The sequence below is a fragment of the Nesoenas mayeri genome (genome assembly GCF_963082525.1).
Source record: "Nesoenas mayeri genome assembly, chromosome: 5".
Lineage (NCBI taxonomy): Eukaryota > Metazoa > Chordata > Aves > Columbiformes > Columbidae > Nesoenas > Nesoenas mayeri.
In genome coordinates this window covers 57,388,134-57,528,002 of record NC_137548.1, presented here as the reverse complement: position 1 = coordinate 57,528,002, position 139,869 = coordinate 57,388,134, and the positions used below count along the sequence as shown (strand labels likewise).

At 42.0% G+C, this 139,869-nt stretch overlaps 1 protein-coding gene across 1 annotated transcript; it reads left to right on the top strand.

Annotated features, from left to right (window-relative positions):
- Nucleotides 1-70,032: 70,032 nt before the first annotated feature.
- On the top strand, nt 70,033-139,652 carry DENND2B (DENN domain containing 2B). Its single transcript, XM_080345526.1, is given in 20 exon segments — nt 70,033-70,170; nt 70,172-70,550; nt 70,553-70,682; nt 74,577-74,713; nt 89,317-89,465; nt 91,796-92,011; nt 93,404-93,500; nt 94,436-94,480; nt 96,700-96,884; nt 97,527-97,636; nt 99,693-99,762; nt 108,050-108,127; nt 111,914-112,054; nt 114,986-115,134; nt 133,981-134,158; nt 135,265-135,306; nt 136,305-136,416; nt 137,614-137,853; nt 139,034-139,120; nt 139,524-139,652. Coding segments are annotated over 20 exon segments (2,703 nt in total). The 5' UTR covers nt 70,033-70,047; the 3' UTR covers nt 139,559-139,652.
- Nucleotides 139,653-139,869: the final 217 nt, after the last annotated feature.

Genomic DNA, 139,869 nt, shown 5'->3' with positions numbered 1-139,869 from the left:
TTGCATAATCTTGTCCTAGTCACTCTGCTGTCATTGGCTTTTGTTTGCTCTGTGGCACTGGAAACCAGCTAGAAGGAAAACTTAATTTCAGCTGTTTCCCATGCTCAAATTATTTACCTGGAAAAAAAGAGTTCTCATATCCCTTGGTGTTCAGCTGACCCCAGCTGCCTTTTGGGTTTCAACTGTCATCTTGGGGGAGAGAACAGAGCTTGGTGCTCCAAACCTGGTTGGTCACACATGGTTTGAGGGGCTGCTGTGCAACCTCACACACAAAGCCACTTCTCTGTTTCAAGCAGCCACGCAGGAGAGGCATTTACCCGGCTTTGTAAAGCACACTGAGGGCCATGAATGAAAGAATGGAAGGAGCTGTGCATATTCAAAGAAGTATTTTGTTTATCTGTTCTGTCCAAACTAGAGTAGAAAATATCTTTATTGTCTGTGGCTTGAAAAATCTGCCTGCTGTGGCAATTATGGCGAAATGAAAGACAAACTTATTATATGCTTAAGAAAACACATGCTGTAACTGGCTTTGATTTTGATGGGGTGTAGGTGACGGGAGTAGTGCTGGGCTGGTGCTTACCGTACCCTTCCTCCCCAGAGGTGCTAAGCAGAGCTCACAGGCATCCCCCAGCATGTGCCCAGCATTTCACAGGGTCTCCTGGCCAACTTGGAGGTTCAAGTCATGACTGAAATGCAAAGCCAACTGCAGAAGTCAGCACACAGAAAAGTCATTGCTTTTTGTCCAAATGAGCATCAGGCTGACACTTTCTCCTTAGAGTCTCTTGGCAGACAGTATTTGGAAGATAAAATCTATCCAGTCGGAGGGGCTTGCATAAGCTTCCTGTCAACTTTCATAGTTGACAATCAAAAGGAAGCACAAAACATGTTGTAATTCTCTGTCTATCTATTTATTTATTTATTTAGATGTTCAAGGAGTGCACAATGCTACTGGTTGTGATTTTTCTCACGTAAACAAGGTGATATTGTACTGGATGCTCAGCCTTAGGCCCTCTTATTTTCCATTTTGAGTTTAAAGTAAGAGCTGTTTTGCAGTATGTGTGTGAAATTAAAAAAAAAATCCAACCACTGCCCATATTCTGCTTCAGAAACCAGCACTCCATTATTGAATATACCTGTCCTTGTGCCCATTGCTTTAAGAGATCTTCTTCCCTTTATTAGCTCTGTATACAGACCCAATGTAACAATAGAGATAGTTCCCAACAGCATCATCTTATTTGTCCCACTACCTAAACACAGGAAGGGCTACTTGGACAACAATGTGAAAAGGGCTTCTTCAGGTGTGGATTTGGCTTAAATGATCAGTATTCCCATCATCTATGTGCTCTGACAAGGATTCTGCCTGTCTGCTCCCATTGAGACAAAGCTTTGCATCACTCGCTCAAATTCACACAACATTTAGTCCTCCCAGAGTTACATTCTTGTGAGTCCTGCTTGCATTGCAATTCCAGGTGTGAGAGGATCTGTTTTTTAAATTGCCTTCTAGCCCCATCTGTAGCATCTGTGTACTGTGAACAAAGGCAACAGAAACTTGTCCTTTGGCTTTTCCTTAAAAGAAACAGTAGTGAACTAAGACAAACTGAGATATCTCACATTCATGTAGAGTCAAATCAGAAGTGCTGTGGAATTTCAAGCAACTCATTGACATCTCTCCTGATATGGCTACCTCCCAGAGGAAGCCTGCTTGTCTCATTTGCCCCTTTTCTTGGGACATAAATCCACGCTTTATGGGGATATACATGGTAAAAAAAAAGGTGTAGGAAAAGACTAACACCTATAAAGGACAAAATTTTCTTGTTTTGTCCAGATAAGGTAAGTAGTCTCTACTTGGGGACCTCCCCCCCTCCATCAGTTTTGGTCCTACAGCTTCCTGCCTTTCTGTCCATGCACGCCTGGGACACAGCACAGCCCTGCAGAGGACGGGTGTTGACTGGAGTGCAGATGGGTTGCAGACAGGGCTGGCTCTGGAGAGTTGAGGATCAGAAGGGCTTATTTACATTAGTTTCCCACCTTTTGGTTATCCCTATGGCTTAGCTTGTGCCTTGACCTGGTGCCATCTGACACAGGGCTGGCTGAATTGGCTGCCTGGGCCCAGAGCCAGTTTGTATGGCTTGTTTGGCTTTGCACCGCTTTCCTAGCAGGGTGAGCTGTAATATGTGTCTCCTGTCATGATTCAGACCATAGGTATGGATAATTCTCAAACCAGGCATTTACATGAGCTAATTCCACACCATTCAGGTTTAACGTTGTTTTATTAAGGAATTATTCATCTTATTGCTCAGCAGATTTTCAGCCTCATTAGTACATTTAGCATGGGGAGCGTGTTCCAATTATGTCACCAAACAAGGTCTTAAAGCTTTAATTGCCAAATAAAACCTCTTTCCATTTCTCTTTTCTGAAATATACAGCATTACTAAAGCACCACTTTGGTAAAATATTGTAGCATATGTTTGGCATGTTTTTCAGTTCTTTTGAAGTCCATGTTTGAGTGCTTTGCTGAATCAGGGCCTAAAACAATAACAGTCACAAAGTTAAGCTGCTTTATTTCTGAATGGGTGTTTGCACAGGAGTTGAATGTGTGTCAGCTTCTTATCATGACCCCCCAGGTACAGATACCATCTTAGTTTCACTGAATCACTTAGCAATTTTTGCAAATTACTGTCTTGCACCCAGTTGAGACGTCAGGGTCAGACCCAACTATGGCAGGCTTTCATTTGCAGAATGAGATCAAACTGAAAGGGGATATAGGGCCATAAAGGGATTGGCAGCATCTCAAAGAGTGCACAGCTATGATTAGTCATTTCCTATATGCATATAGGATGTGTGTATGTATATATACACACACACATACACACTTTTTTTTCTGGGTTAGTGAAATCAGTACAGTGCTTCAAACATGATCCTCACTGGGCTATTAAAGATGTCATGGAATTTTTTTAATACTCCTATTAGAAGAGAGAGTTGTGGAAACACTATGGATAATGGATCTGGTGCTGAAATGAGGGAAGAAAGCAAGTTCATAGCTGACTGATCTTAGACCTACATCTGTGCAGTCTCATTGCAATCAGGAGGCTGTGTATATTGAGTCAACTCCTTTGCTTTATTATTTGCAGGGCCATTATATACTCTTGTACTACTCACTATGATACCACAATCTTGGCAAAACATGATGCAGTGAGGCCAAATTGAAGTTAATGTGCCACTGAAGTCAGTGGAAGTTTTATTCACTTCAGTAGAATGATGCGTTTGGGGCCAGAGGTGTTATCTTGTGCCAATTGCTTTCTTGCTGTATTCTTAGGCCGTTGTGTTGGAGTGTTAACAATAAAGACCAGTCCTGTGGACTATTAATTCAAAGGAGAACTCAATGGTGTCATGAGACTGCTCCAAAGAGTATGGTGGCTGCTGTCCTGGATGTCATAGCTTTGTCCCTCTGGGTAGTCACAGAATGCTGTATGCAAAAGTGTTGGTTGCTGGACCTTTAAGTAAAATGCAAAGAGCACAATTTTTGTAGTGTATGCACACTTTGCATTATGAGCTGGTTGGGGCCTTTTCCCTGATTTCCATACCTCTGCAAGTCACTGCCTGGTGATGAGGAGGTGCTGCTTAGCACTCTGCCTCTCCCAATGAGGTCAGCAGGAGCTGCAGGCACTTGCCTTTCTGTAGTGTTGGATTAAAAATGTGCTGGGACAGGGTTCTCAGGCTCCACTTTTTGCTGTTGAGTCTTACAGTTATCTAGGTTCAAATAGAAACATATCCACTGAAGTCACTGGAAGGATGGTCAGTAACTGGGAAGAAGAGAAATAAGGTGGTGATCTTCTGTGGGAAAGGGGCAAAAGACCTTCTGAAGGGAAGTTGTTTGAGTAGGGGGAGAAATAGTAAATCATTTTACAAGAGTATTTTTGCATGAGACTTCATTTTATTTAGAAGCTGCAAAGGAAAATGTCACTGAAGTTGCTTGCAGTAAAATATCTCCATTTATACCTACCAGAGATTTGTGCTGTTGTGGGCAGCTTTGGCTGTAGCTCATCTCTGGTTTTGTCCTTTTGAATTCCCAAATTAATTATGTGTTTTCACCTGGGAAAAGTGATAGATCTTCACAAGTCGTGTAGACGTAAAGCTGAATTTGTTTCCCCTCCTGTTGCTGCTGATGGCTGTTTGATTTGGAAAGGTTCAGTAAAGAATCTCAGACCACACAGGCTTGTATTTCCCTTCCCAGTGTCGGGGGCAGAGGTGCCAGGTGTGCCCCGGGGAGGCCTCTCTCACTGCACACTCATCCTTTTCAGTGCATGTCTGCTCCTGCATGTGGCACGTGGCTTCTGCATCGTGCGCTTTTGACTGCTGAGCACAGGGAGGAGTGTGTTCAACCAGTCAGAAATGGGAAGCATATTGGAAATAAGAAACTAAACATCAGTCGTATGTGAGTAATGGATTGCCTGTCTCCTGCAGGGGATGAGGATGCATATTCTGATGCTTTTTGATCACAGTGTAGCCATGACGCTGTAATTAATGTAATAGCAGCTGTTCACCATGTCATCTATTTATGATCCTGAGCTCTTTCCTGATCCTAAATTTTGTCCTGAGGTGTTGATGTGCTGACAGAAAAGCCCTGTGAGAAAACAGTAAAAGCTGGGAATGATTCTTGTTTCAGTGGCAGCAATCTGGGAAAAATATTTCACCTTTTTGTAAGTAATTTATAAGGAATGTATTAGTGAGGCATATAATGGAAATGTGCTTGTCTGGGGTCTTCTGTGGTAGTCACTTGCACAAGACCAAAGTTTGGGCCATAGTTTTACTACTGCGCTTTGTACTATGCATTTGTGCATGCATAACATATTGTAGTAACTTCATTTGTTTTGTTTGTAACTTTAAACTGTAACTGAGTGTATACATAATACAATGAGCATTTTCAACTGTTTATAAATGCTAGCTTGTGTGCTCCCCTGAGATCCCTGCCAGATATGCAGATGTGGTCACCTAATGAAGTGCTACAGACCCTTGTGATAAACTCTGGAGTGGTACATGATGCAGGTGGTTGGTATATATTCCCATGGTACCGGTAATGAGGTCTATAGAAAACCTGGTACTGATCAACCATTTCACCTGTCCATTGATAAATTCCTATTTTTTTTTCCCTACTTCCATGTCTTTGAGCACTCCCTTTGCAGTGACGTAGGGTGAAACATTCCTTTATTGGGGTGAGCTGCCTGTCTCCCTCTTTGCCCAAGTTACACTGATGGAACTGTGTCCACTTGCAGCATGTGATGAGTTTAACTCGATCATCCACCAAAGGGAACTTTTCAAGACAAAAACTTGTCATATTTTTGTATTTGGCTCCTATGGTGCTGCTGGGCTTCACTGGTGCTTTCTTAGAGGGAGCTTAGCCTGAATTGCAAACTCAACATGTGGTGCTTTCATGTCTAGAAAAGTATTTAATGTGATGTCATTTCAGCATCTTCTGGATTCTTGACAGCTGAAGTAGCTGTCTGTTTATGTTCATCTACCTGTGAATAGTCTGCATGCAGTTTTTGGTAACTCTAAGATGCGCCTCATGTATACACCTTTGGGTAGTGTTTGGGGTGGAAAGAGAGGTGGTTTAAGTGTATGATCAGCTGGGAGCTCTGTCATTCACAAAATGTACAGTTTTCAGAAGTGTAGTCAGTGATACGCTCCAGCATAGTTTATATCTTACAATAGCTATATGGGGAGACAGGTGTTCCCATCAGACATCTCAGCTGTCTCATCATCAATCTTTATTTAATCCCACCTTTGCTATCAGGTCACAAACACAACCAGAAGAGTAACATGTTGGAACTCTTCTATATCTCCTGGTGTATAAACCTAGCTGTTTTGATTGTGGAATGTACATACACATTTTCTTGTATTCAGCTCCTTAAATAACATATAATAGGTTGCATATGCTAATTTTGTTTAAATTTTGTAATGCATGGGTGGAATATAATAACAGCATAAGGAAGTGGTTGATAGAGAAGAAATAAATTGATTTCCTTCTTGGTGTGGCACAGTCAGCTTTGCAGTTCTATGCCCACTAGAGGGACTGTTGCTTATACTGCTCCTTGCAGAAAGCAGACTCATGCAGTCTTTAGTATCTTTTATGAAGTTCTAAAACTTTGAATGACTGACTCCAGTTAAATCCTCTAAAGAGTAAGTCTCCAAGCTGTTTCTCAGAGTGTACAAACCTTGAGCACAGCACTGTTCTTCTGAGTCCAAATAGTCTTTACTGAATTTTCTTACAAAATGTTCTTTTTTTTTTTTCCTAAAATATTTTCTGTTTTCTTGATTTATCAACCCAGGCTTTCCTATTTGACATTGCTGGGGATTAATTTAGAATTTTTTTGTCAAGGAAAAAATGTTTTGTGTCTTATTTATGTTTGGAATAAGTTTTGTTTTGCAACCATGGTGCCAGTGAATATGGTAAATTAATCAGTTCTTGTATTCGCAAACATTATTGAAATATGTGTCTTTTTTAAGTGGGAGATAGTGAGTTTTGGGTAAGAGGCATGTGAACTTGTAGTCAGTAGGAGAAAACTTCCAAATATATCTGTTTTTTTGGGTTTGGCTGGGGGATTTTTCTGTTTGTTTGTTAAAGTTGCATGTTCCTGACCTCTACATTTTTCTTCATAATTACAGAAACATGAAAGAATACAGCAAGTCCTGCATGACCACGATGAATACCTGTGTGAACTAAGTCACTGTCTGGGAACTGGGAGAAGAGCAAGGTAAGCAGTTGGGTCACACTAGCAGCATTTCTTGTAATCTGCGTGATTGTATTTCAGCAGCACTGCAAGCTTAGTACTTTCAGATATCAAATTCATAACAAGTCAGTCAAAGACAAATAGCCCGTAAGTTTGAACGCAATAGACTTACTTTTAGTTCAAAGCTTTGGCAAGCAAACATCTCTGTTTTCCTTCCTGGAGTAAAAAAAGTACAAGTTCTGTGGTGGTTTTCTTTTTTCTTTTTTAAGAGGCGATATCTCTAATTTCGACAATCGATTCGTGACCAAAGCTCAGCTTCCTGGGCTGACTCTAGGGAGGGCTTGGAGGAGGGGTGGAATGCTTCAAAAACGTAGCTGATGAAAAGGCATGCTGTTTTGTGGATGCCTCCCAGAATTGTTTAAATCTGTGTGTGTGTATGCGCGCGCGTACGAAAAGAGAGAGAGAGAGAGAGATCGCCATGACAACTGGCCCGGCCAGTCTGTGTTCCCTGCAATCATTTTAGCTGGAATCAGTGCTGCGAAAGGTCATATGAAGGAGTTGTGGGAAGCGCAGCAGGTATTAGACGCTAAAACGACTGGTTTTCTGATTGCCTCAGATAATAAGTCAGAGTTTTTTCTGGGAAATACAAATCTGAGAATGGAGTGGAGAGGGAAATGCTCCAAATTTCAGGTAATAAAAATTGCCTTTTTAATGTTTTTTCCTCCTTATTTTTTCTTTTAATCCGCCTCGTGCCGTGGTGTTTACTCCCAGCCGAGTGTCTGAACGAGCTTGGATTCCCTAGCTCTGGGGAATGATGTCATACAGCAACGGTTGGATTCTATTAGCCAGGGAAAGAGGAAACATCCTGCATTTTTGGAAAAAAAAAAAAGGATACTTTGGTGCTTTGTTGAATCTTGTGCAAAGGCTACATGAAGTGTTTAAAAAAAAAAAAGAAGTTTCTAACAAATTAGTTCCCAGAAAATGACATTTAGGACCTAGACAGTATCTAACTTTAAAAGCACTGCAACAATTACTCCTATGTGCAAGGAAATGATTATAGAAGTGTTACAGAACTCAGAAGATCTTTCTTCTTGGGCACTCCTATATTCATCTTTAATGAGAAAATTAATTGCACCATAATTAAGCAGAGGATTTGGAACTTCCACGTACTTGGGATCCTTTAGCAATTGTTGGGAGAATGTGCTGCTAAAGAGTTTCTTCTGGTTTGGTCTCTGTCTCAGGCTGTTGCTTGTGAATAGATGATGCTGGCAACATTGTTCTTAACGTTTTCAGTGTTGGACTGTGTTTTTCATAGCTTTAAACCAGCCTTTTTTGGGAGAGGGTAACGGAGGAAGAAAACAGAAAGCTAATACTTTCAGCATTTTGAAAGGTTCTTTTTTCCCCCTCTTTCCTCAGATATGTTTGTTAAATGCTGTGTACAACACTCAACATTAGCATAGCATGCATAGCATTGTAAGTGGAAAAATGCCTGATGATTAATGTACAACTGCTATGTCCTAATGAAAAGACTTAGAAAATTGATATAATCCTACTTGCTTGAGCATCACAAAAATACACTGTACCGATAACCGTGGAGGAAATATTAGGTCACCCCTACGCTGTTTAAACTTCCCTCTAGCAGATGCTCATTGTGACTTTCATGCTGCTTTGCTTCCTTCTGTGTGCTTCGGGCATGAACCAAAGCTTGCGAGAGTCCATGGGACTTTTCTCGTTAACTTCAAAGGGCTTCAGCTCAGCCTCTGCCTGAGAACTTCTCAGCCCCTGCTTCAGTCTTTTGACTGCAGGACCAGGCCACAGGCTCTCTGCTTTCTTTCTTGAACTTTCCAAACAGAAGATCTTTTGTGTTCCTCCAAACAATGCCGGGCGCTGCTGACTGGCTTCAGCGTGGCGGCTCACACACGCTGGAGATAATGGTGATGCTTATTTCCGCTTTCTCCTAAAATCCTCCCAAAGGGGGAAAGTGCAGTGAATGGAAATTGGATCCTTCTATCCCTCCCCTCCTCGCAAACAGCCCTTGTTTATGAGAGATTCTGTGTGTGTGTTTGTGTGTGTGCAAATTGTTCCTTGATTAAAGGGCAGTATCAGCTTGGCTTCAGGGAGGAGCTCCAGGAAGACTGAAGGAGGAAAACGCTGTTATTGCAGCACTCATGAGAGAGAAGAAGGCTGTCCTGGAGCAGACAATCTTTCTAGAACATGTGGACAGAACTGATGGCTGTCATTTGTGAGCTGAGGGCTGATTGGCACTGTCTGGCACTTTGTGTCCCCCCCTGCTTTCCTACCAGATTTGACTAGTTTGGTATTAAATAAAATACTGCTCTTAGTGGACATCAGTAACATGGTTAAGTGATTGGAAAAAATATTTTTTCATCCATTTAATGTTTGGGAGCAGATTAATAAGAAATTCTTGTGCTATTCCTGAGTAGGAATGAAATATCTGTGGACCTGTAAGTTTGAACTATCCTTTCCTTAAGAAAGAACACTGGTGATTACCCAAGTTTAAGGCTTGTTTGCAGGAAAATGCTATTAGTCCCTGAAATTTCTCAGACAGAGAAATGGATTATGATTTTTGAAACAGGAACCACTGCTTTTAAGTGCTTACATTTTGCAGAAGGTCAGCTTGAGACCCCTGAGAGATCTCTGCAAGGTGTTACACATTGGTCATTCCAAAGGCAATGGTTGATTTTTGGCGTTTATTTGTTGTGTGGTGCGATGCAGAAGGAAGCCTGGTGAGTTCTCTCCCAGTGTTTCCGTCTGAGTGGCATTTCCATTAATGGTCCGTGTTGTAGTATTTACATGTTACTTTGAAAAGCGATACAAGGCATCATTGCCATAGTCCTTTAATATAATCTCCATATGTCCTAGAATTCTGAATGGTTCCAAATGGTGTTTGCATATGTTATATAATACATATACCTTACCAGGAGGAAATAAATAAAAGTAATCAATAAATCATAACATATATATATATATATAATATAACACTACACTCATAAGAAGATACCTTATAGCTGACTTACTATGACTGGGCATAAATGTAACCAACAGCACATAGACATTGGTGCACTGTATATCTTTAATCTGTTAAAGCAGTAAGCAGCTTGAGAAGGCTGCTGCTGGGCCTGGTAACACACGTGGAGTTCTTGCAGCCATGTGTGCAGGAGTAGCGGCTCTGTGCTCAACACAGCTCCTGGGGACAGGTACCCCATGGTCCTTAGCCCAGCGTTAGCAGCCTGCTGCAGTTGTCACTTTGTAGCTGCATTAATTTCCACACCTTAAAGTGAGTGGCTTTATGTGGTTGTCCTGACATAAATCTCCTTGCTGGTCCCATGCATCCACCATGTTTCTGCCAATGGCTCTGTGCCCACATTCTGTCTGTGGATAGTCAGTGGCTCTGAGTTTTGGAGAGAGCTTAATATGTTTTTTGATAGGATTAGTTGTGTCCTCCTGTCTCATTGCACTAAAAGGAAAGTGAAAGAACATGGTAGAAATATTTTTTTTTGTTTGTTCTCTTTCCCTGATTATCTAATGAGTAATTTTTATATTCTGAGTTATGTTTTAATTGCTTAATTTATCTTGTATAAAGTAATATTTTGTGTAACTGCTCATGCTCCCTCCCTCCATAGGTTGACAGCTCATCTTTCCCTATTGTTTGTTGTAGTGAGTCCCAGGTTAATTGCTATGCTGACATATTTGCCTTTATTACTTGGAAATACACTGCTTTGTTTGCAAATAAGATGAGGCTATCTAGAAGCCTAGGACTGACTTTGTATCCTTCAATACTTGGTTTTTAGTCTTAGTTCTGTCTCTAAATAACTCTAGTGCCTTCGGTTTTTCTTCTTAAGGAAAGTCTGTGAGACGTAGGAAAAACACTGTAGATGTCTCCATTTCTGCTGTTTTATTTGAAGGTCGGTGATCTTCAGAGCACCTGGTGTTACAGTTGTGGACGGGTGCAACTTTAAATTCTTGAACATGAGATCAGCATTCTCTATCTGTAACCTTATGCGCACAATAGGTGGAATTCATTGATTGAAAACAACAGTGCTTTATATTTAGGAGAGCTGCTCATGAGGATGCTCAAATCTTTCCTTATTTTCTGAAATATCAATTCCATGTCTGTTTCCTCTTATGTGCTGTTTTCTGATTGTGGTGACTCTGAGTGACTTTCTAAGGTGTAAAATGTGATGTACAAAAGGGTTTGTTCTGAGCAGCTCACATTAAATATGAATGTGGCTATCTTGTAAGTAGAGCAAGAGCCTTGAAATGATGGCTCTGTCAGTCTGCTCTGCAGGGCAGTCTCTCATTAGTGCTAATCAGTGATCTCTGTTCTGCCTTTGCATCTTTGACCCAGTTACTTTGCTGAACTCAACACAGTTGCTAGTGTGACGCAAAGCAGACTCTTGGCACAGCCCTGATCACAGAGCAGGGAGAGATCTGGCAACTTTCACACAAATCTGTTATAATTAAGGCTTCCGGTCTGGAACTTAAACTTCTTTCTCTTAAAAGCCTGAGATTTCTTTTTTTTTTTGTTTAATATTTTTCAGACTGAAAATCAACCTACTTCTGGTAGAGGCAAAGTCCCCTGATGGTACTAGCTGCTGGCAGACCTGGAGGCAGGTGCTGCTCTTATTCCTTCATCAGCCTTTGCAAATGTGCTTCCACTCTGAGCACTTTTTACAGAGCCTCCCAGTTGTTCTGCAGCTTCACGTGACAACAGCAGAGTCCTCTCAGCAGCCAGAAGAGTGTGCCACAGTTGGCTTTCCTCCAGTGCCAGCTCTTATTCTGAGTTCAAGCCTCATGTAGCATTAATCCTCTTCGCTCACTTGGAGCCAAATTGCTGTATGCAAGGGACTGTTCAAAGGAGTCCCATTTCCCCATCCTGTCAGAGGCAGTGCTCCCCTTCTCGAACCTTTTTCCTTGTCCTGTTGCAGCTTGACAATTAGATGAATTGGAGGCTAAAACTTCTGCCAGTGTCAAGAGCACGATTTGGCATCCCTTGTGCAGCTGGCATCCAAGGGATACAAGCCATCAAATTATCCTGTGCTCCTGGTCCAGCAGAACCTGTTAGTTTATAACCAGAACATCCCTCTTTAAAGTGTGCTTGAAAGTTAAAAGGCATTTATGTCCACGTTATAGACATACAGAGGACAGTTGGACAGTTTTGATAGTACAAAACCTGCTCCCTGCAATGCTAGTTCATGCCTCCTTGGTAGAGAGCAAAAAGCAAGTTCAGAGCTGTAGCAGTATGGAAAAATGTGCAGCTGCACAATTCACATTCCCATGTTTCAGTCTCTCACAGGTCCATGCAGACCTTCTATTATTAGTTTTAAAAGGAGAATAGCTGACAGCTGATTAATTTGAATGGCGTATTCCAGAGAGAGCTGTTTTATGACGGAGTTGCCAAGAGTGGCAAGCCAAGAAAGTATTGACTAACTTTACAAAGAAAAATCTCTGATGTAAAGCACAATCCTGTTTATCCGAAAGATTTGTAGGGGACAGAACGATCTTCATAGCAGTCTGCTGTCAACATGTTCAAAGCCGTGCTGGGGAAGGTGAGAAGCTGAACAGCTCAGCCTGTTGCCTTCATCCCCCAGCAGCTCCTGGGAGAGCTCCCTGGGGCTTTTCTGATGCGTTGTTGCAGGGAAGAGGACATACTGCAACTCAGTCTTCAGAAACCTGCCTAAAAAATAGCTTCAAGTGACTCATTCTGGTCTTGGTGTTTGGAGAGGAGTCAATTTGGTTTCAGAGGGAAGAGTGAAAAAAACTTTTGGATGCTGGATGTGCTTTGTGTAATCAGGTGATGCTCTGGATTAAAGCTGCTCACACTGTGCATTAGGTTGGGTTTCACCACTGTACTGACCCTGCTACACTCATGGTTGGGACAGCAGATTGGCTTTTAGGAATGTATGAAGACCTAAGGGCAAACATTGGTTTTTCAGTGGTCTTTTATTAGCAGCAATAGCCTGCAAGTTGAGTGGTATCACCCGAGACATGCTCAGATGTGTGCCTGGTCACCCCTTTTGTTTCTTATAGAAAGCACTGCCCGTGTGTGCCACCTGTAAGCCAGACCTTGCTGCTGGCCTGGGCAGCTGAAGCACAGCTCTCTTTCCCTGATCTGAGGCTTTAGTGCAGAAGCACAGCCAGCTGGTGATCCATTTAGGTCTTCTGTCTCCTACAGTAATGAGCCTCTGTCAGGGTGCTGTAATACCATGGGACTGCTCCCGCTGCCTTTGCTTGGGATGCTCTCATGAAAGGTGAGAGCAAAGAGTAGCACGAGGTGAAAAGGCTAAACTGTCCTCCAGGCATTGTCAGCTGGAAGGAAACAGCATGTTCTTCAGTGTACAGAGCTTGTGTCCTTGATGGTGATTGGGTGATCAGCTGGGCAGGAATGCTGTTCCTTGGGCCAGGCCAGAGCTGCTGTCAAGGCACAGAGGAGATGGTCCCAAAACACATGCAGAGCAGAGGTCCTTGCAGACCCTGCCTGTCACCATGTGCTGCCTCCACCCTCCTTCTCCTCACTTTAGGGTCCATGGAGACAGGGGAAAGGGTATCAATGGGAGTGGGGCTTTTTTACTTTCTATCCAGCAGTTGAACCCAGGTTCTTTTTTCAACAGAAGTCTCTCTTGAAAAGGCATTTGTTTCCTGTAAATGTTGGGTGCAGGCAGAGATTGAACGCTTACTCCATGTCCTCATGTTCGGAGCAATTTGTGTGTGGTGAGGAGGCTGCTACACAAGCTGGTTGTTCAGGGCAACTTATCAGCAGGTTATAATCTTTTCTGTGCCAGACCTAGTGGATAGTATAATATACTGTCAAATTTGGCATTTGCATTAAGGTCTGCTTTCCTCTCCTATGGAGACATTATCCAGTTTTCTGCTGAAACACATCAAGAGCTATGGTTCCTGCTGTGTTTTATTTACTATTGGCTGACATGCATGGACAGTAGAAAACAAATGTAAACATGACTCGGCACTGTGTGCTACAATAGCACAGAATGTGTCCTGGGGATTTATGACTGTCTGGAAGAACAGGGGGTCCCAGGGGCAGCGTGAGGTCGGCAGCTGCAGCACCTGGTCAGCAGATCCCAGCACAGTTCCTGCGCCTGTGGCACTGATGGCTCTGATAACGTGGGTGTACCGGCCTGTTCCAAAAGTATGACCAGATCCTCATGTAGAGGAAGACGAAGCCAGTGGACTTATGCTGAAAGTCATGTAATTTTTCTAGAAAATCTGTGCAGTTCATGTTCTGGATATGGCAGACCGATTGCAAAGTGGCCATTGATCTGGACAATTTCAGGTGTCATTCAATGACTGCTCTGGCCAGGCTGTGTCATATCCTGAAATCCTGAGCAAATGGCCATATTCCTCTTTCTCCACCTGAATAAAATTTCCGTGTGGAAAACCAGACTGCATTAGGTGAGGCTCACTTGTGCATCAGCTTCTTGCTGAGTCTTATCAGGTGTGTACTGTCACTTTTGGTGGCTTTGCTGCTGCTGTGGCGTATGACCTTGCGCACAGTGGCAGCGCACATGGGCTTACTGTCTTCTGAGATCTGTCATCACATGTGCCCCTCAGGGACACAGGGACAGGACAGACTCCAAAGTGAACCACCACTGTTTCTGAGAAGGATGAGTTCTTGCTGCCTGTATTCGTGCCAGATGATACACTGGCTTATAGAAGTATTAAAAAGTTTACTATTAAAAAATGATTTATCATGAGTAAAGGAGAAATGTGTTGCTTGCAGTGAGGGAATAGATGGCTACTCTTTAGTTTTTAGTAGAAAAGGGAGATGCTAGGAATAGGTTGGAGGAAGACTGAGGAAGAGAGACAGGGTTGGTTTTTTTTTTTTTTGTGAAAGAGGAAAGAAAGCTTTGTTAAAAGGTAATTATTCTTCTGGATGAGTGGTTGGCTTCCTGCAAGGTGGGCAGAAGAGGAGCAAAGTCAAACCCCAGACTTTTAGCTCAGCATAATACTTATCATTTCAACATCACAATCTGATTTAAAAGCAAACAAACCCAACCCATCATTGCAAAGTGGGAATCCTGTAAAGTGTTTATGGGTAACATGGACATATGGTGTTCCCAAAACAAAACAGCCCAGACCCTCGCGGCAGCCGGGTGATGCTGAGAGGCTGCGAGGCTGTTTCACTGCCGCCCGCTACTGAACAGGAGCAGTGAATCTGTTGGCTTGGGCAGATTGCCCTTGTGACAGTGGCTCATTAACAGTTGTCACATCAGTTATGTTTCCATGACAGCCTCAGGTCTGACAAATGTGACAAAGCTGTGTTTTATCAGCAAATCCCCCAGCAAATCCCCTGCTGGCCCTAGTCAGGAAAGCATATGGGTAAGAAGAGAAAATCGTTCTTCCTGCTCTTTGTTACTGACTGATTCTGCTCTTTGTATGTGAACCAGCCAGCTAGGACTAGTTGCATTCTTCTGTAATTTGCCGTACCTCCTGTATGGGGCTGAACCAGTGATGAATTAATACCTTTTTCCATTTGTTAAGAAGCTTTATTCATTGTTTCAGTGACTAAGGGAACCCTAAAGGTCATACTGTAGTTTTGGGGAACGGAGCAGAAGCACTGGTGTTCTGACCATTACAGGGCAGACTTGGGCACCCTTGAATCACACATTTTTGCAGAAGGATTATGGAGATTCAGATAGTTATGTTGGCCAGGGCTGAAGCTGTGGGGCAAGCAGTCAGGCTTGTTCTGTTGCAGTTGTTTAAAAAACACCAAACCCCAAAGAACAACAAAAAAGCAAATAAACCAAGTTTTATCAGGAGCATTTTATTTATATTCAACTAATGTATCCCTTTGAAACTCCTCATTAAACACTACAGGATGAAGTGATCTGCAACTGTTTGTTTTCTGTAGGTTATCTATTGATATGTTGTATGCCAAATCATATTCATACATAAAATGAGGAAAAAAAAGGATAAAATTATAGACATACAGAGATCTCTTTCTACCACAAATCTATCAACCTTGAAATTTAGCAGGATCTGTACTATAAATATTTGTCCCTCTTATGCAGGGAAGGGAAATACTAGTTAAATAAATTAGATAATATGATGTGAATAATAAAATGAGGAGGGCTCCATACCTTTGTGAAGTATAACATGATTGCCCTTTCCTGAATAGAATCAGATTTGTTTACAAGCATTCAGTCCATCTCCGCAGGGAATTGCAAACAGGAATTGCTTTGCTAATATTGGCAGGTATTGGAGGTTTTTCTTAGCTGAAGTGATAGACCCTGGGGCTTTGCATCAGGGGGTCATGAGTTTGGATCCTGGTGCTACACACAGAAGTGGTGCCATTTAGCTGACAACTCTGTGTGTGCTCATATATCACATGTGCGCGTGAATTACTGCTCACCTCAGCTATCTGTGTTAACACACTGCAAGTGGTAAAACTCTCACCAGGAATATTATGTCTCCAAATCAGGTAGAAGCTTTTGTTTCGGAGATCCTAGCTTTGCCCAAGGGAGGGTTCCAGGAGAGTAAGGGCAAACTACTTTGTTCAAGACTATGTTCTGGGACTGACAGTCTCATCTGACCGTAGCAAGCCTGGCTGGAGATCTCCAGTGTTACCTGTGAGGTGGGAAATGATGATAGTTCACCTGCTCACTAGTGCACTCTTGTTTATAGTGCCACAGTTGTGTCATTCCAAACTTGAAGGTGATGACTCTGACTGAAACACAGCAAATATATTTATTTTAAAACAATGAGTAATAAATCTAATTATTATTTATACAGTTACTGTTAGAAATTAAGTCAAAGCTTTTTAAAGCATTGTTGGAGGTTCTGGACAAAGCTGCCAAGTGAAACATGTGAATTCTATTTTATAGCTCACGTCTGTTAGGTGCAGAGGGGAAAGCTGAATAAAAAGAAATCAGGATACACCTCAGAAAGACCAAATTTTTCATCTGCTAATGGCGAATGTCTACTTTCTTCATCTCCATGGGAGCAATGGCAGTGAGAAGGAACAGATCATCTTTATGACTGATCAAGTATAGTCAGTTGGAGAATGAAAGACAAGGGATGGAAATGTGTTTGTTCTCAAAGAGTGCCATGTACCTCAGCACAGCTGGGTATTTTGGGAGGGAATACCTTTTGATTTACGTTTTTAAGTATAAGCAAATCTCTATTTTGAGAAAGAGGGAAAAAACTTAAGAAGGGGAAGGTGATGCTTACCAAAAGAAGTGTTCCTCTGCAAGGTTTGAGATTCTGTTGTGTCTGTGGCATTGAAAGTACAAGAGGCATCATTTGAGGACAGCTGATCAAAGGGAGCCACCAACAATTTTGTACTGCATGAACTTTGCAGGTAGCCAGACTGACATCAACATGACTGTTTCCAGAACTTCAGTCAGACTTCAGGGGGAGCCCATCACCAGAGCAAGGACAGATCCAGCCATGGCGAGCCTTGCAAGGGGAACCTTGGCTGGGAGCTGAAGGGCAGCTGGTGGCAGTGGTATGCAGCATTACCAGTCGTATTGTATATTCTTTTCCAAAACTATAGCAAAGGAAGTGTTAGTTGACTCGTGAAGTTTACTGCAGAGTTTTCCTTCTCTACTGGTAGCAACCAGTCCCGGGAGGTCACATCTTCATTGCACCTTTCTGAGGTGCAACGATGGTGTAAGAAACTGGAAACATCACAGCAAACTCAGCTTGCCATAATGGTTGAAGAGAAACTACTTAAGTGAGACTAATGTTTTGGGTTTTGTTTGTATAGTGTTCAGTATGCTAAGTTCTGATCTGTGGCTAAATTTCTGAGGTGGTGTGTGTAATGATGACTGGCTCTATAAAAATTGGACCTGATAAGCATCACTGTTGAATTGAGTAGAATACTGCTTCTTTCTAGGTGTAGCTCTTCAAAAGATGCAGACTTTTTTGTTTTCATTTTTTTTCCCTCTTTTCTTCTTTTTTTCTTCTTTTTCTTTAGAGCCATTAATTTGTCTTTTAGTTAAAAGGAGGGGAGAATGAGTCAGTGCATATCCATTTGCTTGTTACTTTCTCCCAAGCCTGTCACAAGTCTATGGCTAAAAATGGACTACTCACAAAATCTCTCCATCCTATATCGTAATGGGAAGTTTGCATTTCTGTTGTGTTTCTGCAGCCAGCACATTCCTGCAGGCAGGGAAGTGGAAAACCAGCTTCTTAGAACTGTGAAAAAGTGCTTCATCTCTTAACTGTCTGCATCCTACTGTGGAATTTTTATTCTGCCTTTAAAATATTCCCCCACAAAAATGAGTTTGAAGCCCAGACAGTATTCCCATATAAGTGACTGAGTCTTGTTCCTTGGGAACTGAGGGATCACTGTCAATACATGACTAAGATGAACAGATAGTTAGGAATTTGTTGTAAATTTATATTATACCATTTATTATTGTTTGTTTTGAGTGCAGTTGTACAGGAAGAAAACACACACCATTATTATGAGACAGGTTTTCTTTGTATTGAAGTAGTAGCAGCCAAAACAAAAAATGGTGAGACTCACAAGGAATAAGATGGAAGGAATAGGATTAGTATTGAGGCTGTTGTAATGCCAGGTCTCTTACTCCCTGTAGTAACATATTCTGCAGTAGCCAGAGAACAGCCTACCTCTGATGGCCCAATTTGGAAGTAAAATCATTCTTCAAATTCACAAGTAACTTCTAAAGAAACACTTTTTTTTTTTTTCTGATATGTTTGAGCACTTGATTGCACAAGGAAATGTTAAAATTTTAAGAGGTAATTTGAATTTCCATTGAAATAATTAGTTTGTTTTGTCGATGGATGTGGCACTTCAACTGAACAGTCACACACCTGGAAATCTCTAACTGTGCTATTGGGGTCCAAGGACAATGTTCTCAAAAGCTCTGAGGTCCCACTGACTTCCAGAAACGTTGGAGTCCTGAGTGCTCTGAAAGCAGAACTCGAATCCCACAAGCACCTTTGCAACGTGCTCCTGTCTGCATGCTCTGTGCTCCCTGGGGACTAAAACACCCTGTCTTCAAACTGTTTCTGAAGGCATTAGTCAAAACCAATTGTATTTATGTTTTTGGTTTTTTTTTTTCAGATAGTTTATTTTCAGTCTGGCAACTATGTAGCCATTTCACCACAGTAGAGCAACATAAACAGTTTGCATTTTAGATAGAAAGAAATTGAAACAAAGTTATCCTTCTGAGCTGTGCAGAAGCTGGCTCAGCAAAGTGCACCCATTTGGGAGTCCTGGGGCTTTGAGCAGCATTCCTTCAGAGCTGGGAGACTGAAGAGCAGTGAGAAGAAAAGGGTAAGAGATGAGGGGGAAAAAAAGGGAAGAAAGCAAAAGGGTAAGGGAGGAGTGTCTGCACCCTACAAATTGAGAGATGTTGAGTAGAACAACACTTGAGAGAGATTTTATCTTTCCTCGTCATCAAAACCTTGCAATTAATATGCTTCTGGAAGCACTCCATGTTTTACAGTTAAATTTTAAGTTTTCCCTGCTTTAACATAGCTAGGTGGGTCATATATTTGCAGTTTCAAATCTGAGGCTATATTAATAATCCTAGGTATTCAGCTAAATGTAAATGTTACAAATGTCTTTGTGAGGGAGTTAACCTAGATTAGGGGCAATAGATCTGTGATATACAAAAAATGGCAGATCAGGTCACAGAAAACTGTGTGTATGAGTAGATGACTAGTCAGACTATTCTTCTTCCTAGATAAAAAGGACTATATCCAAAGGGGCTATGCAGCATATTGTATTCACTTCTGTTCTCAATCTGGAAGCTGTTTATGGGTGGGGAAGAAATTGCCTGCACTTCCAGTTGTTGGAAAGATGTGAGGACAAATGCCCTGAGGAGTAAAAGGTGTGTAAAGCTGTGAAGAAAAAAGGAAAAGAAAGGCTTTAAAAATAATGGAATAATTAGATCTCATTCAAGTGATGATTCATAGAGCTTGGTCTTGGCTGTCTTTGGACAGAAACTTTGGAAGACGCAGCAGCCAAGAGGTGAATGAAAATGCACCACAGTTCTCTTGGCATATTGCCTTCCAAAATAGATGGTGAAACTTTTCCTGATGGAGCTGCTGTGCTAAATGTATTTCTTACCTTAGTCACAAACAAAGCCGCTCAGAGCTGAGTTTAAACAAGATATTCTACAGCAACTGTAATCAAAGCAGGGTTCATTTTAAATCGTCATCTGTTCTGTAAGACAATTGCCCAGTGTCAGTCAAAGAGAGCTGGAAAACGTGAAGGGATCTTGACAGATTTACTATACATGTTATTAGGTGATCAAGTAGATAAAATGTAAGAATGCTATGTAAAGGAGACATGGTGGTGGTTTTACACTGGACAAAACACGTGCTTTTAACTTATCAAATGGAAAGCTTTTTACTGGCACGTAAAGTTTGGTTAATAGTTAGCAATTAATAAATTTTGCCATAGAAGAATTCTGCACTTGATGGCTGTCATAATTTCATTTGAATTCATTTAAAAGTTTATGTTGAGTCTAGATTCTCCTTCTCCATGTATTGTGGAAATCTGATTTGTGGTCTAGTAAATTCCAATCAAGGTAGAGACTTCCAGTGCAATAAGCTTTGTGAGAAAAATGAATATTTAGAAATGATGTGTTAAATTGGATTGCTGGATTTCATCCTCAGGCTAAAGGACCAAGTTACCATTTTTAAAGGGTTTGTGCCTTCCCCCACACTTTTTTCTTTTTCCCCTCCCAAAGGTGGAAACTGTATTAGCCCAAGAGTTGATGGGGTTTTGTTATAGTTGTTTAAACTGCTTTGAGTTAGCAGTATCCTGGCATCAGATGCTTCTCTTATCTTGCTGCATGCAGAGAGCTATTGATGAAAATTTTGTCAGCTCTGTTGCAATTTTTGGTGTGGTCTTTTTACAAGACAAGTATTTTAAGACACTGTGGACAACTGGAGGAAAATGCTGCAAAAGGCAGTGAGCCTATACGTTGGAATATGTCATACTGACCAGTGTTGTTGGATCCCAATTCCCCTTTGAACATCAGAGGGTAGTGACTCCCTTGAGAGCCTGGGGTGGCTCCTGAAACAGCTCTGAAAATTCGCCTGGTGTAAATAACCCCATACCTTTGTGGCACCTCTGAGCTGCAGAATATGCAATGAATGAGGAGCACTGGTTATTTATTTTAGGGTCTGAAGCTGTCAGGGAGCATTACTGTGATACTACACAGGACCAACAGAGCCAGCCTGCTGTATAGACAGTGTAGTGGTGAGTTAGAGGCAGAACCGGGGTAGATACCTTTGAGATCCCACTTACATGCTTACTAACAAAAGGGCCTTTTGATGGCTTTCCAACTTAAGCAGTCGGAGCTGTGTCTATATAGTTGGTTTTCTTTTCTTTTAGTCATGTGGACTCACTTTGTGTCTCTGGGCAGTTGGATTCTGCTGCATTTTCCCTTTATGGATGATCCTGGTTGCGAAGCCTGCTAATCTCCACTGGACTTGACAGGCAAAAATATTAGGGATATGGTTTTGAAACTGAAAAGTGCAGCACTATAATAAATTGTGGCTCTCTGGTTGAACATGAGGATAAAATTCATTCCAGACTCTGTGTTCAAATGGAACAGTTTATGAATGGAAGCACAGAGCCTGGATTGTATTTCAGCATTAGTTTCTGGTTTGGAATTGTGTTATTTCCAGCATAGACAAGGGTACATATTTTATAAGCTTTCATTCTTCCACTGTTCAGGTTGTTCAAATATAAAATATCTTGTGCTGGAGATGACTGTGGAGTATATGGCAGAGCAAAAACATTTTCTTTTTTTTTTTAACAAAACAGGTTAGTATCTGTTGTCTGCAGTTTGCTTATTGAAAATAGCTTTATATTTGGCGGAAGGAGAACTGGCTAATGTTCAGAGGTATCACAATTATATTTGTGCTTTACGTCCATTTCTCATTATCCATGTCTTGTTTTATGGTAATCACCTCTGCCTCAGCTCTGTCTGCTCTCAGGTCAGGAGAACTCTGGCAGACAGCAACACAGCCATGAGTGTTGCTCACTATCATCTGATATAATAGAAAGTTGTAGTTATTAAAGAAACAAACAAATTAAAAGAAAACATGCCTAAACAGCATGTATTAGGAAATCAGGAGTCTTGGACTGAAGTCTATAAACTTTGTAGCCTCTGCTGCAGTGAAACAGCAGCTGAGAAATAGATGCTTAAAGATGAAGAATAAGCCAAAACCTCCTGTCAAAATACTGTGGTTTCACCCACTGCTTAAAACCATTTAGTTTTAAACCTCTCAGATGGATTATGTTATAATGTTGACAGAAGCAAAAATGAGATGCAAAAAGAAAAGCTTAGGCAAAAAGTTTGAGGTGTGATTTTACGTCTGTTAACTGGAAACTTAAAATTTTGATTCATTCTTTCTCACTGTGATATTTAAAGACGCTGACCTCCTATTACTTTGGCTGTGAAAAGGTAAATTCTTTTTTAAGGAAATAAGTCTTTCTTCATTCTTGCTGGTTTTGCTAGGTAGTATTAAAGCATAAAAACATCAGACTTTTTCTTTGAGCTAATAGTATTTTCTAAGTAATAGCATGTGGGGCTTGGAATAAAAGCTGAGATATGGGCAAGATTTTTAAAAGCAGCTGTCTGAGTTGCACCTGTGAGAAGCAGAAGGACAGGGCACTATTGAATGCTCAAGAAATCTTTTAAAACATCAATTACTCTTATTTTCAAAATAAATTGAAAGAATTAGTAATGGCTCTGTAACAACATTTCTTATTTCAAAGAGCAAATTGTAATAGAGCTATAGCAACTAGTTAGTAGCATGGACTGGGCTGAATTGGACAGGTACCTAAATATGAAGTAGGCCTGGAATTTCCTGAAGTTAGGGGCTCTAGACCCACCAAGAATTGTTGTCTCAGGAAGGGAGTACCAGGAAATAGCTGTAAAGAATAAATAGGAGAAGTGTAAAATTAAAGGAGAGAAAAACTCACAGGTAAATAAAGGTGCATTTTTGAGGTTAAGAAGCATAAATACAAAGTGAAGATTGCCAGAGTTGAAGTTAGATTAGACACTGCTAAAGATATTAAAACAAAACAAAGTAGTTTTCCCCCCAACATTTATGAAAACAGAAGCAGTAAAGAGACATGGGATAGTTAACATGAGAAGAATGGGGTAGTGACTAGTCACTGTACAGAATATGCAGAAACTAAACTGTGCTCTGCCTCCATTCCCAAGGGAGTAAAAGGGGGGTTTGAATGAAGTTGACCTGATGTTTGGGATCGGCCATAGGGGCAAAGAAGAAATACGAGAATAGAAAGCACGTGAAAACAGCTGGTCCAGCAAGAAATCTTTAAGGGCAGGAATCAGACTGATTTAAGGCCATGTGCTTGGAAGTTGCAAGTATAGTATCTGTGTTGCAGAAGAGATTCACATCAGTGATTCTGATAAACCAAACTTGGAAGGAAAGGATATGTGGAATCTTGGAGTTTAAGAGTGAAAGGTAGATTGTGCTGACTGATCTGATAGCTCCCTGAGAGCCCTGTTCCAGAGGCAGGAAAGTTGCAGGTTTGTTCTCTTTGGACTTCTGCTTGGAAGCGGAACCACAGTGGAAACAATGAAGTGAGAGAAATTTGGGATCAGTAGAGCAACTGGGAAGTGACTTGTTAAGGATTAAAAGATAAGGCTAGTATTGAGATAACAATATCAAGTTGTAGGGAGATTATTAATGAACTACTACATGACCATCTTAAGACTGGTTTTGTCCATTTTCTCCATTAAAACATTCATTAAATGGAATATGCTAGTTAAATTTTCGCCTCTTACACAGCTGAGCTGGTGATTTTTCAGACTGAAGTAACTGAAATGGCATAGCAGTATCATTACCTGAAGACAAGGAAAGAACCAATGTGTGCTGATTAGTGATAAAATGTGGTGAGAATGGGAAACCTGATCTGATATGCACATTTTTGGAGACAAGGCCCAGAGGAGGCTCTCTCTGGCATGCTGTGGGTGATGCTGGTCATCCACATTCAAAGGAGTGATATTTGACCTGGAGCAAGCACAGAGAACATCTGCCAGGACGTTCAACATCACAGAAGACCGAAAATGGACAGAGGAGTGAGATTTGCAAAAACAAAGCAAAGTGAATGCTGGAGGGAGCTTTATCTCTCTATGAATAAACTGAGAAGAGGAGGAACAAGAATCAGAAGACAAGCAATCAGCAATTTAGACTGAAAACAATGTCACAAGAATGAGGGGCTATGTGAAGCAGCAGAAGAATGTAGGATTACTGCACTCATAGATCCTTTGGGTCCCTTATTTTCTATGTAGAAGGGTTACTTCACACCCTTCCCTTTCAACTGATGATTATGACTTTAAATTTTGCTTGGGTTCAGCTTTAGTTCAGCTTCTTTTAACAGGCCTCACTGGTAGGGAGGTATGCAGGCAGCAAAGTGGGAAAGGATCTTTTGCTGAAGGTTTGGAAAGTGTTAACACAATCAAGATAAAGTATAATCATAGGATCATAGAATATCCTGAAGTGGAAGGGACCCACAAGCACATAATAATTCAGTGGGTTGGAACAAAGACTATTTTGTGAGATTGTTACTGACAAATAGGTGTTGAAATAGTGCACCTTTCCTAGTTGCAAACTACTATTGTTTGCAGGAAAACTAGTAGAAATGGTGTTTATGAGTGGACCGAGCAAGCAGACTAAAATGCTTGCTTTTTAAAGCTGATCTTACTGAGGTTTTGGGCTGATGGCTTTGTCAGGAGGAACAACTGTCTAGAACAAAAACCAAGTAGTTCACAACTCTCTGGCCATGGTGTTTTCTGTCATCCTGGTCATGTCTTTTCCCTGTCTTCATGTCTAATTAAGAAGCAAGGTACCTTTTGTGCAGTCCATTTGTAGAAAACAGTATTTCTAATTTAGTCTGTATTCTCCTTAAATGCTTGTTTGCAGGTGACTGGACAAGTCAGGCAGTGGTAATAACTGAAGATGGAGATTTTACAGTATGTAGTAGTAGATAAAACATAACAACAATTAAAAGTTAATAAATTTCTTGGATTTGTGTGAAACATGTGAAGTTCTTGACTAAATTAGAACGGAGAAAACACTTTTTACCTTGATTTACCCCTGACCTTAGCACTGAATTTTTCAGACAGGTTACTGTGTTAAATCTTCAGTGTGATCCATTGACATCAAAGTAATCTTGTTCTCTAACAGCACAATGAAGAATGGGGCTTGGCTGAAGCAGGGTAGCTTTGAAAGAACAGATTTAGCTGGCAAATAGCTTTTATTTCTTCCATGAGAAAAAGAAAAGTTTTTATTGAAATAGATGTGCTTGTCCCTAGCATGGATAAAATACCTCATTGACAGTGCTTTGCAAGATTTCTGTAATACATTTAAAGAGATTACTAAGGTGTTTCCTCATGTGGAATTTTGGCTCAGTGTTTTCTGTCTGTTTTTGTTGGGCATTCACTTGCAGAGTTACTCTGAAAAGATGCCATATTGAATGACATACACTTGAAGTCTCCCTTGTTTCCTGTAAGAAGTGTGATTCCTTCTTAATGCCTGACAGGCTCATTCTGTGAGGTGGGAGTGAAAAAAATATCTTCTGGAAAACATGACGCTCAGCAGCTGCTCCCTCGAAGGTGCACATATACCCTAACCTGACTGCCTGGCTTAATACCTTTGCATTGAATGAGTTGCCTGCTTAAAGCAGATAACATCCAGTTTATATCAGCTGTGTTGAGGGTGATTCACCTTTTCAAAAGCACCTAAATGATTCACACATTGCATGCTATTGACTTTCAGTAATGCTTTGTCTCCTGAGTACACAAACCATGGCTGGGCATGGGAATAAGACTCTTCTGAGAATTGTATGAAGGTAGTGTTTGGTAGTTGCCTGCAGCGGTGGTGTCTGATGGAAGTGTGTTTTCTTTCGCCAGCAGAAAAAAACAGATGCTATGCACCAAATCAAATGAGTGGGAAGGAGATAAAAGCGATGAGAGGTTGGAACAAGCAGAAGCCTGGCTCTACTTCACCTGTAGGCAGATACATGCCCATGTGCATTCCCTTGATGCCGAGCTGCTCTACTTACCTCTGGGATGTTAAGCCCATGCTGTAGTTCCTCCACAGAAGGTCCGTTTGATGCTTTGCAAAGCTGCTTTTGAATAGTCCCACATCGAAACTGTATTGTTTGCGTCAGCAAGTCAAAGACATCCAGGTTGTGTGTGTTTCCTTTTGAGGACCATCTTTTCCCTTTTGGGGAACATCTTTACATTGGCACATGTGTGCTGTACCTCTCACAGCACTGGAAATGAATGCTCATTCTAGCACTTGTACAGCACTGTTAAGTACATAAAATGCGGAAGAAACTGCTCTTTCTTCCCTAAAAATTATGTGTAGGGAAAGGATAGACTGATTAATCTCAGCACAGAAAATTCTGGCTGCATAATTGTGCATTAAATCTTTAGTTAGAGATTCGAGTATTGTACTGTCATGTATGAGTGTAGCCATAGTTAGCATCTGAAAGAGCTGGCTGTCAACATTCTGTTCAGCTTCAGCTACGTTATTCATAGGATTCATTCCTCCCTCCAGCTGTTTCCACAAATTGAAAGATTTTATTTCAGTTTATAAATGCTATTTCCCCATTGTTCATGCCCACAGCTATTTTCCATCCCCAAACATTCATTCCCCCAAGAAAAGAAATACCAACCCTATAAAAGAAGCCATGTGGAGTGATCCTTTGAGGAGAAAGTCCAAAATGGCCCAGTATTGGAGTTGCCATCTGCAGAACTTCACCAGCTGGTATTTCTCTGTTGCGTATCTGTGGCTGGATGGGGATATCAGGCATGGAGCAGAATATGAGTGGGGTGTGTTGTATTACAAAGGGTTCTCATTTTTTGTTGTGGTTTCAGTTTCCTCATTAAAACTGGAAAGGCCAAAACTTGCTTCTGTGAGAACTGGATGGAGCAATTGCTTGATGATTTGGTGGTACAGATACAGTGTGAGGAGAATTTGTCGCTCACAGAAACTCCAACTGTATTGGCTTTTTGAGAGGAAGACTGATCAAATGATTAAAAAAATACATATGTCTGGAACAGCAGGGATAATATCTTGAAACTGTGCCATAAAATTAAGCTTTCTTTAGAGCCTCACCTGGAGTGTAGCTGTTATGAAGATTCAGCTAAATGGAATTTAGTATTTTTCACACCCTTAGACTTTCTAGGATCAGAAAAAAGATCCTTGTCACAACTCTTACATCTAAAACATAGTATGAAGAAAACCCCTTGTATATGGATGTCTTACTACGCTTTCTTCTTTCAGGTTAAACAAGAAAATATTTGTCTGGGTAAAATGAGGTAGAAGTTCAAATTGTCACACATATTAGACACACACCAGAAAACAGATGCAGTTATTCTGTCAGGAAACTTGCAGGAATCTGTGCTCTGTAGGAACCGCTGAATCCTGATGCATTTATCATGCCTACAAATTTTAAGGCAAATCATCAGTTAAAATATCTCAACCGCAAATTGTCAGATGAGTAGGTAGTCATAAAAGATATTTGAAGTGTATTAATAATCTCACAAATCTCACAAATTTTGGAGTTGCAAAAGACATTTATTTTGTTCTAGCAGGATGAAATCTGCAGTTAGTCAGCTTTTGCCCACTGTGCTGTAACACAAATCGCTGTCCTGTGTCATTAAAAGTTTCACAGGTATTTACCTACCTTTTGGAGGACTAGGACTGAGTTTTGAATGAGCTGTAGCCAAGTTTGTGGTATCAACTGGAAACCATGTGGAATTTTGTAATGTGGACTTCATGCCAGACAAAACTGATTCATTATTGTCTTGAATGTTTAGATTTGTTCGTTAATCAAACCCAGGAAAAACTACATTCACATGAAGCTGAAAGTTTTTGCCCAACAGATTTTATAAACCTTAAAGACTGTATTTGTTTTATGATGATGAAATTTTTAGTAGGAAAGCATTATTTATAGTCTGTATGTATACTTTATTCTAGCTACTATACTTACTGGAAGACAAGTTTTGTTTGTGGAGTTTAACAAATTGTGCAGTATTGTGCATATATAACTGTGCATAACTGCACTATGTATCTGTAATAATGTGTCTGTTTGTAGCTGCACATTTTCAATTCTCTGCTTACCAGTATTGGAAAGATAAGTGTGCATGCAAGTGAACTGAAGGAGGAACAGTGAAGAAGTAGGAGACAAGTCTGGGATATGATTTCATTTCTGTATCATCTTCTGTGAGCAAAGCAGTGTCTGAAACTGGAGTTTAGCTGACAACAGCATAAGCATAAACTCTGAGAAAGCGGAATAGAATTCCGGTTTGCCCTTTCACTAGGTCAACTATGTGTTACGATTGAGCATAACAAAATGTGTTTTGACATTTTTGTTTGTTGGCGAATTGTGTTGGGAGTAGACAGGTGTGATTCTGAAGGTCAGGTTGATGCAGAGTTACTTTTCTACAGTAGTTGCACTTTAAAAGTGAGAATAAAAGTATTCTTGTATAGGGAGCAGATCCAAATTAGACCTTTGCTGCGTTCAGCTTAAATCCATAAGAAAGAAGAGAAGGTATATGAATGCCAGCTTCAGTGCTGGGGTGTACAACACCACCATTTGAAAGTTTGCTCAAATATGGACTCCCATGAGATGGGGAAAGTTTGAGTCAAGCTGCGCTGTAGGTGCCTTCGCTTTTGGAGTGAGAGAGCAGATGTGTTCAGATAATAGATTTTACACCCTGGACTTGACTTGAAGAAGATATTTCCATATGGGTGCTATACCAAATTTACCCTACTGTGTGTGGAATGCTCTCTGCTTGGCAGGAGGCCAACACATTCCCTGAAAGGGAGAAGGAGCTGAAATTGTATCTGATTTGAGTGTTAATCTATGTCCCTCAGGCTTATCCTGTGGCTGTTTCTGTGTTGCGAGGGCAATGCTGGATATGCCTTTTCAGTGAGATCATTGCAAAATCAAATTGCTATTAAATTATATTTTACTCACAGTTTTGAATTGAGTTAAAGTAGGAACACCAGTGCTGAAACTTTGGGTAGAAATGCTGGTGCTGGAATGAAACTCCAAATGCTGCCTGGATAAAATTAATCATTTCACACAAATATTTCAAGTTCATGTTACGTGTTTTAATGTTATTAAACATAAGCAATAGGACATTACAGCACTGCGGCCAGTTTGAACACAAGAAAGGGAACCCTATTGCTGAGTGCACTGGCTACTTGTTCTTCCATGACACATCCCACTGAATGGAAGGGCAAGGGATCACACTTTCTTCTTGGCATGATTTTGAGGCTGTGTACTCTTGTGCCCTCTCTGGCATTACAGCTGTTAAGACTCGCAGTGCAAGCAGAGAAGTGGGATTTGGGGAGTGTGGATCGCCCATGCAGGGTTCAGCATGGGCACAGTCTGCACCTGGCCGAGTGAGGGGGTCTCAGTTTTCAAGCTCGTCTAGCAGCTCCTGTAGGTCTTGGATTTCTCCAACAAAAGAATGAAATAGTTAAGTCTGTAATGCTGCTCTGCATCAGGTTTACTTCAGCTCCATGGACTGTGAAGAAAGATTGTTCCCTCAGCAGAAGTCACCAGCACAGTGAGTCTGTTCAAGCCTGTATCTGGGAAGATAGTTAATGCCTTCATTTATGAAATGCCTTCATTTATGAAATTCCTGTCACAGAAGTGTAAGTTCTTTGGAACAGTGGCTGGTCTCTTGAGACGTCTCTAACATGTCATGTATGCAGCAGTACCTAAATCATTTTCGTAAAAGGCAAGAGGAGAAGCTCTTTCAAATCATCAAATACCCTCTCACAGCCTGGAAAGGTTTAAAAGATATTTGATATGATTCACGGTTTATTTGTGGGGGTTTTTTTTGCCTCTATCTAAAACCCCCTCACTCCCTTCTGGCGCTGGGAAGGCAGCACACACAGGAGCAGAGCTGGCATGTCTGTGGCTGCTGCCCGGCATCCTTGCGCTGCTGGGGACAGCTGGTGCTCCAGGAAGCCTCAGCAGAAACCCTCTGTTGGCAGCAGCCCCGGTCCATAGTGGTTAGGTGGCTTCAATGAGCTTCGGTGGGTTGAGTGGGTGTTTCGCTGCCTCCTACTACAAGGAATGTTAAAACAGGTTTAAATGTTTCCAGTTGTGTCACTGTCTAGTGGTTGGAGGCCGGATGAAAGGAGGTTTATAACACTTATGCTTGTGGTAGCATGTTGAAACTTTCCTTTGATGCAGATGACAAAGGTCAGTGCTGTGGGAGCTGAACTCTTTTCCCAAGAAAAGCGCCTCTTCTGACACCCATGTACACCTGGGACTGAGCAATAGCTGGGAAGATGCCCTCTACAAATTCACAAACCAGCTTGTAGTAGTAAGGGAAGAAAGCTGATTTACGCAGTAGTTACAGAGGAGCATGGTACCATTTCCTTTGCAATAGATTCAGTTCTTTGTCATTTTAACTTATAAAAATATCCTTTCTAGGAAGAAACAGATCCTTCTCTATTAGATCTTATTGGTGGTTTTTACATTTGTGAAGGGCAACTCTTGGAATTCCTTATGTTTCTTCTAATGGCTTTTCAGTGTTGATTCACACTTTCCTTTTTTGTTTAAGTGTGAAGAGTGAAATTCCAGCAAGGCTGACTTAGTGAAAACTGAATTAGTGTTGATGGCTGGAGAGAAATGTAACTTGATCTTCTGTCTCCAGTGCTTGAATCAGGAACTGAAATAATTGTTCTAAGACCCTGGTGGAGTTGCCAGAAAATGGAGCGGTGCTTCTGCCAGATAGTCACTGCAGAAGTGCCAGACATTCCTCCCCTCTTTGAGCTTGTGAGTGTGTATGTTTGAGAAGGAAAATACACACGGGCAGTGGGGAAATGAAATGCTTTTCTCCCTTAGATGCTTGCTGAGCATGCAGTGCCGTGGCAGCCACCGTGAGTGTATTGGTGTGTGACGGCTGGCAAGGGGTGTATGCACAAAGACTTGAGCGTATGAGTTTTTTCCCTGATTTTCTCTGTTGAGCAGTGGCATTGCTCACTCTGTTGCAGGGCTTGACAGAGGATGTGAGGTAAAGCCACCAGCAGTGGGACTGAAGGGCACATTGCACAGCAAGAGGAGCTAGTTCAGTCCCTGAAGAAGTCATAGCTCACTGGAAGAGATGATGTTGTCTGCCAGCTACTAAGCCCAGCTGCACTGGTTAATGATTCCTGCTTTTAATTGGAACCATTGTGCACTACTATAGCCCTGCCTTGTGGGAGCTGCTGGTGCAATAAATCTTAATTTTTCCATATTAGAAAGTTGCGTTCTTTGGGGATTTTAAAAAGTCTTGGGCTTCTTTTGCTTCCCCCTTCACTCCCCCTCCCCTGTTGCTATAGCTACTATAATTTTTGTTAACAAAGGCAATATGAAGTAGTTTGCTGTGCTTAGTTTATGTTATTGTGATTCTGGTATAGCTGCCAATATTCCCTCCATCCTTTCTCCTCTCGCCTCTTCCCCCCAACCCTGAGTCAATTCTCTAAAGAAACTGCAGGAGTCTGGGAACTGCTGCTCTCCTGCAGTCACTGCAAGGCTGTATGTGCATGGGGGATGAGGCTTCTACTCATGCATTAGGGACTCAAAATCTTGAGTTTGCATTTGGGTTTGGGCTTGTGTATTGAATGAGCAGCTACTCAGAGTTTGTCTACTTCCCACACTCATGGAGTCGTACCCACTTTGCAAGACAGCAGGAGTTTCTGTCTCTTTCAGTGAAGTCTCATGTTAGGTTACCACAGTATCACAAATCCACTTTTCTTGAAGTATCTTTGGGAAAATTCAAAGTTTATTCCATGAAGTAAATTTTAGCCATGGAATGAAAATGTCCCTGAGCATGAGGAAAGATGGGCTGCTTTCTCTGGGGGACGCAGAGCACATTCCCAGCATGGCGGGGAAAGAAGGGGAGTGTATTTCTCTTCCCTCCTGGTGTTTCTTATTGCCTTTGTTTCCTTCTAAATATCTCTTCACTTCCTTGTTTCCCACCTGTGTTTTTCTGACACACTGTGTTACCTATCCTTCATCTCGCCCTTTTTCTACCAGTCTTCAACTCTACCAATGTTTGTTCGGTCCCCACCCTCCTCCCCGTTTCTGCTGTAGTGTTCTTCCTCTGTTTCAATGGTGTGCCCAGGAGGAAGGCTGAGGTTCACTCATTTTGCTGGCACCACACTTCTGTCCCATGGTTCTTTTGTTTGTTCAGCCGTCTGAGGTGGAAGATGGAACTTAGGCAGGTGGGACATGGATTGCACCCTCCTGGTCAGCCTGCTTGTGCCCTGCTGTGGCTCATCATCCTAGGAACACAGGGGGCTTGGTTTTATTGCTTTGGCTTAGAATGTGTAGAGTTTGAAGGAGAGGGAGGCAGTATGCAAGAGGTTCATACAGATGAAGGGAATCGGAATCAGAAAGCCATCATGCACAAAACGGGTGCTCGTTGCCCTGAGGGATGCCAGTTTGCAAGAAGACAGCCATGGCAGATAGGAGAGGGTGGGCTTGGTGTCAGCAGAATCTGGTGAGGAATGGCTTGTCTCTGATGCTGATGTGTTTACCATTGGTGAGAACCACATGTCTGGACCCCACCATGTTTCTGGAGAATTTGAACTTGCTAAAGAACATGTCCTCACTGCTTCTGTGTGAGCTAAGTCATAAAGTTACTCATGGTTCATTGGTAGAGCAGTGATATTTGGAGAGATCAAACCATAGATTTCTGGAGTAGAAAAAATAGGAGCAACCCTGGGAAAATGGGCCACTCAACCAGATGCCAGAATGTGGGCAATGAGTTTTACTCCCTGGCACTGAATTTGATGGTCTTGCCTCTATGGAGCTTTTCTAAGACTACAAAAGAAATCCTTGTCAGAGATGAAATATAGCTCAGAGCTCCTGTGTCCTGCAGATGTTGTTTTAAGTGCAAGAACATAATTTCTAAATGTAAACAGATACCTCTCCTGAATGGTTCTTGCACAAATGCCTAATACAAACAATAGACTTGCTTGCCATCCCATTTGCTGCTGATAATGCCTGCGTTCAGGGTCACTTCTGGATGGACTTTGGATACAGGGGAATTAAGATCTTCTGTGTGCCTTTCTACAGATTCCCTGGGTAACTGCCAAGAACAAAAGAGAAAGACTCAAGGTTGTTCTCATCTTTTTGTAAAAGCCAAGACAGTTTTGGCTAATATTTTTTATTTACATCCATGAAGTCTCCAGCCAGTTCCTCATCCTCCCAGGATGCTTTATATCATCACATTGAGTCAGTCCATCCAAATTCAGAGTTGCTTCACTAGAAGTGCTCACGTTGGCAGCTGAGCTATCACGGACATGACCTGCTTCTTGGAGATACTGACTCAGAACAGTAACACAGTTATTAGAACATACTGATCTAAACAGAAGGAGATTCATAGTAACACCACATATCATTTCTTGACCTTATTGAGGAAGTGGTATCAAAGATTTTCCATTGCAGCTTGAAACTTAAAACAACACTTTGTGATAATGTTAGCTTACCTTCTACTTATACTGAGGAATTTATTTTTCTTTTAGTGCATATTAAAGTCAAAGGACTCTGTGCAGGATAGCATCAGTAGTTGCCATCAGTTACTTCCACTAAAGACCTCTATTTATCAATCCTCCTGACAGTCATGAGGCATAGAATCATACAACCACAGAATGGTTTGGGTTGGAAGGGACCTTAAAGATCTTCTAGCTCCAGCCTCCCTGCCATGGGCAGGGACACCTTCCACTAGACTATCCATTCCATATCCTTCTTCAGACGCTGCTTGCCACCTTCCTCTGAAGTTAGTTTTCCTGGTGACATCTGTGTTGGCCAGGAGAGCTGGTTGTCCTCAGACCGTCCTTCACTGAATGTTCCTTACAGCCTTCTCTGGGAGCACAGCACTGTTTGGATCTCTGTACAAACTTGGTCCTTAAATGATCTTAGATTTTCTTCTACTCCTCTTAACCATCTTGCCCATTCCCTTCCACTCAACATCGGGGAAAGCAGTTACACACACTGGATGCTGATCTAGGGCTTTTGCTTCATTGCTCTGACTCGAACAGTGCAACAGCTTTGTTTCTCTCTCCATTTACAGCCAGGGCCAGCATACTGAGGGTCACCTCATCTTCTAGTGAAGCAAGCTTGAACCTGAATACTCAGTGTGGCAAGTGACCTAACCTGCCTCACTGATTTGGGAGTAACATTTTCATCAGTCCTTGTTTGTTTTTTTTATTTCTCATATTGATGCTGTGTTTGCTTTCCCACTAAGACCTCCTTTTTTATTTTTTTTAAATTTATTTATTTTTCTCCTCCTCCCTCTGCAGATCTATCTTCCTATTATTATTATTATTATTATTATTATTATTATTATTATTATTATTATTTCTTTTTTCCCAGACCATTTCCTCTTCTTGCTGCTTACTCTCTCAAGGGAGGAGAGCCAGGACGAGGTACAAATCTGTTTGTCACTCTTCCCTCCCTTCCATCACTGATCATTTGTCTGTGTGAGAGTTGGAAGCAAAGTGTCTCCCAGACCATCCTGGCCTTGGGTTGCTCCTCTCTGCTCTCAGGAGTGGCTCTGCAGGAGTCTGAGACAAGCATACTAGAAGTAGTCTCCTGGCCTTCTGAAAATAGTGCCACAAGCTACAGTGGCCACACTGGCCATTTAAACCCTTAGAGCTTCGCGCTTTTCTCAGTGTCACCGTTTCCCACATGGTCACAGATAGTTGGTTGCACAATGAAAGGCTATTTCAAGGGTCTTCATGCTTTGTGAGTGTCAACTTCACTGCTGTGTCTCAGGATGCGGGAGAAGAAGCTCAAGGTTCTGTTTGTGCATGCGGTGGGAAGCCAGGTTATTAATTTATAGTCCACTGCCTGCTCTGAGATAATTCTAACTCCCAAGCATCCCCTTATACAAGCTGATTCAGAAAGTGTGTTACCATCCTAAACATGTACTAAGAACATCTGCGTGCAGAGTTCATACGAAGCATTTAGGATGCTGTGAATTCTCCTCTGTATACATATAAATTCTGACTTGTATGTGCTTTATGGAGTAGGAATTGAGAAATGAAAATTAAGGTAATTTATCTATACTGGAAAGTTAATTCAGGTTTAAAGTACAATGTAATAGAGATCTTGTTAGGCCACTCTCCATACTTCGGACTCTATTGGATAGCACAACTTGCTTCTAGAAAAGATGTCCATACACAGACATAGTCAGGAAATAGCTCAACTAGCATACCTCGAGCCATTTACCCAGTGACTCATAAGAAATGTATGGCAAAATGAAGACTGCGTCCATCTCTCTAAAGTCTCTGTGCAGCTGCATTAAGATTCTCCTTCCTCCCATCACGAGTTATTAAAACCTTGTACGAAGCATACAACTGCTATTGATTTTGCAGTTTGCACTGTAGTGGTGCTCTAAGTGGAGGCACGTGAGCCTGGCAGGAAGGAAGGGAGCTGTGCTGACAACACCGGGGACAGCAGCGTGCTCTGTGCTATGGCTGTGACCCGTGTTTTGCCTCACATGATGCTGTAATGAATCAAAACCTACAGTATTTGCGAAGTCAGGATGCTGCTCAGCTGCCCAGCAGACTTTGTCAGTCAGCCTTGGGGTGAGGAAGGTTCAGTCTTCGGTGTCAGCTCAACAGGGAAGTTCCTTTTAGGAGTCCCTTAGACTTTCAGCTCTGTTTATTCACTGTCTCCCCTGCAGCCTTTGCTCCCAGGCACTCTGTACTGAGCAGTGAACTGTGCTTTGTATTGCCATGTTTTTAGGGACTGGTGACATCCTGTGGGAAATAGCAAAGACCAGTCTATTTTCTCATTTCTCATATTCTTTGTGATGCAAAGAAATATTAATGAAAAATAACCTTGGTTCCTTAAAGCTATTCTACTGTCATCCCTTAGGAAAATCATATATTTTGTGTCACAAGAAACAGTTCGATATTGTACAAATGATATTGATGTTGCAATTAGAGGATTGTGACTTAATTGAGGAATAAGTAACAGGAATAGGTGGGCTCCTGAGACACGAATGAGTGTTTTTATGCAAATATCCCAAGGATGAAGGGAAAAGACAAAGGAAGGATAATACCGAGGAACTGATATATGTTAGGCACAGTCTGTAAGTAGGTGGTTTTCATAACGATGTCTGGTCTTCATGGAAATGTTTGTTGCAAAGGCCAACGTATATATGCCTATGGTTATTTTGTGCTAAGCCGTTATTGCAAAATGCAATTACTAAGGGTTTTCAACAAATCAGTGAATCATTAAGTTTATTATAGGGCTTGTAGAGAGGATTAACCAGATTGTGACTGACACTCAAATGCAGCAGGAGGAAACCAGAAGTCACTTTTCTGTAGTAAAGCCTGAGCCAGATCTGAGGCACACACATATTTTCCTTGCTGAAGCCACATGAGAGTAATGTAGATGCTTTGCATCTAAAACCAAATTTGATTGTATGAAATCTGAGAGCTTTTGTTACAACAAATATATTAGTTTCTGCTGCGTTCATATCAGAGATGTCTTTGTGAATGTTTTTTATTCTTTTTGTTCTCAAAAAATTAAAAGCAAAAAGGGCTTGCGTGTTCGCAAGGGCAAAATTGTATTTTATACACTGTAGGAACATTTAGAGTCATGTCCACAATCAAAAAGATTTCTCTCTTAAAGAGAAAGCATGCAAATTTATTTTTATGTAACACACAGTTTGAAGGCACTTTTAAGGTATGTTTTCCTGACAGTCTTGAAGAACCCAAATGAATGGCTGAAAATCAGCCTCACCAAAAGGAAGACAAAACAAAACAAACAACAAGAACAAACAAAGAAAAACAACAAAAAGCCCCCCCCAACAACAACCTAAAATGGTTAGTTTTCAGATGAATCAGTTAGCTGAACCAGATAGCTGTATAAGTGATGGGGTGAGATGAGAATGTGTGGCTGGCGTAGGCATGAGAAAATAAAACTGTAGCATTTCAGATTGCTATCAGCTTTGATGGCAGGATGGGGTTGTGTTTCATAACTGGCTAAAGCCATGAGAGTTCACACTTCCACCAAAATGTATAGTTAAGTTTCCTCTGAGCTCCTAATAATACCAGCTAAACTGTACTGTTAAATATTGTAAACTCCTTCTGCCCCGATGTCTTAAATCAAGACAATTAAGCTTGAACTAGTCAATGTATTTTTAAAAATGCAAACAAGTTCTTCAGCCCACACAGGGAAATACTGACTGCTGATTCAATAGCAGCCGTTTATTTTTTGTTCATGTCTCCATCTCACTTCCCTGGGCAGCAGTTGCTTTTAAAGGAGCCTTCAGTGTATTCCAGTTTGTTTTGTCAATAAATGTGAACTTGTTGTATTCAGTAAGAGCTCTTTAAGCACTCATGTAGCACAAAGGAGCAGGTAGAAGTCACAGTGAGGTTACTTCTCTGCTGGTACAGCAATTGCTGTGATTTAGCTATATTGGAAGAAAGTCTTGTATAGGCTACTAGCTAGGTGAAAAGCAGCTATTGGTGACTGTACTAGACGTGGCAAAAATCAATATGTCTTTCGCTTATGCAGAAAGGGAGAAAGATTCAGTCCAAAGCCTGGATTCAGTCCAGATTCTTCAGCTGAGATGCAATTCCAGTGATGTAAGAGAGCAAAGAACAAACAAAACCTTATTGGTCCTTTTTAATACTGAAGCAAGATAAAGCAAAGCACTGTGCCAGAAAGTTCCCATAATTATATTCAGAGTTTTTTCAAATACAATGGACCCTCCATAGTCTGAGAAACATGGTCACCCTAATATTAGTGAAAATTACTACACGAAAGATAAATGAATCTGCACAGTAGCGTTGATGTCTTTGATTTTCATGTTGTTTTCCTTCCCTTTTGAAGCTGTGATTACCCGAGCAGTGTTAAAGGTAATAGAAGAGCTTAGTGTTGGATTCTTAACACAATTTAGACATGAGTTTTGGACAGCAGTGCATTTCAAGTGAAATGTGTTCTCTCCACCAGGTGTTGCCCATTTTCAATTCAAGGGAAAAAAAACAGCTTGAGGGAAGAGAAATGAAGTAATAAGAAGGTAAAGAAGGGGGAGGGAGAGAGAACAAGGAAGGCGTGAAATAGGCAAGTGGAAGAATATCAGAAGGGAAAGGTATTTTAGGTGGTAGAGGAGTAGGAGGGGAGGGTGGGGGGTGAGTGGAGAGCTGTCCTTGCTGTAGGCAGCATGCCAGCTTTTTACCTGCGTGGCTCTGCAGCCCTCCAGTTAACCTGCCAGTTACCAGAGGGCGTCACTTCTTTTCCCTCCAGTAAGTGCTTCAACATCATTTTCCTAGTGGCATCAGTTTTGGTTCAGTGGAGACTTAATTGCTGAGAGAGTGTGTTGGCATTACAAGGTTGCAATGACAACCAAGTCCAGCTCTGCTGTTGGTTATCCTAGGGAGCTTGTGCTGCAAGTAAACTTGTCACCTAGCTGTGACAGCCTAGCAGAGAAGACTGTTCATTTACTTGGTTTGAAGCAGGCTCTCTGTGGATGGTAGGGAGGGAAACCGGATGAGATTGCGAAGTTAATGCCCGTTAAAATCTGTGCCTTTTGTGGTGTCATAAAGGTGAGAAGTTTGTCAAACCCTCATCCTTTGGCTCTGTTATCCACAAACATTGTCACTTGCTCTCAATTAGGAACTTGGATATATGTAGCTGTGCGAATGGCTTGATCTTGTCTTCTCACTTAGCGATTACTCTCGAGCATTATATGGCTCAGGCATGTACACACTGCTGACAGCACAAGGTCTGTTTCTCCAGTCTTTAGGAGTTAATTAAGAATTTAGTTAATTCTTCCATCTTGCAAGAAGCCTATTGATGTGATCATAGTTAGTCTATCTGTGTGCTGTAAAGACTAAACTTGGGATTAAATAGTTCAATTAATACTTTCTGAATATCTCCATGCCCCTGCTGAACAGATCATATAGCTCTTCATGGTAGTTTGTATGGTATCGCATGGCTGAACTTACAGAGGCCCAGCTTAGAGAACAGGTATACCTGATGAAAGCAGGTCTAACATTCTTTGGAGTCTCCACAGGCAGAAATCTTTAAAGATTTTGTTGGACTTTCCAGTTCATCAGAACTGACATTGTTCTGGGAGGACATAATTACATAATTACCTGTTTTACTGGAAGGGAATAGGCAAATTGCCACAAAGTTAAGCCATAAACAAAAGTTTAGCTATACGACACCACTTGAGATGTTGGCAAGATTTCCTTAAAGCACTCAGAAAAGCGTATTAATGTTTTAAACTGACTTCTCAATGCTAGAGGAACAGCTTGCACTGTAGTGGGGCTGAGAGTGGGTTCTTCCAAAGTGCTGGGATGCTTTAGAAAACTAAGAATAATTTTAACTGGTAGTGGGGAGTAGCAAAGGATTTACATCTCCCCTATTAACACCTGTTAATGGAAATAAAGATTCAATGATGTCACAAGGTCCACACTAGCACAAAGTGTGATGGTTTTCAGTGCCTCGTCTGTCCATAAAACAAACTCCAGGCTATGCTTTCATTTTGGAAGTGGAAGGAAACCCTTAAGGGCAGGGAGATGCTCCACCATGGATATTCTGTCACTGGGGCTTCCTGCAATGATAAAAATCTGTTAGGAAATATCTGCATTGCAGCAGCCATTTTCAGTCAGGATGATGAACCTGGCCTTGTACTAGCAGCACATCCCATGTTGCCATCACACTATTTTTTATGTTTGCCTGTTCTTTTCTCTTTGGTCACGCCAAATGGTTTGTGGAGGTTTTAGACAAAATGGATGTAATAATGAAGAAGGTCTGGATTCTACCATATGGGTACATTAAACTACCAATTTGAGAGTTGTCCTAGTGAAATTAGTGAGACCATGTCTAGAGTAAAGCACAAATTATGGCTCAGTAAGGGTTTCAGAGTAACTCATTACACTTACAGACAAAACAGAATTCTGCATTTTTAGGCAAAGTGTAGTCAGATGGTTAACTAAGCAATGTGGGATCTGTGTGACATGACTATTTTTGGAATTGTTGTTAAGTTTGTCACAATACTTGAGACATTTTGGTTTTCATTGCTTTGTGAAGAATAATTTGTAAATACTGTGATGGAAAATGCTCTCACACAAGCCCAAGGGATGTGATTCTTAGCATACAATGATTCATATAAACTCGCCGGGCTGTCAAACTCATTCAAAGGCTCTGAAGTAACATGCTACATGACCATAAAATCTAGTTTAGTCTTCATCTCTGGTTTTGTTTTAGTGTGGTGCTTTTTTTTTTCTGCCATGTTCACGTTATTTGGATTTTTTTTCTGCATATGGTGGGATGATACCAGCATCACCTGCAGTAAATATTAATGCGAAATAAATGTTAGAGAAAAATTGCATAGGAAAGTCAGTTGATATCATCATATATACCAGAGTCTCAACTGCATGGGAGGAAACACACATCAACAAATTTGACATATCTTGTGAAACTGTGTTTTAGAACTCAGTTCCTCTTTTGCTGAAAACAAACCAGTTTGATCTATTTGACACCTAAGGTGGCTTTGAAAGGGGAGGTTTAAATAATCACTTTAAAAAATATTGACCATCGTGATTGTTATTAAATTTTGATGTACAATTATACACACCTTTTTTATTTTTTAATTGGGTTTTTGGTATGGGAAAAGTGGAGTCTCAGAAAACAACAACATAAAAGCACACTTTATTTTTATGTGCTAAGTCAGTATCCCACATTTTTTGAAGGTCCCTTCAGCTTATTTTGTTCTTGAAGAGAAAAGCAAATATTGGAAAATGAATGTAGCACATACATGCTAACAGTTGTTTTTCACCTTATGCCGCAGTTGTATCTCTTATTTTCTCACCTTAATAAGTGATTTAGACATATTTAACACAGTAAAAATATTGAACTGGTGAGTGGAAAACATTTAAAAAGCTGCTGGCTCCCTGTGGAATGTACAGTCCTAGAAAGCTTGGCCAGGATCAGCGGGTTTCCTTTCTTTTCCCAAGCAAACCCTTTTCCAGTCGGAACAGGCAGTTCTTTAGCAGTCTGTTATCTTGATAATGTAACACTAATAATAACAGCGAGACACTGGAGGAATCTGGGGAGCTTCAGTGCAGAAAAAATGTTACCAACTGGGAAAAAAGTCTCCACTTAATCTGGGAAAATTGATACAAGGCAATGGGAGAAGGACAAGTGGACCTGGATTCTGTGGTCAGCATGATTGAATCTGTGTCCTGAGCTGCAATCTGTAGATTTTCTGACATTATTCATGGCAGAATCATTTGGAATTAAGTGGTTTAGAGAACGTCCTCTTCACCACGATGGGTCTGTTAGTACAAGGATTTTGTATGTTGTCAGTACCCAGTTTACTTTTCAGCATCACGTTACAGTTGGCTTCTCAACCAGTCTGGACTTAATGGGGGTTTGAGTGAACAAGAAGTTTTGCAATACTCCTTATTTTTGCATTAGCTATGCCATTAATGGTCATAAAAAATTGGTAGTTCTGGTCAGACCCCGGGGGCAGTGCTGCAAACCATGGTAGATATTTTAGCCTATAAACTAAGCAGTATCTCGGAAACCACCCAGAGCACATGCCAGCAGAGCTACAGAACCCTTGATAAATAACTCCTCTAGCATCAGGTGGAATAAGTACTGTTCTGTTTCTTTCACAAAGGACTCTGCTGTCACTTTAGGAACCGTATCATGACATAAAAGTACATTTTCTCCCTCATTTTGCAAAATATTTCTCAAGTGATTACAGTGACAGAGGAAATTGCCACAAAGAGCTGTGCTCTACACCAGAGAAACATGGGGTATAGTCACCAGAGGGGTATGATGTTATCGGTTACTACTTTTGCATCTTTGGGATTAGATCCTGGCCTGTATTCATATCACTATATTCTCCCTACAGCCACAACATGACATTGCTATTAAGATAGTGGGATGAAGGTAAAATAAATCACGGTAGCATTACAGAAGTAAGGCCCATCTTTTGGGCACTTAACTAGACATACAGGTTTTTTACCATGATTGAAATTTAATATACAGCTTTTGGGTTGTTACCAAATTACTAGGAAACAACTAGGAATTATTAATGATTATTTATCTTACCTAAGGTCTTAAAAGTTTCCTAAGATAGTTTTACTTAAAGAATCTTGTAGCTAATAGAGAAAACCATTTGTAGATATTTTCATATCACAAGCAGATTTGAAAATTATGTTAAAGATATTTGCTATTGAATATAATATTAGAAAGTATTTCCATAATAGAGCTGCACTTTAAAATTGAGAAAAGTTTCTTAGTTCCTTGGAATAGCTTTTGTGTGGCCAAAATTTCAGTCATTACTATGGTATTTGCAGGTATCACACAGTGCACTGACTGGGTTCTCCTTGTACACTGATGGGTGGAAGAATCCCCCACAGAACTGTGAACTTGGTATTAAGCTGTGTTCATCAGACATGCCAGAAACTGAAGCACACACCTAATTCCCATAAGATGTTTCCCTTTGTAGCACTGGGCTCTGATAAACTTGGCTATGAATGTAAAAGAGCAGCAGCAGAGATAGATAGGGTTTAGATATTCAGGATCATAACAAGACTGCATTTCATGGACTCTGCTTTTATGCAGCATAGTACTTCTAGCAGTCTTGAAGGTTGTCATTTGAGCTTGTTGAAAATTAACTGACTTTTCTTCTCACAGATATCCACATTTCTAGAAAGCAGAAATGACTGCCAACAAGAATGCCAGTGTCAACAGCAGAGCTGGAGGGAGTAAAGTGCCTCAGGACACCCTGGATAGGTAAGCGGTGAACTGCAAGCTATGTAGAGTAAGAGAACAGTTTGTCTGTGCTTGGGACAAAATCTTTGTTCAAAGGTAGGTGACCTCTGTTCTGACACAGAAAGATCTTTTCTGGGCTGAGAGAAGTTTTTGTAGGGATTGGAGGAACCGAGGTATGAGAACAGGTCTGCTTCTGGCATATTTCTCTTGAGCCATTGTGTTTGCTGGCTGGTTTTGATGAAAGTGATGGCAAGGAAGGACTTCTGTGGAAGGCATTGTGTATGCCTCAGGAGGTTTGGACTAAGTTTCTTGGCTATATGACTGTGTGTAAGCTTTTCTCCATTGCCAGTCTCCAGTTTGTATTTTGTATTGGTTTCTGTCACATTTTTTCTGCTGTATCTGCCTTGATAGGCAGTGGACAGAGACTGCCTCCTGTTGCAGGTCAGGCAGCAAGTGTGAAAGGGCTGAAAGTAAAGTACAGGGCTTATCTCTGTTGTTTTACTTATTTGTCCTCCTTTCTGTAGCATTTAAGTAATTTACAAAATAGATGAACTTTATCATTCACAGCTAGGGCAAAAGTGTAGCCAAGGACACCTGGAGTCCCCGAGCATGGCAATCCTGAGGGAATCAGTCTGTTTAGACTAAACCAGACAACAAAGTGCACTTGCAAGTTTGTGCGTGTTTACTTGTGGCTAAGAAACACTATCCTGTAGATAACAGATACCTCTCACTCATGAACTGGTACAGTGAAATGGCAACAAGGGTAGAGTCAGTTTTTGCTCCCTTGTCCTTCAGTTTACACTGATCAAAGGCTGTGTTTTGAGGACAAGAACTTTTCTTTGGGTAACTCTGCTTTGGAATATTGCTTTTGTATGCAAGTAAACAACTCACCAGCCACCAACAAGCTTGCATATCCATGTTAGAAGGAGTCTAGTTTTCAGCCACAGCCCTTGGAAAATAATCCTGATTGATTCAGCCTGTAGTCTTCGCATAGGACAAGCCCAGCAGCTGTTCTCGTTCTGGGACTGACAATTGCAAACCCCTCACTTAAATCTGCAGTCCCACTAGGGCAGCCTCGGTATGCTTTGGCTGGGAAAGTTTAGGCAGCCATTGGATTAAAGAACCTTTATGAATTAACCGTTTGAACACAGGAGCAAAGCTCTAGGCGTTGGATGCCATCTTAGTGAGGTGAGCAGAAAGCCACCCAAACTGTGCAGGGTCTCTCTTCAAGTGCATGGTGTCTGTTGGCATATCTCTTTGTCCTTGCTGTAGCATTCTGTCCAGCTCTCCAGGGGATTCTTCCATGGCTACATGGTCCTCTTGTGTTTTGAGGGGCTGTTTTACACTACTGTACACAATAAGATGCCAGAGTCTTCACTTTTCTTGTGATTTGGCTCAAAACAAGACCCCATTATAAACAAGCACAGGGGAGGAATGTGCAAATAACTTGCGTTGACTCTATAGAGTCTCTGTACTGCAGTGATGCCTTTATGCAAGGTATTGGACATAGAAACAAGGAAGACGCTCTTTGTCTTACAAAGTTCACCAAGTAACTCTGCGAGACATTAAGTAGGCTGCAGTAAAATGGATCTGTGCCCAGAAATGAATGTTGTGGAGCAAAAAAAAGCAGTGGAGGTCCCATTTATTTGTTGGACACTTTGGGGTAGGAGCGTGGGTTGAACCAATGTCAATGAAATGCTCCGATCACTTTGGCCAGGCCAGGTGGCATCTGTTCTGGCCATACCTGACTCAGGGCACCACACCTGAGAAGCTGTGCCAGGGTTGCTCCTAGCTCACAGTAGCGCAGTATGTGCACAGGAAGATTATACTGGGAGAACTTTGCTGTTTCAAATACATTAGTAAAGACTGTGATCCAGGTGAGTAGATCACAGAACTATTGTTTGATTTTAGCCACTTGAAAAATGAAATGTCGAAGGCAAAATGTTGCTGTATTGGTAACTGCCGGGTAGAATAGCTGGCATTAACTGGGGAGATTCAGACAAAGAAACTGAGGAGAGTTGGCTTTGATTCTAGCAGGAACCTGCAGGTTGACTTGAAAGTGATATTGAATACTGGCTTGGTTTGGCATAGCTGTGCTTGTGTTCTGAACTTTTCCAAGCACAAACAATGGAAAAGGGAAAATCTGAGATTTTCAGGATGGAAGCAATAGAAGAGATTTTTTTTTTTTTTCAGGGTGGTTGGTTATTTATTTATTTATTTATTTTTAATTATTTAAAGGAAAACATCGTTTGAATGACACATCTCTGTTTTGCATTTAAACACTCTGGGTTTGTTCAGTTTTGGTTGTCTTTCCATATTTCATGCACATATGGCTGCCTCTGCTTTTTTGTCTGTATCAAATAACTTATTTCTCTCTTTCAGCTCTCTGCCACACCTTCCCACTTGTCTACACATATTATTGAAGCAAATAATCCCAGGCAATTTTCCTGGGTTAGATTAAATGACTGCATCGTGATTACCAGGGGATGGGTTGGCCTACAAAATAGTGGTGAATTAATAATAAAGAGCCTTAGGTAGAACCCTGACCCTAGTCCAGTCTCTGCTAGTGACCCACTTTGTGGCATTGTCACACCTTTCCCCTGTCTAAATCCTTCATTAGGTTGATTTACCTTTCTTCCTCCTGGTGCTGTTCTCCTTTCACTTTTCAAATTGTGCAGTCAACTAAAGCCATAGGTAACCAGCATCCATTCTAGGGTCTTTTATTAGGTATATTATGCTGTGTTAAAGCTCAGCAGAAATGGACTCGATATCCTTGTAAGCTTCCCAGTTTTAGTCTGTGTGTTTGGCATCTCAGTCCAAAAAGTAAAACCAGAAAATTAATTGGGGCATGGAGGGCAGCTAGAGGAATTTCTAGAGAGATATTTGTATGTAAATATTAAAACCAGATCCTTAGTGATATCTGACGTCCTCAAGTTGTTTTTCATCCTTCCACCAGTGCAGTCAGATTGGTGCTGGGAACTTGGGTCTAGGCTTTAGCAAACTTTGGACCTAATATATTTTTTAAAAAATCTTTTCCATTCTGACTAGTTTAGAAAGTATGGTGGGATACTAAATTATTGGATGATAACTATCAAACTGTCTTTCCCTATCATCATCATCTGTTTTCATTAGAATTTGTCAGGAAAAGGTTTTGTAAGAACAAGTATAGACCTGAAGCTAAGGGAAATCTTTGAGCAGCACTTGCGTGACAAGTGAGGAGATGAATAAGTTGTCATGCACCAGTTGTCCATCCATTATTTTGCCTTCTATAATCTTCACCTGTCTTTTTGAAACTCTGTAAGAGGATGTTATTTGAGTCAACCATGAGGATTCCTCATTTTAGTCATACTGTAAATCAGTGGAGTAAGAGCTGGCATAATAAAAGTTTAAGGCTTGCAGGATTTATTGCAAACATGCTCAAAGATTCACTTAAACTGAACAGCCATTGTCTGTTTAGTATGGGATTTGACTGGAGATGGGGAAATCTGCAAATGGTGCTTTCCCTATAATTTGTGGGAGTAGAGTTTCAGTAAGTGCTGATACTGGCATAACTAGTGGCTAAAACATCTTTTTACTGTTATTTTCTTGACAGTCCTAGTTTTGGTGACTTTTATTGTTGCAAGGCTGTTAGGTTGGACTTGATCATAAAGGTCTTTTCCAATGTAAATGATTTTATGATTCTAAGACACAAGGTGTGTTTCAGTCATATAGTGTCACCATCTGGTTCAACCTTTTGTGATTCCTTATGGGTCAGAAGCAAAGGCCATTAAAGTCTATAGAAGTCTTTCTAATTACTTTGGCTGTGAATCAGACCCTTGTAGATCATGAATTTAAATTTTAATCATAAAAATCTTTGGTGGAAAGGAGGTGCCTACAAGTAAGCATCTATACAACCACATGCTTTGCAGTGACTAAAACTCGCTTGGTCCTCTCTAGAGTGTGCATCCACTGTTGTGAGGCACCAGAGCCATTTTTCCACCAGAGTTGTGCTAAAGGCAGTTTAGAAAATGAGGGAGAGGCCGAGAGCAGAGTGAGGATGTTATTTGGGAGGATAACAGTGAGTCTCATCTGAGAAACAGGTTGTGGGACTCACAGGTTTCTGCTGTGAGCACAGGAGGGGAAAACCTCTGGATCTGAAGAAAGCGAAGCAATTGAAATAAAAATCCACACTAATGCATTCTTTCTGAAGTTATCTGAAGTTACAAAAGGAGATTTTTGTGTGTCTTAAATGAGACAAACTTCACTGTGCTCCAAATAGGAAAACTGTAGAAAGAAACAAGGGTGGTCAAAAGTATGGAACATTTTCACTACAAGGCAAGAATTAGATTGACTGGGTCTCTTCATCCTGGAAATGAAAAAATTAGGGGGAAAGAAGTAGTAATAGAAGTCTCTGAATTGATATATGGAACAGAGATAGTAAATAGGAAAAGAAACCTCTTTCCATTTAAAAACTAATATGAATCAAATGAAACTAGAACACAACAGGTTGAAAATCAGTTGAAAAGAAGGTATTTCTCTGCAGCATGTTTTTGAACTATGGAACTTACTGCTACAGGATGTTGCAATTGGACAAATTCATGGAAGAAAGGTCTACCAAAGGCTTCTAGCCAGGGAAGCAAAATATGTGAGTCAACAGTGCTAAGCTGGTTAAGTTGCCCTTCATGCTTGTCTTGTTCTTACTCTCTTCTCTAGGCATCTGCAAACTGTCACAGCCAGTGTCCAAGCCTGGACTGGGAATGCCCTTTTGTTCAGGCCAAGGGGGACATTCTGATATTGCTTGAAACTAGAGTCAATTATAGGAAGTGAACATTAGAGAGTTTGCAAAGGAATTGCTATACTTACGAAATGAGACTTTCTGGCTTTCGGGGAACTGCAAGGACACAACTTTAATCCTTCCTTATGAGTCACTGAGGTGAACGCCAAGGAACAGGAGGTTAGGAAAGCACCTTATGTGTAGCTGAAAGTGACTTCTTAGCAATTCTTGCAGGAAACAGCTCTGTGCAATCTTATTAACTCTTCAACAGGAGATAAAGGAGCCCTTACCACGCTTGCAGCTAACGTGTGAGTCTCTTGCATCAAATGACTACTTGGTTTGATTGCACCATACTTAAGAGGCTTAGTGGAACTCTAAGGAGACCTTAAGAGAACAGAAAAAGAAAAGGCATAGGAGTCAAAGGAAAGGCATAGTGGTATTGGTAGCTCTCTCCCCACAATGTGGCTTGCTTTCCCTTAGCAAATGATTTAAATTGATCTGGAGTCTGTGTTTTATGCTGAAACTTTGGTCGAATTAATGCATTAATTTATAAAGTATTTGTCCTCACCTTGTGTTTGTTCCAGTGCAAAGTTAAATGTAGAAATGAAACTATCAGCTCTGACTTAAAATCGCCTCAACTTTACACCATATTAAAATGTCCCTATAGTTATGTCTATGAGCCCATGCTCTACTTAACAAAATATAGATTTCAAACTTGCAGACTGTTCAGTCTAATAGGAAAAAATTGAAAAAAATACCGAACAAAAATGTTACATATTAGTGTTATCATTACATCTTAAAATTGTAACTTAGTTTGAGATGCTAAATGTGACAAGCAGCATTCCAGACCTGAAAAAGATTTAGAGATTGGATTTTGTGATGTGGGCTGTTGTCTTCCCACCAATGTGCACAGGAAAGGGGTCGTCCTCATGGGGTTGGACAATGTTCTCCAGCTGAGCAGTCATGATTTAATGACACGATAAACTGAGGGTGCTGATGTCAATGGGTTGTGTGGCAAGGCATCAGAAATTTGAGCTAACGAAGTATTCCATCTTCAAATTGCTGTGAGCATGGACTTACAGGTTGTTAAGTTCCTAGCCTAATAACATTCATAAAACTTCTCCTTTCTACATACTTTTAGCTGAGCCTTTGAATGCTCGTTCAGACTGAAATCTGATCTCTGAGTTGCATCTTTCTCCTTGCCTGGGAAGGACTGAGCAGGGTACCCACAAACCTCTAAATACTGGCTTTGATTTTTATCTCCCAGCAGTGTGTGAGGCCATTCCTGCTGTCACTGACAATTTGTCAGCCCCATTATTCCAACATGTACTGGGATATGTTTGCACTGGCTTTGTGGCTCACACCTTCTTCAGAATTTAAGTTAATCGGACAGAATTTTAATTGGCAAGAGCTAGCTTACCTCCAGTGAAGGCAACGGAGGTGTGCCACATAAACCAAATTATTGGCTGGACTAACTCTAGAGGTGCCTAAGGAGTGTTTCAGGTGAATTGTTTAATTTTTTTTGTTTGATATTTAAAGAATTATACTTATGTTTCCTATCTAAGCATGACTGTGTGGTAGTGTTATGTCCAGCTTTATCATGAGGCGAGGATTATTCGCTGTTGTTAGTTGTGGGTAAAATCACAGCTAGAAATTCAAAGGGAAGGCTCCTCATGCTGATGCATTCACCTGCTGCTGGCTAAACCAGAGGCCAGAGCTGGACCTGCTTGCACAGGGCCTCAGATTCTGCGTAGCCATCATCAGCCGGGCAGAGGAGAGGCCAGATGCTCCCCTTCTGGAACAATGGGTCTTTGCACATGCTTTGTGCTTGTTGCTTTCTTTTAGGGGTTACAGAGGGCTGCAGGAGGTGCAAGGCTGTGGAGGACTGACTGGCGGTGTTAGCAGAGCCAGCACAGTCCTGGAAACGTGTTCCACCCTGATTCTTTTGTTTGGAAACATGGTAAATAATCACTGCATTTGTGTAAGCAAACACAACCTCTCCTGTTTAACAGCAGCGGTCTTCTGGTGTTCTGCATGACAGAACACAACAAAGCTGGGCTGTGGTAGGAGAAATATTACTTGGGTTGGTTACTAGGAGAGGTATAGTTTTGGGTTGGTTACCTGTCCTCATCATGCATGCATGTCTGTGCTCAGCTGCTTCATGTGCCCATCCAGTTCTTGTGTTTTATCACTGCAAGTCTTAAAGAAAGATTTCATGTCTGTGTTTCAGCCTTAAACTGAGGTGTGCAGTCACTTCCAAAGTCAGTCCTAGTCAAGCCAAATTAATTCAGTTTTACAGCAAATATATTTATTTATTTTTAAGTGAAATTAATTATTGGCCCATGTTAATAAACCCAGCTGAAATACTTTGTTTCCTTTGAAGAAAGGATTACGTGGTTGTGGTCTGGGCAGAGGACTAGAAATATTTTGCCTTCGGAGCTGAGACCTTCAGAATCCTTACCTAAAAGAATGTGCGGATGTGTGTGGCTTTGGGGTTAAGCAGCACTGCACTGCCGTCTCTGCTGCAGTGCAGGTGACAGTGGCAGTTGTTTGCTCTGCTGGTTTGTCCTGGGAGTGCTCTATTCCCTTTCCTTTCCACTGGGAATTTTTCATTTCAACGGTGATCTCGTGTCAGGAGAAAAACCTGTCTGTATAGGGAGAAGTATTATCTTCATAGAGGCATTGCCTGTGCAGTACTTTCTTCTCGTTTAGAGAATGCAGCTGTAGTGCCTTTTGCTTGCTGTTACCTGACGTGTAACAATATGATTTTAACTTAATTTGTATAATTTCAATCCTTCTGCTATTGTAGCTCTCCACTCCTAATAAAAGTAAAAACGCAAACCAGTGCCCTTCAGCTCTGTGTTAACCTGTAGACACCATCAGAAGTTGTTGCCGGCTCATTCATCCAGATGTGGTCTAGTCTGCCCGCATTGACAAATGAGTTATCTCGTGACTAATGCGAAAGAGCTGCCTGTGTTCCCATCCAGGCCGGGTGCCTTGGGGGACAGATAAGGCAGCTCCATGCAGAGCAGCTTCCTCACTGTGTGACAGAACATGGTGAGAGATAGAACTCTGCATCCCCCATGCTGGAGCCCTGATCCTACTGCAAGAAAAATATTAGTAGTAAGATAAACAAAATGTTTGCATTTTTATTTATGTTTTTCATGTAAATATACATTTTAAAACTATTATACTTATTACATGTCCTGATTTTTTTTTAATTGAGACAATTGTGGAGAAAGCAATAACTTGGAAATCAAAGGATGCATCTCCAGCTCCCTGTACTTCTCTAAAACAACGAGGTTTTTGGTCTTAATTTAAAACTCTAATGCATACAATTTTCCCACTGATCATTATGTGTGATTGCCATTGTCTTAGCACAGTTATGATAAAATATTCTTTCATCTCTTTCTTTGCTAAGTGTATGGACAGCGTTGCTGTGAGTGATAGAAAGCTGCTTCTGCATTTTTTGGGTGGCTGCATTCCAATTACAGGTGAAAGGCGCGCTCTAGGCCCTACAGTTAGTCATGGTTTAAAGGAGTCTCCATAAAACATTGTCTATTAGTGTAGCTATCCTGTTCTTCACAGTTGGATAAAATTTTCTGCGTGGATGATGTTCGCATCCATGCTTACTGGAAAGTTTAGTGGGATGCTTGGTTGCCAGTTCAATCTGTGTTATAATGATATGCTGTGGGAAAAAATGCTGATGTGTTTGCTGCTGCCTCAGCTGTGTGCTGACATGCTTCCCAAACACCCAGGGTGGTGCGTCTGCGTGAAAACCTTTCTCTGGAGGAGACACATGGGTGTAGGTGCAGAAAATGGTGACAGAGAAGGCAGCGGGGCTAGGAGTGGTTGATGGTTTTGCACAACTTTAAGGAGATCTGTGCATGGTTTGGTAGGTTAGTGGTTGCCATTTAATGCATATTGGGGTGGATACATTCTCATTTTCAAGGGACTGTGGCAGGGGAGGAGTGAGACTATCTTGGAAAGGAGAGTGAGCTACATATGCCTAAAGCAGGGAGTCAAGTCTTCATTTTATACATCTTAAAACAAAAGCTTCTTTTACTCGGTCAGTTGTGGGATAGCCTGGGCTAAAACAGTTCCCAGTTTTCCCAGTCAGAGCAGCCCCTGGGGAATTTGTTAGAGCACCAAGGGGCCAGTGGCGTGAGACCAGCTGATGTGCCTGCCTTGCCAGGCAGCAGGTGAGGCAGAGCCCGGGCCGCTGCAGGAGAGAGCTCCTGGCAGCTGAGCCTGGCTTAAGGCAACAAGGAGCCCTGCACTGAACTGCTCAGGTGGATTTTCCTGCCAAAAGTGTTTGTCTGCTGCTCAGAGATACCAGTGAGAATCTTTTAAGCTCTTTATGAATTTGTGAAACAAATGCCATAGAATATCTTTTGTTACTTTAAAAAAGAATCAAGTTTTAATATTTTGACAGTGAACTTGAGAATAGGAATAACAGTGATTCAGTAGAATTCTGCTAAGAGGAAGTAATATGCTAAGTTATTTGGGACATGATGAGACACAACAAAACACACAAAAAAACCCGACCAACGAAAAACCAAACCATTGAGGCTTAGAAAACTATACAAATTAACTTCAGCGGAACAACTGTGAAAACTAAATAACTGATGTGGGATCTGCTAGCAAGTATTGTAGTCCTTTAAAAGCAGAAACAGCTTGAACTGTGCAGCTGACAAATTTTCAGCAGGTCGGTTCCCAGGAGCACAAAGATACATTTGGTTCAGAAAGGAATAAAAGCTGTTATTTACCCTGTGAGGTTGGAAGTGCATTTGGGACACAGAGCTCTGGCAGCTCCACTCTGAACTGGGCCATGGAAGGTGGGGGGGCACCTACTGCCATCAGGAACAGAGACATCAGCAATGAAAACAAGTCAAAACACTGATTCAAATGACCCTGAAACTGGGTAGAACTTGAATACAGGCGTTGACTGTATTGCTGTCCTTTATCTGGTTACGTGGCATCCGTGGGCTGCTGATTTCTGATGGTCTGGGGCACGATGTTCCCCTCCCCAGCACTGGTCAACAGTGACCTCAGGGCAGTGGATCAGAGGTCTTGAAATCTCTTTAGCAGGGTTGCAGAAGTATTCTTGTAAAGCACAGTGGTCTGGAGGCATCAGAGAGAATGGTTTGTAAGATGAGGTAACAGCTTCTAATTAGATCAAGAGAGAGAATTGAAGAAATGGAGCTGCTTTTGGCACACGGCCTTTGGGCTTCCTCAAACAGTTGAATATGGCATGTGGGGACTTTTGGTATTCCATTTTAGTTGTTGGCTATTTTGTTTCACTTTAAATTTAGGTGTTTGTTCAGAAAGAAGCATTGTTTACTTTATATGCACTTGTCCATCAAACAAAATACTTTTTCTTAGATAAAAGTTGTGTTAATATATCCTTTCCATTTGCACAGGTTTTTAAGAAGCAAAAACCCAACCCCCTAACATTTTGTTTGCATTTTGCTTCATACAGCTTCAGATCAATATTACTTTATTATTACTTAGTGACTGCAGGAATGTACCCTGGCAAGTTACTTCCCATTGTAATTTAATTGTCATGGCAGTTTGAATGCTTTATGCTTTTATATGCAGCAAATCATACATCATCATTAAAATTACCTTTTCTCTTCTATTAAGGTTTATATTTGCTAAAAACACTGGGTGCTAACTAAAAATTGAAAAGTAACAAGTTTTTTTTTAAAAAAAGTTGCAGTTGGCAGGTTAGACTAAAAGTGGCATTTTTAATGCAACTGTGTTCTGTTCCAGTACAAAGACTATTTAGACTAACACTGCAATCTTTATTTGTTTAATTACTGTAGTTATACTAGCATACTCAGTAATACTAAGACCTGAACTGAACTGTTATAAATTTTTGCAGAAAATAATTACAGCAGCATGGTTTTGGAAATGTTTCTGATATCTTTCTTGTGCTTTTACTGTACTGAGATGTGGCGAATAAAAGCAAATAGAAGGATACTTGCCAAAACACTTACGAGAGTCCCCCTCAATGTAGTGTCAGAAAATCAGAGCAGGAGTCTTATGTGAGTTTGGTTTTTTGGGTGGTGATAAGAAGTGAGACAGAAGTCCACAGGGGATATAGCATAATAATCATGTGCAAAACATTTTTACATCATAATGCCAATATTTCTATTTTTCTGGGGGAAGTCATTCTTAGGTATGAAAATTTTTTGCCTTCTGGACCAGGCAAATGCTGGCAATCTCACTGAAAAAGACCCAACAAAGGTACAAGTCATGAGCATTACTAATGATGTTTCATCTTCTGTGAGTATCTGTCCATTAGGAACTGATGTAAGACCCTCAAGTCTTTACACTTGGGCTGTTGAAAAGCTGTCAGTATGAAAGAACAATTTCTGTTCTGTGCTCTAATCGGTCCGAATTTGAATTAGTGGTTTAGAAATGAAAGAGTCTGTGTTCTCTTACCAGTTTCCTGCACTGTTTAGTTATCCTAGAAAGATATTTTCCACTTAAGCAGAACAGAAAATTAAAAGAAGACATAGCAGAATTTGTAAAGAGTAAGACTGAAAGGAAGATTGAACATAATGAAATAAAGATAAGTGGATGAATTATTATGCATTTCATCCCTGATAGGAAAAACAGTTTGCCCAGAAAGTCAAAGCAGAAGTGCATGGATGTAGCATCCTCACAGTCATTTCACAGACTTTATCCTCTAAATAGCATAATATCTATTTACCAGGTAATATTGTGTACAGAAACTGGGAATTTGCTAAATGCTTGATTCCATCTCCACACTGCGCATCACCCTTACATTTGCACTTGAAGAACCTTAACAGCAAATGGGACTGTGTTTTCCTGCATCAGGAAAATAGGAGCTAATGGAAATACACAGGTGCCATCCATGTTATTACACTATATACATGCAAAACCACCCATAGTTCCTAGGAGACTTTAAGCAAGAGATGTGTCCATGGAAGAGTTCCTAGGAGACTTTAAGCAAGAGATGTGTCCATGGAAGCTCTTTGTAGGAGAGCAACGAATCTTGGTTGTTCTGGTGTTGCTCCCAGCACAGAGCAAAGGACTTGCAGAAGCATTCCTGGAGGCTTGAGCTGTGCATGGGACTTTTGGGTCAATCAGATTCATTCTTTTGCATTAGATGTGGCTTTTTCAAAACTTTTTTCACAATTCACGTCACAGACTGTGAGATTATTTCCATTTTGGCCGGCTCTTGTGTATAGAATTGTTTTCTTCTCTCCTTAGCTATAGAAAGACAACATTAGGATTGCAAACCAAGGCAACTTCTTCAGAGTAGGCTGTTTGCAATACTGTGGCGGGTACACCTTTATGGCAAAAAATTAGCAGATAAGAGGTGGAAATTGAATTTTACATTTTGCATTCATAGAATAAGCCCATTTTGCATCATAACTTTCTCAGAAGTAATCTTTTTCCAGATAACAATGTGAGTATTTGAACTGTGAAAACAGAATTCATTGTGGTAGCCTTGAAATGCTTTGTGTGTCAAATCCTGCTGGCAAAACCTCAGAAGGTCTTTTTTTTGAGCTGATGCTGGTGGGCAGGTGGGCTGGTGCAGGAGGTGCCTGTGGGTTGGGATGGGGTAGTGTTGAGGATGTTCAGGTGTGAGTGGTGTGTGTTAATCCTCCTGTTATCACAGCACAGGTAACTCCAGCTGACTCACGGGGACGCTGACCCAGGGAAGCTGCTGCACGGCTGCGCAGCCGCTGAGGCCGTAAGGGGACTTGTCAGTACAGAGACCTGAACAAATGCCCAGTAATCGGACTGCTTTGACATGAAACCTCTACCCCGTTGATTTGCTGCTGATTTGGAAAACCACTTTATGTCAACACAGGCGAATAGGGGAGATGGCAGATAGCCTGTGTCTGTTTGGAACTGTTGGCAGAGATGTGAAAGCATTTTAATGTGGATTTTTAACCTCTCCCTTTCCTGCCAAATACTACTGTCACCCATGTGGACTTGAAGATATGTGTTGAGTCTGGCAGGCTTGTTCTCTGTGTCTGTACGTGTGTGGTTTGGTACCTGATACAGCTGCTTTGAGTTTGTTAGCAACAGGCTGCTGGATTGCCTCTGCTCAGAGATTCAGGGATAAATTGTAAACTGTTGCTCCCAGCAACTTTAAAATAAAAACCTAAACAAAAAAAGATTTTTGCCAAGCCATGGGTAACCAGGAGGAAACTTCTGGCTTGCCAGGTTTCTCACACACCTGTCCCTTCAAAGTCAGAGTGTTGGCTTGCAGAGAAAGGCTCTGCTACTGTTAGTTTTGTTAAACATTAATGCCAGTTTCCTCCCTTTAAGCATACAAAGGGACAGAGGTTTGACAAACGCGCTTGGACCGTGTGTCATTTGTTGCTTGAGAAGCAAAGCAGGCAGAGCTCAGGAAGCACAGAGGCTGTGACAGGGCACAAGGGACCGAGAGCAGAACTCCATCTCCATTCTGCATCTTTCCTGGAGGGAAGAGCTGCCGAGTAAGTCTGGGATGGGTAGCTGAAGTGATCGCACTGATGGGTGGTTGTCAGAGGCTTGAAAGGAGGCAGCTAAATAAAGCATGAGTGAGGAGCGTGAAGTACCATAGCACTGAATGCTTTAAGATCCTTTCCTATAACCAGTTTTGCAGTAGGTGAGCTTTCTGTTCTTAGGCTAGAACTTGCCACCAGCTTTCTGCTTACTAAAGAAAGCAATAGGGGTACCTTTAGTTTCCAGAGTTTGCAGCTCTGTTATAGGATGAGGGACTTTGTGGGACTAAAGCTTGCTTTTACAGCCCTATCCTTTGTCTTCTCCCCCTGCCTCTCTTGTTCTCAGACAGAACCCGATTTCTCTGCCCGGCTAAATGCCTGTTTCTTGTCTAGTCTGAAATTCCACTTTTTCCTCTTTATTCTTAAAGGTGATTTTTAAGTTATCCAGCAGTATTCATACCCATGTATTCCGCCACTGCTCTCTTTCCCCCTCAGATATAGCCCTGGATGATAGTGTGTATGAGGGCTGACACCCTTTTTCTGGCATACTTGGGGTGTATACTTTGGACATACTGAGCTAAATTTGGGGTTATTGTACAGAAAGTGTTAGTCCATTAAGGAGAGGCCACACTTATTTATACTGAGGCTGACTGTTACTACAGTGACTGTGACTACAGTGACTAAATGCTGGCCAGCTGCTGAGATGGAAACTCAGTGTTAAATGCAGTGCTGCTGGCACACTTTTGTGTGTTGTGTTGGTTTTGATGCTTGGTTTCAGGTTTGTCATTTCATTTCATATTTCATTTAAATTTCATTTCATTTTTTAAAATGTTTTCTATGAAGCTTACTTTCTAGGGTATGAGACAGCTAGAGGTTTTTTTCCACTGAATAAATAGAAGCAGTCTTATGGCTTTGTGCTTTTCAAGAAAAATCAGTATTGCTGGCCAAACTCTATGGGGCTCTGAGGGATGTAACTTAGGGTGAGAGTCTGGACTTCAACTTATTGCTTCAAATATTCATTAGTTGAGACCCCTGCAAAGAGTTTGTTGTTAGTTTTTGTAGTCTTCACAGAGCAAATATTTTCACAGCTGATGAGCTTATAAACTTTGCTAGTTGCTTTTTCTTGCTACCTTATACACAGATGTTGAAATTGCCTCATTTGCTCCATAAACTTTTCATTTTCTTGATGCTTTGCCTGATGCTATCTACGCATCTTCCTGTAGGGACATGATGTTTATTTTTGGCTCTCTTCTGAAAGAAAAGGATGGGTGATAGAAGAAATGTCTACTTGTTTTTAGCTGCTCTAAGTTGAAGTTTAGTTGCTGTAAATGAAGTAAAACTTGCAGTTCCTTATTACTGTGCAGCATTCCTGTCGCATGACAATGGTAGCAAACTGTTTTCATTCTCAGACTTATAATACATGCAAATTCTCTCATAAGATAGGAAAAGTAAAAACGTATTGGCCAGCTCCTTATAAAACCAAATGGGCCAGCAGAAGAGTATAAAACTAAATTCATACTTTTATAAGAAGCCAAGGTCTTGTGAGAGTGAAATGTTTATAAAACATATATAAATCCCCCAGATATTATCCCGATTCCAAATTTAGGCTTGAGATCCCACAGCTCTTGTAGGTGTGGTGATGAAATGTGGTCTGTGAGGCTCATTTCAGCTGGGCGAGTAATGTACATGTTTATGTTACCCTTGATCACGGTGAAGAAAGTGATGGGGAGTGTCTTTCCCTGACCTAACTCTGCTCCTGTTGACAGTTACGGCCAACAAAAAGCAGAGAGAAGCCGATGTCTGAATCTTTCGGAAAACTTCTTTTAGATAGAGTTTTTGACTCTTGGTGTGTGCAGTGCTTGAGTACTGGCTGATCGTTCTTTTGTTAATATTCAGTGAAATTGAATTAGCGCCAGATGTAGCCTTTGGTCAAGTTAAATTTGGTCTTGTCTGGATTCTTAAGTAAATAAGCATGATAGCAACAAGCACTGCATGTCATAGCTTGGCTTTTTCTTTTTATTCTATTTTCCTTTTTCAGTTTACGTGTGTCTGCCAACAGATTGGGGAATAAATAGATCAATGATTTTTTCAAAGCTGTGTTCAAGTAAACAAATCCCCAACAACTCTTGGCCTGCAAAGTCTTTCATATGACTCTCAGTTGTGGGTATACCCTACACATTTCCTGATTTTCCTGGCTTGTTTAGCTAAACAAAGTAGAATGAAACATACAGTAACCAGTCAGATTTAGTAATGTAATTTATTTTTCAGTGCAAATGTTATTTAGACCGAAACTTTGTTTTTCATAGGTGTGCATTTGTGCCAGGTCAATGCCTTAAATCTTCTACAACGAGTTTTGCATCAGTTTGCATATTTCGCAACTTCTCTTTAGTAATTCCTGATTATTGCTGACATAACCCAGAAGAAAATCAGATGCTGATTCATAGGCATTTAAAAACATGAACAAAAAAGGACCATTGGTGAAACTGAAAGAAAATTCCCTCTTAGATTCAAGCAAAGTATTCAATTTCTTCTTAATCTGTACACACGTAAGATTTCTTCTTAATCTATGCACACTGTAATGTGTACCAAGGGTCATGTTTGTCTGTCATAGCTGGAATTTATTTTGCATTCCATAAGGTCAGAGTTACTAAAGCAAATTATGATGATAAGAGGGGCTGGGGTTGTAACCCTTCAAATCCTTCCTCCTTCAGAGGCAGGATGCAACCTCCAAAGATGAGACGTTGGATACTCAATTAACAGGTACAGGGTAGACTATTAATGTGTATCTTATGTTATTTTACCCATAGTTATGTTCTTTTGCTCCTCTCACCATAGCATCAGTAAAACATAGAGTGTATCTGTGAATGTCAGGTGGTGCAGCTGTGGTCTGTTGTACAGGTTGGGATGGGCTGTATATGATGATATGAGGGATGTCAGCTCACAACTTACAGGTCAGTAGAAGTCATGGCAGGCAGTGACACCTTCTGAGATGCTGTTTGTACCTTTGATCTGTCCTAATAACAACTGTGCTGCAAGTCTGTACCAGCTGTTTCTTCTGAATATGTGAAGTATTATGTATCACTTGAGCATGTATTTCTGGTAATTGAGAAAGCAGCAAATGTCCATGTGTTTCCTTCCCTCTCCCTTGCTTCAGCACCTCCATGAGTCATATTTCAGTTATCAGCTGGTTCATGTCTTTTCTGCTTTTTCAGGTGCTGGAAAAAAAAAATCCTGCATCTAATTTTGTTCTTGCAGTTGTTCACATATAAAGGTCATGTGTTTTGAGAATAATACAGTATCAAACAAAAAGCTGTCAGACTGCTTCATCCATATTATAGAAACATGTATAAAAAGTGCCCTTCAGAAGACAAATGAGCATCCTCAGTGTCATGTAACCTGGAGCATGCTGATTGTGTGCCAGTATTTCAGCATTTTACTTACAGAAGAGATGTTTGCAGGAAGTTGAACTGAGTTGCTGAGGTTGTCTTGATGATTGGATGGTACCCACCTACTGATCAGAGATGAGACACCTCGGAGGCCTGAGCACTCTTTAGACAAAGATTAAAATCAGAATGACTCCCTCTTTTCCCGTGCCTCAGATAGTCCCTGTTGCTTGTGAACTACCTTCACAATATATGAGCTGCAAGTGCGTGGTGGTCAGACAGAGCTGGGTCAGACAGTCTTCAGGCAGGACTGATGTTGACGTTGTTCTGGTTTCACAGAGATAATGGAGGAGCTTCTATCCTACTCTTTTAGGATGCTTTCTTACTGTGTTAAATATACTAGTTCACAAAACCAGAAAATTGGAAAAAGCAAATCTCTACAGAAAGACCTTGCTGGACATTGGCAGCACACTGGGGACCAGAGCTAAGCTGGTGGGTCTGGAAGGAAAATGGGGAGACTGGTAGGAGAGACAAATAATAGAATTTTATATTTATTCTGAAAGCAGTTTCTCTGAGTGGATGATATTGAGAATGGTCGTTAGAGATGCGATAGTCATGAATTCCCTTTCTTTTTCTGTCTGTATTAGATATTTATTCTTAGGGCTATTTGATGAGGTTTTGTGTGACCTAGAAGTTGATTTATATGTAAAGCAGGGAAAGTAAGCTTGACTGTATTCTGGATTAGTGTGCAGCCAGGAATCATGACTTTTTTGGCTCCCAGCTCAGTTCTTTTCCCTTTGGGTATAGAGTATTTCAGTAAAGTATACAGTGACCTTGTAAGGTTTTCTGACCTGTCAGAGCAGAAAAGGGATGAACCTATTTTACAACAGCTTTTCCAAAGATAATTTCAGGCTTGGACCTTGCCCAACCCAGAATGGCCTCAGAAATGTTAAAAACTAAGTATCACAATTTATAAAAGTAATTTTAACCCTTCCCAAATTGTGTGTGTGTGAGTGTAAAAGACTTGCAAAGCTCTGACAGAATTGTTTCCAAAGAGATTATTGCTTTGAGATTCCAGGGCAGATAAACAAACATGTTGCAAAACCACCTGTGCTTTGAAAAAGCAAAGCTGAGAACTTCTATGTGCGCTGGGATTTTGAGTAAACGTGTTTAGACATGCTGCTAAAGAACAAGTTTCAGGGCCTGGCAGTTCTTACAAAAATAAGAGCTTGTGCATTCTGGTTGATTTAAGAAAACACTATCATTTGCTGTGGTGTCACTCTCTCTCCAACAAAACCCCAAGATCTTAAGAATGCAGGTGAGACGTAAACATGTTGAACCATTTCCAGAACATAATAAAGATAAGTAACAGTGGAGATATAACAGTGGAAATATCTGTTGCATAAATTATTATTCAGAAAATGTAATGGGAAAAGAGTAACTGTGAGGGAGGCTTCAGTTTTTCAATTTTGAATCATATTATTTTTTTCAGGAGAAAATGAGAGAGGGTCCTGTGAAGCCAGTGCACTGTACTTCAGCAGAAAAGAGAGAAAGGTGCTCTCTGATATTTCAGTTCTTGCTTTTGATATTTTTCCATGTGCAGGCAGCTTCTGATCACTGTGATGGAAGGTACAGCACAGGCTAGTCATTCTCCTGTGCTTTGGGTAGTATCAATATCTGAACAGAACGGGTGAAAAAGGCTTAAACATGACATTATTTAAAAACCATCCTGCACTTGCCTAGTAACAGAGCAGAAGACTGCCATAAATCTAGAGCAGCGGGGAATCTAGGCCTCTTAGTCTAGATAATTTCACAATTTCCTGTTATCTTCTGCACCCTTAGAAATTCCTTGGCAAAAGCACGTACCTAGTGCATGTTGATTGATCACATTTTATTTTATAGTCACTTGTCATTGTCAGATTTTCTTGCTGTCTTTAAAGATCCAGTCAAATTCAAGTGTTTAGGATCTGACTCATCAGCTTTGATTTATCTGCCCTTTCTTTGTACAGTTGTGGAGCATAGTTGCCCCTTCACGTAATTTACTTTGGCAGAATGACTCCTGAATTTCACTGATGTAAATCAGACATTTTGCTTCTAAGCCATAAAAACACAGTTCAACTGCAGTCAGCTGAGTTTTTGTGTACTTCTCTTCATGAACCAACTGCAAAGACACTGAGCTCTGGAGGGGTTTTATACACTGGAATTCACCACAGCGCACTCAGAAGTGTGTCCCATGATTGTTATCATTGACTCAGTACTTCTTGGAACCCTGGAAACCAGAGCTTTTATAAATGACACACAGAGCTTGATCTTTGTTTCACAGTCCTAGTGGCCTATTGTTTTGTAACTAGTTCTGATACGGTCTCAATTTTTATTTAAATAGAAAGTATAAAAATCCCTTGAGTAAAGAAAAATTCAGAAATACAAACAGAAAAATAATTGCTGTTTCTATTTTTGTTCTATCTTTAAACATTTTGTGATATTAATCCACTTTGGTTTTATTGCCTCATTCTCTCTAAGTACTGTGACTTTTCTATCACTAGCATGTGTTCACGAGAATGAGCGAGCCTATTTCAAATAGTCTTATAACGCAAATTCATTTTTCAGTTTGGAAAGTATTTTCTGTCTTGTTTTTGTCACGTTCCCAAAGTCAACAACAAAGGGAGGAGGTTATCTGGAATGCAGATTTTTGGGGATTTTAGGCTGTGCTCCTAGTGGGAGCTCAAAAATCATAAAGGGTCTGGTGGAAAAAGGGCTGTTCTGTTGGCACTTACGTCACTTTCCTTTTCCAAGCAAGAGGCAAGATATGACAAGTCGTACTACTTGCTTCATTACTGATTGAATCAGGTCAGAACCCACCTTTCTACCATGTGCCCAGTACTGAGTCTGAAAAATTCAACTCCTTTACTCACCACAAGCTCTTATTTCGTTTTAAGATAGTTTAATATCATTTCTAATTGTCTACTTGAGTTATGTAGAAAACTACAATGCTGTGTGCTATGCCAGAGTACAGGATATATTGTAATAAAAAGGTTTACTGCTAAACAAAATTGGATTTAAATTCAGTAGTGCAGGAGGTCCCTTTTGTCTGGTCTTCCCATTATCCTTAGTTACAGAGTAACAATAGCATTGATTTATAGTCCTTTTCTATAGCTGGTACAATTAATACAATGAAAGATTAAACTAATTTTCTTTGTAGTACACAGGGCAGTTGTTCAAGCCTAGATGCTCATTTATATTTGAAAAAAACCCTCAAAACTCAAAGTATCATGAATACATGGGATCCTCTTGGGCCATCTCAGCTAAGCAACAAAGCCCTTCCATCCCACCTATTACCACGCTGCTGCCACTCTGTCCCCACTGGCGAGGACATAGCTGGGGTGAGTGTCACAAGCAGATGGTGCTGGATCTTTGCTTCTCTGTCCAATGGTTTGTTTCGTACCTCATTTCAAAATGTAACCAAACCACCAACTGGTAGCGTTGGATAGCTAAAAGTTGACTTCTCATAGCTCTTTGGAGGAAAGCGTAGAGGAAATTATTCCTAGTTCTTGTACAGAGAGGGGAAGAACTTCTCTTTGAGAAGTTCCCCTCAACATTGCTTCAATCAAAGTCGTTAAGGTTTTTCGGCTGTCTTTGAATTACTCTGCTTTTTTTGCACCCGAAGAGGCACAACTAGAAGATTGCTGTACTGCAGTTAGTGCCTCCAGTTTTTGTTTGTTTAAAATCACTGATTCGTAACAAGAGCTTTCACAAGTGTGTCTCTGACAGAGGCAGAAAGGTGCTTTCCTGTTTGTTTGCTGGATGATTTCCTGGCAGCAGTGCCCTTAGGGTGGCATGAGACTGTTCCAGTTACAAGGAGCTGTCAGTACTAAACCTTTCAAAAGTCCAGGTCATAGAAGTAATGACACAGAAACACTAGTTCTAATCAGAGCTTCTGTTGATCTCTCCACATTTTCTCTCCTCTACCTACTGTGTCAAATCAAGTGGAATTTCAATGGAGACAAATACGATAGCAAGCCATTACATCTGTTCTCGGTAGCGGTTCATCAAACCGTGTACGGTGCGCTTGGCTCCAGATAAGAGGTGAGCAGCATGTGCTTCCCCATCACTTTGCCTTGCTCTGAGAAGGATGGATTCCAGTATTCCCACTCATGCTGACTGACACCAAGCTGGAGCTGCTCCTGACTCCAGGGACCTTTCTGTGCTGCTGAACCGCTCTGTTGCAGTCTGGCCACACAAGGCTCTGCTTTCAGGTGGACATTGTCCTCCCTCTTGCTGAGTTCAAAAAACACGTGTCCTTGCATCCTCATTTTTGTTTCTGCATTGTGAGTCTTGGGTAGAAGTCAGGTCTGAACCCACGATACAGCACAGTTTTAGTCTGAATACAAAAATGAAAGTACAGCTTTTTCATATGGTGAGAAGTTACACCTGCGTGGCAGAAAATACCCTTTTGAAAACCCGAGGATCCAATAAGTTATATCTTGTTCTCTGAGTTTCTTATTTCACTTGCCTTTCAAATATTTGGAAGCTTATACTAGTTGAAGATCTGGACATAGATAAACTCATCTGGACACACAATGAAATCCCCAGGATTTAGGGTTTTTTCAGCATTGTTATAAAGATAATTTCAGTTTTTCATCCTGAAGTCTGAACAAATCCATTTTGTTTCCTCAGTAGCCAAAAAGACTAGCAGGGTGCCAGAAAGGTGTGGGCTTTACTATTCTTTCCAATGGAATGTTAACAATAAATGTCTGAGTTAGTGCTTCCAATGATAATTTTTGTGCAATCTTTTGCCTGATAGAGGTTCTTTATTTAAAGAAATGAAGATCATCATTAATCATAACATATTCTTAGCTTGTAGTGTTGTATGAGCTAATTTGAAAGGTAGTAGCTGAGCATTTCCTAGCATTCTCTCTTACAAATTTCCAGAGAATTTTGTAGTTACATCCTCAGTTACCCGAAATCAGGGCAGCTGCTCTTGCAAGGAGAAATTTCTGTGGCATTTGTCTTCAAATATTGGCTAGAGCAACAAGAATTCTCTAGCCTTGTGTGGCAGGCCCAATCTGTTCAATGCACAAACTAACATGCTTATGGTCACAGCTGATTCTGACATTATTATCATTACTCTGAAACAGGTTGGGTTGTCCTGATGAAATGACACAGTGTCCTGAGAAAACTCAGGAATAAGCAGAAAACCTGAATAAAAATACTAATAAAGCAATATTTTCCTACGGAGTGGGGAAGTCCCGAGGACTAAAACCATCACTGTGTGACTTTGCATGAGCTCATCGAACATCAGTGTCACTGTGAAATGACAGGATCTCATCAAGAGGAGCCTGGAAAGACCTTTTTGTCAATGCATTTCTTGCTTTCTTTTTTCTTTTCAGTAAATGGGCTCCTGAGCATGAGTATGTTGAAGTGGGAAATTCCCTGGGCCAGAGAGCCAAAAACTTGTCTCATTATTCTGTCAGTGTTGGTTTTAGCAGGGCAGACGGGATTAGCAAAACCCAAAGATTGCTGAGCAGCTTCTGCCAGCTTGTTTGGCAGATCACAGGGTGATCTGTGGAGTCACTCCCGATGCTTCAGGAGAGCTAAACATGTGCTGTGGGTCTGAGCTGCTTGGCTCAGAGGTCAGAGCAGGGCAGTGGGAGTCGGGAGTCCTGTAACTCTGTCAAGACAAGTCATTTAACCACCCTTCAGTTACCTCTAACACCTGGTCTGAAATGCAGCTTAGTATTGTTATTAGTGTTTATAAAAAATGTGTGGATCATGGAAGAAAACTCCTCAGTAAATGCACATTCTCATTATTCACCTTACTCTGGCTTCCAAAAGACATATAAAGGCTGCTCTTGGCCGTCATTCTGCCTGCCTCCTGTTGTTGAACACTATCTTGTGGAGTTGTGGGAGCCGTCTGCACTCTGTCTGCCATTCATTTCTCCTCTTTTCTGGAGGCGATGATTAGCGAAGGAAGCAGGTAGGAGCTGTGTACCTGCTCAGCCGGATCAAAAAGCCAGGCACACTATTTTTCGTACTCATTTAGTATTGCTTACTTTCAGAGTTGTCTCCAAGAATTGAATTCTTCCTTTTCTACACACAGTCTAATGTCAGCGCCCACATTTTGCAGGTAGGAAAAATTTTTAGCTTTTGGGTAAAATACAACGTGATGGGTCAGGCTTTTTATGGCACCAAGAACAAATCCTTCCCCATCAGCATGGACTTTTAGAACAAGTCAGCCTTGCTGGAGGCCTCACAAAGAGGGCAAGAATTCCATGTTTTCATCTTTTTTGCTTTATTATGAGTAGGGCACAAATTACATCAAAACAATCTGGCAAGTGATTCTGTTCTACTCTTGATGTCGATGAGGTACAGCTCCACTGTTATCTATGGGTGTTCATTGGAACTGCTGGAAGGGGATACTTGACTTTTTTGGAGAAAACAATATAAATACATACATTGTTATGGAAACTATATATTGGAGGGCAGGCCTGGAGATTTACAGGGTTTGTAAATTTAATGTTTTTTCTATGCGTGGGTGAGAAACAGGCAAACTGGGGAGACTGAATCATAATTTAAAGCTTAATTGTATCTAGGGCTCAAAATCCTACAGAGTGTCGCTGATGTCTCTGCCCATGGCAGCAGGGTTGGACTAGATGATCTGTAAAGATCCCTCTCAACCCAAACCATTCTATGATTCTATGATATTATCAGTTTTCTTCTACTCTGGGTAATTCTGCTGATTTCTTGGAGAACAACTCAGAGCAGCAAAGCTAAGCATGGTTTGGAGAGCTGGAAAACACCTCTCATATTGCGTTTGCTCCCCTCCCTGTGCAGCAATGAGTCCCACTAGGAAGGCGGTTTCAGGGTTTGTGGGCTGTTTGGCAGGTGATTTGCCTCTGAGACTGCAATTCAGAGCTGGCTCACCAGTGGTTTGGGAGCTGCGCCCCTGAGGGTGTGTGGTGGAAGAATCCCCCCAGCAGATGGGCAACGGCAGCAGCTGATTGCAATGTGATTTGTGAAATGCAGGTATTCTCAAAAAAATATCATTGCCCAGAGAGAAGGTGCTGCTCAAGTGGACTTGTTAAGAAATCTGAATTTGGTTCCATCATTTTTATTTATGCTGTTCATACATAATATTTCCAAGGTGTGTGTAACAATACGCTTTGTAAGGTGTTGCTTGTATCATGTATGTAGAAAACTTCAATAAAAACGTTTTGCTTTACAATCTTTGCATGGAAGATTGCAAATTATTTAATTATTTGTCTCTCCCCAATAATACTTGTTTTAAAGTCCATGGAACTTTTGTGCCTTCAAGAGAATATTCTTCTAATTGCAGCAGGTTTCTTGGGTAAGGACCATTTTATTATCCACTGATTGGCTTTTGGACCTTTTTTCTTTTTCCATTCTGTTACTTGCCACTGTCCTTTAGAGAATGCGTGCCTGAAGTCATATAGACAAAACTTTGCTTCTCTTTCTTATTTAATTATTCCTATAGCTTCTATCTCGGTTACTTCAGTTTATAGTACAATGCAACATAAACCAGAATCTTTTTCTTAACTTGTGGTATCCCAAGTACCTAATAACATACACCTCAAGAACGCCTATTTCTCTGCAGCCCCAAGTCTTGTGCAGTGGAAGCGAGTAAGACTTTTGTGACTGAATTCAGGGGCTTCAAGACTGAGTTTTTAGGCGCAGTTACCTTACCAGGGACCTGGGATTAAAAGAATGTCAAGTATCTCTAAGAGGAAATGTTGTGCAACTTCTGCAGTTTATGCAAATCATGCTTTACTCCTTTTCCTCTTATCACATAGAGTCAACAAACCTTTTCCTGACAGTGCAAACCACTTAAAAATATTTCTTAGAGTGCAAGGAGATGAGGGACTATGCCTACAGTATTTTCTATATAGTGAGTCAAAGGCAAATAAAGGATTGTCAGCATGTCCTTCACCTCTGCTTTCTCCTTATTGACTTTACCCCAGTCATTCTGTATTTTATTCTTACTACTTTCAATGTGAATTATCATTTAGAATCTAATAAATAAGTTTTAATGTGCTAAAGCATTCCACTTTGCAGGGTCTGCCCCTATCCCTTGGCTGAATCCTGCCAGTGGATTTAGCCAACACATGACTTTAAAGACTGCAGTGGAGGATCTAGTCTTTATATGTCAAATACACTTCCACTAGGTGATACCTGTTTCATTGAGAAATGTCAGTGCAGCTCTGGAGCCAGGCCTGCACAACATGCAGGAATTAGGAGAATCTGATCTCAAGTCTAAGCTAAAGGAGTGTCAAGAATAAAATAAAATGTATGACTTTGTGGTATTAAACTGAAGAGATTGAGAGAGGACAGATGGGAGTCATGAAGAATCAGGGCGCCCCACCAAGTCTGAGGAGACTGATTGAAGTTGCATCTTCAGGCACTGTAAAGGTACTTGGGCCAAAGTAATTCTAGGTGATTCACTACAAACCAGTGTTGCAAAAACCAACCGAAATTATTCAGCACCTGTCACCTACCTTTGATCTATTGGGATCTCTTAATACACCTGTCTGAAGCTACATAGAGTCTCAGGAAATTTAAGATGAGAAAAATGTATTCTGACATGCATCCTTTCTGTCCTAAAATCAGGAAGCTTTAAGCAGCTGTTCGTGGAGTATTTTCTATTGTCGTTGGCATGGGATCTCTCTTCTCCTGTGGGCACATTTATTTTTCAGAACAATGAAGAAACAGAAATCATCAAGCAGTGGAGCTTCTGTTCCAAAGAGGCTTGATTGTCACAGGACTCTAAAAACGACATAAGTTCACTCTTGTGATAATTTAATCATTGTCCTTTTCTGACCAGAACTCCCCTCTTTTGCGATAATTCTGAGCTTTGCTTGCAAAGTATCCACTGCAGGAAACTGGGATGAAATCTGAGAATTTGGTTTAGGAATGTGTTTGAAGGAGAAGAAAATATCTCCTTTGTCAAAGCAAATTTTTCAGAAATTGTCCCAGTGCTCTGGACTTTCAGATTAGTGGACAGAACTTGGCACTGGTGCATGTAGGTATTGGCTGACTGTTGGGGAGAAAACCACATAGCAGCAGGGACCTTCTGAAGCTTTTCTCCCTTTGCTATAGCAGAGACATTTGCTCCCGTAATTTATTTTGGTGAAATAGTTCTTTCATTTAGATTATGTGTGTATAGGGCAGTTTATAAAAGAGCAACTTGTTGTCCACAAGCTTCACAGAATAGAAACTTAAATCTGCATGCAAGGCGTTACTCTTGGGTTTTTCTTCTCATTTCTGTGGTGTTTGGAACAGAAAGGATGCTAAGGCAAAATGCTGAAGGAGTCATGATTATTTCTGCTATGGTTTGTATGTATGTATCGTGTATCAATAAAACCCCTCTTTTGACATGGTTTTGTCTTAATTTTCTTATTGTTGGCTCATTGGTGATGACCCAGCTGATTAATGTGCTGTTTAATTTTCTTTTGTCTTTTTGTTCTTAAGAGTCTTTGCAACAATGTTCAAAACCCCAGTAACAATGCCTGACCTTGCAAACTGTGGCAAAAATTTGTTCTGAGGGTTTTTTCCAGGGTAACACTGAGACCTTTCTATATAGTTTATATGCTTCAACAGTTACTGTGGGCAAACTAATGTGTTTTTTCAGTCTGTAATATTCTCTTGATAAGAAATTCTGCTTGATCAGGAGAATTTAATCTGTTGGCCAACATATGACACCAAAGACAATACAGGTCTTCCATTTGCTGTTTTATTTAGTTTACTGTATATATCAGGGACTTGAAGTGCCGTGGCTGAAATACTGCAGCAGTTGAGCAGGGAGCTACTTTGCTTCAGATGTTATGAATTAAAAAATGACATATTTTAAAATTGGTTTGCTCACTGCAAGCAGTCAGTAAACTGTGCTCCTTGTTGGACAGTCTTTCCCATTTTAGCTGCAGTGGGAATCTTCCCCCTGACAATCCCCTTTTCCTGCAGAGGGAATCCTTAATCTGGGAGGCCAGGGAGCTGCTCAGCTGGAGGTGGTAGATGCATTTGAAGCAACAATTTGCTAGGAGAACCTCAGCTGTCTTTAAACTTGGGAAACTTGGAAAAGCTGGGGATCAAACAGAGGTGAGAAAACTGGCCTTGGGCGTGCTGAATGCTCCGCTCATCAGCTTATCACTGACATCAGTTAATTGCTGCCATCCTTCCACCCCCAATTCTATGGCTTGGTGGTATTTGGTGTCTTCACGATGCTTTGGGGTAGTTTTGTGGTGTGTAGACATCCTCTGCTCTACCTGCAGCCAGAAGAAACTTGGCAAATAACTCGTTTCCCCAAGGACTTGATTTTTTATTTCTTTCTGCTTCTAGGTGTCAATCAGCCTCTCCACCGCCTCTTTTGTCCCCGCGAAGGAGGCCAGCCTACCCTCTCAGTGACAGCGAGGACTCTTGCCGCTCCACTCGGCTCACCAAAGCCTCCAGCTCCAGATTGCGCCTCAAGGACTGGAGCAACCGCACATCTACACTGCAAAGCGCCTCCACGAGCCCATCAGACACCGAGTCCCCAAACCACCCTCTCAAAGCCCTCAGTGTGGGAGCTTTGGACAAAAGACTGTCTGTATTCAAGGCCGAGGAACAAAAGGAGAGTCCAAAGGAGGCTCAAGATGGAGACACGATAGGGAGCCATCCGCTCGCCCGGAGCACTCTGTCCTTGGGCACTGCCACCAACTTGAGGAACCTCTCCCTCAGCCGGGCGAGTGTCCGCTCCCAGGCACTGGACATCAGGCAGAAGATCACAGAATGGGAGTGTCGTCGGGAGCCGTCCCCCAGGCTGAGCGCATGTGTGGACAAGAGGGATGCTGGGGAGAGGTCGGGCAGTGAGAGCTGCCCCAGCGTGATGACCTCTCCCTGCAGCGAGAAGACTTTTGACTTCAAAGGGCTCAGAAGAATGAGCCGAACGTTTTCCGAGTGCTCTTACCCGGAAACGGAGGAGGAGGAACTGCTGGATTCCTGCCATCGGTTCGAAAAGAGACCAGGCAGGAGCGAGCCTCCTGCTGCTGCTTTCCTCAAGGGGCCACGTGAGGAAAGAGTCCTCTGCCGTGCTCAACAGAATACAGAAGATCGAGCAGGCACTGAAAGAGCAGCCTGGCAGAGGCCTTCCCCAGTTACCAAGTAGCTGTTACAGTGTTGATAAAGGGAGGAAAAAGTCTGTGACTCTGACTACTGTAGAAGGACTGAGTGGAACCCTAAGCGATGGCAAAGGAGGGAGTGTTATTTCGGGGAGTGAACCAGAAACACCTACTGAGGCTGAGAAAAGCAGTAAGACAAAACAGGGGGTTACTGCAAACTCATCTTGTCCTAAAATGCTCCTCGAAAGCCCGGCTAACACCGCGGTGAATCCTGTCCCCAAGCCCAAACGCACCTTTGAATATGAAGCAGACAAAAACCACAAACTAAACCAAGCAATGGTCTACCTCCATCTCCTACAGCTGCTGCTCCTCCTCCCCTCCCGTCCACCCCTGCACCCCCCGTGACCCGCAGGCAGAAGAAAGAGTCGCGCTTTCACAGAAAATCCCAGAATAGGTAAAATTCAAGGAAATCTCTTGTGTTCGATCTTCTAATAAATAAATGTGGTGTATTTTTTTAGTAACAATGTTTTAAATTCTCCCTCTAATGCATTGCTTTTAACCTGAAAAATGCTCGGAATTGCGTGCAAGACAAGTAGTTTTTCTGCTGAACTGCACAGATGGGATGCATTGGTACAATACCTCTACATGGTTGCAGTTTGGGAATTCTCCAACCTGCGTTCCTTAATCCCTGGAAAGGCTCTAGGCGATGTGTGCTAAAGGTTATCTCATTTCATTTTGGCACAAATGCCCTTACTTGAGATTTTAGTGGGGCATAATTTCATTGCTCTCTTGTAGTGGGACCACAGCTGATCTGTCACAGTCCTCTCTGTTCACTGCAAAACATACCTGCAGAGGCTTTGTGTTTCCAAAGCTTATTACCGAAGCAGTTGTGTCAGTTTTATGCAATGTCGATGATTTTTTTTTTTTAAATTCAGTGCTCAGAAACGTTGTCTTAGGTTACTATCAATAGCTGTAGAGGATTAATGCTCAGAAAAGTTATATTTTAGCACAGGAAGGCCTTTATATCCTTCCTGAGCTAATGAAGCACAAGAGTCTATGGCTACATTTCCCCAGCAGTCTCTGGAGCTTGGCTTGTTTCAACTACATGATTCCCCTGGACTTCTTGGACATGGTACAATTCTGCTCACTGCTTGGAAAACTGTAGCTGTGGTTGTTAGTAAGCATTCAAAGTACAGCATTTTTAACAAGTTCATCTATCTGTGCATGTGTATGATACAAACATACTCTTGGTATTTAGTGATAAGCTTTGCAAGTAACCGCTAAACAGCATCTCAGTGCACACTATCAGTTCAGTATCTGGTGCATGATGTTAGCTCAATTAGTTAAAAGTTTATGTCAGCACAACCTGACCCGAAGTACGCTAAGGCAGGAAAAGAAGAGGAGCCTTCAGATTCTGCTCTTTACTTTCAAGAGACACCCTGCTTCTCAAATGGATCAAACAGCTCTTCTGGTGACATGTGTTGTTTTCTCTGAGAGAGGCGGGGGGTGGAGAGGGATGTGGAAAGCCAGGCTCTCATTAGCGGTGCTTTTCTTTGAGTTCTGGCAATAATCTCAGTCCAAGGAAGTAAATCTTGATTTTAACAAGAGTTTGTGAAGTGAAGCTAACCTCATTTTGTTCAGCAAGGCATTTCCAACGTACAGAAGACAAACAATAGTTTTTGAATGTTCGGGTATAAACTATAACCTTAGTTGGAAAATGAAGGTGCAAGTGGTAAAATGGTCTGTGGCGTGGGCGGTGGAGAGGAATGAATAACAGAAGATAGCTCTTGCACAGAATCACTGTATGACCTGCAGCTAAGTGATTAAAGTCAGTCTCTGAGTACATACACTGAGTTTGAGACCATAAAAGTCCTATAAGAACCACAGAATTTTGTTACAATGACTTTTCAAGATTAAGTTTTAAAACTTCTTTCAAGAAGGGGTACAATTCATGCTTGCATCGTCTGTTCTGTGGGTTCAGTCTCCCATCACAGCAGAGATAGACAGCAGGACGGTTCAGCAATGGAGCTTTAGTCCTGGGTGGGGCTAGTAGGTATGAGCCCCAAACAGCAGCACTATTTATCAGTTTAAGTTGTGATTAGTGGAGTATATGTTGTAGGATTTACACTGTTAATCATGTATACCGAATGATTCTCGCAAATCAGTTTGACATTGTACAGGGTAGGTTTCCATTTGCCTGTAACACCTTTACCCTACTGTAGTCTGGTGATTTCTTTGGACTTACCTCTGATTAATGATAATCTAAATCCAACCTCCTAAAACTGCAGGTTTGCCATCTGACTTCTACTCTGTGCTGGGTGGAAATCCTTTATAAAATCTTATCTTTATTGTCTTTGCTACTGTCCTTCCTTTAGTTCCAGTAAGGAGAACTGCAGCATTTACAAAGCACTTGACACCATACCAGTCATCTAAGAATGACAGTATTTTGATAATATTAGTTATTGAAATCTCAGTCTCTAAACTGTTGGAGAACAGATGTAACTCATTATGTCTACAGCTTGTAGTTGTGTGTTTCAGATTGAACATACGTGTGGTTTGCACTCACTGGAATGTCACGAGAATGGACTGTGGATATTTATTTTTCCAATATTTTGGTTGAAAACACTGGTTTGTGGTGGCTAATTCAACATTATAATAAAATGGAGAAAAAAAAAATCTCTCATATTTGCCTGCTGGCATAAAGCCAGTCTGTATCCAGAGGACCTCCTTCCTGCCCATGGTAGTTCCTACAGTTTAGATTGATGTGAGCTGGACGTTCTCTGGTGGGTGGAGATCCTCTGGCACAGACAGCACAGGAGAGGAGTGTCACAGGACAGGCTTGGGACACCTGGACCACAGCTGAGTGCCAGTCCACAAAACCACTCCCATGGTCCTATGCAGTGTCACTGCATCGTAGCGGTTCCTTGAAATCTATGAGAATGGGATATTTAACACCTTTAGAGAGTCTCATTTCATACACAGGTATGTCTTCAGTGCCTAAGCATCCTTCTTTATAACTGCCAGAAGGTGTGGAGGAGCAGATGTCTGAATCTGAAAACATGGCTTGTTTCTGCCGCTATCCTGATGTGCGTAACAGGGACCTGACTGTTCTTAAGATTACGGAAAGGAGGAAGAGGGGTCTCCTAAGCCTGCCTCAGACCCGTAAGTCTGCTCCAGCAGACAAATAGGAGGTGGTCTTGTCAAATGCAGTGTCTGTATGATAGGCACTGTACTGCCTGGAGGGACATTCTTGAGTCAAATAACAAGCTGAAGTACGTCTCAAGAGACTCTGTTGCTGCCATATGGATGTGCCATCAACATGTGTTTGACTCCAGCTGGGGAGAAGAGGAAAGGAGGTTGATGGCAGGATGATGTACTGTTCATCTGGCTTGGGTATCAATGAGTGAAGTCAGGGCATCAGCACAGCCCCTGCCAGCCTGTGGGATTCACACTTCTCAGCACAATGTTCATACCATTTCACCATCAGCCCTAAATAGATGAAATGAATGCTAGCCCTTTGTACAGCTGCAACGCAAACTGTGCACCTCCTGACTTCAGTGTAGGTGTTGCCTCAGACAACAAGTGCTGGGCAAACTGGAGAATGTGAAGGGCTTGGGCTCCTCCTCACCCTGAGCTGCTTGGCAGCACTGGGACAGGTTTGGGTGAAAGGCGATTAATCACCATCTGAACCAGTTGCCCCTTACTTTCCTGCCAGAAAGCCCAAACCTTTGGGTCCCCAGCCATCAGTCTGGGCTGCTTGCCTACCCCAGAGTGTCTTAACTTCCTCCGTGCTTTGTCCTTTGCTGCCAGGAATTGACACAGGTCGTGCAAGGGAAATGGCTGATTTTCACAGCGGCCTGCCTTCGGCATTTGTACGCTGACCTTTATGCAGGAACATATCTGGAGGTTGAAGATGTGTTTTTGAACTCAGGGCTACATCTCCCGGAGCAACCGGAGGAGAAACACTCTCCAGAGAAATGTCTTTTTTTTTTTTTTGAGAAGGAATGGCCACATGTTCCTGGGGCCCCTGGCAAGAGCAAAGCGATTTCTTTTCTGTGGGCTGTGCTGTTAACTTACTCTGTAACCTTTGAAAAATACCACATACTTTCTCCCTGTCCACGTAATGGAGATAACAATACTTCCAACCTCATGAAAGTGTCACAGATTGCTATATAAAGACTGCTGTGAGTACAGGACTTGAGGTTCTCTAAAAGTTAGTCTTCAAAGCATGATGTGTAATTTTTTTCTTTTGGTCATTTTTTATATATTTCTTAGTAAACAATGCTCAGCTAAGTATTTGAGTCATTTTGCATTCTATTTACTAATTACTTATTGTTTTAAACTTTAGAAAATCCTTTGAGTTTGAGGATGCATCAAGTCTGCAATCCCTGTACCCTTCCTCCCCGACTGAAAATGGGACTCAGAGCCAGCATAAATTTGGATCCAAGAGCACTTTAGAAGAAAATGCCTATGAAGACATTGTAGGTAAGAACCTGTTGCAGTTCACGGGCTCACAGCGCGATGTTGAGCAGTTGTGGTCAGACTGTGTGTTGTTGAATATGTGCCCTGTGCAAGAACACTCAGTGCTGTCAGTAAAAATGGACTAAAATGGAGGGTAAATGGGTTTGATGCATCAGTGCAAACATAATTCTCTGTCTGCATGCAGGAGGTCTTGATTCCTTTGGATTTCTTTGAATGATGTTGGAAATGAACTTTTTGGTCAGCTTTTTGTGATGCTTTTCAAGAACCAAAATATCCTTTTTATCGAGGCCTTGGCTTGAAGCCTTGAGTGATGTAGAAGTGTGAAGAACTGAACTTGAGATAGTGGTTACAGAACTATCCAACAGTGAGATTAACCTCACAGGCCTTGTGTGGTCAGCCTGAGCTTTTCAGGACTCGGTCTGGACTGCCCCAAAGCAGCTGTTCATAGTGCCATTCCTTGTCTCCCCTCAGTCCCAGTTGCTGGTTAAAGAAAAATTAATTTCCTTTAGCTATACAGCCATCAGGAACGCACAACAAAAATGCTATTTTGATTAAGCTTCACAAGAAAAACATGTTTCTTTCGGTCTTAGAAGGAAATGTATGGCCTATGCATACATTCTTTTAACATCAAAAAAGTTATAATTACCAAAAATTGGGCAGTCCTTCAGAGCACAGATTTACCACACAAGTGATGAATATCTGCATTGTTTTTAACTCTTTCAGTGTTGTATTATTACAAGAGATACAAAGGGCACTTCGTTTTACTTTGGACAATGAACCTTTATCTACTGAAAACTGGAGGGCAACCGAGATAGTCAGGGGCCCTGGAGCACAAGTCCTCTGAAGAGACACTGATAAGCTGGGCTTGTTTAGTCTGGTAAAAACAGGACCTGAGGCACTGTAATACTGCTTACAAATGTTTGAAGGGCAAACAAAGATGAGAGAACAAAACCCTTATGGTCATATCAATACAGCAGTGGCCACAAATTGCAGCTTGGAGCTCTTTGGCCTATACCCAAATTCTGTCTCAAGCTTGTCAACCTCAGCGAAAACAGGAATTTACTTTTTCCATTTTCATCTGTGCTCTCCCTCTATGCCATTCAAAAAAATGCTTCCAGAACACACACAAAAAAACTGCTGCGGTTCAGTGATTGTTAATAAAAATGAGAGCTTATGTAGATGCTAAAAAGCTGTTTCTGTGACAAGCATCCTTATGTGATTGTCAGCCTTCTCTACAAACAGTCAGACCACCATGCAATTGACAGTTGAAAATTTATTGTGCCTTAATTACAGTGCTTGTCATTTATCAGGACCTGTCAAGATGTAAGATGGTAATGCTTCTTTTCCTTGCTTTGATTTATCAGATGTCAAAGTAAAATCTTCAGGACTAGTAAGAAGCTCTCTTAAAATGAGAAGAAATCTTGGATTCAGTAAAACAAAATCATAATGGGCTCTTCCAACTCAAGGGAACTATAAGACAGCTCCCTGCAGATTATAATTTGGGCGTTTTGGCAGGGCAGTGGGAAGAGAATGCAAAATTTCAGATCTGTGGACAAACACAAAACTTCATTGTTTCATACTGCTTTTTAACAACCTCTTTCCAAACACTTCATTCAATACAGGCAGTGTGTGGGGAATACCAAATCAGTATAATTCTTATAAACTGTCAAGCATGATTAAAGACAAGCCAAAATAGTTTGATCTCTGACTTTAAAGAAACTATTGTAGTTTTGTGTATCACATCTGCATAATTTATACCAGTAGTGCTAGACTCCAGCCTCTAAGTAGCACTTTTGTACTCATGCAGACCAGGTGTCTGTAAGAGTGAGTTTATTTTATAGATTTCCATCTGCTTTGGGGCTATAAAGGACTCTGTCACTGCTGCTTTGGGTTTTCTTTGCAAACAGTTACCTTAAAGGTGGTGGTGGGTTTTTTGTCTATACCTAGTTGAATCTCCTGCCTCCCTAAAAGCTTTTGTAGGTAGTTAAAACATTGTTACTGTAGTAATAAACTCAATAAAGTCCCCTCCCATCCTATCCCATGTAAAATTAAGACTTTTAATGCAAATAAATGTTGAAACACAAGAAAAAAAGGCTACAGAACTTGAGCAACGCTCTAGATACTCTACTGTGAGATAGAATCATTAAAAAAAATGCAGGTTGGAAAGGATTCTAGAGTGAGCTGGTCCAACCTCTGTTCAGAGCAGGGCTACTTTCAAAGTTCAGTCAGGTTGCTCAGGGCTACATCTGATTGAGTTTTCAAAATATCTTAGGAGAGTGGTTCCACTACCTCTGCACAGCCTGCTCCACTGCTTAACTTCCACTTTGAAGAACTTTTTCTTGATATCACTGTGAAGGATTTTTTTCTTTCTATCCAGTCAGATTTCTGCTTGTTGCTATTTGTGACCCTTGTCTTTCATCCTTTCACTGCCAAGAACAGTCTGACACCATCTTTTCTATAACTCCTTCTAGGTAGTGGAGGACGGCAGTTAGATCCCTGTGACCCCTGACTTCTCTTGGCTAAACCATCCCAGTTTTCTCAGCCTTTTCTCATTTATGTTGTATGCTCCAGCCCCCTGCCAACTTAGTAGCCTTATGTAGACTATCTCCAGTCTGGTGATGACTCTCTGGTACTGTGATTACTCCAGATGTGCCATTGCAAGGGCCAAATAGAGAGGAATTACCACTTCCTGTGACTTGCTGGCCACACTCTTGCTTGTGCAGGCTGAGGTGTGCTTGACCTTCCTTGCCACAGGCACACTTTGATGCCTTATGTTCAGTTCCTTGTGCACTGGGACCCCAGGCCCCTTCTTTTGCAGAGTTGCTCCCTGGCCAGTCAGCCCCGCCGTGTACTGTCATAGGGTTAGTCTGACCCACGTATGAGACTATATTTGTCTTAAACTTCCTCAAGTTCCTGTTGAGCTCTTCCTTCAGCTTGCTGAGGTCCCCTGGGACAGCAGCCCAGCTCTCCTGTCTGTCACTGTGTCCCCCAGCCTGGTGCCCCTCAGCAGGACATTTCTTCCTCACTGGAAAGTGAAGGAGAACTGTGGATAAGTTGTGAATTATCTAGCAAAGAGTATCTTCTAAAAAACATATGTAATGTGAGATATCTACAATATACTGTGTTGAGATATGAGGGCTCTCAGACCAGTACAATGATCAAAAACCAGCTTCGAGGCATGTGAATGCTAGGACTAGAGTAATTGGTTTTGAGGTTACTACATGTCCTCATCATCTGACGTACATGCAAGCTAAGCCTTTGTCTTTCTTCTGGTGTCCTGATGCTGTTTCCTTCTTTAATGGCCAGGACGCTGATGAACTGTTGTGGCTAGTTTATATTATTTTGAGACCTGACTTAAAAAAAAAGAAGTTTTAAGGTACATTGAAAACACAAATGATTATGCTTTGAAATTCAGCAACATCATGAACCAAAAGCTTTGTTTAATTTTGTAGTATTTTTGTACAGTTTAAGAGACAAAATATCTGCATGTTAAGTTCAAGACAGATATTGGATTGGAACATAATGATCCATTCTGCATTAATCAAGAAGCAGTCAATAAAAGGGTGCACATTCCTAATATTAATCAAAGCTGTATTCCATGTGCAAGGAACCATGTGGACTTCATTCATCCTCTGTACTAACACTCACAAGAACGTGGCAGTCATAGTAAACTTGACATTGTTTTGCTTTTTGTGGTTTTGAATGAGTCTTTAATCAGACCAAAATTGATGTGGCTTTATGAATCCAATTGGGGAAACCATACTTGGCTTTGTGCGAATTCAAGAAACTATCATGGTATTAAGAGATGTCTGGGACAGTTGCTTCTGCTCTGTTTGTGGACAACAGTATTTCCTGTCATATGTACCATATGGTTTCAGTTTTCCAGTCTGTTTCCCTAAATACAATTTAGATATTTGAATATTGTTATTTAATCTCTGGTGTGTCTGAGGCATTTTTCACCTGATGTCTAGAAGAAAGCACTTGGGTCTATTTAGCTTGGAGAAGAGGAGACTGAGGGGTGACCTTATTAATGTTTATAAATATTTAAAGGGTGAGTGTCATGAGTATGGAGCCAGGCTCTTCTCGGTGACAACCAACGGTAGGACAAGGGGTAATGGGTTCAAACTGGAACACAAGAGATTTCATTTAAATTTGAGAAGAAACTTCTTCTCAGTAATGGTAACAGACACTGGAACAGGCTGCCCAGGGAGGTTGTGGAGTCTCCTACTCTGGAGACATTCAAAACCTGCCTGGACATCTTCCTGTGTAACCTCATCTGGGTGTTCCTGCTCCGGCAGGGGGATTGGACTGGATGATCTTTTGAGGTCCCTTCCAATCCCTGACATTCTGTGATTCTGTGGTTATCACCATGAAAAAAAGCTAAGTGCATAAAGTGAAGGCAAAGTTAAGGGCACAATATTAAGTTTAACTTAAAATCTAGTAAAACCATGTAAACTATAGTTTGTGTTTGTAAAAGAAATTGCATTCACAATTCAGAAATTAAATATAGTGGAAAACGTCTTTGACAAGGCAAGCCTTCTTACTCTGTAACTCGTCAGGGCACTGGCCATAGTAGAATACATGGAGATTTCCTCTAAGAGGACACTACAGAGATGTATACAAGAGACATTGTTCAGCTGGGCTCTGCGTGTTGCATTACAGATTGAGAATGTTTATTATGATGTTGCACAACTCCGTCTGCCCTGCCCAAAGAAGAGTCATTTGCTCTTATAGCTGCCTGGCTTTCATTTAAAACTTTTTTTTCTTTTTTTCCTAAGAAGAATAAAAGTGATTAAAATGCTTTTCCTCCTTGGAGATCTGTGACTAATGGGTTTTCTTGCTCCTCTGCTGTTTTTGAAGTCATAGGTAGACTACTCAGCACATAGCCCAGGTATATGACCATCAGATTATGCATCTTCTAACAGACTTAGTATGTTACTAGTGCAATAAGAATAGTTTGTGTAAGAATGGGTTTATTTCAGCCACGTTAGTGCAGAGAGTTCTTGCCCCAGGAAGGTTCCCATTCTGTCTGACTGGCTCACATGCAAGTCTGGTGCCTGCTCACTAAATTGCAATGGCCCAAAGCACTCTTAGAATTCTGCTAATTAGCATAAAAGACGATGCTAATGAATTACCCTCTTTTAGAGTCCCCAGATGGGATTATGCTGTGCTTTTCTTTGGGACAGGACTGGCTTGACTTTGTGGCTGAAGCTTTCTTGAGTGGTCACCATGCTGGGTTGCAGTGAACAAACCCAATGCTCTGTCCATCTTGGCATGTGCCTTGGCACGTGCCTGGAGTTTGGGGTGACATTAGCCCTTCTTCTGCGTTGTTTGACAGGCTTCATGCTAGACCTTTTCTCAGGGCATAGATCTGCTGGAATTGCTCCAGGGCTGAAATTGATCTTGTAGTTTAATCCTCTTGATCAGATTCCTGTGAGGAGGAACCTAAGTGTCTGCTGTGGCCCTGGGGTAGTTTTGGTGTTTCATAGGCAGCAGAGTCCCTAGGAACACAAAGTCTGGGGACATCAGCCAGTTACTTATGGCCAGGCCTGGTTTACACCAGAAGTCAGGTGACCTGCCAAAGACATGATAAGCATCAGTGCCAAAACTTGTTTTAGAGCTGCTTGGTGACAGGTCCCAGTGCTGTGTAGATCACTAGGCCATGCATCCCTCCTTTAGCCTTGCAACTGATAGAGTCAGCAGTATGGAGCTCCTTTCTTCATTAAATGCAGGTATTTTTTTAGCTGACGTTTTAGGACATACAGTGGAAGATGGAGTCCATCAAATACCCACTGGCTGAGGACATGCTCTTCTCAAGGAGATGCCAGCAGCTGGAACATGAACCTGAGCAGCTGGAATTGCTGTTAAAGAGGGACAGATAAGGAAGGATAGTCAAAAGTGTGTGGTTCAGGCAACTGGCACTAATTTCTGTGAAAAAAATCTTTCCTCCAGGCAATGTCACGGTTATGCAAATTTAAAAGTTGAAAATCTTTTATTTTTAAGCTGGGATTCAGCAGTTGATTTCTGGTTTTAAAAGAACACAGGACTTTGCATCCAGGGGTTTGCTATTGTCCATGGCAGCAGAGGCCAGCCTGAAAGCTTGCCTTGGAACTCAGTTCCATCTTCTCGTTTCTCTTCGTCTCCACATTACAGTTGCTCTGTGTCCAATGAGGAGACTAGAGTCAGTCACACATTATTGATGGTTATACAGACTTCTTCCCAGCTCAGAAAGAAACATTGAGAGGCAGAGCCTGGGTTCAGGCGCATCCCTGTCTGTATTTGTGTTTGTTGAGAAGTAATTGATGGTACCTGTGAAGCTCTCAGTCAGCAAGGTCAGATTGTTTCACATTTGCTTTAAATAAAAGGCGACACTTAAATTGTATGGGAAATCTGTCCAGACGAGTAAAGGCGAGTAAAGGAAGCAAACAGCAGAACTGAGACAGTTCAAGCTGCTGACAGCTACTGTGTCTGCTTTGACAGCTAGAGCTGAAGCAGTCTACAAAGTAAAGCAATGCCCCAGGAGATACTCCTGTGAGATCTCCAAAACCAGGATGAATTTCTGAACTGGATCTTGCTGGTAAACTCCCATGGGAGCATCTTGCAATCCATAGTCTGAAGAGCAGCTGGGCCTCCTGGGGAGGGTTCTTATGCACCCTTCTGCTAATCTGGGCTTGTTCAGATTCACCTTTAGGAGATTTTGAGCCCTTTCAATAGCTAGATACTTCTCTTGAGAAATATTTTTTCATCTTAAGAGGAGTTAGACTGATGATAGCAACTTAATTACCGTGCTTCTGGAGGTATATAATTAACCCTTGTTAAAAATGACACACAAGGTGACTGAAAAGTGAAACAGCGTAGTTATACACAACTGTTCAACTGTTTTCCTCTGTCAATTTGAGTATCTAGCTTCAGTTTGGGCCAAATTGACTTCTTGTTTACTTCTGCACTATAACAGGACAATTAGTTCTGAAGTCAGAGAGCTGAGTGAAATATAAATCATTCTAAAGCCCCAAACCTGCCAGATAGGTACAAGGCCTGGAAAAATGTGTGTGTGGTGTTCGTTTGTTTGTTTTTTGCCGTGTGTGTGTGTGTGTGTGTGTGTTTGTTTGTTTTGTTGGTTTGGTTGGTTGAGTTTTGTTTGTTTGGGTTTTTTTTGTTTAGTAAAATAATATCCACATAGATCTTGTATACAGGTTTCAGATAATCACCCAGGAAGTAAAATGTCCATCCTTCAGTGTAGTAATCTCTCCTTGATGTTAATGAGGGCCAGATTGTTATTGTATTTGACTAAGTACAGTCTTTTCCAGAGAGATGAGAACAGACACATCTGGGTCTCTGAGCTGTTTCCCAATATGTCAGAACTCATAAGAGAGGAAATGGAGCAATATGTCTCAAATCACGATTATGAAGCAGAGTGTCAGGGCAACCTAACCCAGGTGGGTGGCTGAGCAGTTAAAAGAGGCAGGTGTGGACCCATAAGCAAGATCTGGAGTGTGGAGGGACTGTCTCTGGCATAACCTTCCTTGTGGAGCCCAGAACAGTGTGTCATTCTCTTTACCCCTCCTGGTAAGGCACCTCATCTCTCCTAAACCAGTTAGTTGTTTTGAATTCTGATGTAAATTGGACATAGTGCTTGTCGTGTAACAAATGGGATGATTTAGCTGTTTTACTGAATCCTCCGCTGTGAGTGCCAAGAGCTGCAGAAATTATGACCGAGGTCCAGTTGGAAGATGCTGCAGTTTGACCTTGCTTTCAAATTAGAACACTTGCAAAGTTCTTCCAGTAAATGTGGAAAAAGGTTACAAAGACAGCAAGCTGATCTTTCCGGTAAAATTCAATCACCCCATATCACATTATTGCCTGTCATGCTTTCATATCATATTATTGTCTGTCACACTATTGTCTCACATCGAAAGGGTTGTACAAACCTGAGAGAATCTGGCATTGCTGAGCTGCTGTGAGCTGAAGCAAACTCAGAGACATTGCACCTCTGCCAGCCGTGCTGTGCTAGTTGCTTCTCTGAAAACATTTTGGGTTGTTAGTCAGTCTCTGGATAGTTGTGACTCAAAGTCAGAGCTAGGGCTGCTACAGAATGATGGTGCAGGCAGTGATCAGGGAAACGTATGTTCCTGTCTTCTTCTTCACTCCCAGTCTACCTCTCCCAGTTTAAAAAGCATGTGAGTTTTTGGAAAGTGTAATAGTGGCAATTTTAATAATAGACACTGTAGGGTAATGGCAGCCAGAGCACATTAAATCTAACAGTATCCATATGGGACTGTCAGAGAAAGACCAAATACTCCAGATGTCTGATCCTATTGATGATCAGCTTGCTGCTTTGTTTCTACATTGGGATGTATGGATTTCAGTTATTTTTAATAATCATCTCATGCTTTATTTAGATCTCCAGTTTTCTCTGATGGGTCTGTCTCACAGCTATACCATCCACTACAGCTTCATTTGACACTCTCTGTCAGCTTTATCACCTGGTTTTCTAGTCAATGCTGCAGGTTAGTAAAAGAGAGAGTAAAATGACCATGAGGCTGTTCTCCCAAATCCTGGTTTAAATTCAGAGACTGTATTGAAGTCAGCAGGGTTAAACCTCTGTGAAGTGCAAGCAGTTTATGCATGCCGATGCTGTACTGTACTAACAGTTGCACATCAGATGTTTTCATGCACATGATTTTGGACTGAGTGTTAAGTGGGTAATTTTTTGGGGGTGAAATTTCTTATTCATTTATCAGCCATCCTAATACTTCTCCTTTTAATGCTTCATTGTGTTTACAACTCCAAGCTCTTGCAGTCCCTGTGGAGATAGTAGGGAGCTGAAAGTCTCTTCAGTGTTTCTTCTGCTTATTGCAAAGCAAAACTGGAAAAGTTCAGAAAGCACAGGCTGTTGCCTACAAACTCTATGGACCAGGGCTCAAAAGGCTGATTGCATTTTAGACTTGTCACTCTGTGTGTTGCAGATGCTGTGTTACTTCTCTGAGAACACGGTATTGAGCTCATACACTGGGTGGTAGGATGGTCTATAACAGGGGTGTCAAACTCATGTTCACTGGGGGCAATAAATACAACTACTCCTACATTTATACAGTCCTAAAATCACATTTGGCCCTTTGAAGGCAAGCACGAGGCTGATGTGGCCCCCCGTGAACATGAGTTTGACACCCCTGGTCTGTAACTTAGTACTGTTCAGCAATAGCTTTTCAAAGCAGCTATAATGTGTCTTAGCTGTCATTTGATATTGCAATAGTTCCTCTTTCTGCAGATTCCTGGGGTAAATTCCTCAGCTGAGATGCACAGTTGCAGATTCTCTGATGTTGAAAGAGCTCATCTATGTGCTAAAGATGTAAGCTCAGATACTTTATGAGACTTTGAAGATTTTGTGGTTTTCATGCATTTGATCTGAACATGCTCATAAACATCCCAGTGGCTGAGTTTTCCTCCAGCACTGGCCATGTGAATCTGCATTTGCGCAATTTTATGAACAAAATGAATGAGTAATACTTAGGCACCTGGATTCTCACCATTGAGCAGTTCTTTGGACTTAAGTGCCCAGAGATGCCAGAGAGTCTTGGCATCAGTGCATGAATCCTGTGCTGTTCTCTCATGCAGTGTTTGCCCTCAGAGGTTCATTCCCATTGCCTTCTCTTTAACAGCAGCAAAAGCAGAATTCCTCAGCCACCTTTTTCTGCTTCCTTCTCCCTTGTCCAGTTGTATTCCATCTTAATCTTCTGCAAGGGCGTGTGTGTACCAAATGTGCATGAGCTGGACACATTGGGCTACATCTACACCTACACAGAGGTCATGAGCAGAGGGCAAAAATGTAGTTCAAGGGATCAGAGGGATTATGTGTGGAAAGGCATTGATGATGTACCTTGTGTCTGTTATAGAAACACTGCAAAACGTTGAGGGGATAGGAGCCAGAGGATGAGAGGTTCTTACAGACAGCTCACTTGGGTATTTTCACTAGTCTGATATTCAGTCCTGATTCTGCCTATCTGGGCTTCTTTTTCTGCTGCTTTATTGCCATTATTTCCAGCTCCTTGCCTCTGGAAGTATGTACTGCTTTTTCCCAAGCCTCTTCTGCGATGGCAGCTGAAGTTTTCAGCTCCCAGTTCATTATATTGTAAAATACATTCATTGCCCTATATTTTGTGCACATACTCTGGTATGCAGGACATATACACTTTGCCATTTGAGGTGCTGACTCTGTCCAACTCAGCCATACAGCTCAGGGGCCTGGACTTTCTGCGTAGCGAGCAGAGAAGGCAATAGGCTCCAAGTCTGGGCACTTGGCGTCACCCTTTGGAGATGGTATCTCCTCTGTGAACATTGGCTCCTAATTTAGGCACCCAAGGCACCATTTGATGAGCCCTTTCCCTTACTGTATGCCTGCTGTTCGATCCTTCTCACTTCCAGCCAGTGCAAAGGCAGGAGGTATAATCAGCATTCAGTGAACCACTTAATTCCTCTGATAATTATTTCTCCCATCTAGAAAGAAGTGATGCATTTCCTTGCTTTCTGCCATTTATAGGGTAGTGTCTGCCTGCATTTTTTTTTCCCTCTTGGCCTTATTTTCACTCTTTTCTCAGCATGAGGCAGGCTTGCCGAGTCTGCCTCTGCTTCCCATTCACCACGTGCGAGAGGCTGAGCAGAGGAACATCATGTGCTGCCCCAGGGCTCGGCGGGGCTGACTCGCAGAGCATCACCGAGTGAGGAATTGCAACCACTGGAGGAAACTTATCCATGCTTAAGCTCAAGGCGCTGCATTCCTTTTCTAAAGATCACTGGTTATTTTATCTTTCTTTTTTTTCTTTTCCCCATGGACCAGTCATTAAATTGCCTGTGAAATCTTCTGGAGATAATTGTCATGTAGATAAATGTCCCGTGTTAACTCAGCAGTTTGATACGTAGAATTCAAGAGAATGGGAAAGTTGAAAAAAATGCTTGTAAAGGGAACTGATCTGGAAGTAGGGATGGTGATTAGAGACAGTATTTGCCAAAGGCTTGCTCTTCATGTGACCATACGCATTCTGGGGGTCTGATTCAGCTTCCTTTGAAGTCACTGATAGTTTGCTCTTGTCTTGGGTGGCAGTTGGATCAGCCTCACTAAGACAAGCCTGGCCTCTGTACTGCATAATGTTTCCCCTTTTGGCTTCCAACAGAAACATCCATATGTAAGGAAGAAGGATGTTTCCTTGCTCTTTCATTGTAAATATGTTTTCCTTTTGCAGCACATCCAAATGAATGCAAAAGCACTGCAGCTTGCAGATTGGGAACATTCCTTGCCTGGGCATTGGGACTAAAGAATTGATGGTGTTGAGGTGAAATGCAGACATCAAAGCTGCAAACCTATGGGCCAGCCCAGCTGTACAGAAGATTTCTTGGTTTTGTTGTGCAGCAGCAGCGGTGGCCACTGCCACAGCCCTGTCTCCAGAGCCTCGCTCCAGTGTGGGACCTACAGCTGCTGGTGGCCACCAGTTCTCAGGTCTTTCTCCTGTGGAAAGGAGTCACAGTGCAGAGTGGTGGGGTTAAACGCTACTCTAAGGCAGTTCAGGACCCTCCCACATCTTTTTAGCCTGCTGGCCTTCTTGAGTTTCTTGTCACTTGTCCCTTACTACTCTTGGCACCCAGAAACCAGTCTGTCTGGGCTGCCTAGTGCGCTTTTTGCATATCTGCTATTTTGGTCTCATCCACCCTGGTGAGTATATATACTAAAAAATGGTGGTTGTCTAAGGTTTTAAAATCACTGAAGACCTAGACAAATAAATTATCTCTTTTAGTTCACTGGCTGAACCAAGTGCTAGGTTTAAATGCCAAATCAGCAAAACCAGATTATTTCAGAGTGATCAGAATATTTCATTATCAGAGATTTGGTGGGGAAGTTTATTCTTAAAAAAAAAAAAAAGGAATAGGTGAGACATATTTGTTCTGAAGGCATAACATCAAAGTGAAAAGAAAACATGAGATAATTTTTAAGCAAATGAGAAAAATAAAAGAAACAAGTGTTCTTCAACAGCAAACCAGTCATCTGAAGAAACTCTCTCAGCTCTAGGGAAAGAGTTAAAAGCCTGTGGTTTCTCCAGTGACCTCCACGTTACACTAAAGAGGAATTTGGCCTGAGCTTTCTTTTGGTAGAGAATCTGAGTCAGAAAAGCAGCCTCTGCTCATGGTTCCTTGCTCCGCCCTCTCCTCTCATCCAAGACTTCCCTAGGCCTGTTTCTATACTTAATATTTTAGGTCAACATTGGAAATGCTGAGTTTAACCGGGTTCAAGCAATTCTGTTTTACATTGTGTCTTGGAAAGAGAATCACCCTAAAACTTTTAAATGCTTTACATTTCACAAAAGTTTTCTTTTCAACTGATGAGATTGTTTCTTCTCAGGAGTTTGGATACTATGCAGACTAATATAATAACTTTGTTTTAACAAGGAAGCATATGTTTAAGCACTGTGTAATGTAGCAAGTTATTTTGAAATCTGTTCATTCATCTGAAAATACTTACTTGACATATACTTGACTTAGGCTTACAAGAAATTTTATTATGCCAGTACAGTCCAATTAGCTGTAAGCAACAACATTTTGTGAAGCTGACCATTTATTGTTGTTATGATTATCATATCTAGAGCTCTAGAGTTTACAAGTAATAGAATTAGTGTGCAGTATCTATTGATTTTTCTTCCTACAGAAGGAATCAATCAATTCCATAGTCCTCGCAGAACATTTGTAGCTTTAAATTTTTGTAGGACTATTTGTTGCTTAAGATTTGTCCCACTCATTGCATTAATCAAAAGGTTTTTCTTCTAAGTACCCCATGCACCTGGGGATGTTCCTCCCGTGTGGCATGCAGATTGGCTGTGATGATAGTGCAATCTCTAGAAGCAGATTCCCTCTGGATGATATAATAGGCTGTGATTGCCAATTCAAACATTCTTCAAGAGCACCAGTTATTCAGGCTTCTAATTAAACAAAGCTAAAACATTCATTCTTGTGCTTATATTTAACCAGAAATCATTAGGGTGATGCACTACTTAAGCAAAACTGTATTTTTACTTGTATTGTGAATAGATGAACTTGCTAAGCAAAAGCTTTTATTGCTATCATTGATGAATCAAGCAGTCTCACACTTCCAGGCTTAACAATGAAGCAGAAAGCACAAACTACTTTTGTGTTCTTTCATACAATGAAGAAATGCAATATTCTGTTTAGCACAAAAAAAACTGGTAGTCAAACAAACTGGGTATTAATCCAGGCCTTGCTCTCATTGAAAACACCTGTGCCTTAGCTGGTCATCTCTGTAAAAGCAGTGAATGTTTTCTGTAGTGGTGTGAATAATAAACCGTGCTATATCTTCCTGTCCTCAGTTCTTAATTGATATAGTATGAAGTAAAATCTGAATTTCCTATATTTAATAGCTTGTATTGCAATATATATTGTACTAAACCCATGAGTTTTAGAGTAATCTTTACATATAAAACCTAAAAGCAAGTTGGTTCAAAAGCTTTGAACTTCCTGCATGTTTCAAGTTTCTGCAAATTCAAATCTTGAATTTCAGTAGATTACTCTTTTGGGGATGTTTTTCTGTGTAAGATAGTTGGAAAACTGGAAGGAGCATGTGTTTGAAGAACCTGAAGTTCTAAACCAGTTGCTGATGATAAAGTGTCGGAAGAAATGGATTCAAAACGTTCATTTTACTGATGCCACTCATTCATCTTCATGCTTCTTGGTTCAGTGAGAGGTTTAGTGAGTTCAGGAATTTTGAGATGGTGGGTTATTCCACTGGTCCTTAGGCTGCCCAAGGGTAGTGGAACTCAAATCTGGAGTATACATTTTGGTTCAGGTTTTCAAATGCTAAAAATTCCAAGATTGCAGTCTGCTTTTTGATGTATTTTTCATCTATGTCTTATTTAGTGCTTAGCTGTTCAAGCCTCTGTACATAACTGGCGGAATGAGTTTCCTTCTGGGATACATTAATTTTACGGAATTTGAAATGAATAGCTGCTTAATTGGAAGGCATGAAGTGTTCTAAAGAACACTTCGAGGATGTAGTATGGTCAGGGCAGAAATTCTTCCCTCATCTTTTACATTTTCCATTCCTCTCTCTGAGTTGAAGTGTTTATTCTGTCTTTGCCTTCTCTCAGGGGAAGAAAAAAGTGAAGGTAGCATCGAATAAAAGTTGTCTTACTGTGTGTTAGAGTGCTATGTTGAGAAAAGTTATTTATTGCTATTCGTTTCACCTTGTGAGTGGCTGCTATAGATTTACAAAATCTACTGATACACTTTAAAGTAGTTCTGTGCCTTAGCTTTTATATATCAATAAATTTTCCACAGCTGCGGATGCTCAGAAGCACGTCTAGTGAAATCTTTGCATTTTATTTAAAATAAAAAAAAAAGGTAGTAAAAAACCCCAAAGAAACTTGCCAACCTCATAGCCAAGTTCTCTTCCAAATAGTTCCAGCTGCAGCTCGAGGGATGAGTCATGCTGAAAGCCGAGAAGCTTTTCTAAAAGCTTTTCACTTGGTTCACATGATTTTTTTTAACTTTACATTCCTGTCTGTTTTCCTTTTCTTGGAAAAAAAAAACAAACCAAACAAAACATGAAGGCGAGTCACCCAAGGAAAACCCGTACGAGGATGTGGAGCTGAAGGGCCGTCACGCGGGCCGAAAATCCCATCAGCTCTCGGAGAATTCCCTGGATTCCTTGCACAGGATGTGGGCGCCGCAGGACAGGAAATACACATCACCTCCCCAGGTACCGGCTTGAAGCCTGCTTAAAACTTCTGCGTGAAAATCGGTCGTGGCATAGGAGGAAGAGCAGCCGTGACGGATGAGAAAGGGTGGCTGGAAAAAAGAGCGCGATCGAATGCATAAGTGGTCGCTGGGAACGCTGTTGGCAGCCGCAGCTCAGAGGCTCAGCGCTGCGGCAGCTGATGGCTCTTTGTGCTGGTCCCTGATGAGTTTGAGCAGAATCCTTCCACTGGTGGTTTGTGAGCTGAATCTGGCCCTAAGTTATTTGTATAACCGCACCTCTTTGTGAATTGACCCTGTGTTTGCTGCCGGGCTTTCAGTAGGGACAGGAGGGGAAAAGTTGGCTGCTTAATCCCCCCATGTATTGTTATGTGAGGCCCGTTGTGACCGTGCTCATGTGAAGTATGTAGTGTGGCATGCTTTATTGTAAAATGGAGGAGGCCAAGTATGCCCTCCTGATAGATAAACGAATAATAAAATAATCAGAAAAATCTGAGTGTCTGCATTTAACAAGGCTGTACAAGTTGTGTTTACAGCATCAAGTAAAAGACCAGGAACTGTGCAGACTTTCCGTTTTGTGGTGAATTTTCCATAGCAGTTGGTTTTTTTGTGAAAGCTATGAAATGCCAGGTTGCTTTGTTGTTTACGGGATGTTTGTGTTCATAAGGAAAAATATAAATTTCATCACATACTTAATTTTGAGATTCAAAATGCCCTTTAAAGGAGCTCTTGTTTTGCACTGAATCAGCAGAAAATTTGCAAATGAAGAAAAGGTCACAACAATTTACATTTTTGTCTTGTAAGGAGACCTAAACCAAAACTGAATGTATTTTCTTTCACCTATTTTCTGTGCATGTGAGCATCACAGTCCAAAAGAAAAAGTATCACCAGGTTTCTTAGTATGCACCGAACACATCATTTGTAAAACAGGAATTATTTCAGGAAAGCTACGGAAAAGGGAACAAGTGGAAAGTAGTAACCAGGCAGAGTAAGGAGAAACAGAAACTGCAGCCACAAAGATAACCTCGTAGTGGAGGCATACTATTATGTTTAACAATTATTCTGGGTTGTGTGTGTGTTAACAGGAATTGTGTAGCATCTAGAAGATCCAACAGGGTGTTCCATTAGAGTGGGAACCCTGTAAGTCCATGGTAAGGTACTATCATTGTCTGTTTTACACTGGGTGACCGAAGATTAAAATGACTTTGATAAAGTTGCTCAGTAAATAAGTACTCTCTGGTATCTTTGCAGCAAGGCTATCTTTGTTCCAGTAGCTTCGTTTTGAAATGCTGCCAGGAGTTTCCTACCAGGACTCAGTCCTGCCATAGTTGTGCTGTCATTGTGCTGATATATAAAGCGAAGAGACACTAAGAGCAGGTCAGCTATGGGCCTGGGTAATTCTCCAATGACCAGAAATAGAAAAGTCTCTATTTCCTGAAGAATGTCAGCTTTGGCAAAGATTTATCACCCAGTTTTTCCAGCATAGCAACATGGCTGGATTAGCAACATTAGCAACTTTTCAGTTGTGGATGATGATAAACAAGATGGAAGAGATCAGTAGGTTAGCAGGCTTTCAAAGATCATTGCTGAAAAGAATCTCTTTCATTAAACTATAGACTGCTGGAAATTTTCCTGCCATGCTAACCTGTGGTAAGCAGAGACCTCAGAAACATGGGCTTGTGGTCATTTTGAATCTCAGTGTGTCTTCTCCTTTCCCATTTGTTACTTGCAGTTTTTGAAGTCACCAGATATAACAGGAATGTTTTATTTATGACACTGTATTTGTGATGCAAACCCCACACATATAGAAACACCTGCACTTAACCCCAGATAGCATGGCACTGTGATAGTTGAGGCCTCCAAGAAGAACAAATGGGACATTTATTACTGCACGTTTATAGCTCATAATACTGTTAATAGGATATTAGCAAATGCCAATCGACAGCTCTTTGACATAATAGTACTTTATTTTAGTGTAATTTCTCTTGATTTTCACTACTGCAAGTGAGACAGATCAGGCCCTTCGAGTCACTGTTCCAATGTTAGCCAAACCTTCATGTTAGGTTTGAAGGCTTATAGAGTTGATGTGATGTGGGAGCATGGAAATTCACCAAAGCCAAAAGTATTATTGGGTTCTTTTTTTTGACTTTGAAGTCGTAGATACTGACCCCTGTCTCTTCACTTTGACCTTGAACCCTCTCTTTGCACTTATCCCACGGAGTAGTGGCTCACCTGGCATGATGTCCTTGTGTGGCCATTGCTCACTCACAGAGCTGCCTGTGCACTAAGTGTTGCTGAGAAAGGGAAGAGCTCAAGCTGTTGTTGTTCCTGCAGCTCCCTTCGAAGCCCAGCAGCCAGTCTCTGCGCATTGGGAACTGGTCAGAAAGGAAGAGCCACCGCTTACCACGGCTGCCCAAGAGGCACAGCCACGACGACATGCTGCTGCTGGCTCAGCTTGGCATCCCCTCCTCCCCTTCCAGCCTCAACGAGGACAGCCTGAGCACCGCAAGCGAGCTGCTGTCGACACGGCGGGCCAGGAGGATCCCAAAGGTACTGCCAGCGTGATGAGGCTCATCCTGAGGATAGGTCACCATCCAGCCTTTAGCCAGCACTTCACACTATCCATTCTAGGCTAAACCTTTCACCTCTGCTGGAGGGGTTCTGTGAGTTTTCGTTCCAGCCTGTGATCTGTTCCTGACTTTCTATTGTGGCTGCAGTGAACTGGTTTCTCTCACTGAGTTTATTTCTCTCTGCAAGCTGAGGTAAAACAGCTTTTGCAAATTGTATTATAGTTCTGTAAGTAAAGCTGCTATGGATTGAAATATACTATTCCTGACTCATAAAAACTTTATGAAGATTAATTGCTACATTCTATAAGGTGTATAGGTGAGGTTCTTAGGGACATGGTTTAGTGCTAGATTTAGGTTATGATTTGACTTGTTGATCTTAAGGGTCTCTTCCAGCCAAAATGATTCTATGATTCTATATTTATGACTCTTTAGAAGTTATAATATTCTACTTAATTACAAATTCTTAGTAATCCCAACCTCTTGTTGAAGGAACTAAACACAGTCATCTCATTAATATTTTCCATCAACTCAGATATTTTTGGGCAGACAGTTATTATCTGCATTAGCCCTACTGAGGGAAGTCAGGAGTTACCAGGAGTTAAAATTCTAGTGTTGGCTAAAGCCAGCTAAGGCAGCACTAGTAGCTAACTTCAAAATACTTTTGTAGATAAGAATAAGATTGGAGAAAGTAGATCTAACGCCTCTGAAGTAAGGTAAGTACAGCATGAGTTGAAAGGCAAGGGAGCAGAAGTCCATATGGACCAGATCCTCAGCTGGTACGATGTAGCTTCAAAGCAGCTGGTTCACTCTCTACCTGAAAGGGCTTTAGAAAGTCAGGGCCATCTCCTTCTGTGCTTATTTGAACACACTAACATCTCAGTTCAGAGAAGTACTAACACATGTTACTCTTCAAAATGAGAATATGATCTTAGGGTTCATGAAAGTTTGGCAAAGTTGGAAATGGCTAACGGATTGCTGCTACTTAGACAATGCAAGTGAAGAGAGAAACAATAGCACAGAGAGAGAGGAATGAGGTGATAGAGAGTAACAGCTGCCTTTGAATCCTCAGGCTCATTGGGCTTTTATTGAAAATGTCTACAAATCTTGAAAATGGAATTTAGGATTCTGAGTAATTTATTTGGGTTTTTTTAAATACATCCCTAGGAAAAGGAGTGAGATTTGAAATCAGTGATTCAAACAAATGGGATTCAAAAGAAGGGAGATCAGAAATGCACTTTGAAATAGTAAAGGCTTTGGGGGCTTCAGCTGGCCTGTCATCCATGGACAAATTCTTTGTTTGGATAGATTAATTAGAAGTCTCCTAGCAGAAAAGTGTTTGGTCTTAGTGATTCCTCATTTTCTTATTTTGCAGCTTGTCCAAAGAATTAATTCCATCTACAGTGCAAAAAGAGGGAAAAAACGACTGAAGAAACTTTCTATGTCCAATATTGAGACAGCGTCCCTACGAGGTATGACATGAGCATCACAATTCAGTGAGTCCATTTGAATGTTACAGGATTAAGAGACTCCCTTCTTTCCTCCACATCTACCCTGGGCTCTACTTTGTTTAGAATTTTCTTCTCCAAACAATGATAAATTTCTGTCTGCAAGAGGAGAAAATGGGGATGAGCTAAAAATAAACGACATTCTCAGCATTGTCTCTCCTATTCATCCTATGAACAGCTAGAATTAACCAGCTGCTTCTTCAGTTCACTTTCTGAGTAGTTTGCTTCTGTAAGTTTTGTCCAAAATTCATGGTTTTGACCTTGTAATTCACTCATGCATTTTCCTGGCATGTGAATGTGACTCACATTGCACTTCAGGCTGCTTCTGGAAAAACAGGGGCCAAAAGCAAATTCGGGGCACATTTGTAGCCGGAGTACAATAGAGCTTTAATGCGTGTACACCTCAGAAATGCATCTTGTCATAAGATTACTTTTGCATGTTACTCTCGCTCAGTTTGGTGAGTTCTGGTGATTGGAAGTGTTGCCCAGACAGACAAAGTGCATAAGGCTTATTTTGACTTCTCAAGTGCTGCATAACTTGTTTTTTTTTTTAAGTAGCCTGAAAAAGAAGTGGAAGGGTTAAAATCCATTTTCCAAACGGCACATTCACCTCTGCAGTGTAGCACAGATGGGGGTTCACTGCAACCAGTTGCCGTAATGGAGAATGAATTTTACACTTTCATCAAAACAAAGCTCTTATTCTCAAGCAAAATTGAAGCTTAATCCAAGGAAAACACAATCTAAGGAGTCATTCAAACTGTTTATTTCAAGATATTTTAAAACTGAGGAGAGAGCTTGCATGGCTCAGTGTGAGATAGGATTTTTCCCAGTTTCACTACAGTAAACCAAGTTTGTTTGCTTTGGTTTTGTATTAACTGATCTCTCTATCCCTTCTGCAGATGAGAACAGCGAGAGTGAGAGTGACTCAGATGACAGGTTTAAAGGTAAGGGATCAGCCTGCAATAATTCTAGTCAGCCACTGTCACAGACCTTATCAACGTATGTTTTCCTCCTACTGCACATTGTTCCTGGCCATAGCCTATATTTTCCTTCCTGAACTATGCTATCACCATTACTGCAGAGCTCACAAAGCTCCCAGCACAGGAGCATGAATGTGGAAAGCAAGGACAAAATGAGCTGTGAGGATCTAACAAGGATTTGGCAACCATGTCATATAATGAAGAACAGGACCTTTGATAGATTTGCTTTGTCAGCCTCTTCACAGACGCTGATGTTTTCCAGACTGCCTACTGGGTGCAAACTTAGAGGGATGAGATTGGATGAATGTGCTGTCTTCTTATTCATATGCTGCTTTAAATGTTTACTGCTAGCTGCTGTTGGAGGCAAGATTCTGGGGCTGATTCAGCATAGCAGTTCTGATACTCTTTTTTTATAGGTCTGCAGTCTCCAAATTGTAGAAATTCCTTTATTGGTACACAGCACCTGCACAAGCTCTGCTTGAGCCAGGCCAGTAAATGAGTCCCTCATTTTCAAGAGTCCTGATACAAAAAGATAACTATAAAAAAGTTGAAGACAGCAACAACAGCTTTTTACTAAAAACTTCTAAGGTTCTTAGTAAGTGCAGGGAAAAAAAAAAAAAACCCCAAACGAAAAAAACCCTAAAACCAAAACAGAACAAGAGTGTAAAGCTGTGGTTATAAGATTAGGGGCAAACATATGTGTCTGTCTACTGCAGATGTCACCTGCTTGCTGTTCATGCAGGAAAACTTGCTGGAAAAAATTGTTTTAGGGAAAAAGGATTTGTTCCAGGTAGGTGGCTGGTGGCAAGACCACCCAAAACTGACTGTATGCAACATTGTACTGTGGTGTGTGGAAAAAGTCTCATTATTCCTTTGTAGACCAGTACTGGCCCAAAAGGGCTTTCAGTTCTGTTTCTCTTTGTGTCAAAAAATATAGGGGTTGCTGGGAAGCTCTTTTCCCTGTTGTTGTGGAATGAAGGATCTTTACTCTGATGACTCCCTAACCAACTGATCCTGCATGACCTTATATTTACATTGATGCTCTCAGGATATCCTGAGCCAAAGATCCAGTTATCACGTGTGACGTGACAGGATTCACTAAGTCCCCGTCTGTTGGGGTGGGCTCTGTGGTTTCACGTCTTGCAAACATGAAGCACTGGCTGGCAGTGTGGGGTTATCTCAAGGCAGGACAAGGCAGGTCATTTCTTGGGATTTAGCTTCCCTAGTTGTGCAGCCACACCAAGACCCAATTGCTTTATCAAAACAAAGTTGTGTGATGACTGGTCATTAAGGGATTTAATTTTCTTTCTGTCAAATAGTTACTGCTGTAATCAAGTGCTGGTGACATCTTATTTCCCTACCACAAAGGACAGTCTGCCTTGTACAAACCATGGGCAGTGTCAGTGAATATAGCCTTAAGGGACTGGCATGTGCTGCTGATAATTCATTTGCCATTGCACAGAGATCCTGGTGTGAAGAGGTGGGGAAGAGCATGTGGGAAGCTGGTTTTACTAAGCTGTTTTCACTTACTGGTCTACCAGAACTGGCAATGATGTTACTGACTAGTCCACCCTAGATGCCTAGCGACAAGTCGCTGGATCAAGGCATATCTTTTAATCAGGACTAGATGTGACCATGAATCCTAGACTGCCCCTCAGTTGAATTGGCACAAACAAAACAGTCTCACAGGAGGCAATTTGCAGCCCTTCCCCTTCCCCTTCCCTCTTCCCTGGAGATCATTCCAGGACTATGCCTGTGCTGTTGGGAGGGAGAAAATACACATTCAGTGGTTCTTGGCACAAAGCTGCGCTATGTAGGGACAGGTCACAGAACTGGTTTTCACCAATGTAAACCAGGTCCAAGTCAGGCCTGAGGTGCATCACCCTGGAGGCCTCAGTTGCATTTGCACACCCACATAATGACTTATAATCTTGGCAGGGGTAACAGTTATGAGCTGTAAATTGTATTAGTGAGCTAGAGTTGCATCACTTGCATACTTGGAGAGAGTTTTGATTTATGGGAGTAATTAATGAGGGAGACTACAGTATGAAGGTTTGGTTTTGAAAGGAGAACATGCTTGGAATTGAAAGTCCTTGTGAATGGTCATGGCTTACACATGCACATCACAGTCCCAGGTAATGTTCTGTCTCTTTCTTCTTCTTCTTTCTTTTTTTTAATACTAGCTCATACCCAGCGTCTAGTACACATCCAGTCAATGCTGAAGAGGGCTCCAAGTTATCGAACCCTGGAACTGGAGCTGATTGAATGGCAGGAACGGGAGTTATTTGAGTATTTTGTGGTAGTGTCACTGAAAAAGAAGCCCTCTAAAAACACTTACCTCCCAGAAGTGACATATCAGTTTCCCAAGGTAAAAGAAAAATTCTTACATACATTTCATTCTAAGATCAATAAAGTGAATAAGTGGGAAAAATAATAGAAATCTGTTTTTTAAATGGAGCTAATAATTCAGCTTTCATAATTGTTCTAAAGTGATCTGTTACAAAGTGAAGGGCATAGAGAAGGTGACTGAAAGCTTTTTCTGTTACAAATCCATCTTTTCCAGTGCTGGAGAGTTTGCTGACGATAGGTGCTTTAAAGACTGAGTTTAAATCCAGTTTCTAAATATTTCATTTTTAACTCATTTTGACTATATTAGGATTTGTTCCAAAACTCACTGAAGTCAATGGAAAGGCTTTTGCTGATCTGTGGCATTTCTCTCGTGCTCTTGCAGCAGAAAGGAATTTGAGTTAGGACTGTGTTTTAAGTGGCCATTGTGCAACCAAAGAGTTTTGGGCAATTTTAAAGAAAATGAAAAAACCTCAGCAGTGATTATTTCTATTGTACTAGCATCTATAAGCCTGTCCTGGGGTCATGCCTCACTCTGCCAAGCACAAATAAACAAGTTGATGGGCTCTTGTTCTTCAGAGTTTGTTAGTAACCCCCCTCCTGAGAGGTGCTGTGAAGCTGGCACTGACAGCAACTCAACAAACCTCAATTTTCTCCTCTGCAGCTAGAAAGACCAACCAAGCAAATGCGTGAAGCGGAGGAACGTCTCAAGGCCATTCCTCAGTTCTGCTTTCCTGATGCCAAGGACTGGCTCCCCGTCTCTGAATACAACAGGTGAAGCCTCTGGTGCTCCCATGCCCAGTTAAGGAATTAGCAGTTTGAGTCTTGGCCACTTCAGGCTTAAGCAGCTGTATTTATTTTACTTTTTTTTTGAAGTTCTGTATTGTATTTCTTCCCTTTCCTACCTGCCTCACAGGCCTGTATGACTGAGGGGAAAGGGTTTGAAGGTTCCTTCTAGTGCGAAACCCAAAAGCATAAATGGTAGTATTTAAAATAAATCTTAAAAAGGACAGGGCCCTGCCCACCACCTGCCCCAGTCATTTACCCAAGAAGGGTTGTCCAGCATCGCAGGACATCTGTTCATTTGGCTCAAAGCAATGCTGTTCTGAGAACTTTTTTAGAGCCAATATTATGCCATCAGAGGAGCCCTATCTTCCTTCCCTCAGAGATCAATGACTAGAGGAAAAGGGCAAGGGGAGAACCAGGCTTGCATTTTCTTTTTCATTCAAAAGAAACCTCAAAAAAGTATCTTTTTTTTTCCCTGCATCCATGTGTCAGAACCTGTTGATCTGAAGGTGTACAAGTAGTAGAATAGACAGAAGGGGTAGAATCACAGAATAGTTTGTGTTGGAAAGGACCTTCAAAGGTCATCTGGTCCAACCCTCTGCAATGAGCAGGGACATCTTCAAGTACTTCAGGTTGCTCAAAGCCCTGTCCAACTTGACATTGAATGTTTCCAGGGATGCGGCATCTACAGGCCCTTGTCATATTGCTAGAGGCTCTATTAAAAATCTGTCCCCATCTTTCTCATAAGTCCCATTTAAGTACTGTAAGGCTGCAATAAGGTCTCCCCAGAACCTTCTCTTCTCCAGACTGAACAATCCTGACTCTCTCAGCCTGTCCTCATAGCAGAGCTGTTCCATCCCTCTGATCATTTTTGTGGCCTCCTCTGGGCCCTCTCCAGCAGATCCGTGTCTGTCCTGTACTGAAGGCTCCAGAGCTGGACTCAGGACTCCAGGTGGTGTCTCCCCATGTTCATCTAGAATATTACATGGCTTTTTAAGATGCATGGTGTGAGATGTGTGTAAATGAAGAAAGACCTGTTCAGAGTGTGTCTGGAGGGACTCTCAGCGATGACAAGGAACTAGCATTCACCTGCAGAAATTGCTGTAGCAAAGAATATGTATGGAACTTTTTATTGGCTTATGCATTGCACATGCAGCATAACCATGTTACATTCTGTGTTGCTTGGCTGCATCATTCAGTATGTGGAAGCACCTGAATAATGAGTTGTTGAAAACACTGAAGGAGAAGCGGACAACTGTGTTGGTCACATTGGTATTAGAAGCACCCAGCCCTGCCTACACAGCATTTCATCTCCACTTCTGCCACTCTTCGGGACAGACCTTTAATGAGCCCATGTTTGTGAAACGAGATATTCTTTCCATATGCAGATAAAATTATATAAACCCTGGCATTTCAACACAAAGAAAAAGTGGTCTATATAGTGCCATTTAAAAATTGCAAAGGAGTCAGGAATGTTTCCCAGTCCAGGCACAGATTCACAGACCCATCCCTTTACCTGTGCTCTAGTTATAGCCTTAAACTGTTGTTTTACTTCTCTGTCACAGATGGTCCTTATCCTGGACAAGGATATAAAATGGGCTGGATTTTGGTAATCTCTGTTGTTTCTCGGTTAGAAAATGATTACTCTTAGATATTCTCTAAGGTTGTCCCTTTAAGAAAACGCACAGTCCAAAGATGGGATCTAACCAAAAGGTAATGGAGATACAGCATTTGAATACTGCCCTCAAAATCTGATTTCTGTGTTCCTTTTGCAGTAGAAAGGGACTGCCGTGTCACTGAAATTCAGCACCCATCTCTTCTTATAAGAACATAGCTAGGTTGTCCACAACCGTGCAGATATTTTTGCTCTACAGCTGATAGAATTTGACCACAGAGTGTGTACAGGTGCTGGGCAGAGGGAGAGAAGACTCTCCAGTGGGTAAAATCTCTCACTGGATACAGCAGTATCCCTTTCAAAATTATCTATCTCATAGCTATGCTGTAGTTCTGATTGTAAGATTTGGGCAATTTTATTTTCTTCTAGTGAGACCTTCTCTTTCATGCTGACTGGGGAAGATGGGAGCCGGCGGTTTGGTTATTGCAGGAGGCTGTTGGTAAGTATATCACGTTCACCTCAAAATGCAAAATCCTTTCAGACAATATCTCAAGACTATAGTCTGAACTTTGAGTGTGCCTCTTGGGGTTTTAAAAGAAAACAGAGTTATTCACTCTGAAATTTGGAAATGTAAGGAGCTCAAGTAAAATAAGAAGTATATAATAATAATAAATAAGAAGTCTCAGTCAAATAGATGCCAAGTCTGGTAGGAAATTCATGAGAATGTGGGAAGTTTATTGTGTGAGCACTTTTACAATTCTTTACATTATGTGCTTTCAAGCAGAATCAGAGATACTATAATACTGCAAACAAAGGCAAATGTGGTATTTCTAAACATTTGTGAGTAGCATTTATCTCTCAGACAGCTGCTTACATCTCCAAAGTACTCTGCCAGCACTGCCCCATCAGTCTGCAGCAGGTCTGTGATGGTGATGAATCAGCCCTCATGACCAGGGCTGGTCAGCTGGTGGTGCGGGGTCCTGACTCAGCCTGCCAAATAGCTTTGTCTCATCACCTGGAAAGTCACTGGTTACCTAATAAATTGAGAGCTTGGTGGCCTGAGTGTGTGCAGGGAAACTGCACAAAGGCTTGCAAAGTGTATTAAGGCAGGCGAAGCACAGTGCAAACCAGGATCTTGCTGTCCGTCCTGCAGGCCTGACTGGATGGCAGCAAAGCCTAGAGCAGTTGGTTGTTCCTGCATGAGCCTCTCAGCTACGTTTGGCGCTGGTTGTGGGTGCCCAGGTGGGGAGCCATGGCTGTTCACATGGTGGTTACCTACACTTGGCTGGAGAGCTTATGTGGCCATTGGGTGCTGCAGGAGACTTTTACTACTCTCGTGGCAAAATGAATGCCTGCAGCATCATTGCAAACTTGTAAATAGGTACCCTCTATTTAAGAGAAAGGGACAAAGGCACTTTCCTTTCCCTCTCTGGCATGATTTCCCATCTTCCCAAGCAGTGAGCACCTGCCTGCAGTAGCTTTCAGTGGCCTCCAGTAGCCAGAGCAACTCGCTGTTATTAGAACAGCACTCTCCATCCTGCTGCCTGTACCTGACCCTGCTCTTTGTCTATGGCAAGGCTCCTTGTCGTGCAGACAGCAGATGCTCTGTCTGGGAGGTATTGCTGTGTGGGGTTCCTCTATTTGTAAGAAGTTTTGTTTAAACTAACATAACAGAAAACTTGTTTATCAATTCTGTGGGTGGTATTCGCCACAGGTAGCATCACAGAGACTCGCTTACACTGTGTAACACTGTACTCAAGTGTGGGTCACAACAAGGTTTATATGTGGAAAGGAAATGCCAATGGAGGCTTGTGTTGCAGCAAATCTAGGGCTGATCAGGGGGTTATTCAGAGATAAACGAGTGGAGCACCTAGAAGGTATCGTCACTGCTGTAAATAAGCATAACAAGAGGCAGGGCAGCAATACAATTCAATTACTTTTTATGTGTTCTAAGTCAAAGGATAATAAGGTATGTTTGGAAAAAAATAACAAAACCTCAGAAAATGTTGGCTAGAAATAAATTTTGGAATGTTTTCACTCTACCAGGTAAAGGTGGTGTAAGACTTTTGTATTTCTGGGAATGTTAGCAAGTTTGGAATCATGCATAGAGCTTACATTTGTGAAATGCAAATAAGTTGACCCTGGACCAGGCTGAGACTGAAATAATCAGCCACAATAAAAGAGATGTATAGACAAGATAGTTGAGTTAGTCAATGACAGTTTAATGTATGCTTTTTTTTACTAACTTAAAGCTCAGTAAAATCCACCCTACATTAAAGGCAACATAAAAATAGAGCACTGACTTTCAGTTGGTACAGAAGATGGGTTTGCATAGTAAGAAATACCAGGAATAGAATTAAATCAGTACTGCACACTTTTGTATAAATGGTGTTTTGAGACAGTCTGGGTATTGCTTTTACCCTCCATCGGCCATGGCAAAAATCTATCAACTGGATAGCAAAAAATAATTTAAGAAGGGGAAAAATAAGTGCTGTCTTGCTAAATCTATGTGATAATTGTGAAGTCAGTTATGAAGCTGATCTGCTGCTGCCCTGGGAGATCACTTAATTCAGGATGTTTCCTCTGGTTCCAAAAGCTGACATGCAGAAGCTGACATCTCATCTAGCTGGTACAGCCTATCCAGCAGAGGAAAGCAAGAGTGATACCAATGTACTTCACCAGCTTGTCCCCTTCTGGGGCAAATCCTACTGTGCCTTCTGAAAGCAAAACTGGCACTGTCTGGGGCTTAGTGAAAAAAGAGGATTTTGGAAGCTGCAGAGAAATATTTCAGCATTTCTCTGTCTGGGGAAATGGCAAAACTAGCAGAGATCTGCTGCTATTTGGATCCTGTGACTTCTTTCTGTCCTGCTATGAGAAATGGTAGGATTGGGGTTGTTCCCTGAAGTGCCTCCTCCATAGGGTTCAGCTGCGCTCACAAAGTGTAACAATATTTCGTCCCCTGCAAATGTCGGTGCATGAGTGGAACAGCCTCACTGCTGTATACCTCTGTGTGGTATTTATTCTATTTACAGACACATGCATACTTTCTTATTTTATACATGCAAATACAGAGCCTGTACAGACAACAAGGAGCAGGTAAATTCTGCAGGCACTGTTTATATGCCAGAGGCTTGGGCTCTGAAGCAGACTTTTGTATTTGGGTATACAGTTTCCTGAGCAGTTTCTGAAAACTTAAGTTAGGGTGGTTCTGATGTCCAGAAGTGCACAGCATCTCCTCTGATTAGTCCCATTCCTGACCAACAGGTTCTGTCAAATGCAATAACCATAATTTGGGAACTACATGCAATTTCTGGCAAACATTACCTAAGAGAAAGGTGGGGCCATACTGTGTAATATAGAACCATAAGAAAGCCCGAAAATCATTATAAACTGCTCAGCCTCAAGACAAGCCAACTGCTGTGAGGCTAATTCCTTAGAAAATATTCCCCAGCTGTCCTGGCGAGGGATGCTCTTCTAACACCCAGCAAGAGGTGTCCCACACCTTCTGGAGCATTTGCCGGTCCTCAGCAGCAGCTCCGTGGCTGGACAGGCCAACCAGCCGGATCCTGCGAGAACGGTGAGGAGGACTATCTGTGTCTTCTGCAGAGGCTGGTGTTACCATTCCTTTGTTTATCAAACAATTACTTTTTGCCAGCCTTGTTCTCCTTTGGCATGTTTTGATACAAACAAACTGCTCCATTTTTTTTTTCTGCCTTCAGATTCTTCCAGACCCAGTTTTTTGGGGAGTGTGTGCTAAAACTCTGCCAAAACTAACTCAGGAGATAGAGTGACAATTACGTCCTGTTTGTACTAAAAATCCTGTACAGTATCCCCTTTAAATGTCTTTATATTGTTTTGTTTCATTTTGGAACAGGATTAGAATGGAATGTAACCTATTGTACCACAGCAAACAATCTCCACTTGCATAGATAGCACAAAGTTTTCCAGCTTGATACCTCCAAGGCAATTGTGTAACAGCTTTCCTAGTGACTTGACATGAGAAGTATGCATCTTCATATAAAAGGAAATGGGCTGATACATGGTAGAGATTTTGACTCTCACTACTATGCCATTTTACTGCAATAAGACATTTTTTCTTTAATAATCAGATTAATTTAACTTTCTTTTCCATGCTAATTAATCCATCAGCTTGCTAGGCTCCTTTCCAGAGCTGTTCTTGGGCTGTGGCTCTGCCATACACACATGTTGGCAGAAGAGATGATTTGAACAGTCCCTCCTGATGGTTCAGTCTCACCTGGCTGGTCACGGCCACCTCAAGTGGACATTCCAATGGCCCCGGTGCTGTGGTGCAGCAACCTGCATGGGGGCAGAAGGGAGAGCAGGAGCACAGGAACAGCAGGAGAACATGGTGGGGAAGGAACAGGGTTGAAGCTGTTGTAACATGAATCTGTCTGCACCTTGCAAGATGCAGATTTTTAATTTGGTTCGGTGTACAATTTCATTTTACTAATTGCCTTGGTTTAATATGTTAAAAAACTGCTTTCAAGAGGGCGTGACCAAAGTCTTAGCTCTTCTCTGTCAGTGCAACCCCATAGGCTTGTGCCCAGTAAGAGTATAGCGGATATACAAGGATCACAATGGTGAAATCAGGGACCTTCTCAGCAGATTTTTGATGGCTGCAAGACCCACCGGTACTGGAAAATCTGCAAAGCTTTCCTTATTGGGAGTCCATGAACAGTCTTTGGAGCCCAGAATAAGGGTGTAGACAGCCAGAGGGACACCAGGACTGCATCCTTTGGGAGAAGCTTGGATCCCGTGCAGCTCCTCAGCAGCCTGGGCTGTCAGTGGCCTTATGGCTGGGATCCACAGCTGTGCCAGCCGCCGTGCCCAGAGACAGTCATGTCATATAAGCTGCTGTTTTATGGGATCTACACAAGCATCTTGGCTTTTTTTTTGCCGTGGGAGTTGCTGTGGTTGCTGAGAGGTGCTAGTTCTAGCTGCTGGGGCAATACTGGAGTATAAGATACTGCAACCTCAAAACAATGTTCTGCAGTTTGTTGCCACAGCTGGCAGCTGGTCCATGGGAACAGTAGGAGGAACACATTTATATCATATAAGGCAGACATCTGAGAAGGCACAGTTCTCAGAGCAGAAAGCCTGATGATGACTTTGTACTTGCAGAAATAAGATGAAAACTTGCAGGATCTATTTCAACCTATCCTACCTCTCGCTTCCGTCTCACATAAAATATGTTCTTCCAGCACTTTTCCCAGGTAAGATGAGTCAGAGGAGGAGCAGATGCCTGAACATGAAGTGTGTATCTTAAAACATGAAAAACAGTCGTTAGGTGGGACTAGTTCATCCTACATTTGCCGGGGCAGGAGAGAGGAGCTCATTACACTGTGAAAGCAACTCTTGTGGGCTGCAGACTAATGTTTATGAAACTGAAACCAGCTCACTGGAAAAGCTTTTCATCTTTGAGATGGCAGGTGGGACTATGGTGCCTGTTCCTCTCTCTTGCTGTTTGGCAGTCTGTTTTTGCTGCCTTTCCTCTCCACAGTATATCTTCAGGTTGATGGGAGAAGCTGGGAGATGAAGGGCAGGAGGAAAGATGTTGTGTTTGGTCCCCACTGCTTTGGTTCCTCTGATGTCAACAAGCTGGGACAAGCATTCCCCAGTTATTTCTGGGGCTGTGAAGCCAGCAGCTTCCCTTACACCCCACAGCCTCCCCCAGTATCTTAAAAAACCCAAACCACTGAGTTTTGTGTCTGAATGGCTGGTGAGGACACACACTACAGGGACGGCCTGCCTTGCTTTGAAAGCAGGTGTTGCAGTGTGAGAGAGACTCGCACTGCTGTGCCAGGATGGGAGGAGATCTCTGAAGGATGAACATGGGCAGGGAGGTACGTTTTGAAAGAGAAAAATGGCAGGCTTATTTTTTGGAGCAAAAGCCTCCTGTTTGTCCTGCCAAAGCAGGTTTTGAAGTGGGCTTTAGTCAGTAAACTTCAGATTAAACTCACTATAAAAAAGACTGTCTTGAGCCACTTGCCGACCAGCCCTGATGCAGATCTCCGCTTCTCCACCCCGTAGCCAAGTTCTTGTCAGTTTATATTCATCCTCTTGGGAAACTGTCTTGTTATCAACAAAACTCCTTGGCGTTTTCATTTGTGATACTGAACTAAGGCTGAAAATATCCTGGGATCCATGAAAACAAAACAAAACCAAAACATCATCCTCTCCATCACTTTTCTTCCAGGAGGAGTGCAGTGCACCAAGGCAGTCACTCAGATGCCTCTCAGCTGTGCTACTGTACCATACAGCTTCCCTGAACTGGACCTATTCATTGTGTGGAGGAGTGGGCCTTGGAGGACACAACTCCAAGGCTTTGTAGTCACCTTGTCTGCAACTTGGAAGCATGTTATTCTGGGAAGAGAGGAGGTTAAACCAGTACTGTTGGCGAGACCCAGTGCCCAAGGTCTCCCCTAGTGAGGAGAGAGAAGTCCAGGCAGAGAAGGGAGGAGAGTCAGGTCCTATATGATGTTTTTCTGGGAAAGAAGCAAACTAAAGCACAATGGGCAGGTGTTTTAGATCCATCTTTGAGATATAAACTAATGGCTGAGAGGACAGGTTATGTGAAGAGTTGCCAGTGTCAGAAATTTGAGAAGTCCTGCCCTTCAGTGTGGCTCTGCCTGAGGCTTTTTCTTCTTGCCTCTTACAGATGATTTGTGTGCATCTGGGAGGCTGTGCTTTTTGCAAGAAAAAGTCTCTGAAATAACAGAAAAGGATGTACTATGTGATGAGTGTGAGGAGGGAAGAATCCCAGCTCTCAGAGACATGTAGCCTTTAAGACATTTGAAAGCAATGATATTTCATAAAGGAGAATCTTTGAGTAAGTGCTGAACAGTTATTGTTTCTGGTCTTATAGATGACCCAGGAATGTGATGTTTTTACTGGCACTTGGTGAGACAGCTCTTGGTTGGGAGCTCTCCAAGGCTCCTGGCATAGCTTCGGCATTCCTGCAGATTTGACACAATGATTTTAACCAAAATCCCACATGCTTGATATAATCACTCAGTGCCTTTAGAAAGGGTTTTATACCTAATATGGACAAAAAAGGGCTCTGCTTTTTCAGAGATGTGACGTGTAGTGAGCAGGTTTGGATCCAGAAATAGACTCATCTGTGTTCACTTAGCTTTGGTATTTTTTTGTGATCTTTATTATAACAGGCAGGCACCTGCTGTCTGTCCAAGTCTAGATTGCAATATTCAGATTTTAAAAAGCACAGTTACCCCTCAGTTTCTCTTGATTGATATCTGTGTGGCATGTAAATGTCAAACACACAGTGGGGAATCTAATCACTATATCAGCAGAGTCTAATTGTGAGACAAAGATAAAAATCTACTGGCCTTCCATGTGGATACAGAGGAGATGATCAACCACTTTGGCTAAATGTACAAATGGGCAGAAGCTGATGGAAACAGTGACTGAGCTCCTTTATCACACAGTCATTATTAATGGAGACAATTCTGTCACTGCTGCGTATCGATAATATCCAGCTGCATGAAGAGGCTAAGTGACGCTGATTCTTTCACAGCCACTTTTCACTCCATGCTGCACAATCACAGCTGACTCCATGAGATGCAGAGATGTTGTAGGCAGCCTTGCTTGTTGTCTCAGACCCCATTTGCAGCTTTTTGCTGCTGGGGTGCTGGGCCTTGCTGTGGACCTGCAGCCTTTCTGTGCCCTGATGGTTGTAGCTCCTGGATGAGGCAGCACCGGGACCCCCCTGCATTATATCTTGAGACTCTGTGTGAATCCATCTGAAGTCAGCAAACTGCCTTGTTAAAATAACAGCCCCTGGGAAGTACGTGCCTGCTGATCTGGTGAAAATTGGTTGCAACCACACAAAGCTGGAATGCTGCATTGCAGCTTATTAAAAATACAGTGGGAAGCTGCTATGCGTGGATGTCACTGCCATCTGTGCTCATTGTACACATGGAGGACACAGGCAGATCAGCTTTCTGCTCTGAGGACCTTGCCAGTGAGGATGGTTTTTCTAAAGTGCTCAACATTGGCCTAATTCTGATTGTTTTCCTGTATATAAGCTAAATCCAGCAAGTGGTTATACCCTTCTTTCACAGGGCTGCCCTGCAGTGCTACAGGTGGGGTTGTAGAGTCCAGTATGCTGGATGTCAGTCAGGCCAAGTCAAACAGTTTACTTTTCTAGGAAATGTCTTCAGTAGGATGGTTATAGAGGATGGTATTTATAGGGGTTTTTTGGGGAGGGTGAAAGGGGTGTGCATCATTGATTCATACTTGACACGGTTTAAGTTGTTTAAGAAGTCAATGTTTCTCATGCATTAATCTGAGGAAGTTAATGATTTAGCTCATGCAGTTTGCTTTTGTTTAGGTCTATAAGCTTGCTTTCTGTGAGATGAGCTGTCTTTGAACATCCTGGAGTGAGTGGGGAGCTAAAGCCGTCACAACCTCCCTTAGCATTGCAGTTCTCATCTCCCAGCACGTGGCCCTGCTCCTCGTGCCGCAGCCAGAGCAGAGGACACTGACAGCTCAGGTGTGAGCTGCAGTTGTAGTTAAATGTGCTTTTATGGCTGCAGGCTGGAGTGACATTGGAATACAGCTCCAACACACTGTGATTTCCAAGTGGATAAGCACCATTTATGCTTTTTCACGAGTGGCTCTTTGGATGGAGAAATGGATGGTGAAAGATGTCACATGATGGCCCTGTGATCAGAAAGAGAAGTGTATTTATTTCCTTATGACTCCAAATTAATATGTCACCTCAATCTTCTTTTTACTGTTATTAGCCAAGTGGAAAAGGCCCACGCCTACCTGAAGTTTATTGTGTCATCAGCCGGCTGGGGTGCTTTGATTTATTTTCCAAGGTAAGATGACTTTTTTGTCAATATTGCTTTTTAATTTGATTGTTTACTAAGACACATCCACAGTGATGAACCAGACAAGAAGAATTTCTTCCTTTGATGGGAGATAACTGTATTTTACAGTTGCTGTTTTGAACATTCTACCCCTATTATTTGGTCCACCAAAGAATGTCTTATTACTTCTGTGACTTAGGCAGAACTTGATTCAAAAAACATCTGGGTGTCTGTATGATCTGGCTGACTGAAGTTTTTTCCATTGTTTTCTAAAGCCATTCTGTGCTGAGCTGTAATTCTTGGCATCCACAGTTTGAATGATGGGCCAGTGCCACTTTTACTCCAATATCCTGTGGAACGATGAGGTTAAGAAGAAAGATTATTTGATATAAGAGTTATGCATGCTTAACTCTATTGACATGTTTTTTTATCTTAGGAGGCTAGGAAAGCATGGATAATCTTTTAATTGGCCTCCGCATTAATGAATCCAAAGTTGCATCATATGCTGGTGTGGTTTACCTAGGTAATACATTTCTTGACGCAAGAGTTTCGAGACAACAAGGAGGGCGTTGCAGCTAAACTGAGGGGCTGAATAGCCATAGAAACAGTTAACTGCCAGTCAGCTCTAGAGCCACTAGCATTATTCTTCTGTAAGACAAAAGGTTATTGAAATTAACTATTAAAAACCTTTGTGATTGATTAACATTTGAAATATCTCTCTAGCTGCCAGTTTAGGGCCTCCTGGTCCTCTGAGAGCATGTTCTGCAAAATCCAGGGAGCACCTCAGAATATCATATAGGATTTGCTGGTGATTTGTGGACAACAATATGTTTAATGTCAAATGTCTTCCTTTCACTTTTCCAATTTCTATACAGTGTTCATAGAAATGTCATTTAACTTGCCAACAATTTCCACTTCAGGCATGGGAAATCTCATAGAACTTACACAGATTTTTCTTGTTAATTGATATGGGAATAAAGTTGAAAAGAACTGTAAATCACTGAATTTAATAAAAATCATAGCATTTCTATTGTACATATGATCTAATAACCATACAGAATGTTATCTTCAAAGCAGGTTTCAAACTTTTCTCGATAAAACTTTGTTTAACACAAATCTTGTGTGAAGAAAAACAATTGACTTGCAGTAGCTAATTGCAATTCTGTGACGTCTTTCATAAAGCTTGAAATCAAGGATTTATCACAGTGTCTCTTAGACATAATATGTATCTAAACACAGATATCTGTGAGTGAAACGGATTGCGTTGTTCTGGGAGGATAACACAGCTCACCAGACTCGTGGTAGGGACAGATGTCCTGAGGCTTTTTGTTTGCTTTTCTGTTTTTATCAAATTTCGATAATGCACTAATTTTCAAAGGAAAACATTTCAGAGAGGGATTAAAAAAGAAAAAAAAAAAAAAAGAGAAACTAAGCATCCTCATTACAAGCAAGTATCACAGCAGCTGAGCTATAAATGTGCAGCAGACAAGGAAGGTCACATCAAAATTGCAAATAGTCTGCTTCCCCAGTTCAATCTGTAACTTGAAAAAAAGTGCCAGATCATCCAGCCAAAGTGAACCGGAGGCTGATGGGTGAGTGCAACTTCACTGGCTTCAGCAGGGGCTGTGCCCAGCCATGGTGGCAGGCAGGCCCTGGCCACCCAGGCCTCCTGCTCCTGCTCTTGCAGGAAGGAAAGATCTCACCCAATTGCATATTGAGCCCTTGCATATCGAGGCTGTAACACACTTGGGCTCTTCTTTCAATTCAAAGGGCTCCTACAGAGGCTGGGCCATAAAAAAACCCCATTGCAATGGAGTATGGCCACCACGGTGTTGTCCTACAATGGGCTGCTCACCTCCTGACAGCACCGGTGCCAAAAACCTCTTGGTTCTGAAGATGGATGTGGTGTGGATGGAGACAGAGGTTCTTGAAAAGTGAGACAGATTCTTTTTCCAGTTTAGTAAGAAGAACCTGGGCTGTCCTAATTGATAATCCAGTGAAAGAGAGGAGAACGATCATGATGGTGCACTTTGCAGAATTAGTCAAAAAAAGGAACAGTTGTCTTTATAGAAAAATGGGAGTGAAGAAAGACTACAAGATATTAAACCTTGAATATTATTTATCAGAAAAGCAAAAGGAGTCTTCTGTTTTAAAATGTTTATCATTCTGTTTCTCACAGCCTGCATTATTTTCATCTTCCTCAAAGTCTTAGATGTGCACTGTTGTAATACCTACTGCTCAGACAGATTTGAGAACCATGGATGTAATTTCTTCCAGCCAGTTCATTTGGTCATAATTTCAACAGATTGTTTTGACTGTTTTCTCTCCTGAGATCTCTCTATTCAACTTTTATTCAGTTTAAATGCTCCTTTTTATTTGTGTTGTGAAGCTTGGTGGGACATGGCCCCCAACTCCAGCAACATGAAGCATCAACCAGTGACTGCAGAAAAGGAGCTGGATGTTGGGTATGTTACCACATGTACTGGCAGTGTGCAGGAGCACTAAAGGACCCGGGACATAGCCTGGGTTCACTGCTACTTCCCATTTGGGCAGCTGGTTTTGTTTGGTGAGAATAGTTATTGTGCTACAAATGACATCAAGAATGAAATTAATATCTTCATTTACGGTTATCTGCCACTTCCACGGACCGGAATGCAAGCTATATACATAAGATGGGTTCTGCTTTAGTTAGGTCTTTATTGTGTTGCAAGGACAAAGGGGAAACTATGCACCAGTGAATGTGTCTGCTGGCATTGGTGTCACTAGCAATCGTTGTAAGTCACTAGCTTGTGTTTAAGCGTCTTTTAATATTCCGTTTCGGTGAAAAGCATTTCCAAGAGAAACAAGGGAAAATGCCTGGCTCAGACCCACTAACTCTTGTATGGCCTTTTGCTCTTGAGTAGTGGTTGAAAGATCACCATTTCAGGTCAAGCCACTAACTGCTTTGAAGATTGCTTTCTCGTCTTCTTTAGGTTTATCATCTATATGGTCTGTCTAATGTGGGAAAACTTAGCTGTGATCTAATTTATGTTGGCCCGTGTGACCAAAGAGAGAAGAAAATAATAGTACTCTCCGTCTATAAGAAGTTCCATCTGCTTATTTCAAAAGTGTGTTGCCTGCTCTGTGTCATGTCAAACAGAAAATGACCTTAATGCAAGCACTCAGTGTAAACAGCTGGGCACGCTGCACACGGCTGCTCCTGGCGGCTCCAGCTCGGCTCAGACTCAACGTGGCTGCTGCCACCGCAGCCCGGACTCCTCCGGGAGCCCTTTCCTGGTGCAGTTCTGCTGCTATCATGGTGGGCAGGGTCGCTTTTCTTGCTGGTCTGGCTTTTTCCTGCCCTCTCAGTTGAAACAGAAGAGATGCCCGAGGAGAAGAACGTGCTTCTCCTTAATACAAATCTCAAGATGTGATGCTGACCTGGCCTGTGGTCATTGGATTTGTCTTGATCTTTCTCTCTTTCAACTCACCCTGTTGTTCAGGCAAAATCCCAATGATATAGATCCTTTTCGCCATACTGAGTCTTCTTTCTCCTTTCCAGATTTGTTATTTTTTCCTTGTCTCTGTGTTAACCACGTTCACAAACAGGCTCCATTTTGTACCTGGAAAACCTATCATTTTCAGAGTATGATCGAATCCCATGTCTTTACCAGTAGTGAAGAAATGCATGGCAGAGGAGAATAAAACTTAGATCTGCCTTGTGTTTAGGCACATGTGGGTCAAAAGGATGCTTCAAAAGTGTATGTGGTGCTGACATGTTTTGTCTCTTTCTCTCGTGTCTTACTAATGGATCAGATCCTGGATGAGGTTGAAAGGAGAAGGGGAATATCTGCTGCCTTGGTTTATCCATTTATGAGAAGCCTGATGGAATCTCCTTTTCCTGCACCTGGAAAGACAATCAAAGTCAAAACCTTTCTGCCTGGAGCTGGAAATGAGGTAAAAAGCAACCGTAAACATTAAAAGTCAAAGTCTCCCCTCCTCACCAGTCCAGTATCAAACAGCAGAAGAAAACCAGGAGGAGACGTGAGGATACTGCAAGGCATGGGAGGTGGAACGCCCTCAAAATGAACAGTGCGGGAGCTGCACCAGGGTTGATTTGCTGATACTGGTTCCCATTGATGATTATAAACTAATTTATTGTTATGTATTTGTTATTTTAATGTTATTAATATGTTGCATTTAAGAAAAAACCACAAACACCACAAATGTCCTAGTGTGCCTGGCCTAGTGAGTTAACAGAATGACAGTGTTGCTGGGCTCTATCACAGTGATAATGAGCAAGCATGAGTTTCTCATGCTCACTGTGCTTGAACTGGTCAGCAGCTGATTTTTTTTGCAAACTTCATTACTGCTGGTCTTGGCCTTAGTAGGAAGAGTGACCAGCAGCACTTAGATGTCTCTTTTTGGCAATAGATACTCTTTAACTGGCCCTTAAAGAAATAGTCTATATTTGGAAAAGCATGTCATATAGTTTGTGTGTGTGTGCACGTACATTTAATACTTTTATTACTTTTATTACTGACTCTAGTAACTAGAAGCCCTTACTGGAAAATGGCAATATTGGTGCCTTACTTAAAAAGCCTTTTGTAATTTGAGGCTTGCTTGCCATTTGCTGTGTCAAATTCTGCTCTTTGCATGTTCTTATGTAAGTATATAGTAGCTCCACTCAGATAGGCAAGCGTATAAAGGAAATACATTACTGCAGATAGGAATAGAATTTGGCCCAGTTAGTGAAAGCAGGAAAAAAATCCCCTCTAGGGTTATTTTGCACTCCTGAGGGTTAGTTTTACAGTGCTATTACTATTTTAACATTGAATCATATTTTCTCCAAGTGTAATGCCTCTGACTTTGACAGAGTGGGCCTGTAATGTCACTTGGTATGAAATGTGAAGGGTTCCTTGTATAAGTGACTTGCAGGGCATGCTTAAGTCACAAGCATTCTCTTGTGGAGAAGCAAAGGAAAACTAAAAGGCTGGATTGGCATAACAGTCGTACGATCTGATAATGCTTTTTTGATGTGAATATATCTGGGAACCATGGATCTGCAACTTCTCTGTCCTCTGTTCAAGCTTCTGAACTCTTCCAGAGAAAAACACTGAGATAATTCCAAACAAACAAACCACTCTCTTCTGGCTGAGCTTTGCTCTCTGTTTTGCTAGTACAAACTCGTTATTTAAATGGAATGCACTGGCTTAATTAGGAACAGAATCTTGTCCTTCCATTGTGGCTCCTCTGGCCTAAACAAAGATGATGATTAATTGGGAAGCAGACAGTATATTTCTTTGTGATGGGCAGACTGAAGCAGAAGGCTTTGCCAGGCAACAGAAAACATCCATGGCATTTGCAAAAGCTGCTGTAACTTGCATTGCATCCTACCCCGCAGCAAGATTTTACCATTGAAAGTCTTGCAGTAAAACCAGCTCCTCGTGATTTGGCACATAAACATGATTTGAGCTTGTGATCCCAATGCAAAGGAGTGGAATTGGGCATCTTTGCTGAATGTGAGGAAGGGGCAGGCAGCATTTCTCAGTGCGTCATCACTCCACAATTTGATTCTTACCGCTGTCTGAGGCAACAGCTGAGTGATGGGTATGTAATACTCTGGCACCATAATGCTTCTGACTTTAAAAAAGTACATCTGTGCACAAATACTGTTCTAACAGTGACTTTCTTTTTACAGTCCTGTGTTACCAATCACAATACTGCAAGTAAACTGGTATGAACTGGTTTTATTTCCAGTATCCTGTGGTCTTGCTGCTGATCATATCCTTAAAACAGTGTGTTTGTGAGGAATTTTGTAAGGGCTACTCAAGTTTAAACCCAATACAGTATGCTCATGGAATGTGGTGTCATGTGCATGAAAACATAAAAGTCGTCTAAAGCAATAAAGTGATGGTGATTTTTTGGACATATGGATAGAAGGAGGTGTATATGTGTTCCTGTTAATATGTCTTCAGAGATTTCAACACAGCTTCAAGTTGGCCAACCTTCCCCTTTCCCTTCTGTTTCCTCAAATTCCTCAGTAGTTCATCATTTGCTGCTTTGCACTTCACATTTTTCTTCCTCTGTTACTCTCTTCTTCATGTGTTTTTTCCCTCTTCTTTTTTCTGTCCTCTGCCTTCAAGTTCCACATCTGAGCATGTCAATTGCAGAGTAAGAGGAAGATATAATAAAGGAATCAAGCAAAAGGCATTTGAGAAAAGGAAGGAGAGGGCCTGAGGTCATGGATGAAGTATGAAAATTAGACTTAAAAGGGATGTCACAAGTCACCATCTAAGACCTTTTCCTGTCTCCCCAGTTAAGTATATATATGTACATATCTTTATGACAAAAAAAAGGTTTTAAATATTATGTAGTGAACTATGTGTCCTAGAAGAGTGAAAATGAAATAAATTTGGTTTAAATTTTGCCTGGCCTCTAAGTTCAGTCCCTGACTCCTATCTAGAAGTGGATTTGAATTGCTAGCCAAGTTTAAACCAAATTTCACTTATTGATATGGCTGTTTTAATCCTATAAACTTCTAGTTCCAGTGTTTCCAGTTTGTTACTTGCTTCATTCTCTTGACTCGGCCAAGCTTTCCATCTCTGACAGGGTGTTTAGAAGGCAGAATTATTCTTCCCTTGGAAATGCCGGCAGATTTAATGTGCAGACCTGTATTCTGGGAAGAAGAATGACTTGATAGTTAATGGTGTAATACACCATTTCTCTGGAGTGCTGTGCCTCCAGCCTCGGTTTGTAAAAGAGGATGGGGGTTGTTCTCTGTGTCACCTCACCAGGAGAGCACGGAGCGGTGCTGGAGGGCCTGGGCACCCTGGTGCTGTCAGCCCTGGCCGGCGATGCTGACTGGTGTTTGTTGGATGTGTTCAGGTCATTGAGCTGCGGCGGCCGATGGACTCACGCCTGGAACACGTGGACTTTGAATGCCTTTTCAAGTGCCTCAGTGTCCGTCAGATCATCAGGATCTTTGCTTCTCTCCTGCTGGAGCGGCGTGTGATTTTTGTAGCAGATAAGCTCAGGTAAGTGCCAAAGGGAGCTGAACCACATGTTGTTCAGGTCAGTACTATCTCCAGATACAAAAAGGTTTATGAAATGTCCAGAATGGTTGTCAGATGTGAGGACCCGCGCACTGTAGGATTTGAATACTTTTTATATCAATGGAAGTTATTTGCATCAGGTGGGGCACACATTCTCTAGTGGTCACTTGCTACAAGCCACTTGTTCTGTCTTCCTCGTCCATGAAATGGCAATACCAATACTTACCCATTTCACAGTCAGCATTATGTTTGCACAGGGTTTTGAAGCAATATAGTCCTAGTGATATTTCATTTCAGGTTTTGGAAGGGAAAATTTATAAACTGTAGCAGGCAGAGATCACGTCTGAGGTGCTTCACCCTGTGGCCGTGCAGTGCAGCCAGTGGGGCGCTGAGACTTCACCTGTTTTGCTCCATGCAGTACAAAGAATTTGTAATGGCACTGAGTTCCAAATCCTGCAGTACCAAACCCATCCAGTGGGAGTGCTAAGAATGCTATTCCTGTCCATCCCAACCCTTTAGGATATTTTTCCTGCTACTGACATGACCTAAAGCCATTTCCTTCCCACAGCTCCATCTTGGGCTCCTTGCTGCATCCTTTCAACATATAGGTGCAACAGGTCACAACTCCACATGGCCTTTACCAAGGAAATGGGAGCCCTGTTCCCCTGCCACACAGCAAAGAATCATCCCTTTTTTATAACAAATGCTTATGTAATCCATATAGAAAAGTATGGACATTGTAAAGAAGATGTTCTTTGCTGTGGCATAATAAACAATAAGAGATGGCAAATAAAAATAAAGACCACAATTCATTAGACTGAGGAACATCCAGTGTCTTTTAAAAGGACACCAAAGACTGTATGGGTGGTTAAAAACACAGATGGATCTACCCAAACAAACTCTGTTAAACACTTTATCAGCCCTGACCTTCTCTGAATGACCGCCAGGAATAATAGCTGCACTTAGTGGCCGCCAGTGTATATAATAGCAAAAATACTTTACATAGTAAAAGCTTTACAACCTTTAGGGGACAATTTCTTAAAGCTGCAGACCCTTCTCAGGTTATAAAGTTACTTCCTTAACAGTCTTTTTTGTTGTCTAGAACAACAGGAATATTTTATTTCATCCCTTCCCTTGTCAGTAACCCTTAGTTTGAAGGATCATTCGGGGTGACTTAGTTTCACTAAACTCCTGCTCAGAATTGCTTAGCTAGTCCAGGGTGTCTGCAGTACTTCAGTAGATATTTGAGTCATCCCACGAATATTGGGGCAAATGGCTTTTGAAGATACTGCTGGGTGTTTCTTCAGACTCTTTTTCTACAGTATGCTTAATCACATCGTTCTGCCTGTTTCTATTTTAATGTTCATTGAGCAGAATTAGTGGCACACACCAATCTGCCTGTAACTCGGAATGACACAGGTCTGTGTTCCTTCAAATGGCACACTGGTTTGAGTGGAAAGTCACAGAAATGGTACAGAGAAAATGAGGGCTGTGCTGTGCTGCCGCCAGCTGTTGCTCCGCTTTGCAGTTCCCAGTCGTTACTTTGTAATGTTGTCCTGATTTGGTGAAGTACCTGGAGCCCTGACACAGGGCTGCGGGATGGTTTGCTGCAGGAGACATCCTCAGCCGTGAGGGCTGGGACAGAAAGTAGCTGCTCCTGGAGCATTTTTCTGGGACAGCTGGCCTAGCCAATGTCATGTAATGCTTCTGGGTACTGTTCAGAGAAAAGAAGCAACAACTAAACCTACTTTGACAGGCATAAGGCAGCTTGGTTTGGAAAAGAGTCATGCTACTGATGCTGAGGGTTTGTGGTAACCTAGTACTTCATCAGACAATCAGGGTTTTATACACATTGCAAACCTGACTGGAAGCTAACAGCTCAGGCTTGCCCTGTCTCTTGATAGCTGCCCCGTCCTACAGGTCCCAGAGCAGAGGATAAGAGAGTCCTGCTCACCAACAAAACACTGCTGTTCTCCCTTTTGGCACACAGATATAGAGCACCAGGACCAACAGGAACCTGAAATGACAAAGATCTATTTTGGCAAACACATATCTAAACATCGAGCTCTTCTGCAAAAACTGTTCTCTGGTGAACTGTTGTTTCTGTTTTGAGAGAAAGAAATCAGGTTAGGGGCCATCAGCAGTTCCTATGAGACAGGACAGGATTCAGGTGGATCTAAGAGGCTTATGCAGTTTTGTGGTTGCTCCTGTAAGAAGAGGCAGAACCTTTCATACAAAACGGTTTATATTCATTTACTTCATTATATCCACATATACCCTTTATTATACACATACACTTTGTTTTGTTTGAAAAGGATATGACAAAATCTGATGTGGTAGATAAGGCCCTGGATTAAGATGCTCGAATCCTGAGCTCTTCTTCTGAACCCTGTGACCTGCTGTGTGACACATGCAGGAAACGTAACTCCAGTTTCTTATCTTTTGTCTGGTCTGTCTGGGATCCTAAATGCTCCAGGATGGAGACTGCTTCTTGCTCTGTGTGCATATGCAGCTCTGCTTGATGGAGTGTGGCCCCTCTTGGTGTGGGGATCTAGGAGGTACTGTAAAATAGAAGCTAATAATGAGTCCTTTGACAAAGGCCCAGAGAAAGTGACAGTGGATTTAAATTCAATACTTACTGAGGTTTTCATGGTTTAAATGGGGATGAAGTCTAAAATGAAACACTCTGGCTTTGAGCTAATAACTGTCTGTCTTGGAACCTTTGCCTTGTCTGACATGAATTTTGTTTATGGGCATCACGGCTGAAACTGAAGCGGTTTACTGGTAATGTGGAAAAAAAAGAAGTGAAATATCTTAGGGGTCCGGTCTGTGGGCCCAAAGAACGAGAGCAGGAAATTAAAAAGATTTTACAAGGGTTTGATTTCTGTGTGTACCCAAAAAATAGCTTAGAAAGAAATGGTGTTGAGGTTTAGGCTTCAAACAATGAGATTCAATGGGCTTTTGTGGCTGCCTGTTTAACAGGTCTCCAAGCAATAAATGATTTCACACATTATACAAGTTTAGGAAAGTCATGCTAGTGAAGTGAGATTCATTCAATAAATTTTATTTATGGTTCTTATAGTGCCCAGAATGTGCAAATTTGTAGTCCTTGATCTTTGCACAGAAGGGGCTGCCATTTTTTAACACAGAAAGTGATGCTACCAGCAAGGAGGAAACAACAGTAAAGTTTTGAATGACAGGACTGCCAGGTTGCCTAGGTTAGTTATATGCAGTTAGGTTTGGGATTTTTTTTCCCCAGTAAGTTGCATATATATTTTTTTCTACTTGAAACTGGGTGAATAAATCCCTGTGGCTATTTGCTCACTTTCAAAAATGTATTTGAATCTACCAGTGACCTTTCAGTATTTTGATTTCTATACACAGTCAAGAAGACAACAGATAAATAAAGATAACAGTAGAGAAACTTGGAAGAAGAATAATAACAACAACTCATAAAGAAGTAACTTAAAGCTCCCATTTCTTAAACATCTGCTGAAAGCACAACTGAGATGGTATGTTTCATCCAAGCTCAATCCCCCTCCCAGCTGGGAGCCCCTATTTGTGTTTCCAATGTTCTGCCTGTTCACCCCAAGTCTGAAACAATCCCACAGCTCTGCCGGCTGCAAAGGGGGAGCTGCTCCAGCACAGTCTAAAAGGTCAGGGCAGCAGATGTGACATCGACAGGTCCTGGGGCTCATGGAAAATCGGCGTTGCTGGAGGCACAAAGGTAGCAACAGAAAATAAACAGAAAGTAAACAGGGGAAAAAATATTTCTCTGCTTGTTTTAGTTCTGTGATGGGGAAACAAATTTGTGGACGTGTTTGCTGCAGAGGTGATGTATCCATGCTTGTGAGAGCAGTCTCTTTGCCTTTTCCCCTGAATGTCTGGAGAGGGGGAAAGGGAGGCCTTGGGCATCTTGATCTCCCCTTGTTATAACCCATTTTTTATAAGTAAAAACCACTCTTGCTGTAATCCACTATATTGTGAAGGACTCTGAGAATATTTTGCTTACATTTCTCATGTGGGTCCAGTCCAATGCCAGCCAGAGTCAGTGGGAGTGTTTGGGTGAGGCTTGTCTTTTGCTATGGATATAAATCCAAGAATATTCCTTTCAATGGCATTTCTGAAGCTTTAGGGGCTATGAAAGGCTTCTATAGAGTCCTTGCTCTTGTAAAAGGCAAAATAACTTCTCGTTGTTGTGAATTTTGTTTTTATGAGAGATATTTCAGCTACTTCTCAGTGAAGCAGGAGCATGGGCCTCAAGGAAAAAAATCTCTGTTGGCAGCAATGAGTTTTATCCTCCTAAACCATAGAGGTGAACTTGGAAATGCACCCCAAGGTGAAGGTGGACCAGGCATTTCTTTCAGTAGCAGTGCCAGCTCAGAGGTCCCCCCCATCCCTTGCTTGCTCCTGCTCTGCACCACACTCTTCCTCACCCAGGAGGCTGTGCCAGCCCGGGCACAGGAGGAATTACTCATTTTGCCATGTCTCCAAACCAGAGGGGCTCCTTGGCCAGGTCACACCAGGAGCTCCTGTGCTGGGAGGGGGGCAGAGCAGGGGCCTGGGAGTGGGCAGGAGCACTGGGATGGGCACACTTCAGGGTGCTGTTGCCACTGAAAGGGGTCTATCGCACATCATCCTTAGGTGTGAGCCAGCTGCATTTACATTCACGAGGTGATACTGTAAATTTGTGAATAAACCCACAGGGAGCTCCACGGGAATGAGGCTGTGGAAATGTTAGATGACAGTAAACTTCAGTGCAGCTAAAGCTCCTGCACATCAGGGTCTTCCCCCACTTAGGGATGGCCACAGATTACTTTGTCTTCCCAAGCAGAGTTTTCTTCTCTCCATGCTTCTCTGCCAGGACACATCCCTGGCCCAACATGGACCAGCAGTCAGTCAGCTGGTGTGCTGCAGCCCCCTGAAACTCTCCTCTGCAGAGCTTGCCCCATGAAGTCAAGGGGCGCTGTTGCAAGCAGAAACCAGGCACCTATGAGGTGGGAAGGCTTTGTCCAGTTAAGGATAAAAACCTTTTATCCTATTAAAGACAAAAACCTTCCTGCCCCTCCCCAGACTATTTTGGACTGGCAGGAGGGATCTGTCTTCCAGCACAACTGTAGAAAGTCCAGGCGGATCCCAGACCTGACCAAAGGTTATGGGCTCCAGACAGGAACACTGACTAATACAGGACAGAAGCATAAATATGTAAATACTGGGGGAAGTCATCCCACAGGCATGTCTCTGTTAACTTTGTGGAGCAGAGTGTACTTGTATACAAGGGCAAAGGCTTTCAGAACAAACAATGGCATTTCCTTAATCTCAGGGACAGAGACAGCTTAGGGCTGTGCGTGTTACACCCGGGACGTTCGGGGGGCGTTAATGTTTGTCCTCATATTTGAATCTGTTGCTCTGGGAGTCATGAGGCCATGCTAGAAAGCAGCACGGTGAGCAGCAGCCTGGTCCCCATCTCTCAGTGCCTACCTAGAAAAAAAGTATTAGGGATCCTTTAATCTAGCAGGTAAAATCATAGCATGATCTTGTAGTTCAAGTTAAAATATAGGAGATAAGTAGAAATGTTTTAGTAGTAAGAGTAAACTATTGTTCCTCAGCCCTGTAGCAAGGTCAAATGGAAAAGCAGGAGTAGCTAAACTTTGGGGCAGGTTACTGAAGTGAAAGCTCATTCCCTATTTACTTATTGTTTATTTATTTTTTTTTTAAACAAAAGTAGGGTATAATTGTTACAACTAATTACAGCAATGATAGGCCTGATTAGGCTCACCTGCTGCCTGGGAATGCTCCTTTCCAGTTGTCTGTCATATCGTAACACCTGTGAAATTTGCCATCCTGCAGGCTTAAAGGTAAAGATGCATGTGTTACGATGAAGAGAGAAAGTGTGCTTGGTAAACAGACAGTGAGCTTTGACCAGTAAGAAATATTTGCTTTACTCTCTGACGTCACAAAAACCTCTACAAAAAAAAAGGTGAGATAAAAGTGACAACAAACATATGCCAGAAAACAGCTTGTGAGGGACGATTCACTGTTGCCAGTCTCTAACTGCTCTGTACCATTTCTGAGCACGGCTACAGGAGACACAACTACCTCTTCTCTTGCTCACATCTGGTGCAGCCCTATATTGAGCTAGAACTCCAGTTGTTTGTCTTGGAGAAACTTCTTTTTTTTAAAGAAAGCTGTGCATTGAAGAAGGAGATGTTTAGAGATGCAAGCTATTGTACCTGTGGAATGTGTAATAGCTCCCAGATCTTATGCTAAACCCAGGAGAAGCATGTATGGCTTACATTTCTTTTGGTATTTTATTTTTTGTCAAAAGATCTTGAAGTGTTTTCTTAATACTGTCAGGACTATTGTTCTTGTCTGGTCTGACATGCTGAACATAAGCTGGAGAATTTTTTTCCACTAATTTCTGCAGTAGAAGGAGTAAACCCTCGTATAATTATCCAATATGTAATCATGCCTAGTAGACAGAATTTATGCTACAGCAAAAACATCAATTTTTCACATAGGTGACCAGAGAGTTTCCATTTCCTCCAGTGAGAGCCAGATCAGCCCCCATTGAGGAGAGATTTAGAACCTACAGACCACCCCTATTTTACCTAAGGGGCAACAGCTTGCACCACCCTTGATCTTTTATAAAAGAAGCATCCTCTTGAGTTTGTCTGAATCTCTGTTACCTGCCCTGCAATCACTTTTCTTTCGTGGGACTTTGATTTTTCACAGTCTGTTTGCATTGTGAAGATTCACTAAGTCGAAACATACATACTTGGAAAAAACCCTTCTGTAATGGGTGTGATTATTTGGCCCGATGTAGCTGCAATTTCTTGATATTCTGCTGCTTTCTTTCCTGCCAAACACAGCTGGTAATCTTTGAGTGAGATGTTTGTATGCAGCACAGTCGTGCAAGACACTGATCTCCTTGTCTTACAGTCTAAATGCTAGAATTGAAGGTGTTCAATGTGATGTGAAACTGTTGTTTTAAGGTTGTCTCTCAAGGTTTTTGAGAGAAATTTTGCACTTTATTCCCCCTCTTTCAAGAGATACTTACATTTTGTACCATTGGATGACATTTCTCTGGCACTCAGGTGTGTGACGTCTGATGCCAACAGCTGTACGTGGACAGTAGGAAAATGTCTTGTCAGGCAGAAGAGGCAGCCGGAGAAACAAAATGAACTTTCTAAGTCTCTGGATTGTTTAAGATTCCACAGTCCCAGAGAAAAGCAATCTAACAATGCCATTTTTAATATGCCGTAAACTTTGATGGCATTTTTAATAAGCCATATGACAAGAAGGGTAGAGCCTGTATGATTTTCCTTTCCTCCTGCCCTCCTTTCAAGTGCTATTTGTTTATGTCACTTCAGGCTCTGGCCAAAGCTCTACAGTGGGAAAACAGTCATTTTTCCACTTACTATGTGTGCAACAAAATTCTTTCTCCATTCCCCTGCCCCATGAAAGGGTGTGGGATACCAAGACGACCATGTTTTTTCATAATTATCTTCTGGATTGCTTTTTGGCACAATAACCATATGGCAGTAAGTTGCGATGTTTTCCCAACTTGGCCTTTAGCTCCCTGCAAGGGGATTTAGACAGATTCCCTCTTTTCCGCTTTTGAATGAGAAAGGATTAGGGGGTTGGGGCTGTTCTTCTCCTCCTTTGTTATTACCTAGAAAAATTCTTCATGCTTCTTTACAGCTGCCATGTTGTTAATAGTGCAATGATTGCCTGCGAATCTGAACCCGCCAGTGTGAACATTAACAAGAACTAGTGGGAGCAAAGGTCCTAGTGTGGAGAGAACAAGTAGTTAACACTCCTCTGGAGCACCTGGGCCAGAACCACTACTGTTATGGATCTGTGCTAAGAAACGCTGTTGCACAAAGGGACTGGATAGCTGTCAGCACTAAGGATAACTTTCCACTTTGAAATGTGTGGGGTTTTGCTTTTGTTTCTTCTTGTAACCACCTGACAAAGCTTGGGCAGGTGGCTGATGTGTCAAAGCAACGATTTTTTTTACTATAAGTCCCACTTACTTGAGATTTGTGGAAAATATGGTCGAACACCAGTTGCTTGAAAAGCCTTATTCTGAAGGGCATTTTGCATGTCTCTTTCTCCAGGGACTTTCGTGTGCCTCTCTTCTCATGCACAAGTATTACAGGAGCAAAAAATCATGTCTTAGTTAAAACCACATTCATCTTTTAATCATCTTTCCTCTGCTTTCTTTTAAATTAAGCACTTCAAAGCCATTCCCCTACAGAGAGATCCCCTGACGGTGCATTCTCTGCTCTGCAGCTCTCAGCTCCATGTGGTGCAACCTTGATTTGGTGCCATGAGCCAGGGTTGCGCTTTGCAGGTTGTTTGTGGGACCTCAGACTCTCTGTCACTCAGGTGTTGCAGTCAGGTGTGAGCTGGATTACGGAAACCCAGCCCTTAATGAAGTAAAATAATTTACTAAGTAGTGTAAAGTTACGATAACTTTTGGAAAATTTGCATAAAATATCTGTGTTCCAATATTTGGTTTGAAAATCAAAAATAAAACCTCCCATATAGTCAAAATGAACCCTGCACTACTTCTTTGATAGTATTTCCTAATGAGTTATTATACAACATTGATAATCTGAATTACTTTGACTGTGAGTATCCAGAGAGTGACGTATCCAGTGAGTTTAAAATAGGAATCTCTGAGAGCACATCATATTTCTGTCCATCTCTGTTTAGGCAGAAGGCATCACCCCAGCAGGGCAGGCAGCTCCCGGGCGCTGGCTGTTCCTGACTCACCTATGGCCACATCGTACTATAGCAGACCTGCTCAGTCCTTATGCTGTTGACCGTAAATTGCAGTTGAGTACAGATTGCTGCAGCAGCCCTCTTGCATCACAGCGTGGGCTGCCAAGACCATCACAGCTATAATCTTTGGTCTCTTTGTTGTCATCTTAGGAAATGCTGAAATGTAAGTTACTTGCTCTTAGCATGAATCTTAGCACAGTACACAGACTTATCAAAATATTACCTGAAGTTCTGTGACGTTCTCTGCTCTGATACAACGAGACATTTATGGGGACAGAAAGGCTTTTCTGTGCACGTGCTTCTGAATAAAGTCTCGTGAGGGAGCAATGAGCAGACAGGCAAGTGCTGTGCCAGACCCTTGTCCCTTCCGCTCCACGTTGCCTGGTGAGGTGTTCAGGTAACTACAGGGAGACTGCTGATGAACCACTCTGGTAGAATAAGATAGCACAAGATAGGAGAGGAAGTTGTGAGGTTAAGCTAAAGGGAATGTGGTCGGAGAAGAGTTTATGGATGAAGATGTTGCCCACTCCATTTTCTGTAAAATATGATAAGGACAGACCAGAACTAGGACAGAGGCGGTGATGCAAATCATTGGGCAAGTCAGCTTCATTAATTGTACTCATTGACATGGCAGTGTGGAGACCCATGGCTCCATGAGTTAAAGTCAGAGAAAACAAGTCCAGGAGCTGAGCTGTGGCCACTGTGTTTATCATAAAAAAGCAACCACCTGGAATCATCATCAGCAGGGAGGACACAGTTCCTGAGCTCTCTGTGTCTCACCTTCAGCAGTCACTGCAACGTGTCCCAGAACCAGCTGTGCCACTGGTGCCCCACTGCCAGGAACTGCAGCACTGCTTTGCCAGACAGCTGAGGCTATATTGTGATTCCTTTATGAGAATGTTGCTTGTTTTTTCTCAGGCTGCATTGTAGAAAGCACTAGATATAACCTGAAGTGTGACTCATTTCTTAGGAAACAAGGCTTGGGTTTGCCTTGTTTACCTGGTGGGTAAAAACCACCATTTGGGGGGGTGTGAGGGTTAAGTAGCTACACTCTGAGTTGTAGGCATAGTTAAGAAGATTCCGCAGAAGACAATAACTGATAATTGGGCTGATGTGATGTGGAAAATATGCATTTCCTCCTCAGTCCGTGCCCCCCTCTCCCTGCCGGTGTTATCGCTGAGGCCTTGTTTGCACTCTGTGAGATATCACAAAGGTCACTTGCAGCAAACGTGTCAGCATTCAGGTTAGAGGAGCTCTGTGACTCTGCCTTTCACCCTTGGCAAGAGCACAGTTGCGTTCTCACTTTCGCGTCGGGCTGCTGCTGCCAGGTGGGGGGATCCTGGCTCAGGGGGCGAGGGAGCTGATGGACACGGTGTGATAGCAGCGCTCCTGGTTTGCTAAATCAGCCACCCACCTGGGAAATGTCACTCTCTTGAATAATACTTTTCCTTTGTCAAGCTCCTGTGCAAAGTGAGGGATTTTCACCTGTTTTTGGAGTAAGAGTTGTTACCTCACTGCTAATACTGGGTAATATATGTTACAGTGTGTAATAGATGAGGAACACCTCTCATTTGTGCCTTAGAGAGCTCCTTATCCAGCCACAGAGATCAACTGCAGCAGTATTTATTGTAGCATGGGTAATGATTGAGTATGAAATGTTCAGAATTGGCTGTGCTGCATTTGAGTTGGCCCAAGTGGACTCAGCTCTCCATGATTCTCACATGAATTGTATGTGTTCCTCTCTGTCATGATTGCACTTATACTAAGGAATTCCTTATTTTATTTAGACAAGGAAAGCAGAGCTTTCTATTGGCAGGTGTCCACTGACACCAAGAGAAAAAGTAACCTAAAATATGCACATGCAAATTTATTCATATTTCTTGAAAAGAAGGATGTTGGGTACTGATCGGAGGTATAGTATTAGCAGCGTACTTTAGGCCAGATACTAAAGACCTCATGTCGTGACTTACTTCAACTCTAACTTACGCGTTTGCTTTAAAAAATAAATCACAATGCAAAATATTACTCTGGCTTTTACAGCCTAAATTCTCTTAATTGTCCATGAATATGTGCCGCCACTAATTTTATTTTAAACATCTCATTGATTACTCTAGAGAAGCGTCAGGTTTAGTAGGAGGATATTCAGAAAGTTCAGAACCCCCTTTCAAGTTGCGGATGCAGCCGCTCCATCCTGCACTGCCTGCAGCCATCCAGATGTGCACAGCTTCACCTGAAGGTCCGGGAGGAGAGGAGCCTTGGCAGGGAGGTCATTCTTCCCATACACCCTGCATGGGGGTGGGCCCTTTACAGAAGGATTCTGCCACAGGGAATTCTCAATCGGGGGGGCAGGGATATAATTATGTAATTAAAAAATTAAATTACATTATTAAAAGTTAATAAATATATTAATAATACATTAAAATTAAAGCTATTTAATAGCTTAAAAAATTATAGACTCAACTTCCAAGCCTCCTTATACAGGCTTGAAGTATTCTCTGTAATTTGCTTTAACGCTGAAGGGCTTCTAGAAAAGTAAAAAATTATTCAAATTTCAGAAGCTGGAACATGCCTTGCTGACAGGGAGCTGAGTTTACAGCCATTCAGACAGCACTCTTTTCCACAGCAGTCAGGGTACTCGTGCTTCAAAAGGGGTGATCATGTCTTGTGTGTGTACTTGCGGGCTCATCTGATTAAAATAGAAGTGGAAAAAGAAAAGGTCTTTGAGGCTTAATTTCAGCAAAGTATTTCAGCACAATGAAAGTTAATTAAGGCCAAAACTTGTGCCAAATCAAAGCCTAAACCAATATTTTGCTGGTCCCCTCGTGCTTTGTTTTTAATTGGTGAAGCCAGGCATGAACTGACTATAACTCCTGCTGCTCTGTAATCATTAGAAATACTTCTTCTGTCATTGTCCAGATAAATGACTGTATTAAAATTAATTTGCATTGAGATCAAACAGCAGTAACCTGAGCACAAATTCTGGTGGTGTTTTTTTATCATAATCTCTCGCATACAGGTAAATGTAGCCATTGTGGAGGAAACGTGTCTTTTCAGTTTGAAAACTCTTCCTGACAGAAATGGTGGGTTTGTGTCTGTCTGATTATATCAGGCTGTGCACAGTGGGGCTGGCGGGGAGCAGCCCACAAGTGGCCGAAGTGTACAAACACCCGTTATATTGGATTTACAGCAGTACTATGAGCGAGCTTTGAGCCTCTGTCACACACCTTCAGCGCTGCCGGTGTCTGACCTCCTGTCCCACAGCTGCAGCTCCTCTCAGCATCTCTGGCACCAAATGAGGACAGGTCATTGGCATCAGCCTGTCTCGCAGTCCTTGGACCTGATAATTCGGTCACATATGCATGACAGAGCTTTATCCATGTTCATATTAAATTGTTTTCCCTGGTCCTCGTGTCGTTCAGCCCAGCCAGTCACTGTTTCATCCCTTAGTTTTGCACCCCAGCCTCCTTGCCCTCAGTCCATGTTCTCTTTTCACCTGTTCACCAGGATCTTTTTATCTTCCTCCTCTCCCAGTTCTGCCTCACAGGTCTTATTTTTACCTCTTTGCATTTAATTCAGCCTCCTCCCCTTCCTTCCTTTACTTCTTTCTTTCCTTCATCTTGCAGGACAAAGATGATCTTCCTCTCCCATATAAACCTCCCATTTCTCCATGTATCCCTGGGCTACAATGGAAAGTGCTGCTTAGTGTGACAAATTTATTCTGAAGAAATTAGCAGCTAAATAAGTCTCTTTTTAGTATGCACAAATATATTATTTAAAGATGCCTTCTAACATAGCTGAATCAGAGTGAGTTTAGACATCACTGGTAGGAGTCCTTGGCACACAGGGCACTGCCTCCTGCCAACCTTCACATCCTTGCCACCAAAACACGCCACTCTTTCACAAAAAGGGGCAGCAAAGATGTTTCACATAACAAAATAACATGTTTTTTAACTGGCTTTGGAAATAAACTGATCTGATGCCAAGCAGAGGTGGATCAGCTGACCTCCTGAGGTCTCTTCCCACCTGAATTACTTTATGATTTTGTATAATTTTCCCTGAAATTGGAAAACAAAATCATTATCCAGAGGCAGACACACAAGCTTAAAAACTTAAGTGAAAAGAAGTTAAATTTTGAATCCCGATCATGTAAAAATGGTGCCTTACAAATGCAAGCAACCCTACAAACAGGCAGCTCTCCCAGACCCATCAGTAGTTACACACCTTATGCATGAACACACAGTGTCCTGTAATCCCTGATCAGCAGTGACATTACCTGTGACAGCCTCGCTTCTCAAAAAATCTCCACTTCAGCTTCGCTTCAGTATTGGTTTACAAGCACAAAGGTATATATTGCTGCTGCTTGTTCCTGGTGAGAAGGTTGTCCCACACACTTTCTGCAGCCATCTCCTGCCATGGCCCTTCCCCAGCCCTCTCTGCACCCGATGTGGAGCCTCTGGATGTGCCCGTTGTCCCCGAGCGCGTGTCCTCACTCGTTCCCAAACCCGGGGCTGCAGCCGTGCAGTCAGACGGCTCACTCACCATGCTCACTTCTTCTCTAGCAACATCAGCTCACATGATCTTATGATATTCACGAGGTAGGTGTGCTTGACAAAAAGCTGAAAAAACATGTAATTTATTTGGTTTGAGTCAAAAGAGAGGAATTGAAGATATTTTCCCTTTACAGTGTCCTGGAGTGGTAAAAGAGAAACAATCAGAAATAATTTGGTATAGGAAGAAACGCTGTTGTGTCTGACACTTTCACACTGGCTAGAAAACTGGAGGTGTCCTGCAGCATTGTATCAAAGATTTTATTGAATTCTCCTTTCGTTCCTCCCTGCCCTTTTTGGTGAGCAGTTGGTGGTATCTGGGTTAATGAAACATATGTCCTACAGCACAAGCTGTTGATCTGGGGGGCTGTGGGGACACAGAGCCTCACTCCCTGGGAGTCAAGGGGTGCTGGAGCTGAGCACCCACGCTATGGGGCAAGGAGACAGCAGTGACATCTCCCTGTTGTCATTCAGCTCTTCCGACAGGCCCGGGATCCCCGAGGGCTTGCTTTAGACAGAGCTCCCGCAGGGATGCTGCAGGAGCTGATTACAGAGAGACAGCTGGAGTATGGAGGATGCCACTTACAATACTGATACATTTTCATTTACATCTTGTCCCTGATGCTATTACTTCATCTTATCCACCTGAATAAAAGTGCTGCTATTATTTATTCTTGTGCACTCAGAGAAAGCTTTATTTTTTCAGAGCTGAGGTGTGTATCGTATCTAGCACCGCATGATTCTGCTCCGTGACAGCAATGCTATGTGCACTCCTTCTCCCACCCAAACTGTAGCAGTCTGCTACAATTTTTATTTCCATTTTGTCTTTACTTGATGCTTTTCAAGCTTTCTGCTTTGTCGTTCCCCTCTGCCTCTGCTGTCTGAATGCTTGGCCCTGTAGCCTTTCCCAGAGTGTTTTAAAGAGTCCTCTGCAAACCTCTCACGTCGTTTTATCTTGCAGAGTTGTCACAGACTTCTCTGTCTCTCTGTCTGTCAGAGACTGGAGTTAATCCAGGACCTGGGGAGGCATTGAAGGGTGTAGGAGGGAAGTGGCAGGCATCTGGTTTTGCTCTGCAGTTCGTCAGTGGCACAAGGGCAGGAGCCAGCACAGTGGAGCATGGCCACGGCCTGTGAGGAGGCAGGGGGTGTAACACCTGGGGAGGATGGAGCCTCCAGACTCCAACCTCAAGAGGAGGAAGCTCTCCCGAGCAGATGAGAGGACGTGGGTCAGCGAGGTATCTTGGTCACAGTGCTGTTGGGAGCTGGAGCACACACACCTTAACACAGCAGATGAAAGCGTTCAGCAAATGTGGACAGAGTCACGTTATTACATCAGCAGGGAGAAATGAGAAACATGAAAAGGTTGTGGAAAAGTAAACATAGGCAGTGGAAAAACTTCTTTGTGAATTTATGTTTTTTGCTATGTTTCTCCATCTGAGGAAGCAGAGGGACCAGATTCTGACAATCAGTCCTAGTCCTGTGCGTAGTCCAGAGCATCAGCACAGCACAGAGGTGGCACTAGCCCTGGGGTGATGGAGCTGCTGCGTGGCTCGGCCCGTGCCCAAGGGCTGTTCCTCCCTCCTCTCCTGGCTGAGAGAGCTGGTATGTCCCTTGGGAGAGGAGGAGGAAGGGGAAGGGATATTCTCACCATCCTCTCCTTCAGGGCAAATGCCAGAATGACTGTAGATGTGCATGAGAGTAGCAAGGTAGGATCAGGGAGCTCTGCCAGCAAGTGGTTGTCTGTGCTAGCAGCTTAGTCCTGGACTTAGGAGATGCTTGGTGTGTGAAGCTCCCCTGGGTCTGTAGGAAATTGTAGGTGGTAGAGGGGGAAGTGAGAAGGAATATAACTTTGGGCTCTCATTCTGCCAAAAATAGAGTTATCAATTGTATCTGTGGAATATTTCCAATGTGAGTAATACGTGTAACTGAATATGACTTTATTGTTTCTTGAGAGTTGGTGACATGCAGTACACAACGAGCCATGGTCCTCTGAAGCAGACATGTCCAGCATCAGCATCCTCATGGGCAGTGCTCCCCGCAGCCTGGGCAGCGTCCCGTCAGGGTTCTATAGCACACAACGTGTGTTTCTCAGAAAGTGGTAGTTGTGCTGTGATTAGATATTAATACAGCATGGGCTTGGGGTTACTTTTTGGTTGACTGATGCAGAAACTGATAGCAGACATCCTCCTACCTAAAGGACAGTGAATGTTCTTGTAAAGTAATGTTGATTTGCTTTTAATATGGGCCTAACTCATGTGCACAAGCAGTCTTCACGATTCAGCTGAGTCATGGTAATGTCTGAAATTCCTTTGCCTCGGCTCTTAATCTGAGCCTTGTGTCTCCACAGCCAAGTAAACAACAAGGAAACGTTTCTGTTCGCTATCATGAGAAAATTACTTAGAAAACAAAATAGCCCAGAGGAAGATAAATCAGCTTTGAGTGGGAAAGAAGCAGTGACATCTTTTCTCTGTAATGTGATAAAAGATCTCTTCTTCAAGAGCAATTTGTGATTAAGAATGTCTCCGTAAGATGATATAATATCATATTAATGGTTTCATGGAGAGAAGATCAAATACTAAAGGGTTTTTTTCATCTAGTGATTAAAAGGCACAGGAAGAACCAAAACCTGGGCAAAATCCAAATAATTTTTAACAAGATGATGACCATGGAAAAAAAAACTGGAAGGAGAAATGGTGGATTGCCTTTGCTCCCTGGGACCACCACAGTGCATCTCCCACTTGTGCACAACTCTGGCAGTGCTTGCCCTCTAAAGTATATGATGGTTTATGCTCCTTGTTAGTGTGTGACTCATGCAATAGTTGGGTTTTTTGTGCCCATGTATAAAATTACCTGCATACGGGTAATATAAGAAGTGTTTTCCAGTAGGATGACAGCTAAAACATTAGGCAGTGTTCCTGTAAAACTGCACAGACCAAATGAAAAAGCCTATTCTCAAACCAGCTCTCCAGATTACCAAAACTGCCCTAGACTATTAAAAGTGAAAATATTTCTAAAATCTAATTTCTTTGACTGTTCTGTTGCTTTACATTGTGTGCTTCACACATCTTAAAGAAAATAAATCATCTGACCTTATTTCTCACAAACAAGAACAGTGGGACAACATGTGGGTTGTACATCTTGAAAGGAAAAACTGGAGCGGAGCTGGTTTCCCAGGGCAGGGCTTGCTTTTTTTAATTTTCCAAACATGCTTCTCTGAATAATACCCTTTTAAAAGGGTCTGAACCATATTTTTAGAGATTTAAACTGGGGAGTTCCCTTACATCCATCATCTCTTGAATTTTACCTCATGGAATGTGAAAAGCTCACGCTGAAGTGTACCCTGTCTAAATGTGAATCTTCCCAGCTACAGAAGACACGGGCGCTTTGTACAAGCAGGAGTTTGGTAGCGGGGTGTGCGGCTCCCGCTACATGAGCCGCATCTGGGAGGGCGACTCTGGGGACTGAAAGTTTGGAGCGAGTGTTTCATGGGGGCTCAGCCTGAGGCATCTCAGGGAAAGGTTTTCTGAGGCTGAATGCTGAAAAACTGCGTGCGGAGCCTTAAAACGCGCAGGCGGAGGTGGTGACAAGGGTGATGGCATGACCCGCGGGATGCTGCCACAGGACACCCCCATGGCCCCCGCTGCTCCAGCTGCTGCCTCATCCCTGCCAGCGCCCGGGAAAGCTCTGGAAGAGAAACCAGTGTCCTGGGCTGGAGCCCGAAGCCTCCCTTAGTGTGGGAACAGCACGGCCGAGAGGATGCAGGGGCTGATTTACGTCACAGCACTGCGCGTAAAACAACAAGTTACAAAAGGGCATTCTATAGAAAGGAAAAAAATGCTAACCGAATATCAGAAGAATGTTTGTCTTCCTGCTTTTAGCTTAATGTGGCTCTTTTTTTAGTCACTCAGCTAGGATGACTGACTTCGTAGTAGTTGAAAATGCCACAAAGTTGTTAAAGCAAGCTTGAGAAAGCACTGGGAGCCTGTACAATGCTCTGCAGCTCTTCTGGAACACACTGCTCTGCTTGCTATGGTAGACAAAAACATGAGGCAACTGCAGCATCATTGCCTGCTATTAAAAAAAATAATAAATACAAAAAGAGAGAGAAACAGCGGCATTTTTACAATAAACTCATGTCAGGCAACAGGTTATAAAATCATGCTGTGATTTATAGATCTTAAAGTAAGTGTCAAGTAAAACCAATCCAACAGATTATTTGCAGTAAAAGACAAGCATTTTCTCTTCCCCAACCTTTTCTCTCTTTGTCCTCTAGTTCTCACTTTTCCCATCCAGCAAATTGCAAAGGTTAATCAATGACAGGAACAAACAGGTGAAACCTTTCTCCTGGCCTTGGAGTAATCCACAACTGAAAATGCTCGCCAAGGTTATCCTGGTGGAGGTCTGATGCCACCTAAAGTCTCCAACAAGCCTTGCAGCAAAAGAAATCAGCATTTCTCCCCAGCATTCTCAAGCAGTAACAGCTCTGAAGTTATCAGTTATTTATAGTTCTTTGTGGCTACATTAAGCACAGCAGAAGTTTACACTGTGAGAAAATTAGCTCAGTCATGCTAGGCTGGGTAGAATTCCAAATTTCTGTCATCCTCAGCTGGTGAGAAGCAGATGTTGTAACTCAGTCCAAAATCAAAGCTCTGAAATGGAGAGTCTGTCTTATTCCCCTGATGCTAAAACTAGCTTGGTAATCATGTTCCTTTATTTTTAACATTTGTAAACCACGTGACTGTAAAAGGGAATCAGATTCAGTAGATGGAAGGACAATGCATGCAAGAAATTTTCTGTAAATGATATCAAGCATTAATGTTTAGGGGATACCAATGTATATTTTAGAGTCCACTACTGAGCACGGTTAATACCTTTATCACTAGAGGTGGTCAATAAAAAATATGCCCTGTCACAAAAGTATACAAACCTTGAAAAAATGTTGCTTTTATTTGGTTTCCTTCAGAGTACGTATTGATCGTTGGGTTTTTTTTGCATCTGCTTTAGTAGAGTTTTTGTTTAAGATTTTTATTATTTTTTGACTTTTTATTTTTCATTTTCCCTTGTTTATGCGTTAGTGCTCCACATAAGAACATCAGTATTATGCTTTTTTTACTACTGACACGGTTATAGCAGCTAAGAACAGAAGTTGCTTTTGGAGTTCAGGCATCATTCACGGTAGCTGCTATAAGTGTCGCTGGGGACATTAAACCTCATCTTCTAGATCAAAGTGTCTCCTGACTGCTATGATCAAACAAATTGATTTCAGGTTTTTATCTTTAGTTTTAAGTCACCTGGAGGTGAGCGTGGGCGAAACTACCCCAGAGCCCAGTACGGGACTGGCAGGGACTGGAAGGGGACGCGGGCTGTCTGCAGTCAGAGGTGACAGCCCCTGGGCACTTGCATTTGAACACACCGGGTTTGTCAGCAAGTGGTAGATGTCCTGGACAAAAAAGAACCCCTGCTAATGTGGTCGCCCCTCTCTCCCCAGCACCCTCTCGAGCTGCTCACACGCCGTGGTGGCCCTGCTGTACCCCTTCTCCTGGCAGCACACCTTCATTCCCGTCCTGCCCTCGTCCATGATCGACATTGTGTGCTGCCCTACGCCCTTCCTGGTGGGACTGCTCTCCAGCTCTCTGCCCAAGCTCAAGGAGCTGCCTGTAGAGGAGGTAGGAGATGGCACCGGGGTTGTTTGCTTGGAGTAAAGCTGGCCTCATCCTGGAGAGGGCCTGCCAGTCCTCACATGTTTAATTTTTAATCTGTCTCTTTGTTTCTTCTCTGCCCAATTATCACGGGCAACTGCCTCTTGGTAAAACTGCAGTAGTAAGTTTAGTCTCCTCTTTACTCCATTCCTCTTCCCATACCTGGCATCTCGACAGGGCGAAGTGAATGTTAACCTGGTCAACAAGTGTAAATATGCTGATTTGTTCTGATTTTGTTGGACCTGCAACATGAAGAGGAAGACATGAAGTGCCATTTGCTATGACACTTATTAATGCTAATAGAAGTTGTGCATGAAGGCATAGCCAGCACAGAAAAAAAAAAGAACACCTTTAAAGCTTTTTTTTTTCTTTTTTCACTTCTAAGACTTTGTTAATACTATATGGGAAATCAAATCAGAGTTGCACTTCATCGGCTCTTCCAGTAAAATACCACAAAAAAAACCTTCAAGAGCACAGTCTTCTCTCTTACTTCTATTAGTTTCCTGTCATTTATCTATGAAGTTTTCTTTTCTTGTGTTCGCATTCAAGGCCCTCTGTGCCTCCAGCCCACGAAAATCTTGGCTCTGTTTTCCTCCCACTTTCCTAACTTTGCTCTCCCACATCTGCCCAGCTCCATCTCTCAGCTTTGCTGCTTCATCATCATTAATATTTCACACCCTTGCCCTTCATAAACCCTGCTGCCTCAAATGACACTGATTTCTTTAAACCCCTCTGAAACACTTTTCATCTGCACATTAGCAAAAATTATTAGTGATAACTTGCTTAGGTTTAAGAAGAAACACCTGCCTAACCCTTTTAGATTTTTTTTTTTTACCTATTAACCTAGTATGAGATCTGTTGTATCTAACTACATTAAATTAGATTTTAAGCTCTAAAGAAAAGTTTTATCTTCTTGTTTTATAAACCACATAACGTGTTGTTTCACAGCAGGAATTTGATTCATGTTGAGGCTTGTGACTGTTCAGATGATCTTTCACTATGAAAAGGCAAATACAAAGGAATGTCTTCTGTCTCTTCAGATATATTTCACTGTAGTGTTTTCTTTTCTTTAGGCTCTGATGGTTAACCTGGGATCAGATCGATTCATCAGACAGGTAAAGTACAGTTTGAAATGTTGCCATGCAGCCTAGCAAGCGTTTTACTCCTGTAATATGATTAGGTTTCTATGATTAGAGATATTTGGCAGGAATTAGGCAGCGGGAAAGAGATTAGAAAAACAAAAGTGCTACTTTTCTGTCGCCTGCAAATAAAAACTCCTCAGATGTGCAAAAGGGATTGAGGCTGTGACTGTCAGAAGAAAAAAAGAAGTGTTCCCAGTGCAAAGAAAACATCCAAATTTAATAACATCATGTTAGCAAAAACTCTCATGTGATTGGAGGTGAAAAGGACAAAAACTGCAAAGAAAAGTTTCCGAGTGAGAGAGAAAAGGTGAAGAATAGTTTAATGTGGCAGGAAAACCATGACCTTAGAAACAGGGAGAGGAAGGATCACATCTCCTGGTAGTAACGTGGCAATAAATAATTTCAAAAATAACAATCTGCAGGTTAGATGCATAAACTTTCTTGTACAATTCCCTGGACAATATGGCTGGTGAATAGTGGTTGCAGAGCTGAGATTCTTGTGTCTACTCACTTTTGCTGAACAAGCTTTAAATAGGACCAAGAGAACAACAGGGGGAAAACCCAGAAAACAAGATATACTAGAATATAGGTACAAGCAACTGTCAAGAACCGAAGCAGCTGCCTAAACCCACCTCGGGCAGCTGTGTGTACAGGTAGCTGGGCTTGGCATGATGTGTATTTAGTTAAAAACAACTATTTGGACTCTCTGCCACGTAATGAGCTGATTCCAAGTTTCTATAGGTTTACCTTGCTCTTTGGATTATCATTCCTGACTTTAATCACATTAAGAGTGACAGGAAATTTTGTTTAGAAATATATGATAGTTGCATATAGATTTTAATTATTTCGTTTATGTAGGCATGACAGTAGCAGAAAGAAAATGCTTTTCTTTTGAACTTTAAACCTTGCAAAAGTATTTGCTGTAGTTGCTGCATAGATTAATTCAAAGATGACTTTTTTTTCTCTGTCAGATGGATGATGAAGACACACTATTACCTAGAAAATTGCAAGCTGCTCTGGAGCAGGCTCTAGAGAGAAAGAATGAACTGATAAATCAGGATTCAGATAGTGATTCAGATGATGGTAAGTTTATTTGGAAATTGGGACTTGTATAAAAGAGCATACAGGTAGTATTGACTTTCTATCCAGGAGAAAGGAAGATGAGACTTTAGTGCTCAAATACCTTTTGGAACATCAGGGTCTCCGAACACACAGGCAGTGGGACTGATAGCATCAACCCACAGTAATACATTGCCAGCGATCTACTTTAATTTTTTGGTAAATGACATGTCCTCCCATGAGTGCCTCTAAACCTTTACTCAGAGGTTTGCAGTTAATTTGGCCTTAATTCAATCCAGATAATTATACATGCTTAGGGGTGTGTCTGAGTTCGGAGTTGCTCTTGGCACTTGGTGTATTCAGAGGAGAGAAGCAGATACCTCCAGAAAATAGTTTCAGTGCAAGAGGGGCCGAGTTGCCTCTGAAGGCTCCTATTTCTCTCCAGCAATTATAAAAACAGCCCAGGGTGAATTTAAATGCCTGTGGTTAAAAGGTATGAAACAGGCCCCTATTCAGTTTTTGAAATTTATTTCTACTCCTCTGTGTTACACATGTAAAACTACTTCAACATCTCAGAAATGATGAAAACGCAAATTCTACAAATACTCTTTTTGATCAGTTCTTGGTAAAGGCTTATTATCCCCAAACAAACGTTTTAATTCCGAATCATCCACATGGTTCTCAAGAAAACTTACTCAAGAGTTAAAAAATGAGGCATAATTTTGATGAAGCACCCATAAACTTTTTAATTTTCTGAGCTGTTTACTGAGGATTTGTATTTCTCGTTGACTTTTGGTTATGGAACACCAGTTATATAGTCGGGTACTCTTGATTGGAAAGCCCTCAGCCTACCTGATATATACCCAAAGCTGCAAGGAGCTGGTACCGCTCCTTTATTATATTATATATTATATATTATATATTATATATATTATATTATATATTATATATTATATATTATATATTATATATTATATAATATATATTATATATTATATATTATGTATATTGTTGCATATTATATTATATTATATTATATTATATTATATTATATTATATTATATTATATTATATTATATTATATTATATTATATTATATTATATTATATTATATGGCATGAGGAAACCGCTAAATGACAGTACCTGGCCCCGTGTGGGTGACAATGCTGACAGCTCTGCTAGCAGCTGATTTTGGTGTCTTATTGCTGCCTTATTTTGCAGAATGTAACACCCTGAATGGATTAGTGTCTGAGGTTTTTATCCGATTCTTTGTGGAGACAGTTGGCCATTATTCCCTGTTCCTAACCCAGAATGAAAAAGGAGAGCGTGCCTTCCAAAGGGAGGCGTTCCGTAAATCTGTGGCCTCCAAGAGCATCCGCCGCTTCTTGGAAGTTTTCATGGAATCCCAAATGTTTGCTGGCTTCATCCAGGACAGAGAGCTGAGGAAATGCAGGGCAAAAGGTAAGGGTGGGTTTGTGCCCCCCAGCGCGCGTTCCTTGTGGTGTGCCCCCGTGCCCTGGTTAGTGTCTGCCTGCTGTTGGGGCAGAGCGAGCACTGTGGGGCTGACAAATCTTCCGAAACACGTTGTCCGCTTCTGGTATGGGGGTGATAAAACAGATCTTTAAACCAGAAGAACTTTCACACCCGAGCGCTTTACATCACTCAGCAGTGAAACTGAGAACGATCCTGCGAAGGGCGCAGCCCAGCCCTGATGGGACCCGCCCCCGAGAGCGTCCTCAGAGAGGGTCCGTACAACCTCGGGTCGCTGGGGGCGGCGCTCGGAACCGGCCCCGCTCCCAGTTTGAGCTCAGGTCGCTGGGGGCGGCGCTCGGAACCGGCCCCGCTCCCGGTTTGAGCTCAGGTCGCTGGGGGCGGCGCTCGGAACCGGGCCCGCTCCCGGTTTGAGCTCAGGTCGCTGGGGGCGGCGCTCGGAACCGGGCCCGCTCCCGGTTTGAGCTCAGGTCGCTGGGGGCGGCGCTCGGAACCGCGCTCGGAACCGCACTCGGAACCGCACCCGCACCCGCTCCCGCCGCTGCGCTCTCGCCAAGGGGCGGGGCAGGCGCACGTGGCACCGCAGCGCCGCCTGCGGGAGCCGCGCGGGGGCCGGCGGAGGTGGGTTTGGGCACGGGTCCGGTTCCGGTTCGCAGCGTCGTGTGCGGCGGGACGATGCGGGGGCTTTGCAGCCGGGACCGCGCCTGGCGAGGGCCGAGAGCGGGAGGCGTAGCGCAGCGGCCCCGGGACGTTCCGGTCTTGCTGGGGCTGTAGCCGCTGAGCGGAGCCGCGCACTCAGTGCCGGCTGCCGGTGGTCCCGCTGGGCTGCGGCGCACGGCGGTCCGGAGCCGGCATGTCCCGGGGCCGGCATGTCCCGGTGCTGGCGGCTGGCTCGGGCAGGGCCGGCCTCCCGCAGGGGCGCAGCGGGGCCGGCGGGCCGCCCTGACCCCGCGCTGTTCCGGGCCCGTTACCGGCCGCGCAGGGTCGGGTGCTGCGGGGCCTGTCCTGGTGTCGCCGCGTCCCGGCGGTGACATCTTGCGGGGTGACAGAGGCCGAGGGCTCGGAAAGTAAAAAGCTGGGGCACAGGGGCCGCGGGAAAAGGGTTTGGGCAGACGTGGGTCACCCCAACTCCGTTTTCTCCTGTCCACAGGGCTCTTCGAGCAGAGGGTTGAACAGTATCTGGAAGAGCTCCCAGACACCGAACAAAGTGGAGTAAACAAGTTTCTGCGAGGCCTTGGTGAGGAAAACCTTTGAAGTTTAATTTCTGAAATGAATTTTCATGTCCTTTTTTAAAAAAATAAAATTGAAAAGACCTTACTGGAGGTGAAATCAGCCAAGCAGTTTCAATCTGATAGGAAATAAGGAAACAGTGAAACCATACCTGAAGCTGACAAATCCAGATTTAATTATGATCCTTGGTTAACACATTCATTGTCACTTGGGGGTGAGGGAACCAACCCACAATTGAGGAGAGCAGGAGGGTGTCTGACAGCTCGGGGTTCTGTCAGCGGGCTGTCTCTCCTGGTGTTAAGAGTTATTCTACAGCAATTAAACTACAAATTAAACCCATTTGCTAAGTAACTTTTGGTTGCCCTCTGCTTTGCAGCATGTGCTGCAGACTGATGGTGTGCTTTCTTTAGGAAACAAAATGAAGTTCCTTCACAAGAAGAACTAACTCCTTTCTGCTGAAATTCCAACGCAAAGACTCTGTATGACCCTGCGCGAGGCACCTGCGGCGTTTCAGGGTTTGATGCGGGAGGAGAGCGGAGCAAGCTGAGCGGAGCAAGCTGAGCGCAGCGTTGCGTGATGACCGATGCTGGTGGACAGTGTGCCAGATGATACAGCTCCTTTATGTATCTGGGTAGAATTTGTAAATAATGTGCTGTAAGCTTTTGTAACTGATTTTGTAATGAGCAAGGACAACTGTGGTAAATATTTGTATATTCCTGAGAATAACAGGTGCTTTTTTTTTTTCTTTAGTATGAA